Genomic DNA, 143,367 nt, shown 5'->3' on the forward strand with positions numbered 1-143,367 from the left:
GCACGTGTAAAGAACAGTAAAAAGGCATAAAACTAGGATTTTTTTTTTTTTTTCAATGGAAAATAAGTAAAAACACAGAGCACCCCTTCTTCAAGCCACACACCTCCCTGTGAGGAATCCATTTAACAAGCGTCTATTAGCTTAAAGCAAGGAAAGACATGAAACTACAGCCCCTTTCAAATGTTCTACTTGGGGATAAATGCAAACCGGACAGAAAGTGCTTTTCCAAGACCATTTTCTTTTAAAAGACCTATGCAACCAACACCTCAGCGTACAGAGGAAATTGTCAATGGACATGGGAAAAAATGACATTTTGCCATATTTTGCCTACAGTTTCCAAAGTACCTGACTCTCCAATAAAGATGTATAAACAACACTTTGTAATATTGAGTGAAAATGCAGCCCCGTCACTGAAGGAAGGTTCATGTGTAATGTGTATGATGATCATACTGTTAATTTACGACCCAATTAAGTTGGGGCTGGGAAAAAAAAAAGACAAAAACTGGTCAACACAAAAAAAAATCTGCCTGGAAACTATAATGAATAATTTTACCACCTTATTTGTGGCACTGGGAATCAATGTTTGGCCACTTCCGTGTTTCCGCACGGACATTTGTATTTGCGGACGCTCTACTCCAGCAGTAAATGTCCATGGAGATGAAGATGCACAGGGTTTAAGGTCTCTTTAAACTGATAAAGGACAACAAATATAATTTTATGTCATTACTCCAAAGTTGACGGAGATTGGAGACTTGAACATGGTAATGTGACCCACGTTGCGCCAAGCCGGTCGCCTGCAGCTAGAGCTAACAACACAACTTTAAATGGCGTTTTTTTTTATTCGATTTAACACGGAGCAAATGTGATCTTTGTCACAGCGTGTCCCATCATACTTTTGGGGGGCTAAGCGACTTCCACTGAACTGTCGTGACTGCTTAGTGCGTGTCAAAGCCTAACCAGCTAACTTAGCGTAGCATAGCTAAGTGTAAGTGTAACATGACATGGCAAGCGTGGCAGTCATAGCTGGATTTTTAACTGTATTTGGTTTTTCTCTCTTTTTTTTAACCACATCCACGACAGGCCATTGGAACTATGCAAGTGAGAGAGGACAACAACAGATGCTGGTTTATATGAAAATTAAAGGGATACTTTGCCTACTTAGCCATTTTTAGCAGTAACAAGTTAATATTTTGTCTATAATTAATTTGATAATCCACTTACTTTTCATGTAAAATTAACAACATGAAAAAAACATTTTTCCGCTTGCTGTCCACAGAAAATGACATGTGCTCAGATCTCAGGTTACAACCAATCACGGCTCGGCTTGCGAACATCACATGACCAAACACAGAAAACAAGTGAACCGTGATTGGTCATTTCCTGAGCACTGAGTAAGTGTGATGTCATTTTCGGTCGACAACAAGATAAAAAAATATCAATTGTACATGAAAAATAATTAAGTTATCAAATTAATTATAAACAAAATCTTAAAATTTTCCTGCCAATAATGACAAAATAATTTACCTTACTCTTTAATATGATATTACCGTTTACTTGTAAGTATAATGTTCATACACATCAACCAAATTGAAGTGTCAAGTGTTAACTGGACAGCATGAGTGTGTGTGTGTATTACCTGAGCAATCGATGAATAATCAATAGGATAATCGATTCTAAAACAATTCAGTTGTGACAGCTCGAAATTAAGCACAACTAATGATTGTTTAATCTTTTTTAGTCTCGAAAAAGTCAGATAACCAAATTCATTCAAATTTAATTTTTAGACCTCATAATGAAAAAAATAAATAAAAGACTGATGGGGGTGGTTTGAGTAAAAAGACCAATGCGTGTTTGGAGAATGAAAAACACAAATCCGAACCGGGGTCTTTCTCCGACTGACCACCTAAATATTTTAGCAGATGCTCAGCCTACACAGCCACACGTGCTGGGGTTCCTCAATGCTTGTTGCTTTTATTAATAAAATTAACTGTGTGTGTGTGTGTGTGTGTGTGTGTCAGGAGATGGAGGGAGCCGTGTCCGTTCACAAACAGCATGTCACGGAAGCGCTTTCTTTCCATTGGTCACTTCGAAGTAATTTTATCTTTGCCTGCCTCTTCTAGCAAGCATCCTACTGTGTGTGCTGCATGATTCTCAGTTCAGCGCTGGATGAACGACCTTGAGCAGGCGCGAAGGGTTGTGTTGCTGTGGCAACCAAGCCTCGCACTACCAGTAACAGCTGGATGCAAACAGCACGCCGTGAATTTTTGTGGGTGTCGCCGCTTTATTACAGCTACTCTTCCCCTCTTATTTGCCCCCCCCCCTCCTCCTCTACCTCCTTTTCTCAGTCGCTCATTCGTCATCTCTCTTACATGCAAACATACGACGGCATAATCACTTATACAAAGGAAAGCCTGGTTCCCCAATGACAGTAATACAAACTTAGCTTGAGTACGCCACTTCAGAAATCAAATCAAGTCCTTTTTGCGTGTGTTTGTGTGTGTGTGTGTGTTGAAAGACAGAGCTGCCATGAAAAGCACTAACCAACAGGAATCCGGAGCCACAGTGCGACTAACAAATTTGCACATAAGAAAGGCATCGAGATGGCCACTTGACATTCCTCTCACAGACAAAAATGAAGTGAGCGGAGAGGGGGAGATGGGCTCTGCTGAATTGTTCCAGCCAGAGAAAGGAAAAGTGAAACCAAGAATGCACCGACAGTAGTTGTGTCATGTCAACTATGGAAATTTTAATGAATGTCATTATTTTTACTGACCATAAACCACCTATGACTTTGAAATGGCAACGACAAAGAAAAAGTGATGCCTTTTTGGTTATATTCATCCATACAGTTATTGTGATATATCAATTACCGTCCTAATAAAAATTCCAAAGCCTTTGACTGTTCATTTTTTTTAAAGTGCCATGCACATTGAAATAAAAAAAAATCCAATAATATGCGGCTGAGGCTCTGTGGGGATAAAATTATTTTTTAATTTTCCAAGTTGGGCTGTCGTTTGGCATTGACTCTTCCTGACCCATGTAATATTGATACCACAATGTAAGTGTGTCCACCAAACAAGCTGGTTGTCTACACCTGTCTTGAATAAAGTACTCACTGCTTCAGACAAAACAAATATTGTATGAGCCAGGGATATGTGGTCAGGGTAGGTAGGAGAGGGATCTTTCCCTCCTCCAACACATCGGATTCATGCGATCAGCTAATCAGTAAGCGCTTCAGAAGCCTGATAATGATACTAATCATTTGAATCAGTCGCATTGGAGGAAGGAAGCATTTCAAACATGCAGGACAGGGACGCGCCAGGATCGGATTTGTTGATCTTTGGCGTAGGAGAAACTTAGCGCTCTTCCCAAAGAGATATATCTTAAAGCAAAATTTAAAGGCTCCTCTCTGACAGAGGTGTCAAATCCAGGTCCAGAACGTAAACCCTGCCAGAGTTCGTCTTTAGCCACAGGTGCTTCTACTCAAGAGCTCATTTGGCTGCCTGTTGAGTAGAAGCACTTGTGGCAAAAGACAAACGGTGGCATGGTTTACTTTCTGGATCTGGATTTCATATGTCTGTCAGACACGAGGATTTGCATTTTGGCATTGGATGGAACCACTAGAGCAGGCATCACCAAATGGCGGACCGCGGTCCGGATGGTTCGGACCGGACCCATGGCCAACTTATGATTAATTTTTTTCAGGGCGCATTCGCAAACGTTGGCGCTGCGATTCTCGTAAATACGGAAAAGGCGTCACTGATTTGAGCCAATCAAATGTTTTGTTTACGATCCACTGCCAATTGCGCAGCAGACCGGAAGAGAGTGCTGCTGACAATATGCCTTACTAAAAAGTTAGTGAGGTGGATGCGTCTTGTTTTAAATGAATGGACTGAGAAATTTAGTTTCGTTCTGGCTGCAGCCGATTCAAAACCAGTGTGCATCATATACTCCAAAACCGTCGCAACATTGCGAAGCGCCACTACGAAACAAAGCACCGCCCTTTTGTTCACAGTTATCCGCTGACGTTTGAGGTGAGCGCACGCAAAAACATCGAACTTCGAGTGCAGTACAACAGGTTTTTACATTTTCGTTTACATCCCAGCGGCATGCAAACGAATATTCAGTAAAAGTATCGTGGATTTTGGGGAAACATAAAAAAACGTTCAAGTGATGGGGAAGTTGTGAAGGAGTGCTTAAATGTGGTTGCACAAACATTATTGAAAGGAAAACACAAAGCCCAGATGTGTGAAATAATCTACCAAATCCCAATGGCCCTGACTCCGTTCCAACCCAGATTTAAGTCACTGGCAGGGCAGTCACAAACTCATTTTTCTCATTAAGAGAAGTTAAAAAAATATTCAAAAGAAAAAGTGTTGTCAAAGCTCATTTTGAATTAGTTTTTCATGAGGACAGCCATTTTTATTGATTGTGTACTGAACATGTTGACCTGGTTTACTTGGATAATTAGGCTTTCCGTTTTTTTTAGACTGATAACTCTTTGATTAAAAAAAAAAAAAGGTAAAATATGTTAACTCAATGCTTAGCACTTGATATATTTCTGCAGGAGATATTTTACTGTTTTTTTCTGGAAGTGGCAACCTGAAATTCCTGCAGCCACATTTTCTTGAATGTGAAATAAACACCTTATATTTGTTTGACTGGCAAAGGTGTTTAATGGGAACATTGCTAAATATTTAGTATAAAAGTGTGCTCTGTTGAAAATGACTAAATATTGAAACGATATAAAAATGTGAACATAGGCCAGACATTTCGGGAAGTTGGACTTTGGTTCGGACCTTTTAATTGGAAGAAATTTTCGTCGTGGACCTCTGTGACTTTTAATTGAATACTTCTGCACTAGAGGAAGCCTCGGCTTGTTGATGACCTGCAGACCCTGCCGCCATCTTAACCCGGGAGTCCATCTCCATTCACTTGTTTTGAGGTAACTGTGTTTGGCCAATAAATTAATCAGAACTCATTGCATTCCTTACTGATTTTGACACAAATTGGTCGGTTTGAAAGACAAGACACATAGGTAGTTTCCATCAGTGCTTTTGTGACATTAAATTTAATGTTATAAAGTTAATCCCAAATGCTTTTTAATATTAAAAAAGAGAGATCAGCAAAAAAAACAAAACAGCAACAACGACAAACTTGACCTTATATTTGTCCTTTTTAAATAAGGGGTGCGGTGCGATGCCAGGGAACATCTTTATTTTTTTATTTTTGTCGAATGAAGTGTAAGTGCTCATCCACGGCAGTAGATGGCAGTGTCGCTCTCATTGTCAGAGTTAGAAAGGAGTGCCAGCTTCTCTACAGAGATGTATTTACAATCATTTTATAGACAAATTACAAAATTTATAGTCGCAAGGTAAAGTGGGGGGGGGCGCAAAATATTTTCCTCTTCCCAGGGTTTGGGTGTAGCAAAAAAAACTACCAAGAAGCATTGCCTTATATTAAATATTATTTTATTTTCTTGCTATCAAATTGTTCAACAATGTGAAAAAGATTGAAGTAAAATTAAAACCCTTCAAAACAAATGTTTCAATAAAAGGTCAAAATTGAAATAAATGCTGTTCTTCTATTCTATGTTCATAATTTTATATCAGGCTCCAGAGGACTCAGTGGCTCACCGATTATGAACCTCACCGCATGACAACGTGTGAGCGGGACATTCGGCTCGAGACGAGTGTGCTGACGCCGGGCTTGAGGCACATTGAAATGATCAATTAAAGTGAGTTTGAGATTGAAGAACTACCTTGAAATATGGCCTAAATCCATAGTTTACGATTTATCCGACAGCTCACTGTGAAAAGTAACACTCAACAGTTTGTTTTGGCAGAAAAAGAGCTAATATGAAAGGAGTGCATTTGGAACTCGAGGTGGATGGGAAATGCATGCCTGACAAAATGATCATTAGTCAACAGAGTAATGAAAATGCATACATTTATTTATTCTAAAACATACTCGAGTACCCTGGGGGGGGGGGCTTATATGATCACATGCACTTTTAAACCATTAATGAGTCTATCTACCTGCTTTGATCCAATAGGGTTTAATTGCACTCAAGCAATGAATTAATTAACAACATTGGAAAAAATTACCCAATCTGCCTTCAAGAGGGTTCCATCCTCCATTTTGAAAATGTGCTTTTAAGCAGGCAATTCGCTCACCTTGAAGTGCAGAGGAAACAATCCCTTGTAATTTTGGACACCACAATACTTTCAATTGTATTTTTTTTTTTACTTTGACAAACACACTTGCTGCATTGTCATTTTAAACGTGTTGCTTAGATTTGTTGAAAAGGCAACAAAAAAAATTGCTTGCGTTATGACTCTCCAAATGAGAAATACACGTGACGGCATTAAATGAGGCTGAGAGAAATCGACCACTGGACAGGAACAGGACAAAAATGTGTGTGCTTAAAATAAAAGGATCCCCTCCTCCACAGAGCCGAATCAATGTGAAGCAGTGAAGATTAATTCCTGTTTAACACATCCTGACACATGGAGAAGGGGCCTCAATAACAACAGGACAACAGTTCAGTTGACACACGACGGCGAGGGGTCGGCAAGCGAGAATGGAGTAAAGAATGCGGAGCGTTTCGAGTCGGAAAGATTCCTGATTCCTCAGCAGAGGACGGCGCACAATAGGCCAGAAGAAAACAAAAGGGAAGAAAACAATGGAAGAATTCCAGGTAGAATTCCAGCAAAAGGCTCCACCTGTGCCCCTCCTCCCTTCCATAGCCACATCCTCCTCATCCCCGCAAGCTTCCCAGGCTGGTGGTGGGTGAGGTCCAGGCTCCATAGCCCTGCCCCACTCTACAGTATCCCCTGCTAACCTCTGTCCCATTTTTCCTCCCAATTCAGCAAACATCATGCATCACTGTCACCCTCCTCCTCTTGGCATTCATCACGCCATCCTCTTATAGCAAAGACCAGCAAGACCTGGGCCACAGGGACAACTGTGAATCCGTCAGAAGAGGGCCGCTGTGGATGAGGAGGGTGATCGACGATTGATCAGTTTGTTTTAATTCTCGAAATTCAATTGTCCATTTTTAAAAATGCATTTTAAAACACATTTGTACTTTTCAGCCTTTGACTCTTTATTGTGTTTTATTGTATTTATTGTCTTTATGTTAGTAAATTATTGTTTGAACCATCTTTGTTTTTATATGTCTAATTTTTACTTTATGGACAGCACTTTGTATGTAACTATGGTTGTTTTTAAAGAGCTTTATAAATAAAGTCCAGTTGAGTGGGTCTCAATTATATAATACAATGTCAAGAGTCAAAATCATAGCTACCAACATGATTTATTTAAAAAAGCATCTGAAAGAATTAATTATATTATAATATATTATATTAAAGAATTTTGCAAACTATCAACTCAAGAAAAGCGAAGGTGACTATTTTCTGGATATCAAACTTGTTTTATTGTTTTTGCTTGTAGAACATTGCAGAGGCTGGTGCTTATTACTGTATTTTGTTTCATTGTCAATGTTAAAAATGGAAAAGTATTGGAAATTGTGGATAATGTTACATAATTCAAGTATTGTTTGAATCTCATTTGGAAGTGAAGCTTTGGCTTCTTGCTACTCATTTTACAGTGATTTGTATATATTTTCAAACCATGTTCAAATAAGGATTATGACATTCAATTTGGGTTTTACAATGTAAATACAGACTGACTTGCAATCAATCCAGGGTGAGCTGCCTCTTGCTCAATGTCAACTGGGATAGGCTCCTCCCCCTCCCTTACCCTCACTACACATTGGATAAATATTATAGATGAGAGATGGATGGGTAGATTTATTTTAATATAAATAAAATTTCCTTCCATATGAAGGCTCAATCTTTCTGGGTCCTAAACATAAAAGTATGTTACACAGCTCCACCAATAATCCAACAGGTGCACTAAATAATCACGTCTCCCCCAGATGAAATGAGAAAATAATTCATAAATATGTATATTGATATCATAGCATAAAACTACTGTATGCTTCGCTTCTGCAAGCGTAGGAATATTCAACGTAAAAATTAAACAAAGACGGTCAATGCATGACAACAACAATACAGAGAGCCATTAAAGAGATGTGTTTAAGAGACACACACATTCAAGCAATTAAGATGTCCAGGCGGACAGTCACACGCATGCACCACTTTTCCTCCCTTTTGGTTTGTGGGGAGCAGACAATAGCTACATGTGAGCTCGTACGGCAACGGACTTTACGTGCACATACACACATCACCGACTGAGGTATCAACCGAGGGAGCTCCGGTGTTAGAAGTGTCGGTGCACGGCCAATGTGCTGCCCCCTGCAGATATGCACATCAAGACGCTTTCCGGACGATAGATCAGATGACATATACAGTACAGCAGACACAACAGGTAGAACGAGGAAAAAACGAGCTGATATTTGCAACAAAAGCATTCGTGATTTAACGCACAAATATGTACTTTGACTACTTTTCATTGCTCTGTACGGCGCGGGGACTCCGGCTCTTGCAAACAGGCAGGCAGCATCTTTTCCACAAATCGCACGCTCGCACCAGCAAAACGCAGGCTCGCGGCTCTCTCGAAGCACTGCGCGCTGTGCACGATATGCGCGATCCGGTGCGTGCCCTCATCAGATCAGCAAACCTTTCGCTCGCTTCACGTCGCTACCGTGCCGTGGACAGCCTGTCTCGCAAGCTGCCAGCCGACTGTCGCTGCCAAACGCGGCCAAACATTCACGTCTCATCTCACGCAGGTCGCGTGCGTGTTTGGTTTTTAAACATAAACTTCCATACACGTTAAGCGGAAACACTTGCCACCAGCGGCGTGTGTGTGTGTGTGTAAACTCGGCAGCTCGTGCGAAGTTCACTTGGTGAAATAAATATGCAAAAGGATGATTGTTTAATCGTCCTGAGGGCGAAATAGGAGCTGTTTAGTGTCATTTCGAAGAGCGTACAGTATGCCCTCTGCAACGCTCCGATACCAATTTGCGTGCACTGCCGCAGGGAACACAAGTAAGCGGGCTGCATTTCCGTCCACTATCACGTCGCAAACCAAACGCAAAGTCTGGTCAAATGCGTGTCTGGATGTCAAAAAACACATGTAGAGGCCTTACCTTGTGGACGTATCTCTCTACCGGATCGATAATTTCGTCTTTACACCATCAACTCTCCGCCATCTTCGGCACTGTTTGTTTAAATGAGAAACACTCCCGAAGCGTAACGAAGCCAGTTCTGTAAGTTGGGGGTAGCAGGGGATTGTGGGTAGTGGTGTTCAGATGCTGACAGCGTCGAGACGCTCGCCTTAATGTTCAACCCGGAAATGAACTACAGACAGACGACACCACCGTGCCGGAGAGAGCAGGGGAGGTGGAGGGCTCTCGGGGGCGTTCGCTGTCTGTCTCGCCGCTTGCAGACGGGTGTCAGCGACTTCAGCAGGTCGGCCAAAGGTGACATGGTGTGAACCTTCACTTGACCTCCAGACAACTGTCAAAACGTCTGGCTTGGTGCGAGAAATTATTTTGTTTTCACTGACAACCACGTAGAAGTATGAGACTAATGCGCATAGTGGACCCAACAAGAAAAGTAGTCCAAATAAATAATCATAAAGATTTGGGCTACACAAAGGGCAGGGTATTGGATGTGAAATTAAATATAGTAACGACAGCAATATTATGAATATAATAATACAATTGAGAAAAAAAATACAAGGGATGGAACCATAATAAGATTAAGACCTGCATCTGCCCCACTGTTTAGTGCCTGTTTATGGCAAAAATTAAGTTAAAAATAGGCTGTTAATATATAACATTTTTAAAAATCAACTAAAGCATGTGCAGTATAACAAATTCAATCCCAACAACCAGCAGTTTCATGCAAAAAAACTAAATAAGCGATACTGTGATTATTTTTTCCAGTGCACTTTCAAGATTGGCACAAAAAAGAAACCAACATTAAGTACGGTAGCTAATTTTGTACTTTTTTCCCTCACAAATATCAACTCACTCATAATATATAAATAAATGTAATGTTATTGAGGTACCTTGTTTGTCCTGCAAAATATTACAAATCCGGCCAAAAAATGATTAGGCCGACTCACTTTGTAGAGTAGGGCAGTGTGAGACCCAGTGTAAGTGCAACTAAGACATGTTTGCCATCTAGTGGTGATTGTGATATTACAACTTAAAACTACAGTCGAACCCTGCAAATTGACAATCTGGCACTGTAGGGTCGCATATTAATGGAATTTAAAAAAAAAATAAAAATCTGCATGTATTCATATTTGGGATTTTTGCCAGCGCTTGTCTCTATTTACTCATAAAATCATTTACTCAGGTGAAATCTGTGACTTTTTAGTTTATGACAAGGCCGATAAATTCACAGGAAGCAGTGACTTATTTTTGCTATGTGATTGGCAACATCTATATATACAGCAGTGCTTCTCAATTGGCCCCTCTCAGAATCAGAATCAGAATCAGAAATCCCTTTTTTCTGATTCTGATTCTGATTCTCTCAGGATCAAGAAACTATTTTGCGCCCAACTCTTCAACGCAACTATAAGTAGTATAATTTTTCAACAAAATTGTTCAGACTACAACCTCTACAAAACATTGTATCATTTTTAACATTAACGAAAACAAAAAATACAAATAAATATGCTGCATAACTTTATTAGCATTGTTTATACTCCCTGCGCACACTCTGACAATCAGCGTGCCTCTGCAATCAACCGTAGTGGATGTGCAATTACAATTTATTCTAGTACGGCAAAAAAACTAAACATAATGAACGCACACTGCAGTCAACCACTCAAGCACTGAGCCGCACCATAAATTAGAAATTCACGAAATGAAGTTCGACTATACTACTGAATTGTCTTTCATTTTTCATCGCTATTCATCACGTGGTACACAAAGACTTGTTGTGTGTTCTTTCATTGGAAGTCTTTGCAACCAAGTTTCAAAACATTCAAACAACCCTTCGCCGTTTCCGCCGCGGCCAGCCTCCTGTGAACTGGCTTTTGTGTGTTTGACTGGAGGGACTGTGGCTCCTCCAGGCCACCCATCTCTTAAAGATGAGACCCATATGCAGGCTCCATATGTGAGCTGGCGGGTCCAGCATGGCGCACTGACGTCTTTGCCAGGTGGCCTATGAATTGGGACGCGGCGACACAGCGGCCCAACTGCTGCCAAGATACACTAAGCAAGGGACAGACAGCAGCAGAATCCGTCGCCATGGTGATACCAGGCAGACAAGAGCGCAGATAGCTGGATCGATGCACACACACGCACACACAGTCAATATATCCTGTTGTGTCAGTGACGGTGTGAAGGGAAGAGGATGAGAAGTGAAGAGAAGGGTGAGAGAGAATCGGGACAAGATGATGAGATAGCGGCATTTAGTTTAAAGTAAGAAAAAGACGAGACACAGATAATGATAAATGATGCCTATTTCCCGGAGAGGGGGGTTGGTGGGATCTCCAATAAGTGGTTAAAATAAGGCAAAGAACAAAAAGAAAAGAGAAGAAGCTTTGTCATAAAAGTCGTGCAACTGAGGTCGAACTGTGCTACTTTGTTTCAGAAAGTTAGCGTTGGAGAAAGTGCAAGACTACAGAGAGTAAGGAAATGTTGAAAAGGGGGTTGTGGTGGAGGTTTAAAGTAATTAGCCTCGTGGGTCAGGCTTAATTCATCTGGCAAACTGAAAGGTCTGCCAGGATGAATAAAAGGAGATTAGCGCATAACTCAATGAGGGATTCGGAAATGTGACTGTTCTTAGAAAGTAAATTTACACAAGAAAGATAGTTGGAGTTTAATACAAACGTTTTGAAAAGGTGCCTTGAAGTGTCTTGGACAGACTTTCAATCATCTTGAAAGTTCCATTAGACTTGTTTTGATACAGTACTGCAACAGAAATAAAATGAGGCCCCTTTCAAAGTGTGTGTTAAATGTTACCCATCGTGTTGGTGCCCTCAGAAATGGGGAGTCAAAAATTGAATTGGCCATTGATAGTGTGGTGGTTAATTCACCTGACTTCAGTGTCGGCTTTGTGGGTTCTCCTCCCATTCAGCGATGGTGGAAATGAAAGTGTGAATGGTTGTCTGTCTCTACATGTGCCATGTGACTCACTTGACTCAAATAGCAGACCACATTGCCGTTCGCCTGAAGTCAAGTAAGATCGGCTCCAGTCCCCCGTCACCCCGAACAGGATCGGCGGCAGAGGAAATTGACCAATGGGTAACGTTTTTATTATCTGGACAATCATGCTTAGTTGTCAAAAATTTGCAACACGTAATAGTTATTCCTGTTACAATTATTACCAAACTGACTTCAGGTTTTGATTCTGCACTAATGAACATTTTGCTTTATTTACCTATGTGGGATTCATTGTTGAGAGTCGCCCAGTGAGGATTTGGGAAATTTCAGAGTGAGGTGTGGGAGGGTGAGAACAAGAAGCTGCTTAAAATTCTTACCAGGTAGAGATTAGGTTTCAGGAGGATAGTGGAACAGCTAAGGTACTTACATGACACACACGCGCGCACACCCCCACGCACGTGCGCACACACACACACGCACACGCACACGCACTATCACCATTGATAGCACCTCATGTGGACATCGATAGTGAGGTGCAATTTCTTGTTAGAAGACATTTTTAAGGCAGGTGGACTGGTAAGAATACAGGTATGTGATCTAACTAGTGCACTTGGGAAAGATTGTTGTTATGGGGCTTGAGTCTGTATCTTTACAAATACATTTTTTTTAAATGAAATGAAGCAATAGTGTCATTGCCGTATTAACTTCAACATGGTTTGCATAAAACATGCGTCGAGAGCACAAGAGCCTATTGGAATGAGGTTCGCACTCAATGAGTAACCACTCCCGAGTTACGCCATTAGTCGTCATGGAAACAAAAGCTCTTTGTTTTTGTAATTCGATTTTTTTTTCTCCAATGTACAGCTATGGTTGTTTTTAAAATGCTGTACTAATAAAGTTGAAAATCCACAAGTACACAGACATCTAAATTACATACAAAGAGACTAGCTTCTTCGTAAGTACGTACTTAGGACGTGAACTTGGCTAGATCACGAGACCGTACTCTGTTCTTGACATTGAAATTGATTATGAGTGTGATGTGTCGATAAAATCCCGTCGAGCACCACTGTGACAATAAATAATCATTTTCTAGTTATGCTCCCACTTTCTTGTGGTCTATAAACAAAGTTGAGTTGAGAGTTCAGTGTCTCAAAGTACACGTGGACTTGTGTCAAACAGCGAATGGCACATAGAATGAGATATCGATGTTTTGATCACTTTGTCGATTCTAGGGATAACTGGAGTAATTAGTGCTCCCTCATTTTTTGCAGGGAATAATTTCCAAGGTCACCCCCCCCCCATCGGTGAATTTCTGCAAAGTAGAGGTTGACTTTTTATTTTATTTGAACATTTTTATTCAGACAGTTTCCACCTGTTTAAACAATTGTTACTTAGAGCTGAAGTTCTTCACCTTCATCTTCCATTTAGAAGATGAAGAAGAAGAAGACAAAGAAGATGAAGAACAGTACTCATGAGTTGAAGCTTTGGCTTTCAACAAGGATTTACGGTGCCAAAAGACGCATTATTCCGCCTGGATTGTACATTTGGCTAAAATGTGCCGCAAGATTCTGGTTTCAGGTTAGCTATTTTAAATTAAAAAGAAAAACGTTAATGTAATTCGTTATTAAGCGGAAGTTTCGTCATCTTCGAGTGCTCTGCTCACATTAATTTCTGAACACAGTGCCTATAATCACTCAGTATAAACAAAACCAGGTCAGTCTGCTCGGCATTTTTGCCTGATTTTCCTCCCCTCGCTTCCTTGAGCATGTCCTCTTAACTTTGGTCTCCTTTCTATTCCCAGGTTTCTAACGCCTCCAGATGTTTCCATCCCTTCCACGCTGTCCTTCATCGTTGTACACCTGCTCTACAGGCCAATTCAAACGCTCCCTTCTGATCTGCTGGCCCACAAATAGCCGCGAGGTCACGAACGTCTTAGGTCAGATCCCCTCTGCGCTTCACAGAGCACCACGAGGAAAAAAACTGCCTCGGTGAGCAGCTGCTGCCCAATTTGCTCATCTGAGACAATCAATGAAAACAATGCTGCAGGACTACAATCTCTTACAAGAGATTACACGCACACACACACGCACGCAATATCCATCCCAACTAATTGGTAGCTATTTGTCTGCAAGTCTGGGATTACATGTCCTATTAAATACAGAATTTAAAATGAGCTTTGTTAAATAAGAAAGTACTCCACTTTTAATGAAGTTAATTTATATGGAAATTACACATAATACTGACAATTCACAGAAAGATTTATCCTCGTTGTAGGAGAGGAATTAATAGGGCGGGTACGCTCTCCTCACTTTTATCCTGGACACTTTGCCACTCAAGCACACTCCAGATCATGTATATTTGGGCTGTTGATGAGTTTGTGTGTGTTTGATGGAGAATGTGTGTGTGAACTCCCGTCCTTGTGGTGACCCTGCAGGGCTGAATCCTTCCTCGCTGCCTCTTGAACTGATCCATCACGCTGTCTGTTTGGCCTGAGAAAAGCTATTACTCTGGGGCAGCACAACATGTGCGCACTAAGTTGCAGGTGTGTTTTTTTTTCTGGGGAGGACTCATTCATCACGGTCGATGAATGCACGTGTCATGTTAGTGTCACAACAGTCAAGTTGCACAAGGTCGGTGGACGCAAGTCCATTGCCGGAAAACACACCCTGATGTAGATGTATAGTGCAGAATCTCAACTAATTTGGTTGATTGACATCTGAGGACTAAATTGAGCTAGCAATACTGGTTGAGAAGACAATGTTTCACTCTTTCTCACTCCAACAAATGATTTATTAATGCAGCTTTGCATGCAGCTCAGCCCCTGCAGACTGCCGGGCAAAAAGAGAGGAAAAAAAAGCTCAGGGGTGCCCTCTGGTGCCCAGAAATAGCATTAAACCAATAAACCCGACTGATTTGTTCCATACATCCATCTTCTACAACTGCTTATCGTCACCCTGGTCACAGTTGGTTGCCAGCCAACAACAAGGCAGAAATTAGTCAAGAGAATTAGGAATTAACAATAAATAAATAAACAAAGCAAAACCCAAACAAACAAATGCTCTAGGGGGTGAAATTGTAAGAAAATGAAATAAAAAATGTCATCATCTTCCTTTTCATTAAAACCACACCTTTGAAACAGGGGCAGAGCTACATGACAGCCAGAGGTGGCCTTGACCCAAATTTTGCTACCAGTGACTTTCCTGCTATTTTCACATGGATGCAGTATACTTAGATCACATGACATTGCGCCACAATACATTGATATTAATGTATTTTAAGGGGAAGTCAACTCCAAAAAATGATTTGCAAACAAAACATTAATCAGAATGTGATGTTTTGAGTAGCGAAGGCCTGTAGAACATTTCATTGCAAATCATTTTTTGGGGTTGACTTCCTCTTTAAAGAACAAATGTACAATTGAAACTGAATCAAAACTCTTAATTAATCTGTCTTTAATCAAGAACCTTTGATTCTTACAGTCAATCTCAATCATAATCACACGTGCGCACATGCACGTGCACTAATGGCCACCCCTCAGTGAAATGTTTCTTCACCATGACCCCCACATTGAAAAATCCTGGCAACATCACTGCACCTTCTATTTTAGAAGTTCCTCAATGCGAAAAATGCATTGTTCTGATTAGTTTAACTGATTCAAATGGGGTCAAAAGGCTCGTGTAATGAACACAAATCTTTATCTAAACACCAAATTAAAAAAGGCGACAAAAAGTGATTAAAACACACAAGAATTTGCATAAATATATATACCGTATTTATATATACCATCAGGCCATTTCAGAGACAACATATTCCCAAAAAGAAAACACACCATCATCGCATAACAGGCGACAGCATAAAAATAACTCCACACAGAAATGAAATAATGCAATTCAATTAAAACGGGCCTTTTTAGAAGAAAGGGCATTTACGACAGTCCGTTGCCGTTAACAGGTTAAAAAGACAAATCACTTTTATTCAAACATCTCCAATTGATAATTCCGACAAACAATACCAAATGTGTGTATTATGTGATGTAATTTTTTTTAATGCAATAGATGAGCAACTACACAGTACATGTTTTTGTATGGAGTGCAGTGGAGTTCATAATAAAAAGCCAAATTGCAGATGAGCCAGCCTCTGAATCAGGGGTGGTCAAATTATGGTCCATGGGCCACATACAGCTTGCTTTGCTCTTTAAATTCAACAACTACTAATTACATTTTTCCCATCTTAATAATGACAACGTAATAACATAAGTAATATAGCAATAAATGTACTAATATTTATGAATAAAGGGTTAGGTTCAGCAACAGGTGGATTTTTTTTTTTAAACGCCATTGCTGTAAATTACAATGCATGGTTAAATCCGTATAGCGCAAGGTCTTTAAGTTCAAACTTAAAAAACAAAAAATAAAATATCTCAAAAACCTGAAGTGCTAGAAAAAAAAGGAATGACATTTTTAAAAAACAGCATCAAAAATACATTTAGGGGCACAAAAAGCCATTAGAATTTGCTCTTGATCGTTAGTGTTAAATCAATTATAATTAAATGATACAGCAAATGAGATTAAACTATTTTACATGATCATTTATAAGATTTTCAACTTTATTTTTCTCACCTCACCAATGACCTGGCCCATCTGTACATTTTATAACTCAAATGAGGCCCAAAATGTTGTCCACCACTGCTCTAAATATTTGGTGATGTAATTTATTGGGTCAAAATAAGAATCAAATAAGGTCATTAAATTAAAAACAAAAACAAAAACACAAACAACAATATATAACCACAGTAACAGTTCAGCAAGCTTCATTCCTGGATTCAAAACCATTTCAATGCAAAACATATTCACACCGTTTAGATAACAATAGACACTAAGAGACGCCCCCAATATAAAAATAGCTTTAAAATCTGACACGTATTGGTTATTACAGTGTAGGGTTCCTTTTATATCTTCAACAGCCCTCCACTCCTACTTCCACTTTGTGACACAGTCAAAAACAAACTAACCTGGCTGCCCAATACCCAAGAAGTTGAACTGGAAACTGGATTTGCATTTTTCTAACCCATTATTACGCTGAGACTACAAATAAATTCTGAATGCGTTCACTTCAAAAAGCCAAATGGTCCACGAGAGGAAAGTTAAGGTCCAACAAGACCATTTGAAAATTTCCTAGTGAAGCACCTAAACACAATCACAGGTACTCCAAAATAGGGAAGATCGGCCGCAGATTTGTGCAAGCGCAGAAAAATTTTGCAACTGGACCTTTAGCAATTTCTTTACATCCACAAATGTGTAACGGGCATATTTTTACAGTTTGCAGGGGCCCAGAGGAGTCAGAATTTGATTGACAGATAGTTAACGATTCATGCGCGGCACACAGGCTGTCATTTTTTTTTCTTTAACAGACAATTAACAAACACATTTGTCATCTTAATTCAGGCCAGGGTAATTCACACAGATATACAACAGATAGAACAAATAGACACTTCTCATTTCATATGCAGGGAATCCCTTGACCCCCCGGAATGTGAAAGAAATCAAACGAAAAGGCAAACAGAACAAACACAAGTGATACGACCCACTGACATTATAAGGACACTTGAAGAAGGATTGTATTGTTTGTATTAACTGAGCACGGTTGCTATGTACTGCTGTATTTGCTGGTTATAATAACCATCAATAATCTGTGGTAAAAATAAATAACCCTCTTGCAGCAGTTGTAAAAAGGCCACTGAATGCTTCTGTGTGTGAGATAGATAAAGAGAGAGGGAGCAAAGAGTAGTAAACTCAACAGCAGGTAGGAGTTAGCCATAGTCGGTTCAAACCACCATGCATTGACGGTACCATACAAAGACTCAGAGTTGCAGCCTTCTTGCTCAAATGTCTGCTCATGCTGATGGTTGGATTTAACTGTATGCATACAGCGAAGCCTCAAAGGTAACAGAACAGCTTCCAGACGTGGCTCGCCCCTATGAGTAGGGTAAAGCTGAAAGGTTGTGTAAAACTTCAAAACAGAATACAGTACAATGATTTGCAAGTCCAATTCAACCTAGACGCACACATACACATCATCTTGTGTTGGAAGTGTATTTGACTGATTATGATGTAGGTTGGGAAACATTTGCAAATCATGTGAATTCTGTTTTGATTTACATTGAACTAAAACGTCCCAACTTCACTGGAATTGGAGTTTGTAAATACAACAACAAAAAAGTGCCTCAATCCAGTGTTGGATTTCAAAGGCGCTGATCACCCATAATGGAAATAAATGATCATTAGGTCACAATTTTAACAGCACCTAAATAACATGACTACTATACACAGAGTGATTAATAGGGATGTTTTTTTTTCTGACTGGTGTGCAAGAAAGGCTTTTGGGACATGACCCCAGTAGCCTGTTTGGTCAGTTTAACTAAATAAAGCTCAAACAAAAACAAACAAACAACCCTGTACGGTTTGTGTAAATGAACACTTCACATTAAGTTGCAGTTTAAAGAACTGAAATGTCAACTCATTCTACGCCATAACTCAACGCGGGATCATGGTTGTACACAAAAGGACACTTTTTTTTTGAAGAGTGATAAATCTATTCGTTTTAAAGCATCAGACCCGACCCGACTCTGTCCTGCCAACCTCCAACCGGCAGAGAACCAAGTTAATAACTTGCAGTGAGCATCTCACAATGTAAATCTGAATACCAAAGCGACGGCTACGTGAGGTTTCTAAGTGTGATTTTGTTTAGATAGCGGTAGACACATTAAGTGATGTATAGAACATACAGTATGTCACCGTGCCAGCTTTTTCTCCACTGAGCCATCTTTATGAGTTCTTAACTCTTCTCGCCCGTGGTGATGCTTTATCGTCAGGCTTCATAATTCCATTGGCAGCGCCTGCTGATGAAACAAGTGAACAAAAACAACAGGTTTTAGTGCATTTTTGTATATTTTTAATTGACTGTTTGCTATTAAATGATTTATTTTCACTCCATGTGCAACTCTTTGTATGCATCAATGATAGTTTTAAAGGGTTATACAAATAAAGCTGAGTATGGAAAAAAAAAAAGACAGGCAACATCTTCAACAACAAGTATGGTCACTGTGTCAGTATGGTGCTGCCGACTAACTGCTGAGGCTCGGAACCGCTCACCCCTGGTAAGCTCCCTTTTGTAAGGTTTGCTTTTTGGGCTGGCAGTCTTCTTCTTTGATGCCTGGTTCTGGTTGTGTTCCCTCCACTTCTTCAGCTGGAAATTGATGAACTTCCACATCATCCAAGCCTGAGTCAGGCAGATCGCTGCCAAACACGCCATCCTAAAGGGGCAAAACAGACACGCTTGAACCTACAACACTAAGCTTGTGTGTACAGTGATTTATATGTTCATATTAAAACGGAGTAAAATTGTCAAGTGAAAATATATAGTTTAGATGACCACAAAGACATCTATCTGGATATCTCACACTATTAGATATATTGCCCCATTGCAGCCTACGCGCACTAAAGATGGGCATAACTGTAAATTAGTAAAAAAATATATCATTGAGAATTCTGACAATTGTGTGGAATTGTTGATTACTTGCTTTGTTGTGCTAGCTGCTGCACAGAGAGACGGCCAAAAACACAGCCGCATTGTTAGTTTTGTTTAATTTAATTCCGGAGTTTTGCATCCAGAAACAAAAACTATTTTGCTGAGCCAGCCATTCAGATTTTGAAAAATGGACTCTTACTGAAGCTCAAAGCTAATAAACAGGGGTCCAACAAACCACCACTTAAAATTGCACTGACATAATCAGATTCCTTTTCAAAAGGCTTGTAAGTTCAAGGCAATCACATAACAGTTTACAAGGAAGAGACATCATTTCTAGAGCAATAACCAAAACAAATGCTAGGCACCATGCTCATGTAAATTTTATATTAACTAGGCCCCTCCTCGCTCAGCTACCGCCGTTACGCTATGCTAACGGATGAGCCCAAATTTATAGAGAAATGCCAAAATACTGTACGTTCACTTTTTCGTTTTTGTTCAGTTACACGTGTGATGTGTTTAATTTTGGTGCACAATTAGAATTTTCTGCCACTTGCGTGCACCTCTGGCTATAGGCATTTAATGCTAAAATTAAAAGTAGTGCACCCTAAAACAAAGCATTTTAGTTGACCAGAGAATCATACTGAAATGAACAAGTCAGGAAAAAAAAAAAGAGGATATTTATGAAAAATATAAAAATAATGAATATTGTTTTGCACACAAAATAATCTGTGCTGATTCGTCTGACGAACAGTTTGACTTGCCTTATGGTGAGCACATTAAAATTGCCTTCCGCAAGAGAAAAGCCTTGGTTTTCTGTCCGGGGCAACCCAAAGCCAAACGTCAGAACTGACAGAGTGAGAGTGAGGAGGCGAGCGATGACAAAAAGCAAAGCCCAGAGAGTGAAACTGTAACAAGATAAGAAAAACAAAATGGCATTACAATACACAATGTGGTTGAGCTCACAGGAGAATATGTCACCATTTTTATGACAAACTTATTGGTTGTATGAATGATACCCTTTCTGCTTGTTCTCATCACTGAAGTAGAAGAGGCGTGAGGCATGAAACAGGAGCTCCACCAAGTAGTGAGGGACCAGCAACACCACGCCGAGTCGGTGGAGGCTGAGCAAATGAGAGCAAGCAAAGAACAATAGTGAAACTTTTATTGACTCAATCTACAACTGCTGGAATTAAAAATGCAAGTATTATCATATTCATGGGGGCTAAGATACACTTTGTTCTGTTAAGATTGTCCGTCAAGTGTTCTGAAATTCTTGATCCTTAGGGTATTTCGATTTGTGTATTTTGATTTTGAAACATGTCTGTTTTCATTTCATCTGAGTGAAAAATGGCACATCGGTAATATTCCTTCTTTAAAGGGGAAGTCAACCCCAAAAAAAAGTTCTTTACAAGAATATATTGTATGCAGGCCCACGAGTCAAAACATGGCATTCTGATTAAAATTGCATTAGTGAAAAATGAGTTAAGCAGTAGAATCCACTCGTTTTTAACAATCTTGGCGGCGGCCATTTTGTCACTTCTCTTGACTGAAAATGACATCACAATTGCTAAGGGCACAGCTAACGAACAATCATTGCTCAGCTTCAGAAAACGTTTGAGCCGTGATTGGTCATTACCCGAGCAACTGTGATGTCATTTTCTTTTGACAAACGTGACAAAAGGGCTGCTTCCTGAGATGGCAGAAGGATTTTCCTGCTTAACTCATATTCCACGAACACGAGTGAAGGAACATTTTATTGCAAATATTTTTTGGGGTGTTGACTTCCCCTTTAAGGTTTATAGCTGTGTGAGAGCAAACATTGTAGCACAGTCGTTCTAAGTTGCGGAGATCATACAGTAAATGCACCTCTACTCACTTTAAGATGCAGGCACCAGTTATGTGAACAACATAAAGGCAAATGTAGTAGAGTTGGCGGGGGATGTCCTCCTGGAAACAGACGACAAACAAGGCATGACATCACAGTCTAAATTTGCAGGGAGAAAACCGAACCGCAAATTTTGTGAACCAATCCACATCTTTTACTTTTTAAGTTCAAAGAAACCACAGTTTGAAAGAAAGATCTATACGTTAGTTAGGGCCTTTCTGTGTTGAACTGGAATGTCGTAAAATTTCGGTGCTTGTGTTGGTTCTCCATTTTCCTCTCACAATCAAGAACAAAATGCAAGTCAGGTTAATGGAAACTCCAATGTTCCACTTGAATTGACAACATGTATGTGAAATGAAGTTTGATTTATTTTCATCAAATATGAGTACTTAACAGAGCACCAATTAAAAAGCTCAGTCAGTTCAGTAAATTAGCAAATTAAGGGTGGAAGCATTTATTCACCAACTGTTTTTTTAGCCAATTGGCCAAACTGTTATCCCAAAAAATTCAACTGCACGTGACACAAGGAACAGGTTTAATGGTTAAAACGTGCATAAGGCCTTCAAATCCTGACGAAAGCACAAGGACTTCTAACGTACGCTAACATACATACTTTTTACAAATGAGCCTTACCTTGCGCACTTTTTGAAAGTACAGCTCAGGAAGTGCATGGAGCCAATAGGCAATTTGGCAAATGTAGAAAAACTTGACCTGAAAACTGAGCAGAGGAGATACTGTATTGTACATGTTTTATTATTTCTTGCTAAGCAATATATTTCTATTTTTAAATACAAAGTGCAACATGAAAGGAGCTATTTACGTACACCATGTGAGTGTGTGGATAACCCTCCCATAGGAAAGTGGGATTCTTTGCAAAGTCCTCCTATCAAAAAAATAAAAGATGGAAAGAAAAAGAGACAATGTAAAGGAAGAGCGTGACCAAATAAAGAGATGTGTTCTTACCGCTGTCAAGATGCTGCAGCCCCAAATGAAGGAGAAGAGGTAAAATGCTGCCAATTGCCCTGATTCATTGAACTTGCTGTGTTTGGTCTTTGACAGATGCAGCTTTCTGTTCATTTTCTGAAACCAAACAAGATGAATGATGCAACATATGCAATCTTAAAAATCTTTGATTCTCAGTTTTGCTATTCAAATACGGATATGCACTGTATCACTTTTTGTTAAACTTGCATACCTTCTAAATTTCGGTTGTACACATTTACAACTTGTGAAACAGTCTTATTGATAAATGAGGCCCCGGGAGTATTGGAGCAATTATGGTTTCAAGGTCTAAGCAGTGATAATGGCATACCTAATTAACTACAAAAGTCCAGCATATAAAATAGCCAATATATTAAGGAAGAGTGTTACAAGAGGCAAGGTATGATTGTACAGTTTGTATACTCACATCAAGAATATACTCTTGTATCAGGGCATGAAGGATGACAACAATTAGAAGATAAAAAAACACTGTGGCCACATCTTTAGGACCATAATGGTAAAGGTTTACTGGATCATTCTTTTCATCTGGAAGAAAGAAAAAACAAGAGACGCACATAAGTAAAAACCTGAACTTTGAGAGAAGACGATCACCAGACATCAAGCCTTCTCCTCACCAAGAACTTTTGTGACGTTGTACTGGACTGTAATAAACATGATGGCAAACTTTGCTGTGACCTGGAATGAAAAGAAAAATGTTGATCGACTTGCTTTGTAGAATGTGACAAAATGTTTAAAATAACAAGGGCACAATTTGCAACATGAAACCTGTCCGTACACTAAGTGGAAACAATTTTTCTAGTCTAATGATCGGTTAGACACAAATACAAGAGAAAGCGAGGAGCAAGTATCATTCACATGGAACTACATGCTTTTAAGGGATCTGATGTTAAACACCCATCCATTCTGTACTACTCATATTATTCAGTGTCACATGGAGCTGGAGCGTATCCTAGCTCTTACATAAGTAACAAGAAAAGAGCATTATTATCTTGCGTTTTCCATCATCTTTGTTATCATTTGCTGATTCAACTGCAGCTGTTTAAAATACTGTACAATACATAAACTGTACATTCACTATGCTGTGAGTAAAATGCCATAAGAATGCAACACTGTACCGCGTGTCAATGCATTTATCGGACATATGTTTAATAAGTCTAAATATCACTTTCCACGCGATGTAGGCCCCTCTCAGAATCCATGTGCTGTCATGCCAGCTAACGGAACCGCGTATAAGCTAGGCGGCTAATAAACACGTTTGCATCCATACAATACAGTACCTCAAACATCAGGCCCAGCAGGATGATCATAGCCAGACACGACACCATGTCGGCGTGGTTCTGGATCACAAACTCGTGGCTGAGCACCGGAGGGCTCTTGTTCTTTTTGCGGAAACCCATGATTCACAAGCGGTACTCTCGGAGGCTGCTCCGGGATGGCGCGACCCGCACCGTCGCTAGCCTGCGAGCGCAACCGATGGATGTTTACACCCTTATAGGGTCGATCTCTCCCCCGCAGTCAGTACAAGCAGGGGTCCACTCCTCATGTGTTCCGAAACATCGTAGAGAACCAAACATTAACCAATGTTTAGTTTACAACCATTTAAAAAAAAGAAAAAGAAAAGATGAGGAGCCCTTCCTGTACAGCCCATTCACGTACCGCCCAGTTATTGACGTAAAGAACCCACTCCAGTCCAAACAACGCGTATTGCTTGAATAGACGGAAGCGGCGGGTTCGTAGTTAGATTTCATTATTTATTTTTGTTTCAGTCCCGGTGTGCAAATATCAGGACTGTTTGTTTCGCCTTATAAATCGAACATACCAGGTGATTTTTTTTCTGTCATGACACACAACCAAGCTGAATCAAAAACTATCAAACTGACCAATAACATCTTTATACAAAACATCTCGCTTTTGTTCGCATTTATAGTAAATGCGTAAATAATTGGGATGACTTGGTTAATATTTTATAGTGTCTTGTTTTTTCCCCAGCAAAAAGAAACAAATTCATGAAGAATCAGGGACGGCGAAAAGGCGGCCATAAGGAGAAGGATTCTCGGGGCCCATGATCGACAGATGGCCAGAAAGGCCCCTAATAAACTTAGAATCCTGACAAAATAATATGACACTCAGTAATAAACGTACCATTATCCATATATTTCATTTTAAATAAATTGGTGGCAGCGGTAAGTGCGTTTGTTTAAGAAACTTTCTCAACGCCTCCACCTCTCTATTTACGTTAAATGGTTCAGTCCACCCGCTCTAGCTTGCATCGTCTGATGGCTTTTCACGTTATCATACAGTGATTGGAAATGAAGTTGCAAGAGGAAGCTCCACTCAACAATGTTGTATCCTTGCTATTCTTCGGTATATTGTTACACTAAATCCTAACTTTTGTTGTTTACTTATTTGAAGTAAGACTCCCAGCCATGGTTTGGCTTTAAATCTTATCAGTGGTCTACTTGGGACCTTATGCAGTCGATACAATATCCTGCGAAGTCCTGCTATTTGTTTATATGTGAGCCTACTTAACATCTGCTGCTGATTTAATTTTTCATTTTATTTTATTTTATTATATTTTATTCTACACTACCAAGTAACTGTCACAGGGCAATGAGATTTGTGGCAGCGCCCCTGTGAACAAATAACATTTTGAGAGAAATTAACCATTGATGCGAGTTATGGAAGTGGTCCCACCAGCTGGGGGCGCTGTGGTTACGTTAAAGCTTGAAGTCTACCACCACCAAGAAAGCCAAAGCCTCCCAGTTACTTGTTATTTTTTGGGTTGTGCACGTTTTCATCATCGTTGCTTGTCATGTTCTGAATATCTCCGGTGTGTTTTGTTTTGCCAACGAAGTCATGTTATTGTAAGAAGCATAGTCTCATCTATCCATAACTATATGATCGAATGCTTGATATGAGGTAGACAACGGAGGGGCGGATGGCTGCACACCGGTAACTATTTTTTCAGACATCCCTAACATTCTATTTGTGACTTTAAATTCTTGTGCGGTATTCTTGTTATTCATGACCATGCATTTGGAATGTTGTAAAGCAGCGCCGAGTAATGTCTCTTGAATTTAACTCGTCTTACATTGTCCTCCGTGTTCTGGTTGCTAGGTGTCAGCGTGCGACCTACCAGGAAATGCGGCTCCAACTCAAGTGCTGCTTTAACTCAGTGTAAGCCGATTATTCATACTTCGTATTGTGCTAATGGGGATGTGGTGTCGCCAGTTAAAGTCGGTATTTCGTGAAACGTTTAATTGCAGGGTTGTGGGTCCGAGCACCACGTTATACACGCCCCCTTTCTTGCTACTTAGTTCTTATTTTTCTCAATTTGACCGTCATTCATTTCGGTCATACCTTTTTGCTATCGAGTCAAATCACGTGCATTCTATATTTGTTGAACAGTATGTATCTAGATATTTGTATGCAATGAACTGATTATTCTTATTAATACTTAATAATTTAGGTACATCAAATAGCAGTTCAAATATCGACTTAAAAAATGCATCATATTGATAACAAATATTAATCAAAATCTTCCACCATAGAGTCGAAACACATTAGAGCAGTATACCCCACACTATATAAATAAATGTCCTCCAAACAGGGTCATTCTACATGCTATTGTTGCAAATTTTGCATTTGCTTTTTAAAATGTCAAAAGCATTAATAAATCAATTAATCACTGATTAAAAAAAAAATAATAAAACTGCACATTCTTTCTCTGTCCAAATTGTATTTATATAACAGATAACACTCACAAACACGGGAGCAAAGGCGCTGGTAGAAATGTCAAGATGATCCGAGGGTGTAATCTTTTTGACAGGCAGGGTCAGGGATGAGATTTTGCAGATGTAGGAAATGGGAGTGACAATATACAGGTGTTTTATTAAATCTTTGTTACAACTACAACTGACATGTCCATTCTGTGTTCAAGATTTGTAAGAAAAAATATTTTAAAAAGTATGGTTTATAGATGATGATGATGATGATTTTTAGATTTAATTTTGTCAGCATAAACCTCATGTTTACTAATTAAATTTGGCTGCAGAAGTGACTGTAGTATCCTAGATGAGAGTCTTCAGATTAACAGCCTGCTGTGCTCTCCTTTTTCCCGTCCTTGCATACCATGTAAAAAAAAAACAAAAAAATCAGATCCCCAGATGGGACCATAAATCTAGTTAAATAAATTAATTCATGCTTGTGGACTATTTACAGTCTATGAACATAAGTATTCACTAGTATTTTTGTCCATGTTTAACATCCGTTGCCATGCCCCAAGGAATGAAACGGGTGGGGTGCAAGACAAGGAGTGTGATTTGAATTATAAACATTTTATTCATTAGCAAATGAGAAGAATGTGACTTAGTTCTTGGTTTCGGTGCTTGTTAACAATTTTGAACAGAGCTTATATTACCTACAAGCTAAAACAAGATAAATGTACAGAATAAATTGAGCAAAATGTTACACAGAATGTTGACAGCATTGTTGACTCCAAGCTGGGATGCTTATTGAGTCTTTGGAGAGGAAGTTGCCCTAGTATTTTTGATAAGTGAATTTGCGAAATTGTACGTCAAGCTATTGTGTGTTAGGCAATACTAAAGTCACAGGAAAAAAGAACTTAGACGACGAGCAGTCAGTCATTGGGTCCACCATTTTTTACTTCCATGTTGAAACAACAGACTGTACATCATGTTTATGTCCACAGAATCTTTTAGGATGACCCCCATTGCCCCAAGTTATTTAAACCAACAGTGCCATCTTGAAGAGTCAAAAAAAAAAAAAAAAACTGGTTCATGAAGTAAGTTTGAAGCTTCATTTTCTCCTCACTAATTGTAATGTAAAATGGCCGCCAGTGTCATCGTTTCTCCTGACTGCAACTAAGCTGCTTTGTTAGTCCATTCAAATTTCCAGTCAGTGGCTGTTTGCTATCAATCCCAGACGCTCAGTTCAGCACCCGCACATTTGCACATTTTTCCCTATTTTCTTTACGATCTTATTTCATTTTTTTGGTGGGGGGGGGGGATAATCGATTTTCTACCCACATATCGTGTGTAACTCATATTCAATGTTAATCAGCATTTCTTGCAGAATATTTGGGTTTGAAAAAATAAATGCATTTCAAAGGACGTCAAATATATGCAAGCCGACTGTATGTTAATTTCGTCATTAGGCGACAATAGTATTAGATTAGTAAAAATCAGGTCATGAACATTTCTTTAGTGCTATTTGTTTAAAAAAAAAACTTGGCATGATGTTTATAATATACTTTTTGTGCACTGTGTTATAGTATTATTCTGACTGTATTTTTTGTCATAGGTGAAGAGCGCCAGCCTGTCATCGCACTGAAAATGGCCAGAGGGGAGGGAGGAGTTTAAACAAAGGCCCCTCCATATAAAAAATCAGGCTTGTTCAGAGTAGCCACGGTGACTCGCCTCTACCTCTACATGCTCCCATTTCTTCCTCCTTAGGCAAAAGAAAAGGCAACTTCTTCTACGATCTCCTCTTGGAAACTGCTTACGTGTGGTTTGTATGTCAAAAATGTTCATACTAGTCATGTTACATTGTTTTTTTTTGGGCCTAGCAATCTGCTTATTTTTCTTTCTCTGTCTCTGACACTCACAGTGCTGCCCCTGCCTGCTCTGAACAAAGATAATTACTCAGGAAACGTTTCGGCCAATCAGATGCTGCGTTTCATCTCGCCTGCGTGGAGGGCAACCAGTCAGGATCTGGCTACCAACACTGGGGCCTGATCGCCTTGCCTGAAGAGCGGAGCCTTCCCCGACTGAGGGCTGAGAGTGTCCTCCATGTTTTTTAAGTGTTGACATAACAGTGTGTCAGGCAGCCATGCATCCACAGAGGTAAGCTCTGTCTTTATATTCTAGCTCAATTCTCTCGTTACAGCATGGCTTCCTTCTCGTTGTTGTGGTGACTGTTGGTTTCATGACGAATGTGCACACATTGAAATCAGTTTAGTGTGCAGGAGGAGGAGGAGGAGGAGCTGGGGCGGATTGGAGGCCTCGCCAGGCCTCTGTGCTTCACTATGTTAAGGCTGAGGGTGGGGGGTTGGGTAACGACTCTCACCCTTGCTCTCTATCTGTGTCTCAGGGTCACATGGGTGCCCCTGACATGCAAGGCTGCCTTACAGGAAGAAAAGTGGACCATGGCAAATCCTTTTCCTTTTTTTTTTGATTAAACAAAGAAGTATTAGATTTTAAAATGGCACCCACATCTCCTTCCCTTGTATTCTAACCTGGCAGAGAAAGAATGGGGGATGGGCTTTGGAGGACGGGTAGCAGGGGAGGGGTTGTTGTATACCCTTTGTAAGTAGATTGGCTCTGTGTTGTTTTCCTCTGCGTCATGCCAGGCCAGGGAATAGACACGCTGGGGAGTACGAGTTGCTTTCAGCGGATGAAAAGTACAGATCTTTTTTTTTTTTTTTTTTTAAATGATAGAATATTACATAATTGAAAATATTATCTACCACCTGAATTGTCATGTAAAGTACATATTTTGGCAACAAAAGAAAACTAATTGGATTGCGTCCCACTCTCCTTTTTTTGTGAAATGTTCCCCTACAAATCATATTTTATGTTGGAGAGGTATTCTCTTCCAATTATTCCTCTCCAATCTTCAAAAACAAGATGAAGACGCTGGTTTCCTTGATTTGCAGCCACAGGCCTTGAGTTTACATTCCAAGGCACCGCTGACTACACTGCACTATTGTGAAACTGCTTCTTCCTCTCTCTTATCCTCACACAGTGGCCATTTTGTGCTCAGGGATCTCTTCTCGGCTCAGGCTTTACTCCTCTCACGGTGCCCAGACAATCAAACATCTTTAAGGGGAATGTAGGTTTAGTTCTCCGGAAAATTTTGGGGAGTTGTGAATGTCACGACAGCATGATGTTGTTTTTATTTATTTTTTTACCTTTGACACTGATTAATCCATTAACATTGATAGGAGGTGTCATGTTTTTTTTTAACTGGAGAGAACGAAAGAGCAAAACAAAATACTGTTTTTGAACTCAGCTGTGAAAAGTGTACGGAGGATCAATTGTATTTCATTGGCTTCAAAAGTGAATGTGTCCTTGTAATTGCAGAGGCCCACTTATAAAAAGCTCCCACAAATCCCTAAAACAGCCATTGTCATCGTGTTGCACTGACCTAAATGTATGCATGTACGTAACGTCATGGTGTTGGCAACAAATCACTCGCACCTTTTTTTCCGGTTGCATAGCAAAGCCACCGAGGTTTGCATTTGATCCACGTATACTGTCGACTCCCAAAGGGCCTTTTTAAGTCCTCTCTGGCTTATACTGTCATAATCACGAAGGACAAGGTACATTGAAGGGAAATGAACTGTCTTGCGTGAGGGGGGGGGGAATCCCTGCATTGCAGCAAAAAAAAAAAAATGCTTTTGAAGAGGGGAGCCGGCACACTGATCCGTGTGGCATAACTCAGCCGACCAATAATGTTCCACCCTGTTGCCCCTGCAGCCAATTGCAAATGCAGCAGAGGTTAAAGATTGACAAGCAGAGGGAGCGCAGCAGCGAGAAGGCCCTTCTGGAAAATTCCACAGCCATCTTTGATTCAGCCTTATATAAAAATCCAGGTCAATTCTGTTCTTTTCTTCAGAACACTTGGAGCTTATTTGCTAATGGGGCCTTGTTTTGACGTTGCAATGCTAAAGAACTTGTGTTTTTTGATTTGGAAAAGCTATGATAGTTACAAATGTCTCTATTGTAAAATGATTATTTTCTGTTTGCATGTGTTAGCTACATACCAGGGTTCATTCGTCTGTACGTTGTCTGGCTTGACAAAGCAAGTGAGAATTGTTGTAGGAGGTTCCATAATGCAAACCTGATCATCTCCCATGGGGTTTGTGTCGCAGGGTGGTTGGGATGTTTTGACCTTAAAGCTAGAAATCTCATTTGCTTCCCGTGTGCACAGTTTCGGAGTGATCTGCTCTTTTGTAAAGCTATTTTTTCCGCTAATGTGCTTGTTCTATTCATAATAATTGTGTTTTGAGAATTATGAATCCGTCTTAGGGCCTGTCTGCTTTTTTTTTTGTAAATATGGAGTAATAGTTGCAAGACTGCAGATTTCAAAACCAATGAGAAAAAGACCAGATGGATTATTTGTTTAAAAGACAATCTGCCAAATATTTTTTGTCTGTGTATTTCTCTTTTAACTTCATGATTAATTGTGTTTTTTTTTTTTTTTTTTGTTGAATTGCAATCTCCATAGACCTTTCTGGTCCTTCTACATGGATGTGCCAGTGTCTGAGTCTGAGCCTCAGAGTGGGGGATGGGGGAGAGGGGGGAGGGGAGCAAGCTGTGGCCTCCATTTTCTGTGACGAGAGAACCCTGCTCGTCTCTCACAGGAGTGGAATATAAAGGCACTGAGTCAGGGTTGTTTCCGTTTTATCCGTCAGGTACGACTTGCACAGAGGAATTCTGTCAGTGTGCTTTTCAACATGCATCTGTGTGGAATCTATGCCAGAATCAGCTGAGGATTTATTTACCTGCTCGTGTGATGGATCATTGCTGCTGATCTGAGAATGCGCTTTGGATCACCACACATTTTTCCATTCTAAATTCCTTGCTCTTTCAGGAATGTCTTTTCATGGCTGTGACGTGTACGTGTGTATGTGTGTAAGGGTCACAGGCCTTTTGTTGAGCAGCTCTGAATTGCCAAGCAAAGGCACTGTTCTCTCTTTTCAGGACGTCGGTGCATGTAGCAGAAGGACTCTGCTAAACGTTTTTTATCTTATTTTAACATGGGCCTCACTTAGTCCGGAAGAGGAAGGCCCTGGAGGCGTTGGGGTGTGTGCATGTGTGACTGTTGGTGGGATGAAACCAGATACCCGTATGCCACAGTATTAAAGGAACTCTGCTCGACCCATGTCTGACCCATAGGAGAAAATGCACGTTTATTTTCGAAAGTTTAAAAGCTGAATTTGAATTTGTGCTTGAATAAAAGCTTGTATTAAGAGCAGTCTTGACAATGGTAAGTTGCTTTGTTGGCTTGTCAACTGCGTTTGTTAATTCTCTGGACGAAGGAATAGTGTGAGTTTAATGCGTGGTGGGATCATATTTTCATGTCCATTATATTTTAGTTCTTCAATTCTGATGCGGTAAATGCTTTGATAAACATTATGTGAGAATAGATACTGCTGGTTGGACAAGGGAGCAAGTAGAACACGCCTTCCTTTCAGCTAGAAGAAGTAAAAACACAAAATCTTATCTGGGAAATGTGCTGGATATATAGGCTGTAAATTCATCGCACCAGAACTGCACTGAACAGTCTCACTGGGCAAGTGAGTGACCTGCTCGTTGATTTCCATTTCTGGGGTCGTGAATGACGACCATATTCATGTTGAAAAGCCGTCTGTCATTCTCCCAAAGGAAGTGGTGCAAACTAGTGTCCTTTTTGTCTCAAGACTTAAAAAGAAAAAAAAAAGGGGAATATGGAATGAGGCGTCTTCCATTAAAAATGTTTGAGGAAAAACCATGCCACAAATCTACACTGGCACACATTTGAAGTCAGCTTACTTGAGGTTTGTTACATGAAAATGGTACCAATGATTGTTCCATCAGGGGCTTGTCATATCAAGAGGACTATTTTTGTCCAGTAAGAAATCTTCCGTTAAACTAAATATTAAATCAGTTTGAACACTGTAAACTATGTCTTCTGAAGGACAGAGGTTTGGGGCAATGCTTTGCCAAAGCCATGCTTATCTTTCTGAATGTAGCACGAGTGCTTAGCAGACAGGGTGGTTGCCATAGCAACTGTTGCCAGTCTCTTTCCACACGAAGAAGAAATTGCATTTGGTTTGTTACCAATGACTGGGAAAGGATTTGAACTTGGGTAATATGCTCTCACTGTCACACCGATACTGAAATGCACTGAATGTGTAAGAGTGGAAACCTGCTGAGTCCCTGTTGACAGATCCTCTGGGATCCGGGTGCCCTAGGTGGTGGTGCACTTGTTTACTGTTAATGCCACCACGGTTTTTGAACACCCTTACTGACTTTGTGTTTGCATCTCTTTTTGTCTCTGGCTATGCTTGCTTGGTTCCTCTTAGTCTGGCTGATGAAGAGATAAAGACAGAGCCGGATGTGGTAGAAGGGATGGAGGCATCTGCACGGTCAAAAGGTAAGTGACAGGTCTAAGTGCTCATTGCTGTATTTAATATAGTGTTTATGTATGTATTCAGGATACATACTTGTATATGGCTTGTAAGCCACATTTGATCGCAGTGTATTCACTGGGCACGTAAAACCAGCCACATACGCAGCTGTCCAAAGTACAGGCGGAAAACTATACAAGCTTAAGGAGCAGACATCAAAACACAGAAGTAACCAAAAAAAGAAAAAATATACAAACATTAAATGTTGAAATTAGGTGGTCTGGACTTACTCTCCCCCCCACTGGTTAAAATGCAGATAACGTCCACTAAAATGTACATGGTCACCTCAAATATACTCTAGTCATTTTTAATTGATTGTTGAGAATTACTTGTTTATTCGTGTTGTTGGGCAGTGTGTGTATATGTCACTGATTGACGGATTTTGATGTTTTCGGGCCTGCGTTGACGGTGTACGAAGTGCGCAGGCTTGCATTGAAAGTGTACGAAGTGCGTCAGGCAAGTTTCAGAACTGGTGTCGTAAATGATGTTTAAAATCTGAACTCGTTTGAAGAAATCCCCCTTGAGTCAAGTCCAATGCACTTTTCCACTGTTCTCTGCCATCTTGATGTCGTCCATGTCTTTAAAAAAAATTCACGAGGAGCCAAGTAGGACAAGTGGGGAGGTTGGTCCGGCCTAGGGATGTTCTTACTGGCTAGGAACTGTCAGATGCTCAGGCTGTTGTGAACAGATGCATAGTGAAGTAGCCTGAAGATGTCAGACAAAACGCTAACCTCTTCTCGCGCACTGAACGAAGCAAATGCACTAGGATTGCTTTTTAGACATGCCCGCTCATCATCTGGACTAAATTAAAAGGGAGAAAAAAAATCATGCTGTTTGGGTACGAAATGTATCTTTCCTGACACGCTTCGTATATCTGATCTGCCCATTGCAGTCAAACTGGCAGAAATCCAATTCATATTTGTATCCTCTGTTGGAAAAAGCTTAATTCCGAGCAGTGGATATTTCAAGCGTTATTTTTTTTTTTCTATGCTGCCATGACCATATCGAAATTGTGCCACTTGAAGCTGAGAACCTTATATATTCTGAGTCCACATATCTTTTCTGCGGTTAAGCCGGAGTCTTCCAGTGTTATTAATTACATAAATGTAGCCACAAACCCAGAAATTGCCATATTTGTCATAATTCTAACTTTGATTTTTTTTTTTGTTACACAAACTGCACATGTGCACTAATTAAAATGCTTAATCCTTCTGTGTGTTTTGCAAAGTTACAAAGAAGAAAAGTTACATTTTATTGGTACCTCATTCCTGTTGTGTGTTACAAGCTATGGCATGTATGATGACCTGTTTGTGTGTCTGTATGTAGCCCCTGATCCACCGGGGTCAACAGAACGCTCCCTGGCACCACAAAAGAGGAGGGTGTCCAGTCCCACCCACTCGTCCAATGGACACTCTCCGTCTGACACCTCCTCCAGTCCTATCAAGAAAAAGAAAAAGCCCGGGGCCATGAACTCTAGCAAAGACCAGGTAATGTTTCAGAATCCGGTGTGTCCGGTGTGAAATTGTCACGTTTGACTGCACATGTGTCCTTGAACATTAGAGTTTGGTAAATCAATAAAAAAATAAAAAATGGTGCTTCAGCATCCAACTGAAAGATAAGAAACTGCATCCCACAAACTCAATTCTTATCACTTTTTTTTGTTTTGGTAGCACATCATAAACTGTATGTAATACGTGCCCAGCAGTTTTGAATGTGACCTGCTTCGCGAGCTTAAACCCGGACGCAGTGTACTTGCAGAACGTGCTGTGAAAAACAATTTGATCTTGTGATTAATGTGATTTGAAGAATGCATGGTCAATGCAAAGTGAATTTCTACTCACACAGTATATATAATTTGCACTTGGTGGTTTTAAAGTCTTTTTGACATGTGACATCAACTGTGGTTCAATCGCGACGTAGAAGCATGCTGGATCTCGTTTTGATCGAAGCATTGACACCAAGTGGATACTGCACACACACGTACTGTAAATAGGATAGGGGAGTTTAATTGACAATTGGTTAAAAGAGCATGATTATTTCAAAACAACTTATTTCAGCTGGCAGCAGGTAGATTCAATAAGTCAGAGCTATTTACCAGTGTTCAAAGATCAACATTCCCATTTAAACTGTCCAATCCCAAAACTTGTTCAACCAGTTGTGTTAGAGCCGCAGTTGAAACTGTCACATGATCAGATTTTGAGATTAGCTTTTTAACAGTTTATTTTCTGTCCTTGCTTACTTGGCCTACCCCACTGTATTGTTGCCTTATTTTTGTTGCACTGCACCTTTTTTTGTGTTCCTGCGTGTTTTTTGAAACTTGCCCCCTTTTTCTCTTGCCTGCATTTCAGTCAGAGCTAAGACATGGTCCCTTTTACTATATGAAGCAGCCAGCACTCACCACAGACCCTGTTGATGTTGTACCGCAGGACGGCAGGAATGACTTCTACTGCTGGCTGTGCCACCGCGAGGGCCAGGTGCTCTGCTGTGAGCTCTGCCCCAGGGTGTACCACGCCAAGTGCCTCAAACTACCAGCTGAGCCTGAGGGCGACTGGTTCTGTCCCGAGTGTGAGGTATCTCAGTGGATACGTGTGTGCGGGCGCGTGCGTGTGTGTTAGGGCTGGGGCGATCATGATGTTTTTGATTGATATTGAAATCATGATCAATAAGCACGATCATTCATTGATTTCAAAATTGAATTATTTCAATAAAAGAAGAATTTATTCATTCATCAAAACTCAATTTTGAGAGCCTCATAATAAATTGGTAACAAACTAAATAATATATTTAGATACTATTAATAAAATACGAAAAATAAAAATAAATGCTGCTGTTCCCGCTGTGCATGCCTTAACGTCTTAGTGGTGCTATGAATGCATGGACGCACATTAAGATGACAAAGAGTAGAAGGAAAAAGTTGCGATTGAGGTGTATTAATAATATAAAAAAGCCTGTTAATTGGATTTTATATCGACTGCCAGCATTGGAGCTAGTAATTTTTTTAAATCGCAAGCAAAGACACAACATGTGATAGCATTTACAAACACAGTTAACAACATTCAGGAGCAAAGCAGAGAAAACAAAAGTAAGTTGCTTAACCAAATTACTAAACAAACATACAATGACATCATTTAAACACAATAACAGAAAACTTTGAAAGTGAAGAAAAATAGCATTCTAAAAGTAGTAAATAAAATAAAAATTATTTTAAATTATTTGAAGAACCTCATCATTACAGGTATGTACTTTTTAGTTTCTTTGTTTTTAGTTGGACAGAAAAGTCCATCTGGGGTGTCATTTAACAGTTTTAAGAGCAACACACAGCACTGTTCTCCACATAAATTGTTTTCCTTCAATTGTAATGTTTTTATGATCGTGAGAAGCTTAGATTGAAATCACCAAATTTTGATTACTTGCCCCAGCACTAGTTTTTGTCTGCGCGTGTGCGTGTGTGCCTGTGAGAATGTGTATGTATGTGTGTGTGCACGTGTCCAGAAATGACAGGATCTGGCTGTTGGGTTTACTTTAGGGATGCAGCAATTTGGCTTTTTGACATTAACTAGAATTTAAAAAAAAGATCATATCATAAATACAAAATTGCTAATATCAATGAGTATTGGATTGTTGCATCTCTAATTTTGAAGCCAGTGGAAGAAATGATATTGGTGCTAGTCATGGGTGTCAGGCTTTCTGCTTACAAGAGGCTTTAGTAAATTGCTTTTTTGTGTTGCCCATAAACTTGCAACTCTCTTTACATTTTGGGAAATACGCGGCGCTTTTCAAGGATCATCTCATTTCGAACAGTTTGTACGGCAATCAAATAGTACAACATGTATTGTGAGGTCAATCGTTGCTTGTGAATTTGTCATTCATAAAATACTTCTTGTTGTTGCAGAAAATAACAGTGGCTGAATGCATTGAAACACAGAGCAAAGCAATGACCATGTTGAATATAGACCAACTCTCTTACTTACTCAAATTTGCACTCCAAAAGATTAAACAGCCTGGGGTAAGTCATCGGTCGTAATATTATTTTAATTTCAGGAAATATAACACATCCAAACTCTTTCTGATGCATCAATTTTTTCCTTATTTGTTCTTACTGAGCAGACTGAGCCCTTTCAGAAGCCCGTGTCCTTGGAACAGCATCCTGACTATGCTGAGTACATTTTTCACCCCATGGACTTGTCTACTTTAGAGAAGGTAGTATTTTTGGAGGATTTTCAGAGAAGTTCAATTTAATAATAATAATAAATAATAATATTGCCTTTATTAGTCCCACAATGGGGAAATTCGAGATTCGAACCCAGGCCTCCTGGGGAGACTGGGTCCTGAACGCGGCGCCTTAGACCACTCGGCCATCCTGGCAGCCATATAATAATATTCCCTTTATTAGTCCCACAATGGGGAAATTCGAGATTCGAACCAAGGCCTCCTGGGGAGACTGGGTCCTGAACACGGCGCCTTAGACCACTCGGCCATCCTGGCAGCCATTTGGATAGAATATTGAAACACTCTTCCCTTTATTTCCAAACAGAATATCAAGAAGAAAATGTACGGCTGCACTGAAGCCTTTCTGGCTGATATGAAGTGGATCTTACACAATTGCATCATTTATAATGGAGGTAGACAACTGACATGACAAACTCGTTTGCAAAGTAAGAATGCAAAATGACATTCTGTGCTTGTTCATTCATTCCAGGAAATCACAAATTAACAGCAACAGCAAAAGTCATTGTCAAGATATGTGAGCACGAAGTAAATATGCTTTATTTCAATTTGAATAATCTCTTGGATGTTTGTAATTCATGAACACGTCTCATTTTTATATTTCTCTGTGTTTTGCATTTTTTATTTTTTAGATGAATGAGATTGAAGTATGCCCAGAGTGCTACCTGTCTTCCTGCCAAAAACGGGACAATTGGTTCTGTGAGCCATGTGTACGTTATTGGCACGATTTTATAATTTCTGCGTGTTTAATCTTGATTTTGAATGTTATTTTTTTTTGGTACCAACAGAGTCAGCCTCATACACTGGTCTGGGCTAAGCTCAAAGGCTTTCCCTTCTGGCCAGCAAAAGCTCTTCGTGAAAAGGATGGGCAGGTAGATGCGCGGTTCTTCGGACAACATGACAGGTGAACTAAACTCCTGAAATTGGTTTATTGCTTTGCTTTTTACTTTCGTGTGGCCAAATATTATCCAGTTGCATGCTTATGAATTTTGCCTTACTTTCTACGCAGAGCTTGGGTCCCCATCAATAACTGCTACCTCATGTCCAAAGAGATCCCTTTCTCTGTAAAGAAGACAAAGAGCATTTTCAACAGTGCCATGCAAGAAATGGAAGTTTATGTAGAAAACATTCGGAAGAAATTTGGAGTTTTTAACTATGCGCCATTTCGAACTCCTTACACGCCCAACAACCAGCTTCAAATGTTGCTGGATCCTTCGAACCCTAGTGCTGGTACCGTAAAAACGGAGAAACCTGATAAACTGCGCTTTAATTTTGATTTAACTGCATCCCCAAAGATGGTTCTTAGTAAGAGTTCCGCACCCAGCGGTATGAATCGGAGGGTCTCCATGACGGACATGCCTCGGTCCCCCATGAGTACAAACTCCTCGGTTCACACGGGGTCCGATGGAGAGCAGGATGTTGAAAAGGCCAGTAGAAATTCTGCCTTTCACTACAGTACTGGAGAGGAATCCATGGACTGTACGGGTAAGTCCTCATCTGATTTCTTCGGTTCCACATTACATATTTTAATCAAACACAGAAAAAAAGTGGAATTGATTAAAAAAAATTTTTGTAATCGCAGCATCTCCTGCCTCAGGAAAGGTTGGTCCAGCAGGCAGCTTGACGGGCAGCCCAAAGCCACTCAATCCTAACTTGGTGCCGAAGCAGGAGAGGCCTGCATCCACAGGTGGCATCCTCAATCTCAACCTAGGTCAGCACCCCTAAAATAATCTCGTATTCAGAATGTCAAAAGTCAACCCCATTTGACATTTTTCTCTTTTCTGTTCAGATCGAGTGAAAGCTGAGATGGATCTGAGAGAGTTGAGCGAGAGTGTGCAGCAGCAGCAGCAGCAACAACAGCAACAATCGGGTTCAGCTGCCCTCCCCACGCCAAAGAGACCCATCAGGAGTCTCGACAAGACTATTGAGAGTTGCAAGGCCCAACTTGGTAATTACAAACACATGATTATGACATTTCAGATCTTTAAAAATGGCTTGTAATAAGGAGAAGAATATCTATGAGCGTATTTACACTGCAGTACATACAGTGATATTATTCTGTGCGTGTTCAAATGCACCTAAGGGCTATTTCAGGGGGAAGAAATAGGGTCCACGGAATTGCATATCCTCAGATTAGAATCGAGCCACCTTGAAATGTTACTACAGCATAATCGACAGATGGTAGACACCAGCCTCCCACGGCGTGTTAGCAATTTATTAAACCACCATAAACACACAAACATTAATTCTTTCATTATTGTTTGAAAACCTTCACTGTGCAAACCTTTCTGCATACAAAAATTATACGTTGTCAATTTGAAGTTAGAGCACAGAGATTTTTTTTTAAATGTTGACGGTGTTCATCATGAGCTTTAGCCTGTCAACCATTTCCTTCAGATTCAAATATATTTAGCATTAGATATTCAACAAATGTTTGCTCCCTTGTCAATTAATTACTTTTATGAGCCGTTTCGTCGTCTGTTTGTTTTTTGGGTTGTTCAGTTTTTTAAACCCAAATTTATGATATTACTGGCGTACAATATTTTCAGGTCAAGAATGGCGTGCAGTCACCTAGTTTGCGCGTCGTCTCACCGTACATAAAAGCGCTCACAGTTACTGCTGACTGAATGTTTTTCATGTAATTGTTTTTGTTTTATGTTCTCTCAAGTGTTTTCATACATTTTTTAAAATTGTAATTCTTTCTTTATTACTGCATTTGTGTAGGTTAATGGATGAGGCGTGTTGCACATAATCTTGGATAATGCCGCCACCTCGCTATTTGTCTATATCAATTGTTGCTCTTAAGCAAAAAAAAAAAAGTCTCCTACTCCTTCTTTGTGTTCTTATAAGTCAAAACTAACCGCTATGATTTTTTCTTCGATAATTATTGACTGTGCTTTTTTTTCTTTCTTTATTTTAACTCAACCGTTCCTCTTTTACAGGGATAGATGAAATCTCTGAAGACGTATATAAAGGTGTGGATCACAGTGACACAGAGGACTCTGATAAATCTGACTCCAGTGATAGCGAGTATGCCAGTGATGAGGAACACAAGCCAAAGAGCTCTGCACAGGATGAAAAGGTCAAAGCGGATCGAAAGAGGCCCAGAGCAAATGCAGAATCAGAGAATAAGGACTCAGTTGGAGGGACGGGGGAAAAATCCACCCCTGCCACCCAGATCAAAGAGAAGCAAAGTAGCAATGGACAAGAAGAGGCCCTTCAGGAAAAGCCAAGAACGAGTCAGTCTCAGCCCCCCACTGACAAGCCGAAGGTCCCAGAGGAGGGGAAAACACCTAACGCAACCTCAGCGGCAGAGCAAGACTCTGATTCTGAAAGAGAGCTGGTGATTGACCTCGGAGATGAACACGGAGCTCGTGACGCAAAGAGGTCGAGAAAAGACACGGGTACCAAAACCACCAAAGAGACAAATGCTGCCAAATTGGAGGGTAAGACGATAGTTGCTTGAGAGGAAATGATTATCACATTTCAATCCTACACAATATTTCCTTTTTTCCAGGTAAAGTAACCAATTCCACTACAGCAGTCACGCCAGCCGCTTCCACCCTAAAAGATGGCTTGCAGCCTTCTTCAACTGCTCTCAACACCGTCCCCCCTGCGGCATCTGGTCAGCCCGGTTCTGCCTCAACTACCAGCAGCACTTCAAGCACTCCCTCCACCTCGGTTGCATCAACTTCGCCAGCGGTGAAGAAACAGCGCCCCCTGTTGCCCAAAGAAACAGTCCAGGCTGTGCAGCGAGCAGTCGTTTGGAATCCCACCAAATTGCAAACTTCCTCTCAGAAGGGCCACGTTCAGAAGCAGCAACCGGCAGAGCAGTCGAATGCGCAGTCACAAGGACAGGTGCAGACACAAAGTCAGTCTCAGCAGAATTCTTCAAGCACTCGCTACCAGACCAGACAAGCGGCCAAAGGTTGTTTGTTTTTTTTACATACATTTAAAATGATCTCAATCTTGAATGCAGCATATTGTTTGTGAACACATTTAACATCTTTCTATGAATCTTCAACCCATCTAGTTCAATTGAAAGACTCTCCTCAGAGTGCTTCAGCATCAAGTAGCTCATCTTCCTACTTGTCAGGAGATTTGTCAATCCCTACTGCCTCTGCAGATGCGGCTGCCGATATAGCCAGATACACAAACAAAGTAAGTCCTTAATGCAGAGTAACTGCAGTTTTGTTTTTTTTGTTTTTCAAAAAGGCATTGTTGCCTATAATAGGCCTGTTGTTCAAGAATTATTTGTACACATTTACTGTTGAAACTGTTTAAAACCATTGACAAAATCTGACAAAACCTTTCCAGATTATGGACTCAATAAAAGGAACAATGACTGAAATCTACAACGACCTTTCGAAAAGCACTACGGGAAATACAATCGCAGAGGTGAATGTTTTATCGATTGCCCTTGAATGACACCTGACAATAGTTGCGCTTAACTTGTTTTGTTGTTCCATAGATTCGACGGTTAAGGATAGAGATTGAGAAACTTCAGTGGCTGCATCAGCAAGAGTTGTCCGAGATGAAGCACAATCTGGGTATGTTTCTTTTAACGTTCCATTGTACCACAAAACAAACGTTTCAGGACCCTCGTGAGGACAAGTGGCTTGGATGATGGATGACAAATTTCACAATGTACAAACTTTATAGGTTAAACTTAAAAACAACAAAATGAAATATCTGAAAAACCTGATTATCCATCCACTATTCAAGCCGCTTATCTTCATCAGCATTAAATAAATGTTTCGGGACACAAAGCCATCCCTTAACTCATTCACTTCCAGTCGAAAAAAAAGAAAAGATTTTTGACGTCTTTATCCGTCAATGGCAGTGAATGAGTTAAAATTTGCTGTTGCCCCGTGTCATTTTTATTTTGCAATATTTTTGTTGACTAAATCTCAACTTGCTGAAAGTATACAACAAGAGACATCATTAACAGAAATTTTGCCTCGATGTAAACCACCTTTCGATTCGGAAAGAATAAAGATCCTTTCTGAGAGTGAAAATAATTTTTTTGTTCTCATGCAACCATTACGTAGAACTGACAATGGCAGAGATGAGGCAGAGTCTGGAGCAAGAGAGGGAGAGGCTGGTAGCGGAGGTGAAAAAGCAAATGGAATTGGAAAAACAGCAGGCTGTGGATGAGACCAAAAAAAAACAGTGGTGCGCCAACTGCAGGAAGGAGGCCATCTTCTATTGTTGTTGGAACACCAGTTACTGCGACTACCCCTGCCAGCAAGCTCACTGGCCAGAACACATGAAGTCCTGCACGCAGTCAGGTAATAACCACATCACAACATCTCCTTTCCAGTAAGGTGATCAAAAGAGTCACCAAAAAAAGTTTGTCATCGTATTGTCAGGCTCAAAACCTAAAACATATTTATAGTGTGTGTATCATTCTATTGATATGTTGTTTTTTTTCTTGGTCTTCCAGCTTCAGCTTCACAACAAGACCCGGAGGTTGAGCCCAACCCGGACACTTTGGGCAAATCGTCAGGCAATTCTCCAGTCGCACAAACTCTGACTGCCCCAGCAGGGGCAGCCGTACCCTCCTCATCGTCATCGCTATCAGACAAAAGCAGCTCTCCTACATATATTGACAAGAGCAAGGACAGTGCTGGGGTTACTGTGACATAACTGTCACTCCCCTTTGTGGCATGTATTCCAAGGCTGCTGTGGACCTTGATGTGTCACACTTGGAGCTTCAATGCCTGCTCTGTGGCAGTTCACCTTTCGCTTTCCATTTCCAAATGTTTGGAGAATATTTTTGTTCGTTTATTTGTTCACATTCATCATGTGAAAATATTCGGTTATAACAAAACAAATGTGATTCTCTGATTCCATACTGTAGTTTTGTTATCACTATGTTACCACTTAATTTCTTGTCTGAACAAGATTGTAACTAACTGCAGTATCTTTGTTACACTAACATGGTTCATTGCTGCTCTCAAATGCTTAAAGGCTGTATTTTATTTTTTTGTTAATCATCACACCGTGTGAGATGTTGAAACAGCCTTGTGTAATTGATTCTCAATTATCATGGTGGCATCAGAGTTTTTCTGGGTTTAGCATCTTTGCATTTCCTTTTCACGTCAGTGGTATTTTTTTTATCCCACATTGTATAGGTCTACGTAAAAAAAAAGAAAAACTGTGATTTATGAAAAAGTTCTAAAACATTTAAGTGTAAAAAGTTTTTTGTAAGAAAATACATGAACAATATTTATTATGTTTTATAGTATGTTTTGATGCAATCACATTTTTATGTGTCTAAAATTTATTTGACCTAAATTACTCATGAATGTCAGTACTGGGTGAAGTCTGTTGAACTGTTTTCCAAAGTTAAAGTAAATTCCGGTCAGACTGTTTGAAATTGTGTATACTTGAATAGAAACTGAGTTTTGGCTGGTTATGATTACACGAGCATGTCTAATTTGAGTTGGTGTCTCGTTCTTGTTTACATTTGTAAATACAGTAAAATGACTCGTGATGAAAATAAACATGTTCTCGATTTCGCTGTTTGCTTGGTGTTAAAATAATTCCTTACATCTCTCGTTGCTGTCTCACCAAAGGCGGCTGCTACGCCTGCACACGTGACTGCTACGTCAGTGCAAAATAAACGGAAAAGGAAGTAAATAGCGGGAACTGTCAGCGTAGTCTCGCGATGTCCTGAAAGTAGAGCAACGCAGAAAATGGATGGTTGTGCTAACAAGCTAACAGGATAATTCCAGTGTTAGTTGGATAGTAATCCACTTTTATCGGAGGTATGCGTTCAGATTTCCTCGTGGCTTCCACGCAAAACAACACACTGCCGTTAAAGGTTAGATTTGTCTCAGTACATTAGCAGGTCGTCGCAGTTAGACGAGCTCCTAGCTCTTAGCCAAACTAGCTGTACTGTAATGTCGACTGCTATACTCGTCTGCTTAACTGCTATTTTTATGTGGAATTTCAAAGTATTTGTGGTCAACAATGCTCCCCTTCCATTTAAACGCCTGTAACCTGATTGGGAAAATGTAACCAGAATGCCTTGCATTCGTTATTAGGTTTATCGAATGACAATTATAAGTCTGGTTAACGATGATTAACGCAATGCGTGCCAGGCTTAATTCCCGTATTGTCACGTCGGAAAGTGAAAGTAGCTAGCAGCTAATTAGGTGAACACAGAAATGCTGAGTACATCAACGTTTTATTGTATAAAAATGACACATGGGGCCCCGGTATACAGAAAGCGCCGGGTCTAACTTGCATAAATGTTGAGCAGTTTTCACAGTTAGCATTATAACCATAGTCGTCCGTTTTGCACTGTTTTGTCTGGCTAATATGTTGGATTTTCAGATATAAACGAGGGAATTTGGTTAGATTTCGATTTATTTAGGAAAAGCTCGATTCTATTCTGTCGTTACCTCATGTTTTTTTATGGTAAATGCATGTTACATTTCCCAATCCATACGTTCTCGTGATTGTTTAAGCATTGTTTTCAGGGTGACGTAAACCCGAAACCCCGTTCGGCAATTTTAAGATTCAAAAGTGCATTTTGGATAATGATGAATATTTGTTAAATTGAAATGTTATGCATTTCCGGAGGAAAAGTAACGCAGGTAGTTGATACCTTGCACCTGCACGATATATAGTAATAAAGGCGCCGTTTAAGCCACCCAATGAGATAACATCATACTAACCCACCACCGTCTGTGATCAACAAACTATGGACAAATACACACGAACCGACGTTAAATATATGTGTAAAATTCAAAATGTTTTCCATAAAACCAGCGTTTTCATGCCGATCTTTAAATAAGACTATTCGATTATGGTCTCCAGTAACAAATATGAATTAATTTATGACTGTTTAAAATCAGTTTAAGTGCTCCAATTTATGGCCAATGTCTTAATGCAGACAACTGCATTTGAGATTTTAGATCTTTTTTTTTAGTTCATCGAATCTGAGTTTCAAACTGCCATAATTTTTGTAAACTTTATTCTATTTTCAAAGGACTGCTTTTATTGGAAATCTGGCAAAGCTTAGAAAGAGAGGACACATAACAATGATGTTATTTTTTTTCTAATTTGCTAATTGAGTAATTTCCACCACTATGGGAAACAATAGGTCACTATCAGCATAATAATAATTTGAAAACTACAATGAATATCAAATTGAAATTTTCAACAGAACATAATCTGAAAGCTTCCTTTTAGTGAAGTAATGTAATGTACAAATGTCGTAAAATATAGCAAACTAATGCCAATTATTGCTGTACATCTTTTTATAATTTGTTATTTTATTTAACCTTTATTTTACCTGCAAAGTCCCTTTGAGATTAAAAATCTTTTCAAGGGAGTCCTGGCCATAGACGACAAATAAGATAACATACAATTGTAAAAAAATGTTCCATTGAAAAGAGTTGACCTCAAGTGCACTTAGTCTGTTTTTTAATAGCATTTAAAGAACTTAGTTTAGGTAGCTTCCAGGATTTCTGCAGTGTGTGTGTGTGTGTGTGTGTGGGTGTGTGTGTGTGTGTGTGTGTGCAGTGTGCAATTGGTGTTGTTTTTCCAAAAAAATGTGTGAATAGATAAATACACACTCCATTAGTTGTTAATATGCATTGTAAGGACCAGACACATCACAGTTACGAGGCTACTGCAGTTAATAAAACTCATAAAGTAAAGCAGCAGAAAATATGAGTCGTCATGACGGGTCTGTGTAAGATTACAGGATCTGGTAAGCTTTAAGACCAAAGAAAAAAAAGACAAACATTTTACTTAAAGAATCCTAAATATGATCTTTAGACAATTTTCAAATCGTGATTAAAACTAGGACAGCTTTTCTATGTTATTGTTAGTGGTTTATTATTGGAAAATGCAAATTCAGTGAGACACGGAAAACGGTTCCGCTGAACAAGATCATGAGCGTGACTTGTTGACTGAATGTTTTTAGAACCATTCCACGGCAGATCCACACATACTACTTCATACATGCGACACAAGACAGGCTATGAGTTGCTAGGGCCTCGTCCAAATGGCAGAATGGCTGTCCAGGTTTGGTCTGCAAGTCGCAAGATCCAACAAGAACCCTCTGACCACGTGGCCAGACGTAAGGTCTAAAAACGTAAGCCTGGGCAACCGGCTCAGCCTGCCAGATGCAAGCCTAACCGAGAGGGCCAAACCTCCCAACGACACAAAGCACACACTGGCCTCCACCTTCAGGTTATCCTTTGTCATGAATGATAGATCAGGAGACTGGGCTGAGCTCATATTTGAACAGAGAGCCCAATTTATTTTTTCAGTGTCTCGTTACTAACAGTCGAGCAAACAATGAGTGAAGGTCACAAACAACTTTTCCCACTGACCTTAATTCTCTTTTTCTGTAACGTCATAGTTACTGCTTTGTTTAAGATGGGTTCACGAAATGCGCTGTTTGCACTCGTCATGTGGTCTACGACCGTAGCTGGGCGACTGTGAACTGGTTTCGGCGCAGCTGTGCTTGCGTCATTATATACAAACAAAAATGTAAGATTTGAGGTTGTGTTAAACATAATTAAAAACAGGATACAATGATTTGTTAATCATGTTCAACCTATATGCAATTCAATACAATACAGAGACAATATATTTAATGTTCAAACTGAAATCTTTGTTTTTAGCAAATAATCATTCACTTGGAATTTTATGGCTGCAACACATTCCAAAAAGCTGGGACAGCTGGCAAAAAAGAGTGAGAAAGTTGAGGAATGCTCATCAAACATCGGATATCCCACAGGTGAACAGACTAACCGGGGAACAGGTGGCTTCCATGATTGGTTAGAAAAATTAGGTTTCCTAAATTGCTCAATCATTCACAAGCAAAGATGTGGTGAGGTTTGCCTCTTTGTGAACAACTGCGTGAGAAAATCGTCAATTTAAGGACAATGTTCCTCAACATACAATTGCAAGCAATTTAGGGATTTCGTCGTCTTTGGTCTATGATCATCAAAAGGTTCAGAGAATATTGGAGAAATCACTGCATTTAAGGGGCACGGCCAAAAACCAACATTGAGTACCCATGACCTTCGAATCCTCAGGCGTCACTGCATCAAAAACCGACATCAATGTGTAAAGAATATCACCGCATGGGCTAAGGATCCCTTCAGTAAACCAATGTCAGTTAAAATTCTACTGTGCAAACAAAAGCCATCGATCAACAACACCCAGAAACACAGCCGGATACTCTGGGCCTGAGGTCATCTAAGTTGGACTGGTTCAAACTGGAAAAGTGTTCCGTGGTCTGATGAGTCCACATTTCAAATTGTTTTTGGAAATTGTGGCTGTTGTGTCCTCTGGAAGAGGAAAAGAACCATAGAAGCAAAGTTTCGAAGCCAGCAACTACGATGGTACAGGGCTGTGTTAGTGCCAGTGGCGTGGGTTACTGAAGACACCATAAATGCTGAAAAGTACATACTGGTTTTGGAGAAACGTGCTGCCAACCAAGCCATGTATTTTTCATGGACACCCCTGCTTATTTCAGCAAGTCAATGCTAAAGCACATTCTGCACGTGTTACAACAGCGAGGCTTTATACCAAAGGAGTGCAGCTACCAGGTTGGCTGGCCTACAGTCCAGACCTTTCCCCCTTTGAAAATGTGTAGCGCATGATGAAGCGTAAAATAACGTAAACGGACATCCCGGACAGTTGCACAGCTGTACATCAAGCAAGAATGTGAAAGGATTCCATCTGCAAAGCTTCAACAATTAGTGCCCTCAGTTCCCAAATGTTTTTTGAATGTTGTTAAAGGAAAAGGTGATGTAACACAGCGGTGAACGTTAGCCTGTTCCAGCCTTTTCGGAATGTGTTGCTGCTCTAAAATTCAAAATATTTTTTTTGCTCAAACAGCAAGTTTATGAGTTTGAACATGAAATATATTGTCTTTGTAGTGTATTCAATTAAATTTAGTTGAAATAATGCTTAAAGTCAAACCTCCCTGCAGTCTGCTATGAATAAATAAAGGCAGCACTCAGCCCTTTGTTTGATGGAGATTAATGAATGTCTTGTATACTCATGTGGTCTACTCTGGGTTTCGGTTGTTAAAAAACTGAGCACTCAAGTTGAACTCAGCACTCGGTTGAAAAACTGGTATATATTTACATGGTTTTAATTAGCAGTGGCGCTGCAACAGAGCTGACCTCCTTCCCCGCCCGCCATGGCAGTAAACGAGTTCAATAATCCTCCACAACATTTGGACAAAATTGCAAAATATTAATAATTTATTATAATAATTGAATAAAAGAAAAGAAAAGAATGATTGCTCCTTTTGGAACAACAGACGAGTCCGCAAACTTGATACTTTCTTTCTGAAATTCCCAACATACTCCACAATACGAGCAATTTGTCAATTGTTTTTCATAAGGTTAAAACCCAACATTAAATCCTTTGACAGACTTTTGTACAAATATCAAGAAAGAAGAAAACATGTGCAAGGTAAATTTCAAGATAAAATTCAGGATGACTTATACACTCAAATTGACGTGAGTTGAAATAGCATTCCAATTTAAATGTTGAAATAGATTTCGTCATGTTGAGATTAGAATTGGGGATGCTCGTTACCACTTATTTTTAACTATACAGTACAAATATTTACATTTGAGCACCCACCGTTACAAAGTACGTTTGATAATGTCATTACGTATTGTAGTTGCGATGATAGTTCTGTTTTAGAAATTAGAAATCCCTTTATTGTCATTGTACTCAAGTGTGCAACGAGATTAGATTCACATGTTAAAAATCACTAAACATACATTTCGTGAATGTGGTACAAGTTTTACTCATTTGTAACCTTTAAGAGTATAATATCGTAATACTCTGACATTTCAAAGTCCAACAGCATGCATTGCCACCTGTAACATAAGTCATTTTTGTTCTAAAATAAAACTGTCCGGACAACTGAAGCTATACATTATTAGACCATCGTCAGTGTTCTATTTGAGTGAGTTAAATGAATGAAAGTTCATCAACTCGTTCATATTTTAGGCAACCGAGAACCAAAGTGTATTTCTGCTCGATGAACGTTTCTGTAAACAAGCTCATTCTGCCGTCTGTGCTCGGTTTTTGGACATGAGTTCGTTTTCGTTCAAGAGTGACAGTTTTTGTCAGACTTTCAGGAGAAAACATCTGAATGAGCTTTCTTACTAAATGTCGGTGGAGAAACACTTCATTTGAACAGCCGTATAAAACGATACAATACAATAAAATTATATTTTTATAGCGCATTTCACAACAGCTGGAGCTGTAACAAAGCGCTCGGCACAAAAAGCATGTGGCGGTTACCTCAGGCGGGAAATATGTATTGGTTGGCGACAAGGGTGGCAAACCAGTCGGAGTCTAAGAGCCACCATTTTGACTTACTGTGAAGAGTCGCATCATACACATGGGCGCGCATAAACTGCCTCTGTCCCATCCGCTCGCTTCCGAGCTCTCGCTTGCATGTTTTGACAAACTCCCCTTGCACGGCTTTTTAGCCCGTGCAATGTTCCAAGCAAGGTGATATAAGTGCTTCATAAATTTTGAGAACAACTTTGTCTACTTTTCTGCCTGACCTTTCAAAGTGAGCAACTTGTGCTTGCAAAGTTCAGTCCCCTTTGAACATTCCTGGTTGATGTTGGCATGGAATGAACTACAGTGCCGCCGCAGTCATTCCAAATATATTAGGAAGAATGGTTTGCTATTACGTTCAACAAAAACTTATATTTGGTTTTGCTCTGAATTAGTTTCCCTCCCATTTTGAGAGCAGTCTTGATAGGGCAACACTTGTCAGAGGGTTTTCCCGTCGTTTGCGTTGAAGCGGATGTGCGTGAGATCAGAGTACCCGGTACCGCGCTTGACGAGTAATCGCTGCCTTTGAACGTCACCTTATCACACTGCACTTGCCAAACGTGAAAGTCTGCGCAACAGTGTGTCCGTATTTGCAAGTGCGGACGTAGCCGCTCAAAAGGAAGTAAAAAGCGAGGCTTTTTCCACTGGTTTGGTCAATTGGTAGACTGCACATCACGTTAATAGAGTAGCCGGTTTCCTTCTCTTTCCAAGTGTGGTGCGTCTGAGTTCCGCCATGTTTGTTTACCTCTGCCTGTGTATGACCAATGGCTTGGTTGCCAAACGCCTCAAACCTCATTACTTTTGGATAGAGCATATACACTGAACACAAACGAATGTTTATTTCAAAGGTGACATTCTGTTATGTTTTCATATGACCAAATATTTGGGTTAGGAAAGAAGAAACCCAGGAGCCTTATTCAGTTCATTAAAGCATATTCATTTAAAAAATTTTTTTTTTGTGGGTGCTTCCATGGCCCTGCGCCAGAATTCGAAAGGGATATTGACTGCATTTAAACAGCCATTGTTGATAAATGCACTATCAAGGCTACTTCCATTGATCCCATGCCACTAACTTTTAAATACGTACGCCAAAATAGCAGTAACTTGCTCTACCGGAAAGAGTCTCTGACATCACGGAATGTCATTCTAGAGTAAACTATTTTTTTAACTCAAGGAGACTTGGCTTCGCAGCAGACGTACTCTACTGCCACACAACGATGCCCAGCAATGCTTCATTGCATGGCGCCACCCACTCACCACATGAATGGGGTTGACTTAGTTCAGTGTGAAAAGGCCTTTATGGGTCGCATGAAAGAAGGCAAAGAGCGGCATGCGGCTTGGCAGCCACGGCTTGGCCAGGCCTTTAATAAAATTTGTTATGGTTCGCTGGCCCTTGGTAGGAAGACCTTTTGCTCATTTTTTTCAAAAGGCTTCGTTTTACTTTTGTTTGTATTTGTTTTAGTTTTAGTTTGAGTTTTCTTCATGTGGAGTATTTGTGGATTGCAAATGATTGCAAATATTGTGTAATTAAACAAAGTAAACTACCATTTCCAAAAGACCGTCTTTCTTCTGTACAGTCATACAGGAATTCCAAATTAACACATTTAAAATAAACCCATGCGTTTGGTATCATTTGATGAATACAAAGGACATTTTCCCCACAATTATAGTTTTAGTTTCGCCTTAGTTTTTATTTTATTTATTTATTTATTTTTCAAATTTGGTTTTAATTATTTTGTTCGCTTTCGTTAACTATAATAACCTTGATTCAGATACTGGTACCAGTGATATCAGTCCATCCTTAATTAACAGCCTCATGTTGACATGGCGTTCTTCTAATAGTACTACCGGTTGGAAATCTTAATATATATTTTTTGATCAACATGTAAAAATTCTCTTATGACAGTTTTTGTATGTATATTTAATATAACTTTGGTGTGTTCAATATTTTTAGGTTCACAAATGGGCTCCACGAGCTACCTACCAGACTATATTGGTGAAACCCCTATTATGGAAGACAGCAGATGTTGGATTGTTTTTTTTTACGTTACCACTAAAATTACGTTTTATAAATCTGTAACTATTGAATGTCATTCACTGTTGAATTGATACAATTGGTACAATGCAGGCAGCGCTGGAGTGTCAATTTGTACAATGCATTATTGTTCGTTGTGTCTCTGATCCGCACACGCACACACCAGTTTCCTTCATCATGTCATGTCATTCATAACACTCGTGTGCTAATAAGTAATATACTTTATTTTGGACAGCCTTGATTCTTTCCAATGGATGTCAGTGGGAAACCAATGAAGAACAATGACGGTTCAGGTAAAACATCTCTTTCTGTCTTTTGTAGACTGGCCGATCCAAAAGATTGAGATAATTAATCTATTTGTGGGTATTATGTTTTTTTTTTTGTTTTTTTTTGTAGAGGAACAGCAGAGCCAGTCAGAAGCTTCCCATGATAAACCGGGATTGTCCCAACTTAGAAAGTCTTGGGGTTTCAGGCGATCAACTATTGCTCGACGTGAGTTCATGGAAGAAATTGGAGACTTAACTCACAGCCCTCCCCCTCTACGGAAAGTCAGAGACCGTCGTCCCACACGGACAACGCTAGCCTCTAAAGACAACAATCCTCCGCAATCTCCTCAAAAATCACGGACTGTTGTTGAAGATCTAGAGTGGTCCGCCTCATCCTCACCTGTATCTGAGGAGACAAAACCGGCTCTCTCCTCTGGGGGAGGGTCTCTTGACCCAAACATGTGGCAGGATGTTGGGTCTGCTTTTCACACAGCTTTCAGTCTTCTTGGTGGTGATGAGGATTTGTCAATGGAAATGCCTCAAACTTTGCCCGTCCCTGATATGTTGGGCGTTGACAATTCCACAGATGTCTCTCCTACACGGACTGGAGAGGACACGGACGTGTCTGAGCGCGAGGGATCTGCAGACAATGCCGAAACTTTGCAGCCTGTTGTTTCAGATGAAGCGACGCAAGGGGATGTCGACAATGTCATTTTAATCTCAAGTCAAGAAGACGACAGCGATGACATGCCTTTGATACAAATCAAGGAACAGTTGGACTATAAAGCCAAGTGTGCCGGTAGAGCCAAGGGGGGTGGAAGAGGAAAGGCCAGAGGAAGAGGGAGAGGGCGAGCAAAGGGTAAAGGCAGAGGAAAGGGCAGAGGGAGGGTTAAGGTATTGGAGGTTGAGGCAGTCGTGGCAGATGATGAAGACGATGACGTGATACTTGTTAATCCATCGGATACACTCTCTGTTATAACTCAGAGTCCTGTTCAACAAACAAGCTCAGACTTGATTATTGTAGGCACAGATGTAGATCATAACACTGACACAATTCCAGACCAGTATAATGATGCACCAGATGAGGAGGAGGAGGGGAAGCAAGGAGTCGGTGTCATTAAAAATGTTACGGAACATTCAAGCTTATCGGACTCCAAGGGCTATGACCCCAATGCTCTGTACTGCATCTGTCGGCAAAAACACAACAAAAGGTAACTTGAGGCAAATACATCTCCTCGGCGGAGTAGTTACCCCCGCTCCAAATTATTGATTTAACTTCCTGATCGCTTCATTTGGTTCTAGGTTCATGATCTCCTGTGACAGTTGCCAGGAGTATTTCCATGGCGACTGTGTTGGTGTCAGTGAGTCAGATGGCTGTAAAGAGTTCATATGTCCACCTTGCACGACAAAGCAGCTGAGCCAACACCAGTCCGAGTGTCACTCCCAGGCAGATCCAGAAATTTCTCCTGAGAGCTTGTCACTCAGTCCTCCTGGTGAAGAACCAGAGGGGAAAGAGCAGTGGGAGTCCAAGAAGGTTCGGATTTAATTTGGATTCTGGTTCTCACAGCGGTGTTAGACTATATAATGTAGCCAGACAGCCCACTTGACCTAATCACAAGTATTGTTTTTCCAGCTGCTGTACGCACACAATGGCACCATTTGTCTTTTTGAACGACACCGAACGTGCGACGTGAATGTTGTGTTGTTTGAAATTGTCCGATTGAGGTCTGGTCATAAGATGCCAATCTGGTTTCAGAAGACTGTACTGTTGGAGGTGAATCACATAGCGGAGGTTCCTGCAATAAAACCTGAGCCTGGAACCGAACCTGAAAGCAAGATGGAGACAGATTGTTCTGGTCCACTGTGTATTGGCCCAGGATGCTCCAAACCAGCTTTGCTGGAATCTGTTTATTGTGGCACTGATTGTATTGTGCAGCATGCTGCTGTCACTATGCAGTCCCTCTCTGACACAAAGGTGACCATTCCTAGAGGTCAAGTGCAGAAAGAAAACACACCTGTAACACCGACTGTGAAGGTAATGAAATCATTTTAAACACAGTGATCTAGAAAAATGCTGTCAATATAAATGTTTGAGTTCAAATATCTTCCCCCTCAGGGTCAAAGCGTGAGTAGGGTGTCTGCGAGGTTAGCAGCAAAAGCTGAAGAATGTGCCAAAGAAGAGGAGCCGATGGAAATTGATGGAACACCGACAGAGGCTCCATCTTCCATAGGCTGTGACCCCACTCTCACGGGAGTTCAGGCCACTCCGCAACCATCACCTAAGTTTTACACAGCGTGTATGTACCATTCACTACTCATCCTCTTCCAAATCATACCGCAACGTTAAATCCCCCCCCTTTTCATTAGGCCTCATTCCTCTTTGTACAAGTAACACAATCATGCACAGTGATACACAAACATTAATTCTTTGGGGTCACTAATACACAACAGGTGTCGGGAGTTGGTAAGTATGTTACAGTTCTAATGACAAATCTAGCCCTTCATGTACTCAATCACAATCTTGATTTTTTTTCGGGATACCTTTGCAATTCTGAAGACCTTCATCGAAAAATGAAAAAAACAAAACAACCACAGCAGGGCCTTTTGAGATATTATCCAATGGGCAGGGGCCTTGAATGGATTTGAATATACCGGTACATGTCTTAACACTGATTATACAAGAGGCGGCGTGGTGCAATTCGGAGCTGGGCATTTAATGTGAACTTAAAAGTGCGCCGAATCTAACTCTTATCACCGAGGCATTTTGCACATTTGGATATGATTGCCATTATTAGTCAAGCAAGAAATTTAGTTAAACCTTTACCATACAATACATCACCTTCAAACAACGCCCAAACTGCTGTACTAAAATACAGCGGTTCACAATGTATTCATATAAGACAGTCGGTGGGGACAACGTTACCATCATAAGCAATGCATGGACATTGCAAATAAGTAACATCTTGCGCATCAAAGTTTACTTTTTTTTGGTAACATTACAATATGGGACATTTTTGCAGAACATTTGAGGGGGGAAAGAAATCTTGCCTATAAGAGGTTATTCCCTGTTCCCTCATTGTGCCCGTACGGTGTCGTGTACACGATTATTCTGCACAATGCGCAGGTATCCTTGTTGTTTTGGGTTTTCGTGACGTCCATGCACATGAAATTGTGTTGACATTTGACCTTGACAGACGGTCACGCACACAGCTTAAAACGGCATTGTCATATCTACTTCTTATTCATACCTATGGAACCGGATGGCTGAAGCGCTTCGGTGGGATGCCAGCAACTTATTACACAATTTTCACGAAACCATGCTTTTAACAAGGCTTCACTCTTCACTCGACGCGTTGGATTCCTCTAGTTTGCCAGTCGAACCAACTCTGGCGTGTCCGTTAGTGTAAAAGGTTTACCAGCGATGGATGCGCTACACTGACAAAAGTTCAGCATTGTTTTGAAACACAAACTCAAGATTAAAATGCGTTAATTGTTTTAATGCATTAATTTATTTGGAACTAATTCATAATAATTAACGCGTTAACGTCCCACCCCTCTTGTTTTTTTCCCCTCTGCAATATATTTTTTAATAAGAAATAAATAAATCCCAGGGAGGGCTAGGGAGAAAAAAAACACCTGGAGAAACCTTGAGAAGGGACCACAGATGGGGGAATCCCCCTTCCGGGATGATCAGCCTGCAATGGATGCCGAATGGATAACGTTTAGCACAATTTCACAATTTTAGTGAAGTTGGTCATGCCAAAATCTCCATAGCAACACCTCCAAGGATGTGGTCAACCTCCGAAGTTGTATGGGTTAGGCCCGTTAGTTGCTCTAGAATCCAATCAATGACTTGCACATCGGTCATCATCACCTATTTCCCTGGCCGTGGACGAGGGGACAGAAAAGAGAATAGAAGCGGTAGTAAACCTCCAATCAATCAATACCTTTTGTTTTGCTGTTATACTGAAGACTTTTGGATTTCAGAGAAAAAGATGAATATCAGACAAAATGACAGAATTCCAGCTCTAGATGTGTTAAGCAACTCAGGACAGAGCTCTTTTTTTTAGGCCACCCACTTTTCAAGTGAGCAAAGGTATTGCAACAAACATTAAAATCACTGTAAGCGAATAAAATTCAATATTTGGTGACATAACGTTTACTTGCAATAACTGCATCAAGCCTAGACTTGCATTCTATATTTGAATTTATTATCCAGACCTTCACTGCATTCTCTTTCAGTTCTTGTTTGTTTCGGGGAGTTTCTCCAGTCAGCCTCCTGTTGAGGTAAAATGCATGCTCTATTGGGTTGAGGTCCAAGGAGGGTGGCCTCAACCAAAAGGTGCGCTAACCTGAGTTGTTTAACACGTCTACATGTAAATACCATCAATTGGAATTCTAAACTTTTGCCTCATACTTATCTGAAATTTACATCTGAAAGCCAAATGGTTCAGTCCACAACAAAAAGAAAGGCATTGTCATCAAAATACTTTTGGAGGGGACTGTAGATTATTTGGACTTGCTTATAATATACGCAAATTATCTATCAATGCTGGAAAAAAGTTTGGGCAGCCCTGAACTCTGTTGTGCTAAGGGAGCGCAAGTATTTTTCTGTTGCAGCTGTACTACAGAAGCATACTACGGCATACACTGACATATTGATTACAGAGTCAGTCTCCACGATAAACATTGCTACCGTTCACAAAGTGTCCTTAAGGTCGCAGTCACGGCATTCATGAGGAACGCTCAGTTGTGCTTTTGCTCACACGGCGCGAGCATCGTTCGCGCCATGCACTTTACATACAGATACATATATTTTTCTTTCTGTAAATTAGCCCTCAGTATCACTCCTAACAAAGCGATTTGACGAAGCCCTGGAATGTGTCGCACTTTTAGCAACGTTTGGCGAGCTATCGCTGGCGAGGCCGTGGCTTAGGGAAGCAGCAGCACCGCTGCCTGCCAGTGCTACAGGTTGGCTCATCCGGCGGTTCATTTGGAGGCCTCCGGCTGCATCTCAACATCGCAAGCTTATCCCACCTGGGCGGTCTGCTCCTTGTTGGGTGCCTGTGCCCGGCTGTATGCAAAGCCATCTTTGTTTTGGGGCTGGAACGAATGAATTCTGCTTGTATTTAATTTAATCGGGAAAAATTGCTCCCAAACATTTCGAAAGTCTGGGAACGAAATCCGTTTCTTGTGCTGCGATTCATGCATATTTCATCCCCTTTGTGAGGAGTTGTGGATTATGATTACACTCTCAATATGCTTCTCTTATGGCATACCTACCGTACAGTCTCGCAGTCCAATGTGCAGCCATCATGCTTCAAACATTCCATACACCGTTCAACCTGATTCCTTCATTTTCTTGCTTCTGCAGCTCGCCCACTCAAGATGCTGCTTCTCTTAGTGCAAACAAACTTACTTTCACCATTTACACACATCACTGTTGGGGTTGTTAAGGCTCTTTTCGGAGATGGAGAGTAAAGTTGTGGTCTACGTGACAATGGGATTTGATTTTGGTTACTTTGCCACACATCAAGTCATCCCTCTCCAATGAAGTTTTTGTTTCCCTCCACGATGCACAAACCAAAAACATCCTGAGGATTAGATTGAAGAAAGCTACTGATCATTATAGTAATCCCCTCCTGCCCCACCCGACTGACATTACAAATCTTTGTGGGTCAGTTTTTCCAGTGATCTAATAGCTGGAAACACCCTCCCACCGTTCCTCCAGCAAATCACTGAAGTCAAACACCGTTGGTACAACTGCAAATACAAACACTGAACAGCGTCTTGACAGCCAGCCATCTGTATCGTGATACCGGTCAAATATGAGCAAAATTATCATCTCACATTAACCCCATCTATAAATAACAGACAGCACCTATCTATCCCCCAAGGTACCGTAAACCAGAAATACAGCAAAGCACCAACAGTGTACAGCGGGTTGGCCCATTTGGTCGGGCTCGGAGTGCGTCAACGAAGCGAGGATCTGTTACTCGTCACAAAATCTTTTTAATATACGTTACGGACGAATAGTCATGGTCTTCTGGAACGTTCAAAATGAAATCAGTATATCACTATAGCCATTTTGTGGTAAACGGTGGAATCTCATCAGCCATACCTTCGCACGTCACGCTACTGGTGCCTTTTTATGACACTTTTGTCGGGTTCCCTGACTGAGCTGTTGCTTGGCAGACGGTTCCTCTGTGGCTGCAAGCCATGGATTCTAACAAGGTCCTGCTGGTGTACACAGGCAGTACACACTTGCAATGGTTGGCACTTGTGGCCAACGTCAACACTTCACACGCTGACTTGCTGCACATTTTCATCATATACAATGGCAACTTGAAACATAGCTGTTCTCGGGACGTGGCTGTGAAATTTGGGCCTTTTTTTTTTTAAACATACTCTACATGCATGCTGGGTGTTCAGGTCCTCGGCTATAATGCCTCCTTGCACTACATGCAATAATTGAGAATTAAATACATTTCTTGACGTTTTCACCACATATCACAAACTTTGCCTGTTCCTACAAACATTCTTTCACTATCGGATATAAAAAAAAAATGGCTATGTATCGTTCCATAATATATCTAACAAATTAATATTTACAACACATCTCTGCCATGGACAAAAAAGAAATAAATCCCCTTTGATAAAATTATTATTCTACTGTATATCACTGGCGTCGGGCCAAAACCTCATAAGTCACATTTTGGTGAATTGCAAATTTTTTTAAAAACCTATCTCATTGGTCATTCCATGCGCATATGTGTTACTTTGCCGCATTATTGACAAATCTTAAGCGTTAAAAATGGCTTGCTCTCTATAGAGATGCAATATGAATGGATGAACAAACTTGCCTTTTTTGGAGTCTCTACAAAAGTGACTTTCTGAGGTGCAAATTTTTGGCCCACCACCAGCGATATGGAAAATGTAATTGGCCATTTGAGCTGCACAGTGATGTAACGGTTTGTACGTCTGCCTCAAAAGCGAAAGGTTCTCCGTTTGAATCTCATGTTCTCCCCATGCAAGCATGACTTTTCTCTAGGTTGTCCTGCGCTTTCCATATTCCAAAAAACATGCTTGTTAGGTTAACTGAGGACTCGAAGTTGCCTATAGGCATGAATGTGAGTGCAAATTGTCTTAATGTGCGTTTATGCACGCACGCAAGCGTACACTACATACCTACGTACCCACCTGCGTACATGCACACTCAAACAAACACATATGTATGTACACACACACACACACGCACACACATTGACACATACATTAATACATTTGCGTATAGAAATTTAATGAAAATTAACCAATGAAAATTAGACATTGCTTTTGAATAATGGTTCAGTCGATTAATTTAGAAAACAAACTCATGAAAGTGGACAAAAATGATCGTACTCTAAATATGTTACTTCTCAACAAAACCTTATGAGGCAGGCACTGCAATTTATTGATTTTTGCAACTTTTCCATCAGACTTGTGCATCTCTCAGCAGTTTTTTTGCGCCACGCATCATGAGTTCCACTTGTCTTAGGTTTGAAGGCCGCTTTCTCCAGAAAGCATGTTTCAGCTCATTCCTCAGGTGTTGAATCAAATTTAGAAGACTCATAGAACACCACTTCAGATTTGTCCAATGTTCTGCTCTTAGCCATTCTTGGGTGTATTTAGATGTGTGTTTTGACCCGTGATCTGCATTGACCTTTAAGTTGACCTTACGTTTCTTTGTACATTCTGGGCTCTTATGTTACAATTCGCATTATCCGTCTATTCAATTTGTCTTCAATTATCCCCTTTCCAACATGTCCAGGGATTTTGGTGACAGTCCTGTGAATTTTGAATTTCTCAATAGGTCCAACTGTAGGTACAGGAACATCAAGCTCCTCAGAGATGATCTCATAGCCTTTAACCTTTAATGTGTTTCTTTTATTTTCTTTCGAATTTCCTGAGACAACTCTCTCCTTGGTTTCCTCTAGTCAATGTTAGGTGTGGTGTACAGTACACCATGTCTCCCAACAGCATAGTGACTACTTGTCACCCTTTAAATAGGCTTAGTGACTGATTACAAGTTTGAAGACACCTGCCATCCTGCTTATAGGAGACACCTTTGTTGAACATGTCCTTATGGTCAAATTACGTCCAATCTTTTCTAGGGTACCATCATTTTTGTGCGTTTTTTTTTTTTTTTTTTTTTAAATAATTCCGTTGTTCCGCAATTCAAAACCAATGTTTTGATCGGTTAATTTTCATGAATTGGTTAATCTAGTTATTTTTTTTATTATTACTTTTGTCAGATTTATTCAATTATTTTTACATCTGGGTTTTATTCTTTTAAAAGTGGGGTGCCATCATTTTTTTCCATGTGTAAATCTAAATACACACACGCACACACATTGCACGGAAAATGTTTTTGTGTTCAACAATTTTCATTTTCAGGATTCACATGGTTTTGGCATAGGAAATTTAACCCCCCCCACTTCATTTCTAGTATCGTTTCAATGAAATGGCTTGTAGCGTATGCACTGTTTATATCCTACTGTAAGTGCTAATAGTGTAATGTGATCACCCTCTAGTGGTCAAAATTATAACGTGCAACCTTAGTCGACATCTGATATGCACAGTGTACATACATCATAAACTGTTTACTTATAGAAGCTCTTCAACCAATAATACAAAATAATTATTATAGAATTGTTAAATGTACTGTTTTACCAAAAAAATTGCACAATTTAGATAACATAGTATAACTTTCTTTCCTGAACAAAAAAAACCCATTTTAGTCTTTGAATGATGTGCCTCGTAATTTCCGAATTCTCAGAGGAACTGTATGCCGACTCAAATACGAGTTTGAATAAGTCGAATTGAGTGGTTGTGTGGCTACAGAGCAATCTCTCTGCTGTCCACGTATGGTGTCATGATGCAGATTGACAATTTTCTGTCATTTCAACAAAATCACAATTCCTTTACCAATTTATTATCCACAAAGTCGCACTGTAGGAGCCAATTGAGTATTAGACTATTTTTGTGGGCATTCAAGACTCACTGTTACTCTGGCCCCAGAGTAGGCCTTTTAATTCTTGGCCTTTTTGCTTTCCGATGTAGCTGAGGTCAGCATAATTATGTACGGTAATCGACGGGTTCCCTCAAATTAATTTCTATTGTATGCATGTAGTTATCTTATCTACTGCACAGTAGTTATTCATCCCTTCATGGGTGTATTTACTATCCATTGCAGTGACAAAATCAGGTACTACAACACACATTGGACTTGCTGGTTCATTAACTTGTCATCTATGGACGACAATAGAATAGAATAGAAATCCCTTTATTGTCATTGTACTCAAGTGTGCAACGAGTATATTGGTACTTGATTGAAAACCTACCTCTCATGAATATTCTTTGTTGACAGCCAGACAGCCACACCAACTGCACAAACCCAACCCCTATGCCTGTCAAAGCTAATTTAATGAACATTGTGGTTATTGCTGTTACCAATGACCATAAACAAAATACCATAATATGAGCATGCAACTCACTTGAAAAGTTTACCAGGCATCAAATCTACTGATGCTATTTCAACACTATAGAGTGTTAATTTTAACACTGGCAAAGTGTCCATATGCATCGGCACTACCTGGTGTTAAAGTAAGAGTCACCGAAGTGTTAAATATTCTACACCCAGTACTGTGTGACAGCAACAAACTGGAGTGTTGAATGTTGGGTGTTTAGATTAACATTGAGTGTTTAGGCCAACACTGTGCAGTGTGGGGAAAAACACCCCTTGTCTCACTATATAAAACACATTCCACACTTTTCAATTCAAAACACTCCTTTTGGCATTCGGTTCCATAGTTTTTTCACCTATAAGGTAGTGGCAACACTACACTTGACCTGGTCTGGATTGTGTGGAAACTCTTGTGTGTGAACGCTGCATTTATTTTGACCCATTGACAACTGGCTGGTTGACCTAACGTTTCATCATGGACATGCAGTCACCACCCGATGGCTCTTCTGATGATGAATGTTCTTGCAGTGTCTTGAGCCACTTTCAAATTAACACATGGAAGCAAAATAGATATGAAGATATCAACACATAACGATCAACCTTAGATCCTCAATTCCACTCAGTGTAGGCCTACTTGGCCAACTTGGAAAACTCCAGAGGGTTTATTTACTTTTTTTTTTTTTTTTTAGAGTCATATAAATTAGTGAGTCTTCCAAGTTCGTGGAAATGTGACAATTCCACCGACAATTTTTTTTAAATGTATTTTTTTAACTCAAATGTGTGTACTGACAACGGTCACCCACAGTTGACTTCTAATGTTGTTGCCTTTATCTTAAAATTCAAGTTTTGATGTATGGACTCAGCCTCTTTTTCATCGGTTGAGAACAGGCAGCTGCTCAAAATTAGCTCTTTGGGTTAACGAGTGTTTGAAACACCTTTTGGAAAACACCCTTTACATCACATGCTCTGCTTCCAGCTGAGTTAATTGGACTTCAACAGGCACAGAAGGGGTTATTTAAGAAGTCAAAAGCATTAAATGATGGGAAAATAATTGTAGACACAATATAGATATATACACAAAATGCTAATTTATTTCCACAAAATATTAACTTCTGGGCATGAAATAGCTATGGCAGTTGGGTAAACAAAATAATAGCACTTTCTCTCATAATGGTAAGGTGCCATCTTTGCAATCAATTTTTTTTTTTACTCTACAGTGTTGAACTCCTGATTATTTTTTTTTAACAATGCTAGTGTCAAGCAAGCTCAAATTACTTAGACTGGCAAATTTTAATCTGAGATGGATTCATGTTTCCCTAAACATATTTTTGATGCTGATTTTATGTATAATGTGCAAGAGGGAAAAACAAGATAAATTCAGAATCATTGCATTTGGAAAAGTTTACTTGCATTTGATGGTGAAAAAAAAAATGTAACAAAAAACATAGACCAGTGTTTTTTTTTTTTTTATGATTTTGAATATTAGTGTTGAAAGGCCATAGGCACTCTTTTCACACATGTGAGAAAACATTGTCAAAAAGTTCTCAGCTGGTATTGTGCTGGATTGCAAATGAGTTCAAACTGAGCATCACTGGGTGCATTTGAATAGAAGAGGAAAAGTCAACTAAATTTGGTACTGGGACAGCGGGGGTGAACTGCATTTCATGGTCAAATCTTTTAAATCCCCTAAAAAATTCTCTGTACGGTCTTTCTTGGTTGAATAAGTAATTGTGGAGTGGTTTCCTTCAGCGTTGGCAAGTGTGTGAGAATGTTGTCATTTAGCTGCGACGGTCTTCACAAGCCTTCACCAAGCTGCACACATGCATTACAATTTGTAATTAAGTTAACGAATACAGTCTGATAATCAGCAAAACGATGCAATCCAACCGACATCTGACAGCTGTGCAATGTCATTTTCATTTTCCTTTCTCCACGCAACAAACTCTACTTCAGTGCTCTTGAACTGATATTTAACTAATTTAGTTTTAGTTATTTCACGTGCAAAAATAAGTGGTTGAGCAGTTATCATTAACATCACAGTTGACGACTCTGCTGTGTTTGAAGGGCTGGATTTTTCGCAGTCTTGTCAATGTGTCCTGCTCGGGGTACAAAATGGACCCTTTTTATTTGGCTATATTCGAGCTAAAACATTCCTTAATGAACTTTGCATCATTTGACTCTTGCTAGTGATTTTGTTTGATAAGAAAGAACTTTTTGGGGTTTTACATCTGAGACAACAAAACATTTGACTCATTGACCTAATCTTAATCAGACAATTTCTTGCACGTCGCTATGTGTTAAATTGTGTAGCGGCAATTCAAATTGAATGCTTTACCTTTGAACTGTGGTCCAAAGGTCAATTTTTTTTTTTTGTTGCATACTGAAGCCATTTGGGTTGCAAATAATATATATAAATATATATATATATATATATATATATATATATATATATATATTTATTTTTATTTTATTTTTTTTGCATCGAGTTGGTAGGTGTGCAAGCATCAGTTGTTCATGTAATTTTTTTTCACAATTGTCCAGTTCACTAACACTTTTTGCTCATTACTGTATGTCACTGCAACCACCAGCCAATCATGTTCACACAATGTTTTTTCTGTTTTTCCACCCGACAGCTGAATCTAAACAAAAAGAGACTGAATCTCCCCAAAAACTAAATTCAGAGGACCCCTCCACAGAGGCGTGTCCCTCACCTCAACCTGTGTCTGAACCAGTTGTACCACAGAGTGACCCTCATTTGAGCACGATGGAGTCGACAAAAAGTGACACTTCCGTTGAAACTACTGAAGAATCGGGTCCCTCCAGGCCTACCATAAGAACAAGATCTGGTCCATGGAAGGCCTCACAACCACCAACCACATCGGGATCTGAACACAATGAAACGGGGGCTGCTTTGAACTCGTTGGCAACATATATAATACCAAAGAAGCAAACTGGACTTCAGCCCTCATCAAGCCACGTGGTCGCCTCATGCCATAAGCCTTCGGTTCCAACCCTGTTGAGCGAAACGCGAAATCTGCCCGTGCCACCTGCACCAAGCGCACCCCCCTCCAGACCTTCTCAGCCAAATAACCAGGTCAGACAGAGCATCCAGCGCTCCCTCACAAGCATCTTATCCAAAAGGTAAGATTTAAGTATATTCATCATTTTAAGTAATGTATTGTATCATTGACTAAATTGCTCTTTTTATTTGTCAAGGGTTTGTGACTGCAAGGATTTGTCCATGTCAGAGAGTGATGCTGTAAAACTTGTTGCAAGCATTGAGATGGAGATGTTCGACATATTTCGCAATACAGACAGCAAATACATGAATAAGTACAGAACGATTATGTTCAACTTGAAAGATCCAAGAAACAAGGTTTGCTCAAAGTTACTGGTTGTGATCATCGTTAATACACTATTTTCTGTATCTTCACTAACACCAGATCATTTAACTCTTAGGGCTTGTTGTATCAAGTTGTGCGAGGAGACATCAGTCCCTTCAGACTTGTCCGGATGAGCCAAAAAGACATGCAGGCTACCAAGGCGCCAGAACACATTGCAAAGAACACGGAGGTAAATCTCATGTCTGCTGCCAAAGGAAAATACGTCAGGCACGGTAAAAGAATGACTTCCCAGTACTTTCCCTCTTGGATCTAACAAGTCCTGTTTATTTTTAGGTTAAAGATGCAGCTTCCAAAGTGCCCAGTATGTTGCAGCAGCCCGAAGCTGTGAAGGTTGATCTTTCCCTTTTAAACATCACCAAACCTGCACCTGTAAAGGTTGATCTTTCCCGTTTAAACGTCGCTAAACCTGATAGACGACCAATGGGCAATGTGAGCATTTATCTTGTTCCGATACATTATATGTATATGGTTATAATGACTTTTGAGTCATGTGACTGACTTACTGTGTTGAAGTTGATGTGTTTTTCACCCCCCGCGAATAGAAGAGAAGTCTTCAGACACCCATTTTGAAGAAGAGAGTAAGTGAGCCAAGCAAGGGGAGCACGTTGCCAGATGTTCTTACCTGTATGCTTAAAGACACTACCTCAGAACACAAGGCTCACCTATTTGACCTCAAATGCAAGATATGTACAGGTGAATTCAAGCAAATCGATGGCTTTAGAAGACTAGTGTAAATAACTATAAAATAGTATTTAACTAAAAACCTATTTTTGTTTGCTTCAAAGGACAAATGGTGGAAGATGAACCTCCAAACAAAAAAAATAAGACATCTGAATCAAGCGACAAACATTTTTCACGAGGGAGAAAGTCTCCCGTAGATGACTCACCTCTACGTGCGCCACCTGACTCACCTGACTTTGATTATTCATCATCCTCTATTTTCGAGCCTTCTTCCCGTCTCGTTATTGACACCAGTGACTTTGCTGTTGTTGAATCTCCCGCTTCGCCCATTATGGACTCTCCAGCATCTCCTACTTTAGAGTCACCTGCTTCCCCTGTCATGGAGTCCCCTCGATCCCCAGTTTCGGACACTTCTAAAACCACCACATCAAAAAGAACATATACGCCTGTTGTGATTCCAGCCGTCTCCACGGTTACCATTACAAGGCGTGACCCCCGTACTGCAGCTAGTAGGAGCTCTGCTTCCTTATGTAGCACCTCTGGTCCCTCAAATACATTAAAGAAACAATCAGCAACTCATCTTACAGAGGATAGCTCTACTTCACGAGCCGTACCCAACTTGCCAGTGCCACCAACAAAACCATTACCGAAACCTATCCTAATGAAGCCGTCCTCTTCAGCGGATCCCCGACTCTACGGCTCAAGGTATTTATAGAAATGTACAGTTTGGTACAATGAACTATTTTTTATTGTGCATTGTAAAATTGTCTGAAATGGCAAAGATGTGAGTATGGATTTGTTTCGGTACATTGTTTTCCAGAAATGTCATCTCAGAATCTCCAGCCACTGGTGAAACTTCACAGTTCCTGGCCAAGCAAGAAGTACTGTGGAAAGGTTTCCTCAACATGTTGACTGTGTCAAAGTTTGCTACGAAGGTCTATTTGGTTTCAGGATCTGCCGAAACTCTAAAATTGGTAACATTTTGAAAAGTTTTTTTTTTCTTTTGCATGAGCGACATCATTCTGTTTGGACTTTAACAAAAAAACTAATGAGCATCATGTGCTTTCCTTTAGGAACTACCCGATACCATTGAAATTGGTGGACGAATCATGCCGCAAACAGTGTGGGACTATGTTGCCAAGCTCAAGACCAACATTACAAAGGCAAGCGCCATAAGCACCACCAACCAATATTATCGGAACATTGAGGCCATTTCTTTTTTTTTTTTTAATTCACACCATTTTCATGCGATCTAAAATTTAGGTCAGTGTGTGGGTGTGACTGATGTGTGTTTTGTAGCACATGGATGTTCCACCAAATTGATTATTACAACTATAAACAATACTAAATATGCTTGGTTTCCAACATGATCCATGTAACCAACATAAAAAGAACAACAACTGACTGTGTGGTAAAACAAGCAATTGTGAAGCTGCGATAAAACTCAAATGTCTTAAGCAAAAAAGGAATTGGCTGGCTCACTGTTCCAATACTTTTAGAATGGTGTATACAGTAAAACCGCCTCCAACGCTTACTTTCCAGAACATCACCACAGTAAGTGAAATCCGCCATCCAGAAATGCATGTTGTGGCATTTATGACACTTAAAAAACCCGAATTCCTTTCAACACACTTTTAAAGCGAAACAAACACATTTAAACATAGGGCATAATTTCAGACTAAAACCACACCTGATTAAAAGTTGCAACAGCTACATTTAGACAAAAAACACATTTGTACATACGCTGGCCACTTTGTATTTTAATATAATATAATAACATGGGATATTTGCAAAGAAACAGGTACCGCAGATGGATTTAAAAAAATATATATTTTCCTTAAACACCAGTAGGGGGTGAGGGGATTTTACTGTTTTACATTAGTCTTTTCCAACACTATTTACATTGTATACTTTGTTGTTTTTGTTTATTAGGAGTTATGCGTGATCCGCTTTCATCCTGCTACTGAAGAAGAAGAGGTGGCATATGTCTCACTCTTTTCGTACTTCAGCAGCAGAGGGCGCTTTGGTGTAGTTTCCAACAACAGCCGTTCCATCAAGGATGTCTACCTTGTACCACTTAGTGCAAAGGAATCCATTCCATCCATACTGCAACCTCTGGAAGGACCAGGTGAGACAATGTTGGAGTCATGACGTAAATTTAGACAGAAATTCATTCATTCATTCCTCTTGTAGTGATTGGTTCCAGTGATTGTTTTCCAATGACAAAGTTTTATTTGAGAAAATCTCCATTTGACTAGATTACTTTTCTTACTCTTGTCTCCCTACCTTCGTCTTAACTTGCAACATACTGTTTGTGGGGTTATTTAATGATTACCGACCTTCAGTAATATCTTGCGAAAAGTGAAAGGTTTTTGAGTGACTCGCCCCAGAGCCTGAAACCAATGAGAGGTAAACGGGAGTTGCTTGCGCAGTCCGAAAGGGGGATTTAGCCTCCGTATAATTTCGTGTTCGGGATGAATAAAGTATATATCTAACCTGCATTTGGCAATCAGTTGGTTTACGCTCAGGGTCACCTGTGACCTTTATGAGCACAGTTGAAAATGGATGGATCTATTTTTTGATTAAAAAAAAAAAAGTTACCTGTTTTTAACAAAAATTGAAAACCGATCTATTGTTGTTTCTTTACAGGACTTGAAAAGAACAGGCCCAATCTTCTTCTTGGTTTGGCAGTTATTCAAAAAGCTAAACGCTGTGGAAGTGTACTTCAGGATCTAGAAGAAAAGAAACCAAAAGTGCTCAATGACCCGATGTGGATCCCCAAACCTCCAGTTCTCTATGGTTCTGACAAATTGGAGGTTTTCCAACCGTATGATCCAGAGACCCCTGCAAGCAAAACCCCTCCTGATTCACCTCCTTGTCCTCTGTCGCCATCAGATTCCTCTTCTAATTCCGAAACTCTACCATCACATCTGACCTCTTTTAAATCAAATCCCACCCTTTCTACCTCAGTTCTTGCTGCATCAACCCAATCCACATCCAGTAGCATCTCTGAGAGGAATATGAAAGCCCCCAGTGTTTCACCACTGCCAACCGTCTTGAGTTCATTGTTTAGAAATAAACAAACTACTGTCATGGTCTCTAACGAGGAACGTTGCACTACTAACGTGAAAACAGTAAGTACTAAGGTGTCCGTGTTTTCTCGTGCGTCTGGCTCGATGATAGATCCAATTGTTCAACAGTATGGACAGAAATCCAAGTCCAAAGATATAGAAGAGGAATTCACGTTTGATCGTCCTTATGACCCAGAGGAGGAGTATGATCCAGCAATAGGATATGGAAGCTTTTCGTCACACAACAAAGGAAACGATCATTTGGAAGACCCTCCATTAGCAAGTGCTGTAGATGATGATATAGCCTATGATCCAGAGGATGAGACTATTTTTCAAGATGTGCAATGTGATGCAAAGAAGTCAATCCAATCTAAAATATCAAACTGTACATCATCATTTCCCATTTCTCCGCTGGTTGAAGGACCATCTTTTGCCAAAATGCCACCCCAAACCTCTTCTCTAACTTCAGTTCCGCAGAACCTTCCCACGGGTACTGTGGTCGTCTCAGCTGCTACACTGACTGAGCAGCAGCGAATGCTTGAGGAACTTAATAAGCAGATTGAAGAGCAAAAACGACAGTTAAAGGAACAGGAGGAGGCACTTCGTCAACAAAGAGAGACTGTAGGTATGTTCATGGCTCAATTTTCTGTTCCTGATTCCATGATGTCTTCTCCCTCAAAGTCTCTGCATCTCAGCCAAGTCTCATCCCTTCAGAGTGGTGTAATTCACTCAGAGCCAAGACCTTCAGAAACAAAAGATTCAAAGCTAGAAGAGGCCAACAGTCTAACAGTTGATTCACCCGACAGGGAGTCACAAACAGACAGGCAAAAATCCACAACTGACGTTCCCGGTTCAAATATCGCTTCAGTTACAGAACAAGCAGAAGTATCTGGCGATAGACAGGAACGTGAAAACTCTTCATCTGCAGGTGAGATTGAGGATTCTGATGTCCCTTATGATCCAGAGGATGACCTTTTCAATGAAATCCAAGAGGATGTATTTCAAAGCGACTCCACAATGAACCAGGATTCCTCTTTACCGAGAACTTATTCAACTCCAATTGCATATCAAAGCAGAAGGCATAGGTCATCGCCAAAGAAGCGAAGTCATCGTGAAAGAGGACGCTGCAGAAGTCCTTCAAGGAGATCCCACCAGCGTTCTGCTTCACATTCCAGGAAACACAGAGAAAGGGACAGACACAGAAAAAGTCAACGAGATAGGTCAAAGCATAGAACTAGAGACCACTCTGAACGCCAGGCACGACACCGTAAATCACACAGTACACGGCGACATCGTTGGAGGTCACCATCCTCTCCTCGAGAAAACGAATTGATACCCCAAGTACCAAAAGACTTTAGTGAACCCCCTGCTATCACTGAGAAGCAACTTGAACACAGTAACATAATAAGTACGCCACTTTCTGTGAAAAATACCAGCGATGAACCTAATTTAAAATCTGATACCGCTGATAAAGACATTTCACAAGCAAATGTGCCCAATTTAAAACTTGAAACTTCACAAGAACCAAAATCCAATGAACCTTTAATCAGCAAAGACAGTGGGCTTGATAATGCAGTTGTCTTACCTTCACAAATGAATAAACAGCTGGGAACAAGTGGAGATAAATTTGAAATTTCAATTCCTCTGAGAGAGAGTGACCCTCCCATTCGGGATTCCCCTGAGAGCCCTGATCCTGAACCACAGTTTATTAAACCAAGTGGAGTAGAAAATAATCCCTCTGCTAAATCTAATGAAATCATAGATTGCCAGACACAACTCGGTAACCTCACACCAGCTGTGGATGTAGAAAATGATTTCCAGCTTTCTGTAAGCCAAGCAACTTTGTTGAACAAACCACCACACTTTGAAGGTACGTCAAATGTGGCCAATCTTATTTTTAGAGCACTTAATATGCAGCGTTCAAATTCAGGAGAGCGAAATATGACAAAGAAAGAGAGTGACGGTAAATACTTGGATCGAAAACATTCAGAAATACTGAGTCAAGGGGGTGGACCTTTAAATCCAAATGTGGAAATAAATACTAGTTTAGCATCCGCAACGAGTCATGTACCAACATGTTCGAAACTGGGTAGTGATCCAGAGCAAGATACCGAAGTTCCTAATCTGAAGATAAATGCGAATATGTCTCAAACAGAACAACCGGCAAGCAAGCCAGCTGTCATGGATATTGCGGGTTCACAAAATCAAGGTAGAAATTCAGATTTGACAATTAAAGGTAGTGACTCCGGTATCAAAAGTAAGAATTTCCCTCAGGTGAATACATTTCAACAACATGGAAGAGATGTTGACTTAAATATAAGACACTCTGATCGAGAAAGTAGTTTGAAGTCAAATGTATCCACACATTCTGACAATAAATTCCCAAGTACAGCATTCACAGTAGTGCCAGATGTAAAGCATAAAAATGAAAAATGCTTGAAAAAGGAAGAAGAGTCATCTATGCATAGACCAGGACCAAATACAAATTGTGGACGTTTTCAGTCCAGTGTATCATATACGGGACAAGACAATGTTGGATCTTCACACCATTTCAAGGAAGCACAGTATGATATTAAGTTTGAAAGGAGTGTGCATATGACAGTATCAGAAACCCTACACGATCGCAGAAAGCATGATGTCATAGAAATGAATTCTTTAGGGCCTGGTCAAGCTGTAGCGGGTATGGGTTGTCAAGGATTTAGTCAGAGAATTGACTCACATGTTCCAGACAGAGGCAATGTTGAAACACTTACAGATAGCAACTATGTAAACATTCATGGACGAAATCAGCATGGCCAATGTCCTGAGAGGACAAAAGATATTAATGATCAAAAAGATCAATGTGTTATTTCTAACATTATAAAAGCAGATTGGGTCACTAGGAAAACTACTAAAGTTCACAGCAGTCAAAATACGGAACTGTTTGAGTGCAAGACATATGTTAATTGGAATTGTCCAGGATCAGATCGAGATTCAGTAAGAATTGGGCAATTTAGACAAGATGAAGGGGTAGTCAATCAGCCTCTTTGGAGAGGTAGAACCATGGAAAGCCATGGGCCTGAAAATAGAGTTCCGAGTGGTGTAGACCCTTGTAAACCACCGGTTGAAATGGAAGGGTCAAATGTAAGGCCTACAAAGCACGATAGCAGAGGACCCGGAGGTTCAGATGTCATTGGTCCAAGGGAGGAGACATTGTATCCTGATATAGAAGTCCCAGTACGTGACAGAAGAGAACTGGGTGGTCCAGATTTCACCAGGGCTAATGTCCGAGGACCCAATATGCATAGCAGGAATGGGCCCGAGACTGACATGAGAAATCCTTTGCATGATAGGAGAAGACCAGGGTTTCGTGATTTCAGAACACAGGAACGGAACTTGGGAAATCCAGCTATAGTTGATGGTGTTCTTGGCATGAAAACTGTAGGACCTGAGAGTGATGGAAACAGATCTCAATGTCGTGATTTTAGGGGAATGGGACCTAGAAGAGGAGAAGGAGCATTATCGAGTTTTACTGGACCATGTCTCGAGATAATAGGGGGGAGAAATCAGAGAGAGCATGGGTTTAAAAGCTCAATAGAGGATCAGGGGCCTTCTGCAGTGTGGGGAGACCAACATGCAGATGAGTTAGGCCTTAATAGGCTTAGACCTAACAGTCCATCTTGGGACCCTCAGTCAGAAAGTAGGAATTCAAATATGCAGGTAGCCTTGGTTGACAGGAGAGGGCCAGATATTAGGGGACCAGGCCCTGAAAGAAATCACCCAGGGCCTGATAACAGAAGCCATCATCCATTTATGGAACATAGAATGGTAGAAGTTAGAATTCCAAACAGACCAGAGGATCAATATTTGGGTGCAAACACTGAGTGCTCTGGGCCTGATAGGAGACATCCAGATAGGCAGGAAATGAGGTACAGCGGTGTTTTTCCTCACAGAAGAGATACAGATCATTCTTTTGGAGGAGATGGCCCAGATAAAATACTTCCACGAATGGTGATCCCAGAGTGCAACAGGAGAGGTCCACATTTCAGAGATGACTTAGAGCTTGAGAGGAAAGGTCCGGCCAGTCAAGATTTTAGAGGGCCAATATGTGAAATGAGAATTCCAAACATTGAGGGCTTTGGACCTGACGGAAGACAACCAGAAGACCTTGACTTCCGAAATACAAATTTTGAGAGAGATCCAGGAAGTCCAGGTCCTAATTGGAGAGGAAATGGGCCATCATTCATGGAAACAGGAAACAGACAAAGCTACAGATCAGGTCAAGATAGAGAAGATCAAAGACATAGAAGGGAATGTGACTACTTAGAAACTAGTCATCAAGACCAGTGGCAAGCAACAGATTGCAGGTTCCCAGGACCAGATCGTAGAGGCACAGATGCAGAGAAACACTGGTCAGATGGACATGAAATGCAATTTGAAAATGATTGGAACCGTCAAGATAACAGGTATCCTCGGCCGATTCCAGGGGATATTGACGTACAAGTTTTTGAACATAATACAGACGGGCCTTGTAATGAACAGAGGGGCCCTGTGGTAAGGGAGTGGGGGCACGTACCAGATCAAACACCTTTGCTTTCTGGGCCGAGGAGAGTTCCTGAGCATGATTGGAGTGGTCCTCGCTATAGAGATCCAAGGTCTTTCCAAGATGATGCTGATATGGTGTGTTCTAGGCCTGACAGAGTTGGACCTGGAAATGACCTTGGAGAGACTGGTAGAGGAGGTTTTGAGCCAAGATGGAGATCAGAAAACATAAGCAGACAACAAGACCATGAAAGGAGAATTTTAGCCTGCGGAGTACCTGGGTCAGATAGTATAGGTCTTGAAGAGGCTGAAAGGCAATCACGAAGAACAAGAAGTCAAAGCATTGAACGGCCAAGGTCTTTACACAGGGTTCGTGATAAAACTAATTCTTTCCAAAGCAGAAGGGAAAATGAGATGCAGGACAACCATGAACGAAGAGGAATAGGAGATGATATTTGTTACGAGGAAAATCCACATGTTGAAAGGCCAATGAGTGATGGTAGAAATTTTCACCCTCGGGCAACAGAAAGGGAAAGGGGAGGTTTAGACTTTAAAGGCCCTGCATCAGGTGGCCAAGGATCTGAACCTGTTTTTAGGAGGGAAGACTCTGACAGGAGAAGGTTTATTCGTAACAAAATGGATATGAGGAGAGGACCTGACAACCCCAGACTGGGACATGGGCCTGATGGGCGGGATACAGACACTGAAGTACCCGGGTGGAATCGAAGAGATCAGGACAAGATGGGTCCAATTTTGGACTTAAGGGAACCTGATCCTGACACTAAGGATAACATGAAATTTTCTGAGATTAGACACCCAAGACAGTATAATAGACGAGGACTAGGCGGCCGAGGTAGGAACCCAAGACCGAAGTATCAAGCAGTCCGTGGTCCTCAGAGGGTAAATCAATCGAGTTTTGAAAATCCAGAAAGTCAGCAAGAAGTACAAACTCCAAAATCTAGGGCTGCATTGCTGCCAACTCCAACTGAAGGCCGCATATGCTTCCCAAATCCTAAAATTAGCATTCCTAACACGTTTAGCATAAAACCAAAACACCACGTTAACAGGCAGTGGAGTAGAGAAAGATCTTTTTCTCGAGAAAGACAGAGACACGAGGGGGAAAAAGGTCCAGTTGATAATGAGGGGAGATAAGCCTAACAAAAGTGACAAATCGAAAGCCTGCGATTCATGTCCCAAAACTCAAGAACAATCATATTATTGGTTAATGTTAGTACATATAAAAAATATTCAATGCTGTCAATCATAATATATTAGTGGGATTACTTAATAAACATTTAACAAGACCTAAAGGCAAAATTATTATAATGACCACAAAGTGAAATTTCACCAGGTATTTCTGTCAACAATGGTTGTCTTGCTTGTGTCAGTCCAGAAGTAATATGCACTAAACGCCCATATATGATTTTGATTGGTACTAAATAGGTCCAATCCTAACCACTTGTGAAGTCAGGTCCTGGAGCATTTTCATGAAGATTAACAAATGTTTGTACATAAATGTATATGTTTAGTTTATAGTTTAAAGTGTATATGTTGTTTCAGTTTATGACCCTTTTACAACAACAAAAACAATAAAAAAGGCCTTCAATTTGGTGTGCGATTTTCTTTCTTGTTTTGTGCCCTTGGTTTGAATCTCAGATCCTCTTGTGTTGGATTTGTATGCCCTTGCATGTTCTTGCTCCTACATTCCCAAAATATGTGTTAGATTAATTGAGACTCCAATTATCCACAGGTATTTGTCTGTGTCCTGCAATTGACTGTCTCTGCTCATCTCAAATTAGCTGGGATAGGCTGCAGGTCACCCGAGACTCTATCCATCCATCCATTATCTGTGCCAATTCTCCTCACAAGGGTCGCAAGGGTTGCTGGAACTTATCCCAGCTGTCTTCGGGCAGTAGTCTGGGTACACCCTGAACTGGTTGCCAGCCAATTGCAGGACACACAATGACAATAACTTTCCGCGCTCGCACTCATACCGAACGTGGGAGGAAACTGGAGTATCTGGAGAAAACCCACGCAGGCACCGGGAAAACATGCACTGTAAGGCCCTCGTGGTGCCGCCTCCAAGACTCTAATGAGGGAAAAGTGCTGGCATAAATTGACGATTTTTATCCTATAACATTTTCTTAGACTTTGAACATTTCAACCTAATAAATACAAAAAAAGAGTAGATCTTTGTCATTCACAAACATGCTACGTCATTCCCCAAACCCCAATCCCAACGAAGTTGGGACACTAAATCAAATGTAAATAAAAACAGAATACAATGATAAGTAATTCATGTTCCATTGAATACATTGGAAAACAATTTAATGATTAAATTGATGAACATTACTTTTTTTGTTTTTGTTTTGATTTTCCAAATACTGACATTTTGAATTTAATGCCTGCAAAAAAAAAAAAAGAAAGGTCGAAAGGGCCAATAAAAGGCTGGGAAAGTTGAGGAATGATCAGAAAACACCTGCTGGTGAACAGGATAATCGGAAACCGGTGAGTATTATGATCGCGTTTGTGAACACCTGTGAGCCTGCCGGGTCTGCATAAAAACCCGATTTTCACGTGTGTTCCGGTTACTTCAGAAAACCATTATCAGTTAACACAGTTTGTCGCTACTGTCACTTATGCTTAAATGTAAAGTCTACCATGCAAAGCGGAAGCCAGAAATAAAGTGCACTTAATATAAATCAATCTCAGCAAGAGGCTTCGATTGATTTTTTTATTTTTAGACTTGCATTATATTACGCCCTGATTTGTATACGCCAAGAATATTGACTGGTTTAAAAGTTAGTATTATGTCTCTATACAAACCCGCTAAAATGCTGAATCTTACACATTTCAAACCTTTTTATACAGTTCGACTTTATATGTATTTATTTTGTACCATGTACACGTTTCCAAATATTCAGGACACTTGCATATTCGTACTAATACAATCGACCGTAATGTGCTAATACGTTCGTCATAAAATGTGAGAATTTCCTCTTAAAAGTAAGGTCACAGTTTTTTAATAATTAGTTAGCGCATTGTTACAGATGCGACAATTAAAAAAAACTGAACGGCAATTTTTGTGTGGTCAAAATTGAAACCGCTCGAATCACCGTGGCCAACTCTACTTGCCCCCCCCCCTTCCTAACCACGACAAATTACGTCTGAGAATCTTACAACTTTTAAAGTGTAGTCGAGGTGGATACTTGAGAAACAAGTACGTATATCTATTTATATATTATGATGTGGACGTGGTGTCGAAATTAATATCGAATGTTGATGCAAGGTTGTGTTACAAGCTAGCGTTCTAAGGAAATCTATTTGCATCCACGTCATTTTAATCCTTAATACTGAGCGATTCCGTTTTGAAAAGAATGTTTGGCAATTAACTCAAGACATATGGCTAACTGTGGACATTTAAATTTAAATCTTGTTAAATGACCTTGCTGAAGTTTCATCCAATTGACTTTTATTTTCTGATCTCCAGCGTACATATTTGAATTCCCTCCATGTTGTGATTTGGACTCAGATGGAGCAGGTTGAATTGCTACACCATGATTTGGTAATGGGGACCAATTAGGCCAGTGCCAGAACTTTCTCCAAAGCTACACTGCGGTGCACAGCAATGCTATTGGCACCGTTTGCTTATACAAAGGGGTCGTGAGTATGATCAGATGGTGGTGCCACTGCCAGCAGCGAAGATACCAACTAGCCATGTAATCTTAGACTTCGGTCAGCCCAAATTGCAGATCGAAAACATAAACAACACCAAATTGTCGGCAAACTGTGATTAAAAAAAATCCATCATCGGCTCGGGAAAAAAGCTTTGCACAAGTCCCGGATATCTTTGTGCAAATGTGCTGTTTTCATACTGCTTATTTTGTTTCAGCTGGGTGAGAATGGAACAGCAATCTTTTGACGAGTGGAATGCTGGTGGAGGGGCTTTTATGCAAGACTGGGTGGACTCCAATGTGACAAATCCTGTTCAAATCAGAGGTGATCAACCAAACAGCCAATTATTACATTTCTACCAGGGCTGGGTGATTATTTTATTTTGTCACTTAATTCAGATTCTGTAGACGTGATGATAAAAAAATTGGATAAGCACAGAGCGTTTTGCCAAATTTTTCAAACGCCTCTTGCAACTGATTCCTGAAAAAGTGACTTGAATTCTCACTAAGACACAGACAACTGAGCTCAGTATTTTTCCGCAACTTTGACTCCTCTTGTATTTTACAGAGAGTACGAAATGTGCTGGCTACCGGACGGACGGCTGCAATTCTCAAGCATCTCCAGTGCAACAGAGCAGCACCAAGAGTCCTTTGCTCAAAAAGGAGAGGCACAACCACAGGGAGAGGGAGCGCAGGTTAGTGATTCGCTCAAGTCGACTGGTCCAAACATGGTTTTCTGATTAATAGCGGGTTGGGTCAGTAAGACTCACCTGTTTCCAGGTTTGGTCACGTGACGTTCGCACTGCGAGCTCGAGACCTCTGGTGTTATTTTCAGTAGACGGCGGTACAGGAAATAAATTGTTGATGAAATTTGATGGATTAATCTGTTAATTTCTTATTCTACCAGCATGGTATTAATCAGAACACCAGAACGTCAGTCAACGTCCATTATTTTCCAGAGGCGCACCTGGAAGTCTGTCATTATTTCCAGTCCATCGCGATTATTTTTTTAAGCACTTTCTTCACGCTAAATTACATTTCGTCACCACTTTTTTAGGACCATCAGTATATATATTTTTTTACAACGGTTACAGCACATAATGCTATTGATTTCGAAACAGTTTTTACCACTTTACAAAAACCAGAACATACTATTCTTGCCCCTCGTACCCAAAATGACCCTCATCAAGTTGGTGGCGGTCCGGGGGGAACTTTTGCATTCCCATTTAAATCTCATATGGTTAGTAATTCATCTGTTTATGACGAAGTTAATTGACATATTAAACGACTTAAAAGAATTTGGTGCGCCAGTTTGAAATTCTTTTGGATTTTCTCTCATGAACACATTTTAGCAAATGGGCTCAAATATATACTGTACAGACCAAAATAATCTGGTTGAATATTTGGCCACTCTACGTGGCAAAATCACGAGAGCTTCTTGAAATTGGGATTCCAATTTGGGGTTCTGGAAATTCATTGTCTTTGCGATCTCTGTCCTGTTGGAACAAACAGTTGTGTCCAAGTTTCATTCATGTGTGGGGAATTTTCGAGGTAGGCATGTTGGGTTGCACAATTTACCTGTCGTGCAATAGCTCGCCACCAAAGACGATACAACAGGACGTCTTTTTAATAAAGCTTCGGTCCGATTTGAGATTTCTTCCCCTACATTTTTGTAAACCTCTACCCATATCTATTTTCTAGACCCCAAGCCCATTTATATGCATACACTGTTTTTGTCCTTTTAATTTAAGCAAAATAAATGATCTGTGGTTTCTCGCAGGAAGACGCTCCGTTCATTGCATAATGAATTGAACCATTTGGTGCCATTCTGTAATCCAGACACTGACACCATCTCCACACTGAAGCACACCTGCGCCTTTCTCAAATACATCCGGGCAATGTATGGAGACCAGATGGAAAATGTGAGTGATTCCCTCCAGCAAATATAAATAGAAAAGGTGTCACGAGACTTCTGAGAGGAAGTTCTTAGAGGTGCGGTGTCAAGGAGTAGCAGGTTAGAGTTCACCTCAGCGGTTCCCAGAGGCCGCCATGTTCCAACTTGATTTCTGTCCATAGTATGCCACAAATATGCTCTCACAACAAAGCCCTGACTACTGCAAACTAGTTCAAATTTGTATTTTTTTTCTAACTGCTGTTGTATGACACTCTACAGGATTTTTATAGGTTTACTAGTCTGAAATCCAGCTGCTCTGAAAGCCAGTACCAGAACATGGTTCCACTTGGAATACATCAGTGACCTTCAAATACTTCATCTTGTGTTATTTCAGTTCCATCATGATCAAGTTGGACATTTGTTCTCTGGAGTTTGACATTGTTACAAGTCTGCAAATTCACCGTGTTGTTACGTTGCCTCGTTTTGTGAATTTTGACTATCGATACATTGGCTTTGAAAATGTCCCCACTTGTTAATTAAGTCAATAATTAATCGTAAATGCACATCTTCCACTCCATATGTAGAGAACAGTAAAGGTTTTACTGAAAAGTGGCTTTATTTGTTCTTTCTCAAAACATGTCGCTGTATCATCTATCAAGTTGTACATACAACAGTCACCCACAAATAATAAATAGTCTTTAATTGTTTATGTAATAGTTACAGCACCGCTAGTACATAGTGGATGTGGTCATTGCAGAATCCAACCTCAAAAAAAGGGGAAAACAACTGCACCTAAGATTACTGAATTTATTTTATATTGTCTGATTTCTTCATCCACAAATTTTATTTGGCATTTGATTCGAAAAGATTCAACTTCAAATGTTATGAAACAAAATGAATACAAAAAAAAAAAACAAACAGCTTGACGCGAGGGGAAAAAAGTCATGTTTTTGGGATTAGAATACAATTGCTTGTTGTTGCAAGTACATCGCTGCTTTCCCGAAGCTCCCATTTGCATATTGAACACATAAAATATGCGTGCTGAGGTAACACCTGGGCTCGACTTTAATGGATCATAATGTACTCTCAACTGTTGTTGTCAGAGTTGACCTTCGAAATGAGGGGAAAGGACATGTACAAGGTTTTTATACACAAAGCACTCATCTTCTTTTTTTCACCTGTTCAAAATGTGAAAGTCTTTTATGATAATATTTAGAGGCGATGCTGATGTTCTTGAGCACTTTGTCCATGCATCCACTTTATTTATGGATAACAGCGGGATTTTCTTTTTTTTTTTTTTGCGGGAGATGGGGGGGGCTCTCAGTTGCTGTTATTGTTGCCGGATGTTCAACCGTTCCTCTGGAATTGTCACACCTGTTGATGTTTTCCTTCCAACTTGTGATATGCACATTCAAATAAAGAGGAGATTTTTTTTTTTTTTGTGACCACCCTCGTCTTTAATTCCATCCTTTCCTCCCTTTTTCCACACCTTTTGTGTTGTTGGTTCGGGTGGCAACAGGTGGCAACAGGAAGCGATGTTTAATAGTTTTTCGGGTTAGATGTTTTCCCAGCAACTGATGCTCCCTGACAGGCTGATGTGTCACAGATTCCAGGCGGTCCTTGGTGCCCAGTCCTACCTCCCCTGCCGTGCTCACCAGGCTCACCTGGATCTCCAGGAGAGCCATCACGGCCATTTTTAACAATCCCTGGGACTCCGGGAAGACCTGTGAAGAGCATACAGTTAGTGTGACAAAGTCTTGTAACAAAAGTGTCTGTGCTCGGATTAAAGTTGCGTCGATATTCCCCCTTTAAGAAGTATCATTTGAAAACACTGGACAGTTTTTCTTTCCACTGTTATCATGACTCGAGATAAGATAACATCTGTTGAATATTGCTGCTATATAAATGTAATTAAACAATAACACGGACTTCAAAGTTAATGAGGCAAAATGTACCTTGGTTTCCTTGGTCTCCAACGGGGCCTTCGATTGTTTTGCCGATGGGTCCTTTATCACCCTGCTGACCAACGTCACCTGTTGTCAAAAAAAAGACAATGAATAATTGTGTGTTAGGTCACATGCAAACGAACATTGTGCTTCCACCAGTAGATAAGTTCACACTACGGTGTTACCTTAATTTACGAGTTTAATTTCTTCTGCAACCAAGCTTGTAACTCAATTTACTGGTACGGCATAGTAATCGTTTTTACCCAATAATATGCCATGAACCCAACTTTCAAATATTTTTGATTTTGGTATAATGCCAGTTATTCAAATTCAAATCATTGGGCGAAAAGTAAAAGCGTTGAACATCAACTTCTTGATTTGATAGAGAGCCACAAAAAGTAACCTAGATTGTCTCACAACTCGTTAAGTACATTTAGAGGATGAGATTATGATCATCATGTACCTTCTGTGCGAAAAACATCTTGTTATGGAATATTTACAAACTGTGGCTTTCTTAGTAAATAAAGTGGCAGGAATTGCTGAACATGCATGACATTTTCACAAATTCACACTCATTCTATTAAAGATAATAGATAATATTCTTGTTGAGCTGGAGTTAACAACTGGATCCTTTGGGGTCAGATACCGAGATATTCGGTGATGTAAACCTTGTGGTTCAATAGTTGTGCTCTGCAGTAAACACATCACACAATCTGTGCGCAAAAAAATAATCCCTGAGATAAATAGGCCACGTAACGCAGGTTTTTAAAGTCTCGAGGCAGAGATTTGGCTTTCAATTTTTTTTTTTGGTCATCTTATTTTTCAAGTTACTCAAGCAATTGTCTCAGGTCTCTATTGATTCATGAATCAAATTTGAAGCTCAGCAAAAAAAATAAATAATAAAAATCCAAATTTATCAAATGTGTGGGCACCTGTCGTACGCACACCAGGAAGTAATGTGCTGATAAATCCCACCAGTCTCGCCTCATTTGCCTTGAGAAACGCCCCCTATAGACCATTTATAGTAGCTGCAATCACTTTAGGACGTCCAAAAGTATGGCAAAGAGAATCTCTGAGACTGATCATGAGAAGTGGAAACAAATACAAATTCTGTGGAACAATTAATGCAAATGTTAACAGTAAAAGAAAACAAAAAAAAATAGCTTGACATGAATTTTCCGTATCAGAAGCTAACTCATACAAGGTACCATTATCCAGTTTCAATTTGAAACCGCCATACCTCTGGTACCAGGATCTCCAAGTTCTCCTGGCAGACCTCTGTATCCCGGAGGTCCACGGGCACCCGGATGACCGATGGAACCGGCCGGTCCCGACTGTCCCGGAGGTCCAGCGGGTCCGGGTCGGCCTACCATCCCCGGTGCCAGAGGTCTGCGAAGATTGGCGGCCAGTTGTGCAATTTGATCTGCGGGGTGTGGCAGGCCATCAGACAGTCAATTCCCATCTTACATTTCTCTCAACACTGGAATGATTTTGAACGTGGATCTTCACCATCGATCATTGAGCCACACAACTCTCTGATGTGCTGTTCACTTGCCAGTTTACCCTAAAACACAAGAGCAAGGTTTGATTATGGACGGTGATGTAATTCAAACAGTTTGTTTGCTAATCTTGAAAATGAAACACTTACCGGTATACCTGTCTTTCCAGCAATCCCGGGAAGACCCTGTTCTCCCTGGAAGCCCATTAATCCTGGTTTTCCCGGGGCCCCCCTCGCCCCAAGTTCTCCTTGCGGCCCCGCGACACCTTTAGGTCCCAGTTGTCCACGTTTCCCTCCCTGTTTACAAAAAATGAAAACTTCTAAACGACTGTCGGCAGGAGTTAAAAATATCTGCAAATTTGCTAAAGTGGAAAAAAAATCAAAGAATCTTGGAGCATGAACCTCATCAATGCCGTGCTTGTAATTACACAAATTGTGCTGCACCTTCATGTTACTCATCTCTTTCTTGTTCTATTTAAGCAGTCATTGATGCTGAAGAAACAATACCTGGCTCTAATTAATCCCATTAAAACTGGAATGTGAAATGTGCAGAAAGTGCAGTGACTGCGTAAATGACAATAAGGCAACGGGAAGACCAAGGAACACAACGGATGTAACGTCGTCAGTTCTATTGAGGTGTGAAAGTTGGCTGGACACACTGTCGGCAAAATGCAGAAAAACAAACACCGTAAATGTATCCCACCTCTCCTTTTTGTCCAACTGGTCCAAAGTGACCCTGAAAATAAAAGAAAGAGGAAATTAGCGGTTAATCCAAAAGTGAAACATTCTACAAAGAATACTTACAGGTTCTCCATTCTCTCCCGGTAAACCGTCACTTCCTGCTACACCCTAAATACAACAAAACATCACACAGTAACTCTCAAAAATTCATCTCAATAACACAATAAATCAGGCAGACTAAAACAAGAGTTGAGATTTGTTAAGCATGACCAGTCTCAACTTTGACTAAAATATGTACCATGTCTCCTTTGGATCCCGAAGCTCCAACCGGCCCCTGTGAGGTTGGGTGAGGGTGGGGGGGGGGGATGGGGGCAGAACATAAATGAGAGCAATGTTGAGACGTTTGTGCAAGAGGGTAAGAGATGTAGTGGGCGGGAGCGGGGTGGGTGGTTATATCAGAGGCAGTGAGGTGGGCAAGTTGTGGGGAGAGGGAAGCGATATAAAGACCATCTTTGTTCTGTCCGTCTAGGAGGACGACTGAGTGTCAGAACTCTATTTGAGCAACACTTGTACTTCATTCCACTTCCACTAAGGTGGGATGGCCTCAGTACGGACATCTCGGCTAATTTGTAAAGATAATTAATGACATATAATGTTTGATGACGGCCGAGGGTACGCGAAGGACTCACTCTTTCACCAAACTCTCCTCGGATTCCTGTTGGACCCGGAAGACCCGGATCCCCCAAAGTTCCTGTGGTGCCCTGTGGGATATGAAAGTCTGTAAAATGACTGATAATGTTAATTTAAAAAAAAAAAAAAATGAGTGATGGCGTTTGCACTGACCTGGAAACCTTTCACTCCCTGAGGTCCTTGGGAGCCTGCACGTCCAATGCCTCCCTGCAGGGAAAACCACACTGCTTACTAACAACGTTCAAAAAGAGAAAACATGCAATATCACGTGAGATGTTCTTCGTATGTCATTTCCTATGATTGTGTTTTTTTTCTCATGGCCTCAGGTCTGATGCAAGCACAAAGACTTCTTTGTCGACAGTTCTACCGGTGCGAATACCTCCTACAGTCCCGGGCCGTCTATTTATACTGACTCCACAGTCGCATACTGCTCAATCGGTAGCAATGCAGCACTCTTAATTTTTTATATAAAGCCTGGACCTTCGTTCACAAGTTCTAAAGAAAATCCTCTGAAGTGCTTATCAGGGGCATGCAGGAGCCTATCCCAGCTGTCTTTGGGCGAGAGGTGGTGGTCCACCTTGAACTGATCACCAGCCAATCACAGGGCATAAATAGACAAATCATTTACACATACGGACAATTTGGAGTCTAATACAGATTTTTAAAGGTTCCCAAAACTTGTCGATATTGAATGTTGTGCCTTTGGACGTATCGGCGCAAACTTACAGCCACCCCTCTGGGTCCTGCTATGCCTCTCTCTCCTGGTATGCCAATGTCACCCTGTGGGAAAACACAAAAGTGTTGAGAAACCAGATGCCGCATTGATCAAACTTGAATTTAGAAACACGTCAGAGAGACTCAGGCACTGCCCAGACGCCACCAGATACATACAGGAATACCTGGCTCTCCAGAGGGTCCCGCCTCTCCCGTTTTTCCTGGATCACCCTGGTGATAAAAAAGAAAAAAAATGTTTCTTCATAATGCTTAAAGCGTGTCGGCTTGCGTTTGGTTTTAAAGCTTACAACTTCTCCTTTGGATCCTTTGCTACCAGCCTTTCCTTGTAGACCCTTTGGACGAAAATATAGTCATGGTGAACTTGTTTTAATATCCATTATAAGACGGAAGACACACACACACACACACGCGTATATAATTGTAACTTACAGGAAGCCCATTTGGTCCTTTTTCTCCAACTACGCCGTGTTGCCCAGCATCGCCCTAGCCAAACACACAAACTGTGACTGTAAGATCAGTCTTCATCAAGCTGTGGCTCGCTGATATCTTTAAACACAGAGTACACAAAGCCAAAACTGTCATTTGTACCTTTTGGCCATCCATTCCCGGTGTGCCATCTTTGCCATCTCTGCCAGGTATTCCCTTGCGAGGAAATCAGAAACAGCATTTCATTTCTCTGCTGTCTTTTATAGTAAGAATGTATTTCCATCACTTACGGGCTCCCCTTTGGGTCCAGAGCCGCCAACAGCTCCTTTCGGCCCAATTTTACCCTGTTCAAAGCATATGCGTGTTTACTATCTGATATTTGCAGAGAAAAGTCCAAATCTTTGACTTACAATTTCTCCTTTAGGTCCTCTGAAACCTTGCGGTCCCCTTTCTCCGGTATCACCCTGGAAGAATCAGATGAAACCCAAACAGCTATTTATTGATGGGACCGGTGTTTAATTTCAGCCGTAGATTAGAACCCAAACATCGCGAGTTTTTCCAAGTGTCACAGAGATAAAGAGAGACTCACTGTCTTTCCGATGATGCCGGCGATGCCAGGTTTGCCTCTGAACCCCGGCAGACCCTACGGACGTACAAGAGAATAAGCGCAAAGAGAACATACACCCGTTTCCCACTGAAGCTGAATCAGTGCCATTTCTTACTCTGTCTCCCACAGATCCCATCGGACCCGGCAAACCTCTTAGACCGCGTGGGCCCTGAAAAATAACCAATTAGCATTTTGAGACAGTCGTCATCAAGAGTCTTGCAATACTGGAAGGACCTTACCTGTAGCCCAACTGTCCCTGGAAAACCCGCAGGACCAGGAGGACCAGCGTCACCCTAACGACAAACCGAACAGAGTAAACCAACAAACCAGCACCGGTGCTCGGACAGTTGTTCCGTATGTCGCACACTCACCTTCTGTCCGTTTTTCCCAACTTCTCCCTTGTCTCCTTTATGGCCTGTGTGACCCTATAAAGAGGAGTCGCAATATTCAACGGAAGGATGACGATGACTGGTGTTGTAATTCGACTCATCGGAAATAGTCACCTTAAATCCTGGCATCCCGGGAGGACCAGGCGGACCAGAGGGGCAGATGGCAGGACACTGGAAAGAAAAAAAAAAAAACACTGAGCATCCCGCTATTTGTGCCTCATTCAAGCCCATCATTGAATGCTTACCAGAAGGTCACCAGTGAGATCGTGAAGAGTACCAGGAAGACCCTAAAAGAAAAAAGCATGAGTTATTGTTTCATGCATGCGCTTGACCTTCAAAAACTAAATGATTAAAAGTCGCTCGGTGAAGGACTATAATAGCAGCACAATTTTCTCACATATGATGAAGGCTGCACTTACAGGTGGCCCATCAGGACCAGCAGGTCCCGGAAGTCCTGGAAGACCCTCAGCACCCTGGTAAGATAAAGGGTTTAAAAAAAAAAAAATTATTTATTTTTTAAACACATCACAATTCTGATCCTCAAAATAACTTCTTTGGAATAAGCTCATGAAGCAAGTGGCGCTTGCGGCGGATCAGCCTGACAAGATTATTAAGTTAAAAATATCATAATGATATGCAAAGGGCGTCTTTTAGATTCAGTGGACGACGGCTCCACCTCGACGATGGCAGGAGGTCGGATTGACACTCACCACAGCACCCTGAGGTCCGACTCCACCTGGCAACCCGTTGGTCCCGGGTAAACCCTAAAAAACAAAGATATTAAACATCTCACCAAACAAAAGAGGACATTCAGTGGGTATATTCTTCAAAACAAATAAACTTTCTCAACATGACATGAGTATCAAAAATGTATACTCACTGGAGCTCCTGCTCTCCCTCTGCCCTACGGAAAATACAATAAGTATTACCGGCACAAATTCGGCTTGAAATTGTGTCAACCAGGGCATGCTGACTGAGGTCCTGGGTTATGTTTTGTTGGGGTACTTACAGCAGGTCCTGGTGGCCCAGGAGGTCCGGAGTCGCCCTACGAAGAGACATGCAAAGTGTGATCATCTCAATCAGTGGCTTGAAATCGTGCAATGCTGACGTTTGCGACCAAATATTAAGTGGCTCATGCTGGAGTCGTAAGAGAATTTGAAAATATGACTTTGCTGTGATAAAAACAATATTTCAATGCAATTGATTTTTGAAAATTGACGATAGAACAGGCAAATGTCATTCTCGGAAAAGAATACGAGTAATACGGCACCGGGCATTTATGATCATTGACCGAAATGTTGACCAACCCCCACCACCTCCTCTTATTTTTTATTTAACCCCCGAACAGCTGTATTTGTCAAGGCAAGAAATGCAAATAATCACAGCGATGTTACACTCTGCATTCTTCACAAAAGCATGGGATGCGACTTCAGTGGCTCTCTTTGTTTTGTTTTGTGACGAGTCAGAGCGGAATATTTGTGCACAGTAATCAGCATGCTGTAGAGCAGGCGTGGGCAAACTACGGCCCGGGGGCCACATGGGGCCCGTTAAACGTTTTAATCCGGCCCGCCAAACTTGTAAAAAAATTAAATGAATAAACCTTGTTAATGTTTAGTTTATGTCGAAATGCTTTTTTTTCATTTTCATTTAAAATTAATTGTATTTTGGTGAGGTTACCAAAACACTCCATCCATCTGCCCCTGGTCCGGCACCTCTGTCAAATTTTAGAACCCATTGTGGCCCACCAATCAAAAAGTTTGCCCACCACGGCTCTAGAGTTTTGCGAAGCACAATGTGCATTAGAGGTGAAATTCCGGGTCGGATTAGAGAAATAAAGCCGATTCTGACCCCTCGTTAAAAGCGTTCAGACCACGAGACTGAGCCCGCTTGACAAATCTAGCTCGACAGAGGCCATGCGGTCATCATACCTCCATCCTCATACAACCTTCAGATAGATTCCGTAACTGAGCTCAATTCATCTTAACAACACACAAGGCAGACTTACCGCCTCTCCTGCAGGTCCGTCCCTCCCGGGGGGACCATCAGGTCCTGTCAGACCCTGAAGAAAAAACAACATTCTTAAAAAGTGATTCTGACTCAGGCGAAGGAAAAAAAATCATTCCTCGAGGCGGTGTGCTGATTTTAGGCACTTACGTCCACCCCCGGAAGTCCTGGCAAGCCTGGTTTTCCCATGACTCCCAGTATTCCTGCTTTTCCCTTGGGGCCCTGCAAAAAATTGAGAGAACACCATCAAACAAAAATCTAAATATACATTTAAGGCTGACTTTCTCCAAATGGGGATGATCGGTGTTTTTAGTTCATTTTTATCTTTGGAGTGCATTTGATAGGTGGGTGAATAAATTGGTCGGTTACGGGGTTCTATATTAACAGCGGCACGGGTCCACGACGTGATTGTGCCCGGCCACACAATATTCACTGGCACATCAGATTATTTATCCTCACAAAAGGGATGGCATGGATATAAAGCCCACAAAATGTCAAATGTTGAATATTTAAAGAAAAAGAACATAACATGCAAAAAAAAATAAAAAGCAAGTTCACAAAAGTAATATTTTCTTTAAGTTTGACATAAAACAGTACAAAGGCACAATTATCATTGTAATTTATATTACATTATTTATTAATATGATACTTTGTAAAAATAAATGGTTTAAGGTTTAATGTCAGACACTGGGTTGGTTGATCTACTAATTAAGAAATAAATTCTAAATAATCATAATAATAAAATAACAGTGTGAGAAAACACACGTTGTTAATACAATGTGGGGTTTTTTTGTCCATGTGTTTTATTCTCTGGGTATTTTGGGAGTCCACCTTGGACTGGTTTTCACTCGGCTACAGAGTACACAGTAACAACCATTCACACACACGATCACACAGAAGACCATGGCATGTTTTTTGGAATGTGGGAGGAAGCCCTCACAAGCAAGTGAGGAACATGCAACTTGAGCGCAGGAGGGACTCAACCAAAATAAAAACCGCTTGATTGAAAGGTACGACATTCAACTGTGCATTATGTTTGAAACATTATTGAAATACTCACAGCTTTGCCCGCCATTCCAGGAGGTCCGGGCTTGCCCTGTAAAAAGAAGACATACTGTAGTGCATAGTAAGCCGAAATAAATGTACGCGTTTAATCTTTTTTTTTTCTTGGCTCTGTTGTGTTACGTTTCTGCAGGCTTTGAGGGAAGAACAAACAAAGCTAAAAATGGTCACATGGTCAAACCCCTCGCTTGGTTTTGATGGAGGGGACTGAAGGGAGGTGTGAGGTGAAACTCTGGATGGGCGCACACAGCTGGGGAATGTATGAATAGACCCTCTGTGTGCCTTCACCTCACTGCTGCAAACCAAAATTTCGACAAATATAATACTCTCACGTTGCCTTAAAAGGGCACATTCACGAAGTTTGCGCCAAAAATCAACGTTTTGTTTGCGTACAGTACTGTCCGCAATTTAAGGGAATTGAGGACTTTACAAATGTGGCAACCGCAAATGACAACTTCACTTCTTACAAACCAGTAGAGAAGTTGTCCATCAAGTAAGTAGGTGCACACCGCCATTATTGGTGTCAAAGAATTGTGGGTGGGGCAGTGGGAGGGGCCACAGTGACAAAAAACGTTTAAGAGACCAGGGAAACACATCTTAACGCAGCAAAAGTGTAAAATGGCCATATAACATGACAATTCAACTACAGGATTTAGGAAGTCTAAAGCTTACCTGAGGTATATATTTTAATACTCACATCATAGAGAATATGTTCTATATATTTGGTGGGCCTGTCTGTCTAAAAGTGACAAAAAATGTCTGCTTACTGGAGCGGTGGCCATATATATATATATATATATATATATATATATATATATCATTGGGGCCGATACTCTGCCGCTGATGTGCAACAAGTATTACGACAAAGGTCAACTCACATCAATGCCGTCCCGTCCAGGGGGCCCTGGCGGCCCTGCTGCCCCAGCGGCTCCTCGCGGGCCAGGCCTCTGCAATACAAAGTCATCGGAGCATCTTATGACATGACAGCATGCAGCAGAGTTCATATTTAGTGATGAAAATCTTACTTGAGTCAAAATAGTTCTGTCATTGTGTAAGTTAGACAAGATATTAAAACACTGCTTACAATGCAGACAGTTAAGACTAAATGACAAAATAAACTGAATCCTCGATTCAGAGTGGGTTCATCCACTGAGCTTGCGTGTTGGTCTGAATGAACAGAGGTGGTATTGTGTGCACTCCTCTCAATCCGCACATTCCACAGGTTGAAGAAAAATGCGAGCAAAATCTGGCCATTGAACCCAAACCAGCATCACATTCATGCAATAAATGGATATTTATAAATAGAATGCAAATGTATCAAACGGCTGATGAGATCAGGCCTGTCACATCGTTTTCTGTAGCTCACAAATGTAAACTGTATTTCATGTGACTTAGTAAAGCACGTATAGCAGAAAATCCCTCCATAAATTGCAATAAAAGACCATTTCAACTTTAGCTAATCTCACAAGCATTTTCCCCACCAAATCCCCATTTTGATATAAACAGACAATTTTGTGTGCTTTACTACTTGGTTATCACTATATTCCATAACATGATTTCAAATTGAAAATACATAAGTCATAACAATCAAATGCATAGCCAATTGCACTTCATGTAACTGGCGGACCACGAAATTCTCTAACAACCCTCAGTGAGTGGGAGTAAATATTTCATTTTGTTTCATGCTTCAGACAAGAAATGACGCTGCTCCAGGATGGGCTAAACAATGTTGCATTTCCAAGGCCATTGATGATGATGAAAGCCTACCTGGCCCAAGGAGGACGTGAAAAGCTGGCACAGTAAGAGCACCCACAGAGCCGAGAAGTTCGTCATGACTCCCAGCTGGCTCTCTCAACAAGTGTTTCACTCGGAAAAAGCTCCAAATCCAGTCGCCGGTTCTGTGTCGCTCCCCACCCCCAAAGAGTCCAACGGAGCCTTGGTTCACCTGAAGGTGCGCAGCTCCTGAATAACGTCCTCTTGGCTCCCAGATAAACCCGAACCTCCAGAAAGTAGGAAGGGGCTGAGCTCAGTCTGGACTGGAGTTTCCGCGGGTGAGGGGGGTGAGGAAGAAAAGGGACTTGACACTTGATGAGAAGGATGGCGAAAGTCGAGCGGCCATCGTTGGGGGGGACGTCAGTTGGGTGGGCGGAGCTTGAAGACCGGAACTCTGTGGGGGCTTGTGATTTGACCAATCACAAGAGAGATTTCTAGTGATTGACAGCTTAAACTGAGATGGGCAATTTAAATGTTGGAGGGGGGTCACAATTTCTCATCAGTGCGATTTAGGGGCAATTGGACAACCACTTATCAACCAAATGTATGACAAAATACAGTTTCAGAGTATAAGTGGTTTGGATAACGGATTGATGGAAATATAGACAGATTGGATTCATACAGGCTATTAATATAATAATTTTTCATCATACATTTTTAATGTGCATATAAAAGATCCACTATCCTAAAACAAAAATAAAGGGTTTAAACAAAACAATAACCACATACTGTAATTTCCAGTGCAAAAGGCTCTGCTGCATAGTAATTACCATTCATGGATGGCACAAAACTGCTGAATGAGAAATCAACGTTGTAAGCAAGAACTTGTTTTGTAGACTACATTTTATTTTTTCACAAAAACAACTAAAAATACTGATTGTCCTGCATATCATTCCAAATCTGCAAAATATAATCATTCGCATATTAATGGATGTTTTTTTTTTTTTTTAGGTTTTCATATTTTGCTTCCACATTTGCTACCGTTTTTCATGGAAAATGTATATTGAATGCTCCTCAGCCTTTTTGAAGAATTATTTGGGTATTTTAAAAAATAAATAAATAATGGGGCCTCTCTGAGTGTTGTTGTGGGCCGCATGTTGCCTATCACTGGCTTGACCCAAACACTTTCTGTGTTTCTGCTTTATTTCTACTCGATCCTATGAAGAAATTGAATCCATTGCGAAGTTTCTCATACTTGATCCACCTGAATCCCAACTTGACTGTTTTCTCGTGGTTTGGCATAGAAATCAAAACCTTAATGTCACAAAGTTTTTGTTTTACCTTTCAGGGACACATGAGACAAAGAGGAACGGTTCACCAGGTTCATCATGTCAAGTAAATAAATTTATAACAATGAATTGTAAAATTTTATCTTTAGGCATGAGTAAAATAGGGCACCCGCATTAATTTCTGCAAATACAAATAGTATACAAATTGTATCAATGTGTCAGAAAATATCTTTATTCAGCTCTTAAACAGCCAGGTTTTCAGGTGGCGGAAAGGTCACATAGAAAGAACTCAAGTTGTATTTTAACATTTTAACTCAATCATATTCACAATTAAGTGCAAGTGTTGAGGGAGAAAATACAAGCACCCTGGCAAACAGATTGCAAAATAGCAAGAACCAAAATACAGATTTGAGCTCATCTTGACCAATTCTGACAAATATATACAGTATTTTTTTTTTTATACAATCAAGCAGTCTATCACATTTTTGGCAAGGCTTTCTGTTGTCCAAAAGTTAAATCCCCACAAGTGCGAAAGCACTCGACATTACTGAAAGATAACATTGATGACAATCAGTCAAAGAATGTCTGAGTTCAGCATCAACACAAAAACAGGCTGCAAAGGGAAACACAAAACTTCTGATTCTTCAGTGCAAAAACATCAGTTCAAATGATATAATAACAATAAAAAAAAAAAAGTGGAAAGAAGAGAATTCTGTTCATTTAAAATTAAGAGTACTTTATATATTCTGTAAAGAAAAGAACTGAACCCAGGAAGGTCATTTTAAATCTGTCACTATGATACATCTTTCTTTCTTTGATAAGTTCCTTGTCTTTTCCAATTTATGCTCTCATTTCTTTTTCATGTCATTATAGTTCAATTGGATGTGACCGCAAACTTAAGGAGACGACGTTAACCGAAGAAATGCAAGTGTTGCACTGTATTAAGCCGCTCTCTACTAAAATAAGGCGGTCGCAACATCTGAACGAGGCAGTGTAGCTGCACACGTCAATTGGCCGGAGGCAGATTTGTATTTCTTGCAGGGGTACCTAAGTTGTGGTAAATCATTTTATAGCATCGGTTCACCATTAGAATAACTAAAAAAAAAAAGCTTGTTTCAGAGGGTCTGTCTGCCCAATAGAAATCCGGAAAATGGCATTCACGCAATGCATTCAAACAAGTGAGGCGCTCTGTACTCTCTGGCTGTGTTCACACTTGTTGTTCCGTATGCTGGTCGGGAGCTAAACTTGGGGGTGGGCATGATGAAATACATCCTGCCCATTTTTATCACTCTCCCTGGACCAAAGTAAATATTAAGTTGCGGCCCAATTGATTTGAAAACGCATTTTCCACATTTGGCTATTTTTTACCAGCTGAGACATCACAAAAAGCTTCCAAAATATTTCTTTCTTCTTTTTTTTGACATAGCACCATTGCAATGGCAAGTGTGAACGCAGGCTCAAATTCAACTTTTGCAGGACTTCAGAGTGGCAGTCTCAAAATGAAATGGTGGTCCGTAAAAGGCCACTTCACATCTCCCAGATTCTAAATGTACAGCGAGTGTGGTCAGAGCGTTTGTGCTCAACATTGAAAGACCCAAACAGCTCCTCACGGATGATCGATGGGACTCAAACTTACTGGCGAGTTGGAGCGCTAAGAACTATTCATGTGTTTGCCACACTTGGGTCTAAACTAGGAGGGTTAGACTCCATGTCAACATCCTCCACCTTCTTCTCAGTTGTCAGTTCATCCGTAGTTTTACAACTACTCCCGTTTGCGTGAGACCCTTTGTGCTCCTTGTCTGGCACTTGAGTAAAATCAGTCCTCGGGATCTTTTCTTCCCTTCCCGATGACAGGCAAGGTGAGTGTTTTGAAGTCTTAAGTGGGGTTTGAGCAGGCGAGCTTATTTGGCCGGGGGCTGTGTCACTGCCAGTCTTTCCCTCCGCCTGGCAGCCCATCACGTCTGCGTTGGAGCCGTTGCTCTGCAGTAGCGAGTTATCTTCTCTCTTCTTCTTCGGCGGTTTCTCTGCGTTCGTGTCTTCGTCCGTTTGCATGACGTTGTCTGACTCCTGAACGGCATCCTGCGAGCTGTTTGTCGCTTTGAACTTGACGTCTGCGCAGGGCTCGGTTTTAACGCTCACAGTGTCAGGGGTGGGCGACTGATCCATTTCGTCCATTTCATCAGTGGAGTCGGTGCTGTTGCCTAAACTGTTGTTATTGGACTCGGAATTGCCATTTCCGACTGTCGGCTGAGGGGACATCTCAGGCTGTTTGAGTTTGTCTCTGTTTGCTTCCGTTTGCGTCTGCTCCTTGCCAGCATTATCCAGCTCCTCCTCTTTGAGGTGACCCCCTTTTTCTCCATCTTTGCTTTTAACCCTGGAGTAGATGTCATCCTTACCTTCTCCATTTCCAATAGCGTCAGATCGTTTCTCTGCCTTCCTGAATTGTTTCTGAATCTTTCTGGGACACCACACAAATTTATCCTTTGGCTCGAAGTGAAGGTAGGCGAAGCGCAGCAGCTCTTGGCGCTTTTGTTTATCCAGAACGGCAAACAGAAAATAGTCTAGTACGCTGCGTTTAACACTGCTGAGGTTCTTCTTAACCAATGTCTCTTCGAGGAAGAAGTGCACCAGCGGGGCTTGATAGTGCTCGAAGCCCAGCTCTCCCAGGCTCTTCAGGATGCGTGTGATACGCAGGTTGTTGTGCAAGTTCCTAAAGGAGATGAGACAGTTGAAACTGAAATGACCACCAGGAGAGATCATATGAGGCTCGTTAATGTTGTGACAATATTAGAAGGTTTTTACCGCTCGAGGTTGCCGAAGCGCTCTTTCCAATTTTCTGCTCGTGCCACCTCACCAATCTCTTTGTTAACCAGGCGGATACCGTAGAAGCCCAACATGAGTTCATAGGACTCCACTAGTCTCCTTTTGGCATCCTCGTTTCTCTTAAAAGCCTGGGGAGAACAAAAGAAAAAAACATGCGTTAAAAGCTAAAGTCGTGCTGGATTGTGTTAAGTGTCAACTATGAGAAACTCGCCTCAATCTCCTTCTTTGTGAGTTCAGAGGCCATGTAGTTGACTCCTGGTTCACGAAGCGGGAACAGCCTGATGAAAGCAGAGAGGAATATAAACACAAGTGCGGAATATGGATGAGTACATACATGAGGATGCCACACCCTTTTTATATGTCCAGTAAATAAATGATCAGATAATCATCAAGGTCTGCAGAAGCGATATAGCGATCCCGCTCTAAGCCAAACCATGAGAGAATGTGTGACTTACAGTAAAGAAAAAAAAAAAAAAAAACGGTACTGACTCCAGGTATTGCAACGCAAATGTTGTTGTAAAATAATTACGAGGAATTATAGTTTGAGGCACACTTCAATTAATTTTCGTGGTCGACTTAGCAAAATTCCCCCCAACTTAATTAGCGGTCGCTGGTATCAGCAGCCTCTGCGAACACCTTTACTCTCCCAGCCCTACTAACTAGCAATGAAAAAAAATGCACATACCACTGAATATATGAGTGGACTCTCTCCAGCCTTTTGTAGTCATTTTTCCACTCTTTGAGGAAGGAATCAATGTAGACCTCTGTATTATGTAAAAATAAAAAAAAATAAAAAACAATAATTAATCAGGCATATCAGTGTAATGCAACCTTTTGCCAGAATATTGTGGTTTGATTCAAGTATCATACCATCAGGTGCAGAGGGGAATTTATTGAGGTAGAACTGCAAGTTGTTCATTTTGTCCTCTGAGCACTCATCATCTGCAAGATTCTGACAGAAGAACAGAATTGTATAACTTCAGTCCAACGTAGCGTTTGATGATTGGAGTCTAACTGTTTAACACTTACAGGGTATCCTCTTCTGTAGTTTTGCATGTCCTTTGCTGCCCTCAAGTTTCTGGGCGGGTGATGCCGCTGTGAACCGATAAATCCACGACAAGAATTCAGTGTTTTGTTTTTTTCAACATTCTATATATTCCACAAAAAAATAGAAATTAGGTTAAAAAAAAAAATCTGAGTAAACAAAAATATGAATTCCAAAATATTAGTAAAAGCACATAGATTTTTTTAAATGTATTTATTAATTTTTAGTCCCAATAATAGAAATCGGCTGGTGGTGTTTTGACACAAGTTATGCGGTGTACATGTAGAAATTATTAATATGTACCGAAATATATTTTATATCTAATTGTACTTCTTCATGGATAAATTACATTTGGTTGGTTTAAGGATAGGTTTTAAATAAATTTTAATAAGTGTTGGTTAATGGAGTCAGATAAATTATTCCTACTACTAACCCTCTGCCAGCAATGCAGTGTTTCAGTAGGTGACATTTTAATTGCAGCATTTTTTTTGTATCTATTAACAAAATAAAATAGCTTAAATCAATTAATCCACTTCATTGTCGAATCAGAAACTATGACAGTTACACACCCCCGACCCCCATTTTTAACGTAGCTATGTCGAACAAACTACAAATGTCGCCACATGAAGCTCAATACAAATAAACGCTCACCGAAACCAGAGAGCAGAAAAAGTAAGCTAGCGTCATTAGCCGGCTAGCCTAGCTAGCTAGCAGCTAATATTTGCGCTGCACCAAATGCAGCAACAACAACGCCTCGCCAAGTCACCAGATGTTTTAACTCCACGGCCTCACAATGACAAGAAGTCAATCTAAAACTTGGCGTTTACCGAAACGAGAGTCCTCGATCGTCGAGGTTGACCATCTCCGGCCGGCTCCTCTCCATCACTCTCGGTGTCCCACGTCGAGTCATACTCGCACACACAGTCGTCCTCCATAATTCCTCAAAACGACAAAAGCCACCTAAAGATAGCCGAGCTTGCTTCCCGACAGAGATGTGCATGGATCCAGCTACACCGACACGTTCACTGAGGTTAGCCGAGGACAGCACTGGACAGCCTCTCTTCGCAGGCCACCATCGACTTCCCTCGTCTGGGTGATGACGCCTTCCCTCAGGTGCTCCAGTGGGCGTTTTAATCGTCACAGCGCCCACTCGAAAGATTAAAATACAGTTCGCTCGTCAAATGTTCTTCCCCGAATTACATATACTTGATTAAGATTGAGGGAGAGGAAAGAAAACTGTTTAACTCGATGTGGTGGACATACATTGTGTGTGTGTAAAATTTCAAAGATAACTTGATTGACATTGTCAGACAGGTTTTCTTAAATACGATTCCAGTGTGTCATTTTCCTGTGACAAATATTATGAAAGTCTTTGAAAGCAGAGAAGCAATTTCTGGTAAATATCTGGGTTTAAATTCAAAGGGAGTTGAGCTAGAGTTGAGCTTTTTGAAGAATCTGACTTTCAACATCAAATGTAAAGTAAGGCAAATAAGGCAAAAATGTCATCATTTTTGGTGTGCAACAGTTTTGTTATAGATGCCATCAAAACAAATTAAGAGTCAAGAATGGACAAACATTCTATAAATTGTGAATATAAATAATAAGGCACAAATGTATCTGTTATAAGGCAATTCATCCACAAAATGAGCAGCTATGGAAGCATTGGAAAATGAATCATAAAAGTGACGTCACAACGGCTGTGCAAAATGTAAAGACAAAGCAGACAATTTACTTTAAATTTGATTTGTCATTTGCAGAGAAAATATATAATATGGGCATTTTCTTTTGAAGAATGGTCTTTTCTTACTTAGACGTTTTTGAAGGTGGCTTGTCAACTGCAAATTGGGCAAATGTTATTAACCAAGTCTTATACCAGGTGTAGCTTGATGATTCAAGAAAATTCAAAGTCATGATGAATAGCAGAAAACCTGTTCTACGTTATCGTTAGGGGTTTATAGTGCTTGATTATCATGTGTGACTATTTCAAAAGGTTCAGTGGTTCTCAACGTTTACCGCAAGCGCCACCTCAAGACAATATTTAGCTCTCCAAGTACCAAAATGACAACAATAAAATACAGCAACGTAGTCGGCCCAAGTGTTATTCAAAAAACGTGGCAGAGGCTATATTCCTAAAAAGTATTTTTGATATTATTTTGAAAGTAGTTTAAAAATGGAATACTGACAATATAAACTGTACTTAAAATTATGAAAAACAAAAGTTTGAAAACAATCACTTTTAAAAGATTAAATGCAAATGTATTGTACTTAAACATTAAACACAACTGGACTTAAAAAAATTCTTAGTTGAAACATTTAATTTTTCGCTTTTTTTGCATACACGAGCACAGGAGTACCTGTTCTAAAAATAGCTCACCAGTGATAGCAAATTGTGAGTGATTATTTGACTACGTATATGAACACTGGCAAAGATTTATTGAAATAAATTGTTGCATATTGATATTCATCTGTTTTTCAATTCTTGTGAAAAATCATTACCATGATCAGTGAGTTCACAAACATTCATCTATTTTTTTTCATAATATCTATAACAACAACCACACCGTACCACGTTGATAACGTACGCTTGAAATATCCCTGTCCAATGTTCATTCTATATTCCCTTGAAGTATACGCATATTCACCAAGGCTCAAAACTCCCATATTTATTGGTTTGAACAAATGACTGGATCCTTCCTGTCCAGAGCTCGACAGGAACTGCTGAGAACTATAAATAGAATGACATATCATTACAGGAGATTCATCGTTGACGGCCATTGGTGTGAGTTTCTATTTTTAGTCTTGGTTGCTGTGGAAACTGGAGGGCTCGGCATTCAGAGTAGCTATTTAGTGTTACCGCTTCTTCACTTGTGCTGTTTACTCAGTGTGGAGGGAAACATTTAGTAATCTACAACAAGACGAAACAAGTTACAGAGACCCCAGACGGATTGTGCTAATTGCAGATTAGACATTTTACTGCCTGAAATTCCTTCCTGTAATCAAGGCTGACTGGAGTCAAATGATTCGCAGTTTGGGGCCTTTTGAAGGTGGATACTCACAAGGCTGCTGGCATGACTCCTGGGGCCGGGGGGCCCCTTCCGGTCACCTGACTATATGATTGTCGTGTGGGGGTTTTGGGGGTCTTGCCCATCTTCATCTTGCTTCCTTGGGCTTCGTCCATCCTCATTTCCAGCTGTTGAGGATCACTTACTGTCACCCGCACTTCTAGGTGGTGGCGGGCCCCAACGTTGGGCCCCCCTTTCTACCTGGGCTAGGGTGGTATTCTCTTGACTGGATACCAGGTACCAGGCCTGTGCTTCCCAATTATTTTTTTCCTCGAAATTAGTTTTGTGTATTTGAATTTTGGTGGCGATTGGTCACCGTTTTATAAAACAGAACTGAGAAACCAAGCAATATTACAATGCTTGCCTTCCTGCTCTGATGCACACAGCTGAGATGGAAAAAATAACGAGCCAGAGACAACTGCGACTCATGCTTGCTTTTGTTTCTTCTTCCATTATGTCCTATTTTCACCAGTCAAAGCAGTTATTGTTCTCGGATAATGAATCCTCCTCCGTTAAAAGTCTTGAGTGATAAAGAAAACGTTATCATAATGTGATCTTTGTTAAATAGGTTGCCAACAGTTGCAAATCAAACACAAAAGGATGACGCTGGACTACATGTGACACAACCACATACAAGAATGATGTGTTTGAACCAAATCTTGTGAATAAAAAGTCTTTACGATATGTCTGTTTATGTCTATTATAGGGATTATTAAAACCAATCGAATGGTGCCCTCTGTGTGACCTTTGCCCTTCCCGCCACCACCCACAACACACATGGACACACTCTATGTTCATTATCCTGGTTCTAGATTTCATAATGAAAAATACTGCAAAGAAAATGCTCCACCAAAAGATCCCCTCCACAAATTAGCAAAATAAAAATAAAAAATTGTTTATCAGGTGCCCTCAGTAGAACATTTTAGACTGACTGAAGTTCATATTCAGATTTCAACTCCAGAGAGCATGCTTTTTTTCTTTTTTTTTTTTTTTATCCGCGAAAGAGGAGACTGTGGTGAAAGGCTTAGAAAGCATCACAAAGGAAACATGGCAATGTTTGGTGATGCCATTTGCTCACGGGCTTGATGTACGTTACATGAGGAAAAGGATTTATAACAAGATATATCGATATCCTCTGTCTCTCTCTCTCCGTCAAAAAATGTTTGAAAAGTTTTTTTTTTTTATCAAAGATGTAAATTTTCTAGATTCATGCAAGCTGATTCTAAATCTGCCCTCATTCTCTAGCATATCATGTTTAAAAAAATACTATAATAAAATGTAACATAGTAATATACTGAAAACGCAAATTAAAAAGTATCTTTAAAAAAATCTGATGTATTAAGAAAAAGTCTGGACATTTTTTTTTTTCAAATTACCATCTACAATAATTTCGGGATACTCAAAAGCTATCTCTGATTAAAATATGGTGTTGACCAGTGTTATCTTCACATTTTATAAGACTATTTGGTCCCAGTAAACGTTTGAAACTAAAATGTTCATTGTAAAATTCTCAGATTTACTTTATGCAGAATTTTACGCTGAATATTATACTCTCAAATTTGATCTAATCCTTTTGTCCACCTAAAAAAAGTACTTGGGGAAAAAAATATTTTGATGTCTTTATACTCTTGTGCCAAACCCAAATATTTGTACAGCTACGAACTGACCTCTCTGTTCCAATAATTTTGGACGAAACTGTACAGTAAAATTACATGTTCCCGTGCTTACTTTTGAAACAAGTTACCATGGAAACCGCCATCCTATAGAATAGATCTCTATAGAAGCAGCGAATATGGCATTGAGTATATTCATTCTTTCATTTCTCTAATGCACATCCACTCGGAGACATTGCTTGCCGTCTTCTGTAACCTGAAAATGAGGCGTGCCTTTATGACGTCATCACACAGCAAAGATTTCTTTGTTAGCGTTAATCCCACGTACACTTTGTGTTCTTAGCGAACTATCACAGTTCTTTGTGGGGAAACCAGTGTTGTGCTGGTTGCAGCCTTCTGACATTACACGACGTATAGTTCAAACTCGGAACTTGCTCCAGTACCTGTCCATGGTGCTGACTGGTCCCCACTCGTCCCTCACGATGGGAGGGTGGACTTGTTGCTGCTCTGGCGCACGCACAGTACTGGGGGCTTGTTTGCGCATGCGAAGCGGAAATCTGGGGCCACTTGGCTCTCTCGCAGATCACCGCGCAGGAGGTTACCAATCGCCTCCCTCCTTGCTTCGTTCCATGTAAAACGTTGGATCTCCTCACGCAACAGGCTCCTCACCTGTAACTGCGCCGTCGCTGCAGACTTTTGCACGCCGGCGACGAGGATGAAGAAACAAAACGTCCGGACGTTGTCGCTCATCCTGTGCATGCTCTCCTACTTGCTGGTGGGCGCCGCCGTGTTCGACGCGCTCGAGTCTGAGAGGGAGAGCGCCCGCAGGCGCGTCTTGGAGCAGAAGCGCAACGAGATGAAGAAGAAGTACTGCTTCTCCGATGAAGTCTACCGAGACATCGAGCGGGTGGTACTGCAGGCGGAGCCCCATCGAGCCGGGAGACAGTGGAAATTTGCTGGTTCTTTTTACTTCGCTATTACGGTCATCACCACCATTGGTAAGATGGGATTCATATTTGATTCATTGATTGCTAGGATATAGCCACCTGCGGGGTCACGTGATGCTGCCTTTGCCCAGATGAGGCCCAATTTATGGATTACAAAAGTTGATTTTTGTGGTTGTAGTACTGAAACGCAACCTTATTTCAGGGCAGTCCAACTAATTGTAAATATTATGACTGTGAACCCAAATACATGATTTGATTGTGATACACACAACAAATTGATCATCAGAGACCTGTAAAAACAGTTTCTTCAAATACCATTGTTATTTATTTTTAAAAGGGGGATTGGTACCCTAGCAAATACCATTGTTATTTATTTTTAAAAGGGGGATTGGTACCCTAGCAAATACATTGTGGCGATATCTCAACATTTTTAAAAGTGAAGTAGAGGTGCAATGATTATTCGGCAACTAATCAATTATCTATCGATGAGCCATTGCCAATATCCTCAGAATGTCACCTGATGAACAGAAGTAAATAGTATCCAATTTCTGTAGTCCTCTATGAAAGCAGTTTGACTTTATGGAGGAGGACTGCCACATTATTACATATGTATTACATAGTTCATTTGCATTGAATCCAAATAAAACACACTTTTTTTTTTTACTTTAGAAAACAATAATCAATATTTTTTATCGTTTTCTGATATTTTACAGAACATATCAGTAACTGAAGCATGATTGATTTATATTTTAAAATGTTTTTAAATATGGGATGGACACCTGATTTATTGTTTAATCAAACAAATAGATGGCAATTTTGGTGTTTAAGCAAGAAAAAGGACGTCGATGTGAATAATTTGCTTTTGCAGGCAACATAAAATGCGGGCTAAATCTGACCCCCGAGCCGCAGGTTTGACACCTGTGACTTTTTTGGGGACAAATCTATTATGCATTAAAAGTGTTTCAAAATATAGATTCACGACCATGTGAATTCATTCATTCTCATTCGTAGGTTATGGTCATGCTGCACCAGGCACAGACGCAGGAAAGATATTCTGCATGTTCTACGCAGTACTGGGCATTCCTCTGACTTTGGTCATGTTCCAGAGCCTGGGAGAGCGGATGAACACATTTGTGCGCTATCTCCTCCAGAAGACCAAACAGTGCCTGGGCTTCAAACGCACCGAGGTGTCCATGGAGAACATGGTTCTCGTGGGATTCTTGTCTTGCATCGGTACCTTGTGTGTGGGGGCTGCCGCATTTGCCCACTTTGAGGGGTGGAGCTTCTTCCACGCATACTACTACTGCTTCATCACCCTCACTACGATTGGCTTTGGAGACTTCGTGGCCTTGCAGAAAAAGGAGGACCTCCAAGAGAAAACCCTCTATGTGGTTTTCAGCTTCATGTACATTCTGGTCGGACTTACCGTTATCGGAGCCTTCCTGAACTTGGTGGTGCTTCGTTTCCTCACCATGAACAGCGAAGACGAGCGAAGAGATGCTCAACAAAGAGCATCGCTGAAGAGGGACCGAGGCCTCCTAGATGGGGCCTTGAGCCTCCATCTCATAGGCGAGCGCAGCAGAAACGACGGCGTTGAAAGAAGCAGACACAACATGGCGTACAGTCACAGCCAGAGTCCGCTGTTTACGCCCATGGAGGAGGGAACGAGTCGCACCAACCTCATCGGCGCGTCGGCAGACAACCACCAGCGACGGAGAAGCCCCTGCAGACACAGTCTGCATCTGCAGGTGACGCCGGATGCACACATGCCAGAGTCCAGCCTCAGTTCTCTCTGCTCCTGTGTGTGCTACCGCCTGGGCTTTTGTGACAGCCCCCTCGTGGCCAACAGTTCATGCAAAAGCTGCCACGTCAGCTCTGTTTACTACAACTCGGTCTCCTACAGGGTCCACAGCAGCTCACCGGGCTCCAGGAACAATACTGGACGTTCTTCCCTTGAAAGCACACACTCACCGAGGCTTAGCTTCCAGGAGTTCCCTCGGATGAGGAGAATGTCATTGTGATGGACACATTTTTTTTTTTGTGCATATTTCTCCTGCTTTGGATTTGTCTGTGAAGCACTTTTGCTTCTCAATTTTCTTTGGTAAGGCACACTACTGTCAATTCAGAAGCTGTTGCACGTTTTCCAAGTGCATGCTCAGTGGAATGTATAGCAATGCGGATGCATGAGATATGAAATGCCTTTGAATTCACATTTAAATGTTTTTGTCTCGCATGTTACTAAATAAGGTCACCAAAAACCAAGAAAAAAAAGTTCTCTTTATATGATGCAGAATTAACTTCTCTTTATGATGCATTTTACAGTCACATCACTGAACACCAACAGTAAAACCCATAATGCCTCTCTGACAGTGTGACAACCTTAAGCGTGTTTTGAATACGATTGAAAACTTTGTTTAAAAAAAAATGTATGCTCTTTTATTGGACGTCATTAGATTGAACCTAAATGATTTGACAGTTGAGTATACTTTTAAAGTGAAAAGGCCTTAATGAACTTTTGATGCAGCAAATGAAAGCTTCTTTGCTTTAATATTTTTGTAATGCATATGAGGGATATTGTGTGTGTGTTTCGGGTGGGGGGTGTTTAATTGTGTCCTCTAGCATTAATGCACTTGAATGTAAACTTTGGTTTATACTTTAATGTATGCACGAGATACCTGATGCAAAATGTAGCATGGTACAGTAAACCTCCCAAGATATTAGAAAATACATTAGGGAGGCGGGGTTGACTTGAGATTGAATGTGATTCTTGTAATATTGTTTAATTAAACAAAACAACCCAAAAATACTCTAACTTATGCTTTTTTTTTAATGAGTGTTCACTTTGGCCAAAGATCGTAAAGTTGTCTTGTTTTTTTTTTATTACCTGGTATCTATCGTACATTATTTAAATTAGATTAAAACACATTAAAAGTTAAAAAACATCCAAGGAAATTTTCTTCTGGCATCGTTAAAGCAGGGGAGTAGTGGAGAGCACAAGCCCATTTTGGGTGCACTCAATCGCCTCGCAAATGAACCCAAGCACCTCTAAATTTGATAAAAAAAATAAATCAAATAAAAGCACTCAGTACTTGGTTGTAATGTAATAATTTAAGAACACATTTGGCACATTTCTTACATTACCAGTCCTCATTTTCGCTGCATTTAATGAATTTTCGCTGCATTTAATGATAGATCACGGTTTATGTTAACGAAATGCGCAGTTTATTTGATATTAAAATCCAAGATTCTACTGGATAGCTTACTGACAGGAATAAACGTTTTAACTTGTGTATTTGTATTCAGAGTATTCTCCAAACTAAATTAGTCTTCATAAGTTTTTCATGTCGTTCATAACAATGATTAACAATTGCATTACAATTATTATCGCACATGGTCATTCAACATTCAAATAACTTGCATCAGATTTGACATTTTAGTTACAGACTCCCCAAAAGTATCGTGCTTCTATTTGAAAACTGTGCGGAATGAAGTTTAGTTAAAATGTACAAAACAATGACATTTCAGCACCCTTTAACCTCTGATCCTAGAATCGCCCCTGGTGGACAACATCATAACAGAGCTGAATGCACATTTCCGCACCTGTTTAACTTTAGCATCAGCAACAGTGTACAGCAAACAGCCAACGTCTGGACATGTTAGACGACATTTCCATTGAATGTCCATGTTAAAATCCATCGTGTGAAATTCGACAATCACCTTTCGAGAGTCACCGAATACGTCAGAAAAGGAACTCAAATCAATAGAGTCGACTATAATCTTTCAAATGCCGCACCTCGCTCCGTTTGTACTGTCGAGCATCGGAGTGCGTCGCCTAAAGTCTTAAAAAGGATTTCCATCATCGAAGCCCATGACCGAGAATAACTTTGACAAGGGGGCCCTCTACAGGGGACAACGCTCCTTTGGAGACGCTTGAGGAAGGTGACGTTATATACTTCACCGCTAGAGGCCAGTATTTACCCACGTAAACTGCACGCGTTAACTTCAAGCCTAAAGAAACAAACGTAGTCAAGATTTAATGATTCGGAAAATCACACTGTGTTCATTGAAACATAATTTTTGTCATTTCCAATCCAATACCAATTAAATCTGTGATATCTGTCCTCCAAGGCACATTATTTTTCGTTTTTGAAATTCATCTGCTTGCTAACAACGCAATCCAGACATAACAAACCCATTGTAGGTGAGCAGCACCACATTCTGCAGTCGTAGGGAATATTAAATTACATCGAGCAGTGATTGGCACCTAGTGTGCAGTAACACATTTAAAGCCTTTAGCTACGATATCGTTGTTTGCTTATTTATGACAAGGGTATAGTGACAGACAAATTATAAATGGTAATTAACCTATATATTCACTTTTGTGACATTTGAGTTATTTTATGTATTATGTAAACGAATGTCCCTTAACGTCTCAAGTTTTGGGAAGCACAATTAGAGTTTATGTGTTCTCCCTTTGCTAAGTGTGTTTCCTCCATGTCCTCTGGTTTTTCTTCCAAAGAGTTGGAACTGAGCTGTAAGTGCGGCAAATGAGTGATGCATATACATGAAATTCATCGTCTCTGCAATGCAGAGGTGATGGGTTGAATGCAGAGTTTACACTGAACCCATCGCATTAGTGATGCAAACTGGATCATGGGGCAAAATAGCAAGTTGGGAGCAGTTTTGGGTTTTATGTGTCTTGCTCAAGGACACCATATTCACAGCAATGGCAGGTGAGAATTCGACCACTGACATGCAAAGATATCTGCACAGTGTTCATTTATGTCATAATAGCTGAATTCTTTGTTATTTTCAGCCGACTGCCTAAAACCTGCTGGCTTGTCACATGGCCAACAGTTCGATTTGTTTCCAGATGCAATATGTCCATCTTGGCTGTGTACTAAAAAAAAGCCGGGGGAGCTGGTACTTGCCAGCTAGGTTTTTTTTCTTTTTTTCTTGCAGCTTTCTCTCTCTTGTTTCACTCTGATGATTCCCTCCACAGGGAGCATTTGAAGAAGAAACACACTTTCATGGTGATCAAACATCCAAGTGTTCTCTGCAGTAATTGAACATAGTGACACTTTCATTGTCTTCCGCTTGATTTACGGCTGTCTTGACTATACAACACATTTGTGTCTCCTTTTGGTTACCAACATTGCTTTGCGCATTAGTTTACCTTTTCATGCATGCCATCCTATTTAGACGCCCCAATGTTCATGCATATGACATGTATAAGCAGTTATAGTATTGTGTGCAATACTTATGCATTATGACACACTTCACTGAAACTTGTTCTCTACAGCCACAAATACATACTTGTGATTCTAAAGGAAGTGTATTTTTTTTTCTTTTTAATCAGATGAATTAAATTAAGCTTTGAGTTCCCATCTGGGATAAAAAGTGTGGCGACTGTTGAGAAATGAGGTAATGAATTAAAATTTGGCAGGCACGCAAGAGTGCGCTTTGGGCCGACCTGAGGTTTATGGTGTGAATACAAGCGAAGGAAAGGAAAAGGTGCATCACATGAGCTATGAATAAACTGATGGAGACTGATTCTCAAACACATTGCGTTAAACCACACGGACCAATACATGCAGCGGCACTGTTAATGGCAAAATATCAAGGATGATGAAGAATTATAACCATATTGTTTTGGATCTTGCTTTAAAAAAAAAAAGGCGGCTCAGCTAATCATTGCAGGTATGGGCTCTCATTGCATTTGCATTAATTTCACAATTCGGTAGCTTTCCTCTTAAGTCCACAGAGGTCACAATCCGCTTTAACGGATTTATTTGTACTTGTTCATCTTTAATGGTATCATTAAAATGTCATACTTGTTCTCCTGGTCTCTTGGCAGCAAGCTCGAAACTTTCCCCTGTAATGGGCTCGCTATTGAACATTCACTGGTAATTGAACAATAATGAACTGTTCTGTGACCCGAGTGTGTGTGCGTGCGCGCGCCCGTGTGTGCGTGTGCGTGTGATTGATTCTGAACGCAGCCTTTGAGAGCACACAGTGCGCAGGCTGAGCAGGCACCATGTAAAAAGAGTCGAGATGACTTATAAAAATGGCCTATAGGGGGCAATGTTGCATCTCATGTAACTAAATCATCTCTCACTTCTGGGTGTTCGTTCCTCCTCCTTGTACTCCATCCTCCCTTTTGGTTGTAACTTCACACTTAGTTGGTATTTGTATTTAACAATTCCATCACAAAACTGTAAATATTGTTTTATTTCAGGCAGCATGGCAATCTAGTGGCAAGCAATTCATTTCCTGATGCTCGGGATCGATGATTGGCCTCGGTCCATTCTCTGGGCCTTCCGCAAACATGTTCTCCTGCTGCTGATTTGCATTTTGCGTGTATACTTTGGCTTCTTCCCACAGTCTTTATTCGGGACTTTAAATTGTCCACAGGTGTGAATGGTTGTTTGTCTAAATAAGTCCTACTACTATAATACTGTACAATACGATACAATACAAATATTTAAATAGGGTATTTCACAACAACTCTAATAAAACACTTTACATGCCGTACAACATAATATAGCAATAATACAACATCTAAGATGGTGAAATCAGGAAATTATAACACAAATTAATGATATGAACACAATATATAGTAGACACCTGAAAACAGCAGAACGGTGTCAGTCTCGTGTTAGGTCGAATAGCCAAAGAATAAAAATGTGGACAGTGGCTAGAGCAGGGGCTTGCCTAACATTTAATGGAAGGTCATTCCAGAGGGAAGGACCGGCAACAGAAAAGGCTCAATCCCCTCTGAGGCTTCACTTGGTACTCCTCGGCCCCGCCAGCAGTATCTGATCCGCAGACCTGAAGCAGCGGGCAGGTGCGTAGGGGTGGATGTGCTCATAGAGGTATGCTGGAGTAACGTCGTTTCAAGATTTGAAAACAAATAGAAAAGGAATTTTAAAATGCACTGAAAGCCAGGGAAGAGAGGCCAGAATTGGGGTTATTTGCTCCCGAGCTCAAGTTAGGAGGCGAGCAGCAGCATTTTGGCGCAACTGGAGACGCTTGAGGGAGGACTCCACCTGAAATATGCTTGTGCCCCCCCCCCCCGAGGTGCCAGGCCAGATAATTGACGTTTGGCTATTTTGTAGGAGTTTTTTTTTTTCCACACTTCTCCTTATCTGCCGTAGGCAATGTATATAATGAATGCTTCTCAGCATTTTTGAAGAACATTGGGCGTTTGTAAAAAAAAAAACCCAACATTTTTTTTAGTTTTGTGGACCCCCTGAAATATCCATGGGCCCCTCATGGCCCCCCCAAGGCAAAAAAAAAAAAAAATCCTAGCTCCACCAGCGCTTGTATGGTGCAGACACAAAGAAAACTTCAAGAATAAAAAATAGGGTAAAAGAGAAATCATATAAAAACAATCCTAAAACCGGAATGAGTGCTCATGCTGCATGAACAGTTGCCAAGAAAGTTAGATGCTTCACTTTAATGGAGTGGAGAGTAATGATATTTATTTGTTGCTGCTCTTACTACAACGAGACAATGTGCTTATTGGAAACTGCTGATGGAGAGAAAATTTACACATACAATAATTATGCAATAATGTGTAAAAAAAAGTCATATTTTTAAAGTCATAATAAGTAATATTTTTAAGAATTTTCCAATGTCAAATGATGTTTTTACAAAAACTAACAAAATTTGGTGACAAAGGTAAGAGAAGAAAATACAATCAAAATGAAGACACATCACTCTGGTAGTTTGTTGTTAATTTTGTGTCAGATATTTTCATATGGAAATCCAAACATTTTCATTTGGGTTCTGACATCAAGCAGTAATCCAGAGCTAAATTTGATATAGTTATCTTTTTTTTTTTTTAGATTATTTATTTATTTTTTTTACTTTGTGATAAGTCACTGATGGTTTAATTCAGGAGTGGGCAAACTTTTTGATTGGCGGGCCACAATGGGTTCTAAAATTTGACAGAGGGGCCGGACCAGAAGCAGATGGATTAAGTGTTTTGGTAAATTCACCTCATCTGAGAAAAAAATACATTTAATTTTAAATGGAAGTGAACAAACCACATATACGTCTTTGAAAAAACACAATATTTAGAAAATAAAATATTAACAAGGTTTATTCATTGAACTTTTTTCAAGTTCGGCGGGCCGGATTAAAACGTTTAACAGGCCGCATGTGGCCCCCGGGCCGTAGTTTGCCCACACCTGGTTTAATGGTTTGCTCACTGGAATTCTATCCAGGCATCTTTGGTTCAATTCCACCTCACCGATGGCATTAAAGTGAGCGTAAATATTTGTCTGTCTCGTTATATGCCCCGTGATTGACTTGTGGCAAGCGATCGAGTGTGTTGGCTGCCTTTGCGTGTGATTCGACAATGACAAGCGCTCGACATGATGGAATTTGCCACAATTTTGCCAAAAGCCACCAGTCTTGCCAGTCACCTCTCGAAAACATGACTTTTGTCAGTTCTTCACCATAATGGCCTCGGTGAGGCACAGTTGGAGAGCAACATGAAACTGTAGGGACCATCTAGGCTTACGGCCAAAACTGCTCATTGTGTGGGCAGGTAAAATGTTCGGAGAGTGATGTGGAGTGACAATAGGCCAAACATGACAAAAAGACTATCTCGTGATGGGTGCATCACTGAATAAAGATTCTGTTACGCATGAAAAAAAAAAAAAGGCCTTGTGATATTTTTTTTTCTTTTTACCTGAAGCAATTGCCAGTGATTTATTCTGCAATTTGTTTTGCTGAAATGGTTTGAAATGGATTGTAATAGTTCTGCTTTCAGGGGTGATGTAATGGGTCAGCACACATTCTGATGAGTTGCCGTTGTGACCGTCATTTTCCTCTATCGCGGTGCACATGCGAAGTCTGATAGAATCATTCTTTCATTGCAGTTTCACAAACGTTCTGGGAAACCATTAATCCACCAGGGGGGAACAATAGTAAAAAAAAAAAAAAACAACAACAAAACAAAACAAAAAAAAGTGTGCAATGGTGTTAAATGGCAAGCCTCACGTACTGTATTCCTCGCATAAAAGACTCAGAGTAACCAATATAGCAGGCGTGGGCAAACTATGGCTGGGGGCCACATGCGGTCCGTTCAACGTTTTAATCCGGCCCACCAAACTTGAAAAAAATTAAATGAATAAACCTTGTTAATGTTTTATTTTCCAAATACTGTGGTTTTTCAAAGACACATATATTGTTGTAATGCTTTTATTCACTTTCATTTAAAATGAAATGTATTTTTTTTCGCCGATGCGGTAAGGTTACCAAAACACTCCATCCATCTGCTCCTGGTCCAGCCCCTCTGTCAAATTTTAGAACCCATTGTGACCCGCCAATCAAAAAGTTTGCCCACCCATGCAATATAGTATAATATTAATTTTGACTAACTCGAACAATTAAATAGAAGAGCTAAAAAAGTGTTTCACATTTTTTTTTTTTGCAACCTTTTATTTTACACTATGTTTAGAAATCTGAACGACAACACATACCTACTAATATTCAAATTAAATTCTTGCATTTATCGGGAAAGGAGTGAAACTCATTCAAGAACTGATATTTTTCATGGCACTGGTCCAGTGACACTGATGTGATTTCGGCCACTTTTGTGAGTGGTTCGCATTAAATGCATTTGGTTTTAGATCTTTGCGTTGATTTTGCATGTTATGTCTTTTTTCCCGCCTAAACCAGAGGTCTTCAATCCTGTTCCTCCAGGTCTGCTGTCCTGATCTTTTTCCATCTCGCTCTACTGCAACACATCTAATTGAAATCATCAGACAATCAGCAAAGTCTGCTAAAGCCACATAACGGTCCTCATCAATTAAATCAGGTGTGTTACAGCAGCGAAAGATGGAAAACAGGCTTGAACAGGATTGAAGAACCCTGGCCTATACTGCACGTGCTCTGTGTTTGACTCGCGATGACCGCTCCAGACTGCCCCGATAATGAATGCTTCTGGTTTCCCCTTTTACTTTAATTGTCACAGCAACTGAAAATGGCGATAAAAATGCTTGTCACGAGGTGACAACGGTTGGTGAAGTCGATCTGACACTAGATTGTGATCTAATTACACAGCGTAGGAAATGTCAAGTGCAGCCTAAAAGCTTCTGAGGGAGCTTGAGGATCCTGTTGAGGTGTTGCGATAAAAATATGGAAGCGCTGACGGTATAATTGAACAACTTATAGCTCACAGCTGATTATTGCACACACGGTCCCCAAGGATGTGTCTTGTTTTTCACATACTGAAGCCTACTGATACGCTGTTTGTGCCGCTGTGCGTGATCTCGCTTTGACGACACCTTCAAGAGCGACTACAAAGTGCTGTCAGATTAAAGAGCAGCCTGAAATTTGGCTTGGTAATGATTTTTGGTGGAAAAGTGGATTTTCAGAGGCAATGTTTTGCTATTATCTGCTAGGAGTGACACACCGCATCCAAGTATCGGCCCACGTGGTCACTGCACTTAGAGGAAGTCAACATTTTTTTGTTGGTACACTCTTCACATGTTAAGCAACTTTCGTTCTTTCGGGTGACTTTGTATAAAGAGAGAAATTTTGATGGAATTTTTTTTTTTGTCTATTTATCCCAAATACTTCCACGAGGTCACCGGACATAAAAGTTAACCCGAGAGAGGGTTTGGCAGCTCATCATCTGTATTGTTGTTCATCCCATAGAGTTTTGATGGCGTTGAAGGGCAGGGCTCTCAAGTTCTTCCACATCAAACGAATCCAACTGTATCATTTTGGTCCTTGCTTTCTTGCTCAGGATGGACTGAAGAAGGCCACACCTCATCGGAGAAAAGAAAAATACATTTCATTTTAAATGAACGCGAACAAAAGCATTACAACAATAAATATGTCTTTCAAAAACCACAGTGTTTAGAAAATAAAACATTAACACGGTTGATTCATTTAGTTTTTTTCAAGTTCGGCGGGCCAGATTAAAACGTTTAACGGCCCGCATGTGGCCCCCGGGCCGTAGTTTGCCCACGCCTGATGTATATAATTTCCACCCTTCGCAGAGTAGTTTTGCTCATCAATGACTTCCTCTGAGGAGCATTTTATTCATTTTTGCACGTGAATCTCAGGGACATGTCAATATAACAGGGAGGTTGAAAATAAAGCTGCAGCTATCAAATATTTCACTATTTGAGTTCTATACAAACGAAGCGGATTGTAAAATGGATGGACAATCGTGTTCGAAACAAACTGCATTTTTACTTGATACATTTTGCTTTAATGTTGTATTTTATTGTCTAGAAAAAAAATATTGAGCAGCTCGCCTTTTATCATGCAACATAATTAATTCAGTTGATTTTGGAATAAAACAAATATTCTTGATACTACAGAATTATGAATTAAAAAAATAATCTAAAATTATTATTAAAAATTTGCATTTTTTTTTGTAGGCTAGAAACATTAAAAAAATTAGGTGGAAAATATAACTATTAGCTGTCAGATAATCGTCAGACCGAACACTCATGTTTTTGGGGAAGACAGCTTGGAAAAAAAAACATGCAAGCACGAGGAGACCATGCAAACTCCGGCGAGCCAACTTTCTAACTCGGGGCCCCTCGACTCTGAGGTAGGCGGGTACATCGCTATACCACAGTGCGGCCGAATCAATTAATGAATGAATAAATCATGCATGTGGTTTTTAAAGAAAATTATTTTACTAAAGATAAGTGCATGTGGATGATATTTTTCTCAGCAAGGGTGATTAAAAGCACACTCGAGTCCTGAAAATAAGTGCTTATGCCTTCTAGCTTCATGTTCAGCCAGGAAAATTACCTACCAGATGTGTTTTCTTTTTTCCCCCCTTTCCCTCTTTTTTGTGACTTGTGCACTTTGGCACTCTCATGCTTTCCTGTAATCTCCCGGGTTCTTTGACACCTTCCTCCTATTCTTTTTCTGGTTAACCATTAAGGAGATGAACATCAGACGGCGCCGACTTTAAAGCAGTGCCAATGAAGTGTGCGGGGGACAGCAGCAGGTGCAGGAGGGTGCATTAAAGAAGTGCTTGAGATAAATAATCATATTTCTATGCACCCACGATGCTGGAAAAGCACCATCTGGGACAGGCCGTGGATTTGCATTACAATATAAATGGGAAGTTGCTGGAGCTGAAAGGGTGATGTGAAGTTATTCAGCCGGCCCCCTCACTCACTGACAGGTTGCATCTTCGTCCCTGCGCCAGGCAGCGAGGCAATTTGTTGGCACTCGGTACACTGGTGTATGTTTGTCGCTCGACTGACCCCCCTCCCAGTTCCATACAACCCCCGCCCCCCCCTTCATCTTTCTTTAAGCTCATCTTTTTTCAAATGCCACATCTCTGTACACACGGAGGCGCCTGATAGCATATGCGCCAGTAGCTTCTCTTTTCAGACGTGATCTTCAATGATCCCGCCGCGCTCTCATAAAAGTGCACGCACAAGTAAATCAAAAGGTTCCGGAAGGGGTGCAGATGACATGGATGGCAGATGTAAAGGCGCATGCGACCTTTGAACTCGCATAAACGCATGATCGACTTAACGCAGATCTGATCGGCGGGTTTTGCTTTTTATGCAGAATCGGGATTGGGTTGTAACCCGCAAAATAAGAGATTGCGGCAAACGCAATGTCGCTCACTCCAGGGATGTTTTGTGTTGCTATTGTTGATAATCCAAGTTTTCTCAGCATGTTCAGTCAGATATTTCTGTCAAAATTTACCCAATATTTTAAATATTTTTTTGGGGTGTCGGGTTATATCCCCCAGTTTTCATGTATTGATTGTTTTGTGGCTTCCAGTTACTCGATTCTCTCTTTACTTGTAGTTCATTGTTGTTTTTATTAGATTTTTTTTTTTAATGAAAATAAATTGCACAGATTTAGTTTTTTTTTAGCCTAAATGGATGCGTTGGTTAATGCAGTTTCTAAGCTTCTTTTCCAAGGTAGAACAGGAAAACAAGGATAAAAGATTTGAACCTTACTGATTTGGACCTTACTGAATAGTGAGTGGATCACAACATTATATAACATTTGCAGACGAGAGGGAAAAAGTGAAATATAATATTGCCCTTGACACACCGCCATGCTTTATGCTCTCTAAGCTTTCAAATCGTTCTCAAATTTCTAGCAAAAAAAAAAATGCACGGCATGCCATCCAGGAACCTCCTGGCAGTGGCGTAGCTATTCACACTTTACAGTTTAACTTTATACAACAGCAACCATTTCTCAACTTTGTGTCCGCTATTGAATTGCGTTTTGGGTCCATTTTTTATTGTGTATGTCAGGTTGTCATTTATTTTTGATTTACTGTACATGGTTTGGTTTTGTCAATTTAGCTTTTTGACTTTAGTTTCCTGTTTCGCATCGTGTTCCTTTGGGTGTCCATCTCGTCAAGCTAATTGTGTTCACCTGTGTTTGTTGACCTAATCCCTTCGATTAGCCAGTCAGCTCCCTCCAAGCCTTTGTGTCTTGTCCAGGTGTTCCTTGTTGCCTCGTCAATTTGTCTGTATTTAAGTTACCTGCTTTTGTTCAGTCCCCGTTGCTTCATTGTCAACCTCAGTTCTACTCTGGCGTTGTGTGTTTTACATGCGGCAAGTCCTTGTGTTTGTTTGTTGCTGACTTCCCTGCTATTTTGAACTTTATTATTTTGGACTTTTGTGCATTGTTTGCCTTTTTGTTTCTTTAAATTAAATACACCTTAAGTTACCCCTGCCTCGCTTCCCGTATGTTTTTTTTTTTTTTTTTACTGATAATGTATTCATGCAGTATACCAGGGGTGGGCAAACTTTTGCCACAATGCGTTCTAAAAATTTGGAAAATAAAACATTAACAAGGTTTATTCATTTAATTTTTTTCAAGTTCAGCGGGCCGGATTAAAATGTTTAACGGGCCGCATGTGGCCCCCGGGTCGTAGTTTGCCCACACTTGCAGTGTACTCTATGTCAAAGTGTATTTGTGAAACTCTGTGTCTTGGGCAGTAACCATACATCTTTATTTTGGTCTTAAGTTGGAAAAAAAAAATGGGCCAACCCCGCGAGCTGAGCCGAGTGTCTATTTGCATGCCTTTGCATGGGCAGATTTTGCAGAGGGACAGTTCTTCATCTGACAGTGCGATGGCAAATTTTGAATCCTTCACGGACGTTGGCACTGGTTTGCACGTCACGGCGATGTTGCTCGCTGGGAGCTACCGACACGTGTCGTGTTCAAATGACTGAGTCTGATACTGTGACTTGGATGTATAAAGCGTGTTGAAATTGTCTCTAAGTGGGATATTATGTTTACCAGCGCACCACAGGCACCCTAACTGAGTAATTATGTTCATGGCCCAAGCTTGTAGTTCTTCACACTTGAGTTGTTTTTTTTTTTTTTCCTATGATGGTTGTTTCTTTTGCTTGACTGATTATCAAGAAACAAGTGAGATTCCAACGCTGGAATAAAACTTTAATATATGACTTGGAATCTCTCACATTTACTCAGAAGGAATGTTTCCTTATTTAGCATTTTTTTTCCCCATATTCCACTCTATAAATATTTATAGAAAGACAACATGAGATTTAATTAGGAACATATCAAGAGTAACTTCTCACACTTAACATGAGTCCAAAGAATTTTACAACAGCCAGTCCAATGTTGGTAACGTTAAGCTTTAATGAAGGACTGTGACATTGGCTTTATGTGTTTACATCACATTTAAGGCCTGATTTACTAAGTTTGCACCTGTAAAAATGGGACATAAACTTTATTGCTCGTGAAAACAGATGAGCGCAAATAGGATTGCGTCTGCTTAAGAAAATAGAACAGATGAATTAAGCACGCGGAATCTGTCGTATCAAACCAGAAACGAATTGTGGTGGCTGATATGTCGCCTTTAAAATAGCACGTAAAGTGATGCCAGCGTAATGCAAGCAAACTCAGAGCAGGTGGGAGAACTTTTCTCATTTTGAAACATTTTGCCACGTACAAAAAGTATTGTAACATTTTGTATGTTCAGCGATACAATTTTGGAGCATTTGAAAAATCTCTGGGCTGATTTATAGCAAGTCACAAGAAGGAGTCATGCCGATTGACCCATGACAAAAAAAAAAAAAATCGAAATTTCCTGAGTCTGAAGGACCAGTGGGGTACATAGTAGCCAAAAAGAATATGTTCGCTGCAGATTGCTTTGAACACTGATCCTTCTTTATTAGCTCAACCATTGTCTTTGCATGACCGTTTCAGATTTGTTGCCTGACAAAACAAGCTAAAAAAAAAAAAACAGCACTTGAGCTTTTGACTGTGTGCCTTTCCAAAGCAAACATTTAGAATGCAATACAAAAACAAGAAGAAAAATACTATTTTTATGATTTCAAATTCCACACACAATAGATGAAGCCAAAGATCACACCAGTACTAGACTGCGTTCTGTGAGGCACAGCTTTGAAGCGATCTTCAAATATTCAGGGTGTACGAACAACCCTACGGATTTTACATGGCTCTCTGCCAGTAATCTTGCGGGCACAGTTTCAAACCAGTTTTCACACTCCTCTTCTACCCATCTATCCTGGGAGCAAACTTTAGGATTGTACAATCAATCCAATGAGAAATTCAGTCAAAGTGTTTGAAGAGAAGTGCAAGAAGAAGAGTCAAAGCTATTATTGTAGTTTTCAGATCATTAGAATAACAGATCCAACTCGCCTTTGTTCTCTTTCACTGCTCCGGCTAATTCTTCCCAAAGTCTGTCGAAATGGTGACAACAGAGGTGCTTTGTTTTGTTTGTTTTCAGATATCGTTGCCCCCCCCCCCTCATGGTAGACATTTCTTTAAACCTAAGAGCTCAAAAATCACATGTTCATTTAAAAATGGTTTCATCAAAGGGTGAAACAAACTAAACAAAACAGAAAAACAACAGCTGCAAGAATTTATTCTTGTTCAATAATAAATATATTAATTGTTTTACTACCATTGACGGCTAAAGACGTCAAAGATTATTATTTTTTTTATTCGGCTGCTAGTGAATGAGTTAAAAAAAAATATTGAAATTGAAATGTGTATGCACGTAGTATGCATCTGTATATATTTATAAAAATGTGTGTGCGTGGACCACCTTGGGCAATTTAACCACCGACCATGCCCACATAGCAGACAATATTCCTTTGTTTTAGTTTATTAAAGTTTCTGTGGAGTTTTTTTTTTTTCTTCTTTCTCCTTCGCTTTCCCAAACTTTTCATGCGAAAGGGCCATTCGTCTGTGCCGAGATTTTGTCTTAGCTCAGCCGCTGCTATTCTCAGAGCTGTATTAATTGTTAGTTTCGCTCTTTTGATTTGCTTCATTTAAAAGGTCCTCGGTTAATTTAATGGATCGCGGCTTGAGCTTTTCAAAGTACTGCTGGGTTTAGGCTGTAATCAGACATAATGAATCTAAAAATACCGCATACCAAGTCAGTTGGTTCTGCACCAGTGTGATGTGTCTGCAAAGTATCAAATGCATTATCTTCCTACGTTTGAGTGTGTGACCTCCTGATCACCCTGAAGCTAGCTTGAGGTGTTTCTGTCATTAGGAACACGACATAAAGTGTGAATGGCATTTTGCTTTGACGCATCTTTTTTTACGTTCATTTCAGGAGCTCTGAAAATATCAACAGATTTTGTCAGATTTCCGCTGAAGATGAACTCGAAAGTTGTCGTTTTTGTCATTTCATGGCAGCGAAGCTCGATGGCTAGCCGTAAAACACAAATCTCCAACAACTCAACTCTGAAGGGTCAGAGCTTGACCAAACATTGTGTGTGTGATGAAGGTCCCACCCACGAGAAATTTATAGTCGCTTCCTACTGGCAGGAGTATATTGCTGTAATAATTCCACTCCTGGAGCACTGACTTCTTTCAAGCAAGTCTTCCATCTGGCGCACCACCACATATTTACAAGGGTTGTTATGTTGTATTATTTTTATTTTATGTCAAATGTTCTGTACAGCGCTTTGTTGCAGCTACAGCTGTCGTGAAAGCGCCATATAAATACAGATGTATTGTAGTGTATAATTGCAAATTAAATTTATTCTTGATAATAGCTCAGAAAATGTATGCACACGTTCAGTTTTTATGACTTTGCAGTGTCCAGAGAGTTTTTTAAAAAGGAAAGACTAAGCAAGGAGAGAGATGCGTTTTCGTTAAGTACCGCATGTAAAGAATTCAAATATTTGCACTCGGCACAATATAAATTATTGTAATGTTGTTGCGTGTGCTGGCCCTTTAACGGAGACTCCAACTGATAACGAGCAAGAGAGAGAGAACGACTCTAATTAAGTGGGCAAAAATATGGAAGCGATACGCGTGGCTGTGTGAAGAAGCAATTGAGAGCCAAAATGAGCATCTTAAGCTGCGTTTGATGTGAGCCGTCGGGTGAAGTGCAAAAAAACACACTACAGTGCGACCCCGGTCATTACACATCTGTGAATTTGCATCGTGTGGCGACAAGTCTGAGAAGGGTACAGGGACGCTGCGTAACGATGGCTGCGTTCGGCAGCCTTTGGGGAAAAATAACGTCTACCGGTGTATTCGTCCGAAGCGGCTAATTTATGTTCACATCCGTTTTATGGCTAAATGTTGCTATTTTGGCTTTTATTCAGTTTTGTTTTGTCGTCCGGAAATTACGATAACTGGAAGTGGAAAATTAACCAGTTAATGTGCTTTAAATGATGTGCGGCAAGGATGGAAGCGCTTTAAAAGGACGAGGACGGACGGGACGGAGGATGATTATTTTATGAATAAGGACGGAGGAAAGATGACAGAAGGGTGTCCGAGTTGCGGACGGAGGATAGAAGGTGGACCGGCAAAATACTGTAAAGTGCCCATCTCTGTTCCACTGATTGCTCAAGTTAGATCTTGTGATAATATGGAAGCAATTTTTCCAATAGTGATCAACATTTCTTCATTTAAAAAGGTTATAAAACTTTTATTATTATAGAATGAGCATCTAATCAAAAGAGACCGTACCTGGTGCAGGACTCAGTTGTTCCTGGCTGTGTTCGCCGGTTTGATGGGCTTAATGGCCATTCATGCTTTTACTGGTCCAAGCCTGGGCAGAAAATGGTTGTTTTGCAACCACTGATGGGACATGTCGAGCTTGGTTTTTTTGAACCAATATTTTTGCTAAATGCAGACGAAGGAGTTATGTACTGGCTTGTTGTTGACTTGCTTGAGTCTGAGTGAAGATTTATCTTCGATGTATTCAACCCTCAACGGACACATCATCTCATTTTGCAAATATCACTTTCACATTCTGACTGAAAAATTGTATTGATTGTTCTTTAAATTATTCATCTTCTGCGCCGTCAAAAGGGAAGAAGATTGATGTGAATTCCCCCCAAAATTGTAAAAACTGACCTGTGAAGCTCGTTGCGGTTAAACTGCACCCAGATGTGTGTGTAAGTGGGTGTGAGTGTGTGTTCAGTCTTTGCAACTTCAGACTCATACATCAATGTCATATTTTATTTTACAACATGGCCACAATAACCTTCCACCTCCACAAACACGCACTTGGTTCGGTTATCGGCCATTTCATCACCAAAGACTCCGCAATTTCCTTCTCTCCGTCTTCCTTTTACCCTCTTGCCTTTCATTTCAAACACAACACCCTGTCCTGCAGCCTGCAGTCGTGACATTTACGCACTCTTTTATGATGAATTCATAAAAATCACAGTGATGTGCGCACACACATTGCTTTAAGGAAACTCATTACAGACTATCTCTGTCTGTCGCTTGCTTTCACAGACACTTTTTTCCTCTCAAAAACAAAAGCAGCGGTGCACTGATGTGCAGCGTTTGGCTGTGAGCTTTCTGTGGCGCCTAATGATAAGCCTATCAGCACTTAGCTGAGTGATGCACTTACAGAGGCTGCAGCAGTTCTTTCCTTCCACCGCACTCGACTTTCGCACTGTATTCGGCACATTATGCATATACTTGCTTTCAGTCATCCATCCTAGAATCCCAAGAGCACCGTCCAGCTGTTCGTAACATATAACGCACGGGTGTCCAACAAAAGGCTCGGGGGGTGAGAGCCGGCCCACCACATCAACGCATGTGGTCCACGAAAGCAAATCATGTGCGTTAAATTCCTGTACCAAAATAATGTTAGGTTTGAAGGAATCTTATATATATATATTTTTTAACCCTTTTAACATTAACTTGAACAATAGTTGAACAAACTGTTTTACGTAACTTCTAATTTCTATATAAATAATTGTTGCGTATTCATAATTCTGAGATAAGACAATTTAACATTTATGTATTTATTTATGTATTTATTTATTTACTTCTTTATTTATGTATTTATTTATTTATGTATTTATTTATGTATTTATTTATTTATGTATTTATGTATTTATTTATTAATAATTTAATTTTAAATAATTTATTTAGTTATGTATTAATTTATCTATTCATTCCTTTATTTATTTATTTATTATTTATTTGTTAATTTATCTATTTATTTATTTTTTGTGTTAATGACCCTCTAAAAGAAGCTGTAATTGCTGTACAATGTGCTCCGGTAAATAAATTAGTTCGACACTCTTGATCTAATTACCTAAGTAGTCTGCAAATAAACAGAAGAGTTGGTGCTACATCATTTAATCACCAGCTCTGGTTTTCTATCTTTTTACTTTACTACGAGGTACATCAGCGTCACACCATGTCTAAGTCACTTTAGTGCAAAGCCATGAGGAAACATTACTGATTCAACAGGGAACTGAAGAATCTTTCAAGATAACACACACCGAAACAAAACATTCAACAAAGTGGTCCGAGAAATTATCGTTCACTTTTCGATACCCTGACTCAAAAAGACCATCAACATGATCGTTTCCCCCTGACTCCCCTCCTGTCTTCAACCGTGAATTCATCCCGGTGACCAAACACAATAGATAAAGCCTGCCAGGTGTGTGCATTTTATGGACACGCGTGCAGCTGCTATCATCACACACTCAGGTTTGATGAGAAAAATAACGCATCCGCTATGACCTGAGGGCTGCTTTTCCATCGACCGCAAACCTTTCGCGCAAACGTGTGGAATCTGAGGCTGCAGTCGTCATTAGCAATATGGATCTATCAACAATGAGAGGAAACAGGAAAAAAATAAAAATAGAACAGTACATGTGAAGCGCTAAATATAGTTAACTACTATTGTACGGCTTTGGTGGTAGTTGGTGGCAGCAAAAACTATTAGTGACATGAAAAAAAAGTGGCCGAAACCCACTTCAGTCGAGTTTGGCTGCGTCGTGCAGTCTGCAACTGGTTTTTAAGCTGAGAGATATAAGACGCCGGACTGATCAGTTGTCAATCATATGGTTTTGGACTGTGGGAGTGACATGAGTTTTTATAGCTCAGGAAAGTGTGTTTGGCATGATTGGTTGAGGAATGGAAGCGAGGAATTGCTTGCCAGTTGAATCTCACCTTATTGTCCCCTCTTTCTCTCATTTATTTGATGGCAGTCATTCAGGAGCCACGGAGGGCCGGAGAGTGGAAGCAGAAAACAGACTAATTGTCTGGTGTTGGTGGTTAATAAAAGCTGGCAACAGATAGACCGATAAAAAAAAAAAATGAAGAAAAAAAATGTTGTATCAGTCTCCAACAGAGTTGCAGCCTCGAGACTTTGTGACGTGGACTCGCGATGACACGAGTCACAGTTTTGATGGTGACTTGATTTGACAAAAACAAAAAACTTGATTTGGATGAGGGAGTTGATGGCTTGAAACTTGACATGACTTCAAGAGATGACGACTTGCACAACTTGACTTTTCATTTTGCACGTTTGGTTTAAAGATGAAATATTGTATGAAACGAACAGGTTAAGGTTTGAGAGAGCATGCACGGAATGCGATTCAGAGAAACTCTATTATTCACTCTAATGCTAATCCAACATCTAGACCTGCCCTCAATATATGTAGAGTGATTACATGATTGTGATAAACATACCTGAGATTTGTAATAAATAAATAAATAAATAAATAAATAAATAAATAAATAAATAAATAAATAAATAAAATAATAAATCAATCAATCAATCAATAAATAAACCAATAAATCAATAAATCAATAAATCAATCAATAAATCAATAAATCAATAAATCAATAAATCAATAAATAAATAAATAAATAAATAAATAAATAAATAAAATAATTGTTACATTATTCTGTAAAAAAGAGTTGACCACATTTCTGAAGATCATTTATCCAACTTTAGAGGAAAGCGCTATTTTACTTTACTTTACTTTACTTATTTTGTTGTTGTTCTTTCAAGTTATATTTAAAGTCGAGTTTTCGTCATACATTTCCATATTTCTTTTAATATTCCAAACATGTAGTCAGAACAAACACACAAAACAGGAGGATAAAAGTCTAGAATCTAAATAATACTGCCCCGCCCCCCCACACAAAAACACAAACAAAAATATAAGTCACAAAATATAAATAGCACAGCAAAATAGGAAAAAAAAAAAACATGCCAAAAAGGTTCGGGTGGACGCTTATTCGCGGTTTGAATGCGTGCAAAGATGCAATGCAGAAAAGGTGTGGATGCTGCAGAATGAAAATGTAAAAGGCTTGGCTGGGAATAGAAGTGTGAATGCAGCACAAGAGATAACATATTTCTCCATATTTTTGAACATGTTCCATATTATGCCATTAATAACATTAATAAGCTTGGTCTTTTTTATGCTCAAACGTCGGATTGCTACACCCTGGCCTGGTCGCCAGTCGCAGAAATAAGAATATATTGCGTCGATACTACATCACAAATTTGTTTTCAGATCTTCTCTTTTTACTTGCACTCTGACATGTTTGGTTAGGGGCTCTCAGAGTGCAAAGAAGTACAACCGTACGCTTGGAAGTGGGTTCCACTTCAGATTCTGCATTCACGCGCGCTCTTCTGCTGGCATTAAGAGAGCAACTGTGCAAACATCTGCTAATTAGCACTAAACAAAAAGCGCAGCGATTAGCTCTTCAGTTATTTGGTCATAAAGCAAAGTATTGGACAAATTAGTTTTCGTTTAGTGCTCTGACTATCTTGTGCTGCCCTAAGGTAGTTGCTGAGCTTGAGCAACAGATGGTGTGCAGCAGTACGAGTTTGAATTTGCACATTGAGAGAAAATGCACAAATGTTGTATTAGCTACTAATCCCTAATTTAAATTTTATTCCATTTTTTTTTTCAAACAATAGAACGACAGCAAACAAAATAAGCAACTTGTAGCAGTCAATGTTTATTAGAAAATTTAGCAGGTCCCCACCTGGCTTTGGAGTTTTTGTCCGTCTTCCTTAGCTCGGCATAACTTTCTTTTCATTTGTTCTGAGCACACCATTCTTATGACTTTAGAATGTTTAAGGAATTCATTGATGATGCTCCGACTTCGCAGAACATGTTCAACACTTGGAGAATGGCATGTAGACCAACGGATGTTTTCTTAGGCTTCGTTCACATTGTGTTCGGGGGTGGGGGGCAAACATTACAGGTTGCGATTAGGATGCCTAGTGTGATGTTTAAATTGTCAGAACGTTTGCCACAGCAGTCACGGTGCGGCTGGGAAACCTTGTCAGCCATCGTAAAACGGGCTGAATTTAACAAAAGCTGACAGTACGTAACAGGGCGTAACACAACTTTGTAGGCAGTCCCTAGTGAAGCTAGAAGAATATTTTGACCACATTTGCCAATTATGACTCTTGTAAAGCTAAGCGATGGGTTTCATTTTCCCCAAATGTCCGCCGTAGCAAAAGTTTTTATAATGTGGTATAATGTCTAGTGTCTCTGGTCTCTTTTGTGTGTTTTGGTACAAAAGATGGATGAGGGAATTAGGAAACTAATATTATAAAATGTTTATTGAGTAGCAGGATACAAGCTCCCTGAACTTCATTTGACTCTGCCTGGGCCATAAATGTGCTCCAAAGCTACCTGCCATCCTCGTTGTATCCATAGAAAGCCTTGACAAAACAGAACATACCAGAGGGAACTCGCAGTGGCCTCCGTGGTAAACTGCAGGTCGAAATGTCGTGTGCCCTTGAGCCTTCGGGACTCAGCAGCCCGGTCCCAACACGGCCCGTCACAGACACCGTGATAGGCCATGAGAAAACAAGACTTGAGTGCTGCATTTGTTTCAGTTCCCAAGACACACTACACTTCGAGCAAATGTGTAATCGTAGATATACGAATAGACGAATAGGCTACTTACTTACACGCGTCATGATTAAGCAAACGGAAAAAAAATATATATATATATATATATATATATAAATATATATATATATATATATATATATATATATATATATATATATATTAGTGATCGACTGATATGCTTAATCTGCTTTAGTTCTTTTCATAAAATGAGCTCTGACTTGTTTGCGTATCCCATAATAAAGGTATTTATCCATACATTTATTATTCATAACGGTTTCTGGAGTGCTAGCTCCTCTTTTGTGACGCCTCACTCTTGTACGCATACGACATTCAATATCTTATGTGTGAAAACTCGCCGACTCGCTCAAAAGCTCACGGTTATGATAAACATTGATTGAGTGACGGTACGCAAGTGGACTGAACCGAACATGCCGTTACGAAATGTATTAAGACAGAAACGTATACCGTTACAACCCTAATATATATATGCACAGTGATATGTAACACAATGTTTCCGTTTGCCTTTATCACAGAAAAAAAAACGACTTTTATCATTCTCATTTCTATTAAAATCCTAAATAACAAGTCAGAAATGAGGCAAAGAGCTGACAAGGTCTGGCGGTGTTCTACAGCCTTGCGAATGACCGCATGAAATAGAGCCAGGCGAGTGAAAAGAAGACAATTTTCTGCCTGTGACGTGTGGAACAAAAAGTTCCGCCGGGGCTTCAGATTTGTCATTTTTCAGTGACACCAAAGGTAAGCGCAAAGTGTCAGATGGGATTGACACCGGAACACCACGCACAAGGGGATGCGTCTACACGGTAATGGAGGGAGATTGAGTGCACGCCAAGGATGGCTGATTGGGAAATGAATAGCTTGTGAGCAGATACACTGACTGGATTTCATCATCAGTCCTCGTTCACCATTTTCTTTTTTGATCCGTCTGTTTTATTCTACACAACGATGAAGGTTTATGGAGGATTTACAGAGCAGACATCCATCCTATACTATGAGACGCATGCGGATTCCGGACAGCCAAACGTCTCAGGTTTAAATAGTCTCAAGATAAACACGAGCTACTGTACCCGCATGCCGGAAGCAATTTTATTTCACATTATGAATGGGAGCAAACAGAATATGCTCGCTGGTTTATTTATGATGTGATTTAACAAATGTAAATGGAATTGTGCATTGTGAGGGGTTTGGTGCAGAGCTTCACCAGAGATGGGAACTGGATTTTATTTTGCCGGCCAGTCCTCAGTCCGCGACTTGGTCACCCTTTTGCCATCGTCCCTCCATCCTTATTCATAAAAGTAAATAAAAAAATAAATAATAATAATAAATAAATAAATAAATAAATAATAATAATAAAAATTAAAACATAAATAATAATAATAAAGACATAAATAAATAAATAATAATAAAAATTAAAACATAATACAAAAAAATGATAATAAAAAAATAAAAATAAAAAATTAAAACATAATACAAAAAAACGATAATAAAAAAATAAAAATAAAAAATTAAAACATAATAATACAAAAAAAATGATAAAAAAATAAAAATGAAAAATGAAAACATAATAATACAAAAAAAAAATTATAATAAAAATCGTTCTCCGTGCACATCATTTTAGAGCGCTTCTATCCTTGCATTTCAACAGTTTTTCCCACCCCCCCAAGCCCAGAACAAAAGCATAATAGGCTAATGGCAGAGGTTTCCTCATTCCTGCTTGGGTGTCCAGTGTTCTATGCATACAACACAGCCAGATGTTTTAACGGGCTGGTATTATCTTGGAAGTGGATTGAACTGTTTAAACTGTGTTTAGCTTCCAACACAACCAACTGTCGATCAAGAGACTGACTGGCAACGTTTAAGCGTTTCAATCAGAAATGAGCGTCCGTGGGTACTTGACCTGAAAAGGGACGGACAAAAACCCACTACCCCGTCTTTGCTTAGTTCATCCTTTTTAAAAAAAAATAAATAAAAATTCTCATCCTCCGTCCCCAAAATGGCCGTCCGTCCCTGGTTCAGAATGTTGTTTACTCTCTACTCACGTTCAACAAAAAGATAAGCCTACAGGATGACACTTCAAGTGCGATCCAATAATGACCATCATCATACTACGAAAGCAACTCAAGACATTTTACAAGCAACACCTGAAGGTGATCGAACGAAAGGCCTACTTGGAGGAAAACTACGAATTGCACTCCAGATTTTCGGCAGTCATTAACTCCAAATGATTTGCATAAAAAGTCGTAATCCCTTTGTGAAACCTCTTAAATGAAACCCACCTACCATTCAATCACCTCTTGCAAATTCATTAAAAAAAAAAACTCAGTCAGTGTCCAAATACTTCTGGAGAAATTTAACATTTTCTTTTTCCTTTCCTGCTTTTCAATGGCGGCGCAACCGGGTCTCCCCGGAGCATCTTCATGTAAATCCACATGAAATATGTTATTTGATGACCAGTGCAGTCAAAAGAATAGGAAACACAACTTGAATGAATGAATGAATTTGAAGTATGTACTGTATTTGTTTTGTTCCCCGTCTCGGTATGCTTCCAAGTGAAAGGCAGCTGCAGCTGAAATGTTTCCTCAGCTGCTCTTGACTTTATTTCTCTCCTGATCATTCCCCGAAACAGTCTTCTGTGTAAACATTCATTTAATACTATTTACCGTCACATTCCCACTCGCCATCGTTTTATTCATACATGACTTTTACTCCTTTACAACATGTTTCTTATTGACCACATTGTCTGGTAATTGCTTTCGAGACGCAAAAAATGGAAACCAGTTCCTATGGAGACAACAAATCTACCATGTACTGTGTGTAATATATATTTGCACGGCAATTTTCTGCTTCATTGACCCCAGAAGTCTAAGCTGGCAAATAACTAGACAAAATAAATAATAACACAATCCTTCACTGCCAATTAGACCATGAATGCACCTACAAGTTCATGCAGTTCACGTGGAAGCGGAAACAATGAACCTTGAAATGAAGATAGCAGTCTGTGTTCACGCTTGTCCTCGTGCCTTATGACACAAATGTTTCTTTTAACAAACTGTTAGATAGCCAGACAGATAGACGGATAGACTGACGGAAAGATGTTTTTTTACGGCCAATTCGCTGTGCAATGAGAAACCCAACGGAACCTATTAACCTCCGCCTAAATTGGCCCATATAAGCTTCATCAAGCCTGAAATTGTGGCGATTGAACGGGAAAAAAAAAAAACCCAATCAAGTCACAGTATAATTAATTTTCTCATGTGTTAATTCTATTATGGGTCGACAGTCGTGATTTTCATCATATCTTTGGGGGATTTTTTTTTTTTTGCTCCAAACCACCTCATTTAATCGGTTTTTAGTCTATTTTCATTCCATTAGGTTTAATAGCGGCCCACTTTGAAATGCTGGTTCACAGCCTTCAGACATCATCACATGCATGAAGACCACGGACCAAGCCGAGCACTGAATTAACACCCAATTTCTTCATTTTGCTGCATTTTTTTTTCTTTTCCTGTATGAAAGAGCAACATTATCTCCACATGCCATCTCCTCTCACCCCGCGTCACATCACTGATCTACAAGGTCCAATGCAGCACAGGATGCTTCCTACAGGAGGTTCAACCACAGAATGTTTTGTGTGGGAGTGGATGAATAGATCAATGGACAAATGCGTGGATGGTTTAAACCGCAGGTGACATGTACTTATTTGCACTATGTTTGGACTTTATTTACTTCTCAAAGTCTTAGCTCCGCATTTATCTTTTTTTATTTAATTTTTTTTTTACCATGTAACAAATGCGTTATTAACATAAAAGCCCTTAATTTATTACATCATCCCACAAAGTAACTTTCATAGAGTATATTTTACTTCAAAAAGACTGTATTCGGTCCTAGTAAAGAGAATAAAATATTGAGCGTAAAATTCTCAGGGTACATTTTGGGGTCAGGCAACGTACGTGGTCTTTTTTTTTTTTTTTTTTCGTGACTCATTTTGCTAGGTTGTCGGTTTAATATAAGTGGAATATTAGTGTAAAGACTATTATCATCTTGACATGCGTCGTAGGAGGTTACTTTGCAAAATAAAATATTTTTTAGCCACAAATAATAAATAAATCGGAAGTACTGCAAGTTTTTTTTTTTTTCATTTAGGCTCAATGAGCCTCCAACCACGCCTCAAACTGACTCAAGTTGATGGCGTTTGTAGTAGGAGAATACGTTTTATCTTTAAGGGCGCCACACCCAATTCCAGCTGCTCTAGCGCAATCACCTGACTTCACAATTCACAATTCTGTTCAGAATTTTGAGAGTAAATGCCGTATATGTCAAATCGGGGAGATAAAGGCCTCCCTTATTAGAAGGAGCTTCGAGAGTACTCACTCTCCCATGGGAAGTTTTGTTCTGCCATAGGAAGGAAGAAACGACCCGGTTGAGCTTGCTGAAAAAACTTTGAGGTACAGTCAGCGGAATACAATGAAACGAGTCAATTTTTGGTAATACATTTTTTTTTTTTTTTTCTGCGGCGCATAAACACAGACATCCGTCGTTTGCAAATACCACAACATCATCGGTGAAGTCAAGGTCGGCTAGATTTTGTTTTGTGGTCGTGTGTTTAGAGCTTCTGCCTCAGATGGCGGCAAGAATGGCTAATCACCGTTTGCACAGTCTGCTGTATCCCCCCCCAAAAAAAAAGAAAAAAAAAGAAACAGAAAACACTATAAATGAAAGCCGATCCAAAATGACGTGTGTGCGCACACGGGCGCGCACAATCGTTCAGGTTTGTAAAACTTTCGAGTACATATGAGTGGACGCACACCTCCAGGTCCGTCCCCGGGGGCCTCATTAACAGTGCTGAGCGAGACAAGTGCTCACTGTAGCCCAAGACAGCAAGAGACTGTTGAGTCTACAAACAAAAGCCTCAAAGCGTGCACACACACACACACGCACACACACACACACATGCTGATGCGCACAGCACATGCATATATAGGGCACAAGTTGGATCTTTTTTTTGTCCGGATGTTAGTCGAAGTCGCTGTTGTGTCTGTCATTAATCCCCTCCGCGTCTTTCTTGGTCTTGCTCGTCCGTACTATCGTAGACTTTCTGTCGAATGGCTCTGAAAAATGCATCACCCATATAACATGCGCAATTCCCAACATCAGAGACAGCCGCTCAGCCTAAAGCTTCGACCAATTTCCTCTGGTGATTGCACCCACCGCAGTATGATAATATGCGGCAACAACGTACTGAGACAATCTGCAAAAGCATTTTCAGCACAGCATGGAAAACTGTCTAATGAAATGGCGCCATGATGATAAATATTACTTAGCCTTTTAATACGCAACAAAGATGTGGGAGCCTGGGGAGACTGCGCAGAAAGAGAGCATTATGTTTAAAGAGAGAAACAAGGTAAAGAGAAAAACAACCCAATCATTAGAGCCGCAGCGCCTCCACCGCAAATCGTCTTTAACCGTGGTGAACGTTAGATAGAAATCTGAATGCCGCTCGCTGCTTCTCTCAACGCCAGCCAGTTTAAATAATCATGAGTCCGCCCGGGGGGAACTGCTTGCTAAAGGAATGTATTTTCTAATTAGATAAAGCCACTTTTCCAATTTGTTGGCTACTTAACTATAACGCATGGCGGTGAGCGAAGCCTCAGAGTCATCTTGAGATGCGGCCAATCCCCATCCCATCACGCGACGCTCACAATCGCATCGCTAGGGAGACAATGGATTTTGTTTGTGCGTTTGTCAACTCTATAAAGTCTGTGTTGGAGCTCCAGCGACAATTGATGAGAAAATAATTTTCATCTGAGGCCAAAGCAGAATCAGATAGGCTTTTACTTCGCCATTAGCAAACAGCGCTCGATAAACAGTGACTGATTTCTCCCCAATTTCTTTTCAGCAGTGAATCCAGTGATTTCTATGTTTTTAATTTTTCAAAAGAGCCAAATAATGACCACAGCTCTTTGAACACTGATTATCACAACAATTATATAACCTGAAAACTATTTAGTGTTGATTGATTTTTCGAGACAGATATATTTTTATTATATGACCTCTTGGTTTAGTTATTTTCCTTATAAATGTGTGTAATGAACAAATAAATCCTTTTCAGCATTTGCTTTGAAGTTTTTCTTACTGGTTTGAAATGTCTTCATGCTCTTCGGCAGAGGTCTTCAATCCTGTTCCTCGAGGGCGGGTGTCCTGTCTGTTTTCCATCCCTCCCTGCCGCAGCACACCTGATTAAAAAGATCAGGATTGTTTTCCGGCTTCTGAGGACTTTGCTGATTTTTTTTTTATTCATCGGGTTTGTTGCAGAAGGAAGAAATGGAACAGGATTGAAGACCCCTGGTCTTGGGGCTTGGTAGCTTTCAGAACGCTTTTTACCGTATGAACCCTCACAAGCTCTGAGATCCTCCGGCACCGACCGTTTAATCATCCTGACAGTCAGGACGCACGCTCGATGGGGCATTGTTCCAGTTTTACGACCCCGTTTGTGCTGAAGAACCTCTCATAACTGCTGGGAATGTTTGTGATCTTAAGAACAGGTTCCAGACTTAATCTTTTTAATTTAGCATTTTAACGAAGACTTACTTCATCTTTTTTTTCAATTTTGTAATTTTATTTTATTTATTTATTTATTTATTTATTTATTTATTTTTTTTAATTATTTTATTTATTTATTTATTTATTTATTTATTCATTTATTTATTTATTTATTTTTTTATTTTGGAAATGTCCAAAACAGATCTGTTCATTGAGACTATGCCTTCCAATCCCAAAAATAATTTGAGCACTCCAATTGTAGAAAATAAAGTGTGGGTAAACTCATCATACAAATAAACTGTCGTCGTTGTGACATCACTTGAGACCTTGGCAAATAATGTGAGACTTGAGATCTGCAAGCGTCTCCAGGATTATCCGTTAGTATGTGCAAGTCTTACTCCTGTAAGCAAAACGGCTCAAGCCGCAAGACTGTCGCTCTGCAAGCAGCCCTTTTCTCCTCTCCATTGCGTGATTGTCAGGTGCCATCAGATTGAGGTGTTTTATTTTACTTATATTATACACTTGTCAAGTCCTTGTCTTTACCTAAAACATTGTTAAAGAAAAAAATTAAATATATTATAATGGCAGCAGTTTGAGCCTGTAACAATTTTCTAAAATTGCTTCGGAATGTTTTTGGAATTGGAGCCAATCTGAAGATGATGATAGTAAATAGCTCGTGACATTTACGGTGAGAGCGAACAAATGTAGTTTTATCAACTGGCCTGCGTGCTGGATCCTTAGACAGTTTGTGACCTGCAGTGACTGTGAGCTTAGGAGGAGAGAGCAACAGGAGAAGAGAGAGGATGCTTACTTATTTGCATATCTTAGTGGGTAATGACAATGCACAGATGGAGAGGGAGACGGGTGAAATTTGATCTCATTGCATCACGGAAAGGATTCTGACACTCGAAATTCATTGGAGGCAGCTTCAAGCCATAGGTCAAGCACTCAGGCCAAGTTTTACATAAAGGGAACCCCCCGAGTCTCCCACATCCCGACCTTGCATCTTTTAAGCAAAACGTTCCAAAATATCACTTTTTGAGGGTGTGTGTTCAAATCAGGTGTAATCACACCTCCTACCCGACTGAATAAAATGAATTCATTCCGTAAGTGGATGAGAGGGTGGAAGGATAGGGCCTCCATTTTGCACTAATTTCAAGAGATAATTAAAGGCCGCTGCTCTCGTATTGAGTGTAATGCAATCAATCAATGTGGGTAAAGTTGGAAGTGAAGTTGAAAGTGGTAGCAGACTTTCAAAATACATTTTTATTGCTCCTACCTAAGTAACTTTTTTTTTTCTTGTTCGGTGAGCGATAAAAGGCATTAACTCATTTGGGAGAAGTTTTCACACATTGCCATACAAATTAAGCAAATTAAAATACTTCCATGTTAGAGTCCAAAATGTTTAAAATTTATAAAGTTTGCCAATGCAAATACTTTTAGACAAGAAAACTGTCCAAAGCCGCAGAGTATTTGACAGCTTCCTTGCCTCAATGTTTGGTGCAGTGAGGTTAAAATGTATTTAAAAAAAAACAACATAGGACCAGAATTTCTGGACTATAAGGCGCACCTGTACATGAGACACTTTCTGAGAAAATTAAATAAATAAAAAATGCATACAGGCCGCACCAGGCTATAACCCGCAGGTTTCTATGTTGGAAAAAATGAGTTGTTTACTGCATGTACCGAATGATTTTGTACTATGAATGTACATAAACAGATTCTTAAAACAGTGCCTTTTAACACGGCAACAACTTGGCTAATTAAAATAGAACAGACCCAAGAGAAAAAAAAATTGACATTTATTTAGCGTATTTTCTGAACTATAGAGCGCCCCTACTGGTGGGAAAAAAAAATACACCGAAAATCCGCACCCTTGTATTAGCTGCATGGTTCGAAATCTCGGACAACTATTGATTGTATTGTAATCTTAGGAGGATCCGCAAGTCATATTTGTTTCAATTTCTTCTTATGACTCTTGACATTGAATCTCTAAGTAAACGCTGTTTCGATGGCAGACGTCCCCGCGATCATAATAGCCGTCCGTCCCTTCAAATATCTCACTTTTTCTTAAGTACATGTTGATGGACATGTGGAATCCATTATTCGTTCGTGAGACACTTGCACAGCTTGGAGAACATCAATGTGAAATGAAAAGACCAACTACTTATTGAAGAGAGCGAAAAGCAGACTGACGAGCAATGTAAGAGCATCATTGACCCTTGCTTCCCATCCATTTTCGTTTAAAGATGGCGGAAAGCCCGAATGCGATATCACATTTTAATTAACACAACTTGAAAAGGCCTTGACCGATCCAAATGAAATCTCAATCAGAAAAACGCCTCCAGCTTCCCGCCTATATCTTAGTCTGCAGCAGAAAGCACCTGGCTGCGTTCCGTCTCCGACATGCAAGTACCTTTTTAGATTGCCACTTGAGGAAGTTTTTGCTTTTTTTCTCCCCAAAGTGGAGCCTTGATATTTTTTTCTCCTGTCTCTCATTACATACAATCTTTGCACCATTGTGATTCAGTTGCAAACTGCCACTCCCCCGCCCCCCTCCGCCACCTCTTTTTCTATGCGACTCCAACTTACGGCTGACTCAACAAAAAACTCAGAGATGATGAATGGAAGACGAGCGGCCTCAAATTCAACCCCCCCCATTCCTGTTCTCCCTTGAAACTCTGCACCGGATCTTGTGCTCATCATGTCATCTTGGTCTACTGCGCTGACCTTCAGGATGACAGGACGGTCGACACAACAGGGCTGACTCCTGACCGGCCCACGGCTTGGTAACGGCGGGGGACTTAAAATGCCACCACGGCCAATTAAGGTGCGAGTATGCCACCGTGCATCACAGACTAGAACTTCCTTTGCAGGGGCTGAGCCGCTGGGCCTTAATCTCTTAATACCTTCGCCGGACCTGCAAGGTGACCCAATGGCACCGCAAGACAGAATGCCCTTAGTGCCCTCCAAATACGGAAGGAGGGGTGAAGATGTTCGAGAGTAAAGGAAACAAAAAAAAAATCAACAGCGACATTTTTTGGGGGGGGCACTTGATCCGTGACTGATGCATTAGTGTCAGGTTCTCCGTTAGAGAATGAAGTGAACCTTTAGGCGTTTCGGACCTGGTTTGGGCTTTTATCGCATATGAGTGAGTGTCGATGGCAAGCGTGTACAATGCATCACAAAGAATCTGTCTGGAATGTCATTTCCCTCCTAAATCATTCTGTTTTCACGCATCCTCTTGAAATATAACTGCGGCAGATGTGTCGGTGTGAGAGCGTCTCAGTCCAGTGGTCGGTTCTAAATGAAAATGGATGATTTGTAAAGAGAGGTAGTAACTCTGCAGACACACCATATGCCTTCATCTCTCCCTCAGAGCTAATTTATTGACTCTGGCTCGGCTGCAAAGAGAGGCTTACTCGTCTTTTGAGATAGCAGTTCAAGGTACGCTTTGTAAACACATTGCAACTTCCAAGTGAAAGGTGAATTTTCTTTGCTTTCTGTAAAAATACATGGTGAGTGACACTCAACTGACTTGGAGAGTAGCAATTTATTAAATATATACAATAAAGACATGTCAGAAAGTGAAAGCAGCTTTGAGATTTTTCATTTAAAGCAGCATTTGGTATATTTACCGACTCAAATGTTGATGGATTTGCAGAACTTTGTTTACCGTTTCATCGGCAGAATTAATCACCTGGCGGTTCATTTTCAGACTCAACTTAATTAATTCCACAAATATATGACTTAATACTCTGCTGTTACGACTCTTAATGGATAAAAGGAATTGGCCTACACGTTTGGATAAAATGAGAACATTCTTCTCGTCAGGACTTAAAATGTGTGCTAATTACCTAATGGATTGCAAAAGGGTATGTGTCAAATGCGGCTACTAATGATAGCCCTTAGTTTGTCATCTTAAAGAAACAAGAAAGAAACATCACACTCCCAAAAAAAATCCTGTGTAACTTTCTCCCAGAATGCTGAAGAGTTTTTCTTTCTCACCCCGTGGTGGGCTGGTTTTATTTTTTATTTTTTAAGCACCAAGCTACGGAGCCCCTTAGGGGACACGGAAGAGAAAAAAAAAACCTTTGCGTTCCCTTGCAAAGATTGCATTCCCTCGCAAAGTTGTTTTTTTTTTTTTTCGAGTGAATGTAAATTTTTTTTAATGCGCGTTTATGTACTTCCGGGTCATTTTCCGTGTAAACAAACGCAGCAAAGATGAAGTGTGTTCACCCGTGGGCGAGTTTAATTGAATTTTACTTTGAAATTGTCTTGAAATACAAAGAAATAAAATCAGTTGTAGATATTAAGCACGGTTTTCAAATAAGTGAAAGACAGTACCAAGCCCTCCTCCATGATTAGTGCCGCCTCCAACGTACTGTCGTCTCTTGAACAGCAAGGCAAGGGTAGTCAAACTGACCCGGAAGTACATAAACGCGCATTTAAAAAAAAAAAAAAAAACATTCACTCAGAAAAAAAACAACTTTGCGTTCCCTCGCAAAGTTTGCGAGGGAACGCAAACTTTTCAAGGGAACGCAATCTTTGCAAGGGAAGGCAAAGATTTTGCGAGGGAACGCAATTTTTTTTTTCTCTTCCATGTCCCCTAAGGGGCTCCGTACCAAGCAGCTCCACGATTTCATATGCAGTTTCATGTGGGTGTCATTACAGACACTCAATTCCCTGATAGCAAAATATGGGTGAATCAAAATTGCAAAATGGTTCAGATTAAGTGTTGAATCTGCGCTGACGCTAAATATTGAGCATTCAAATTTCTTAATTCAACCAAAATACAATGTAGATTCAATGTCGATTTTAAATCACAAACTTTAATGCTGACAAAATTATGTTGAACCAACGTTGATTGACCATCAGTTTTCAACTAAAACAAACAAAAAAATGCCTTCTTAATCCTAATTCAACATTGATTTAACATATTTTTGCAATCTGGTTTTGCTCCCCTCTGGTTACTCCGCAAACATCGATGCAATAATCTAGCTCTGTCCAGCATATCCGACGTGATCATGCGTACTACTTCAGAGGTCTCATTTTTCAGCTCATCAGGATTGCAGAACATAAACCTTGCTCTATAGAGACAGAAGTTACGAGCAATTAGGTACATCGATGTTGTGGGCCACATGAGCATCTTATCCAGCATGGCTCATCAATTTCATTGCGAAATCTCCTGACGGCGAAATGCCAATGCTTCGGTGTATCATTCTATTTTGGCTCGGAAGATAAAATTAAGATCGGTTTTGCAAAAGCCGCTACACACCAATCCGACGTTAGCCGCCGTGGCCAACTGTCGCGTCAGCTCCGAAGCGGCACGTCGGATCGAAAATTGACCAAAGAACACGCTGCAAAAGCTGACGGAGACAGCAACCACTCCGGACCTTCTGCGCATGCGTGAGAAGTAGCAGCCCCCCTCTCTTCCATTGCAGCGATAGTCAACGCGTAGCCTTTTATCGTGATGTTGAATAACGGCGGTGATTACCTCGGCGCTCTTCTGTCCAGCAAGTCGTTATGTCCATAGAGGATATGTGGGAAAAAAAAGGAAAGTTCATTGAGTTCTTGAAAAATAGCATCGTTTTTCAACTTTCGGCACTTCCGGTTCTTGTCCAGTGCACTGACTCGCTAGCTAACAATTGCAATTTGGACGATTTACTGTCATGGTCCGTTTTGTCCTGTCATGTTTATGTTTGTTTTTGTCCAGCTGGAGTGGGGGCGTTTCCTTCCTGAGCTTAGTTCCGGGTCTTGTCGTCATGGCTGCAGAGACGCGCCCACCAGACACGCACCTGTCACTCGTCACGTTCTTGATTACGGGACTATTTAAGGACGCTATGCCGCCAACTCAGCGTCGGAAGATTCGTCTTGCTCATGATCCAATGCTGTGAATTGCTGGCCGCCTCGGGTTTTTTTTTTTTTTTGCCTTATTCGTTCTTAAGTGATTTCTTTGTTTATTGATTATCTCGTTTGTGCTCTTTCGTGACTTGGTTTTCCTTGTCCTTCAGCAGCAAGCGATTTTCATTTCATTTTTTGTTCCTTGCCGTTTTTTTCGTTCCCGTTGTTATTTTCCTGGTGTGTTTTTCCTCCAGCGTCTTTTGTTGCACTTTGTCGGTCTAGCGTATGTTTTGTATAATAAATATCTTTGTTAAATTCGTTTTCTGTCTCTGAGTCCTGACCTTTTCCCACAGATTCTGGAAAAATATAACAATTACAATGAATGAATGGTGTGATAAGGACATATTTTATTCCATCATGGTGGTTTGTAAAGAACCACTTCACTGCTGACAACTTGAATCGAAATCCCTTCATGCCTCCATGTGATGTGTTTGGGGCTTTAGGGAAGACCTCTGAGATTTCGAGGGTAAACTTTCATTTTAATGGTTTTGTTTAATAGCTGACCATGCTGGCAGATATTGCCATCCCAGAAAAAAAAAAAAAAAGTGATGGAAGAGGGAAAATCTTTGTTTATATAGCAGCAGATACAACATGTGAATGGACTTGAGAAATGAGTGTGATTTTCATCTCTCCCCCTCAGGGGCCACATTCCGCGAGTATCCGGTTTGCTTGAGTTAATGGCAAGGCACAATGCAACAAACAGAGAGGGATGTGATTGCTTGGCTCAAGTAGGAAAGGCCCTCCTGAGCCCCATGACTGCACCACTCATGCTTTCAATGACTGAGTGCTCCGGTTTTCGAAGGTCAAGACAGAAGCTGTGGAGTCATGAAAAGCTTCGCCGTTTGCACAATGCAACACCCATTGGATTTTGGGAAAACGCGAGTGTTTTTACTCTCCGCGCTCACATCCGGGGTCTTGACCCTAAGGCCGAACTTGGATGCATAGAAAGGACAGCATGAATACGAATAACACATTAAATTGCATTTTCTCACGCAGCTGAGGGAGAGCATAACAATCTTGAAGTCAATTAGTTGAAAATGTCGTCTCTGTGAAGAGCAACGACAAATCCAATACATGCTTTTGCTTTCAAGTTGGCAAGTCTAATATTTGGAAGCTTTAATTAAAATATATTTTTAAAGTTATTTGAACTTCATGTAATGACACTTTGCAGATAAGACCATCACAATATGGCCCCATAAAAGTTTACCCAACACCTCTGCTACGAAGGAACTCTGTGACATTTTGAGGAATATCATTCTTGAAGGAAATGTCAATAACACTGTCACACCTTTTTTTTTTTTGCTCCATCACTTCCTCCTCAGTTGTTGAATGTAATTAACTTTGAAGTCATAAATACAAGGACGTGGACGTAGCAACTAAACTTGCCAACATGGTGAGTCTTAAACTAAAGATGGCACAACAACACAACTAGAACACTGAAGCTGATTTCAACAAGATGATATTTTTTTCAGGGATCATTTAAGAAAGAAGAAAACTGTGACATTACTCCGACCACTTCTCCTCTGTGGCAGACGATTATCTCCGTGGGCTGTCATGGTCCTGCTCGTATGAAGGACAAACAAGCTGGTTTCCGGCACTGGGACAACGCACTCGGCATGCTTATCAATGGAAGCCTGTTGAGTCTCCCAGCATGAACCTCAACGGCCACTTCTTACTCACAGCTTGGTGGCCAGATGCCACATTCAGGGAGGAAATAATGGAGCAGCACTACTGTTGTCCCTTAATTCATTTGTTTCCCTCTATGATGTTCAATAAGGAGGGAAGAGGGTTGAACAAGATACCAGACAGCTACTCAACTATCTCAAAAAAATCCGCTGCTTGATTCTTGACATTTTTGCTGTAACACTTCAAATTTCCCCATTGTGGGACTAATAAAGGACATCTTTATCTTTATCTTTATCTTTATCTTTATTTTTCAGTGTGGCCTGATGCGGGATGTGTAATGTGGGATTTGTCTCTGCTAGTCGGAACCTAGCGACTACTACAGAAAAAAAAAAAAAAAGACAATAACAAAATATAAAGTTCATCAAGGACATAAATTCCAACGTTAAAAGTTCAGAAGGGGAATAAGTTATATAAAGTGACCTGAGATGCAATTATGCTGATTCACAACAACTGCGCAAATGATGCTGAGTAATGGAGCTACAATTATGAAAGTGGTAGTAATCACGCTAAAGGGATATGCGAAATGATCAAAGTGTCACTTTGGAATATGGGTTTGTGTTTTAAAAAAATGTAATGGCAAGGGTAAATAAGCTGTCGTTATTTGTGTGCTTGTTCAGTCGTGCACACAAGAGAGAGGGAGTTGAGAAATATTTTTTTTCGGTGCATATTTTAGTTCTTGCAGCATGCAAGTCCTGTAAAGTGGGTTGGGGGGGGCTGATGGACGATCCTCCTGACTTTATTAATTGTCCGTTGCCGTCAAAGTTTGTCCTTTTCTATAGCCTCACCAAAGCAGACCGTGATGGATGAACGCAGAATTAATTTAATGACTGATGCATAGAATTGCCTCAACAGCTTCTTTTCAGGATCGAAGTTATGTTGACTTCAGGCTAATTCTCAAGAACTTGAATGTCTCGACGATTGACACGAGGCAGTTAGCGCAAGTGGCAGCTTTTCCACATCGAGCAGGCGGCACCAGATCACCAGCTGCTCCGCTCAACGCTCATATTGAGACTTATTGCCTTGCGTTGATGAGGCCGATGACGGCGGTGTTGCCTGTACATCTGGAAGAGGTGGTTTCAGCCTCACCCGTTTGAAATTTGTAAATCCGCCAGCAGATGGTTGGCGATATGCTGAAACTCTGGAGGAGTTTGGAGGAGAGGTAGATAAAAGGAAAAAAACAATCGGCAACTCTGCCGATGAGTTTTACTTATGTTAAATGACAAAGTTTTAATCAATGAGCTGATTGATTGGTCGGAGCTGGAGGTGCGAGGTGGGTATTGGACTGCCCCCCCCTGAAATATGATTGGATGTCCCCAGTGCCAGGCCAACTAATTTTTCGGTACTTTCTGATTTTTGCGCAAAGTATCCAGTTTTGACCCCATTCTCAGTAGACAACAAGAAATTAATGTTTATCAGCATTTTCTGAAGATTTTTGTCATTTGTTAAAAAAATAAAATAAATAATAAAAAAATTATATATATATATAATTTATTTTATTTATTTTTTTGCAGACCCTCTGAGATTGCCTTCGCCCCCCCATGCTCACTCAAAGATAAAAATCGAGTTCCGCCTCCTGTGGTCGACCCCTACCACATTCTTTCCCTGATATTGCCGTAAATAGCGACCGTCGCTCAAGTCTTTCTTCGACAAGGTTATTCAAGTTATTTGATGGAATACAAGCAGAGTGAACCAAAAAGTGAATTGTTGGTATTTTGTCAACTTCACCCTGAGAGCTGCCATAGGATAAGCGTGAGTGTGATTACAGTCAAACGTTGAAACATTGACAGTCAGAAGAGGCACTTGGAATAACTGGCCTCTGGCTTTGTGCCAGTTTCCTCGTGTGGCCCTGAGGCTGAATTGTTTCCGAATCTCAATAGCAACCAAGCAGGAACAGTCTTGACTGAAGTTGTGCAATTTCCACAGCAACGTGTGGAACAGAGCTGTCAAAACACGGCGGCTTGCAGGTGAATTTTTAAACGCTCTGAAAAACACCTGTGAATAGTTCAGTGTTTATAATGAGTGATTTGTCAATTATGGAAGCTGAGACGTTCTTCAGTTTGCCCTCATCTCTCACAGAATGCGGCATGCCGCTCGCTCTCTCACCCCTTCACAAGTAATTGCGAGACTAATTAGGAAGGGATGACGTTGACCAAGTGTTATGTTGACTTGAAGGGGAAAGCTACGGGTTCCACAGACTCACATTCGCCATCACTTAGTAATAACCTGTTGAACACATTAAGCGCTGAGATAAAAACTTAGAGTAGTAAGTGACGTTTCCATATATTAAATTTGTGTCCATTAAAGGCTCGTAAAACCTTTTGTAGCCACAAAATGTTGAGATGTCTGCAAAAGCAACTGAAGTTATTACTGACGGTACACCAGTATAATTTTAACAAGATCCCCCAAAAAAAGCTTTCAGGTTATTTCCCTTCATGGTAGGGGGTAAATGATTGGAAATAACTTCTGTTCAGTGCAGTTTTGTACCACTGCAAATTACAACAAAAACAATAAACAATTAAAAACAGTTAAATTTACACCTCTTTGACTATAAGTCAAAATGGAACATTGCTATTTTTGGTCAGTATTTTTAATGCAGCTTTTTTCATTGGAGCTCATTATAGTGATCATATTGTTAACGTTTTATGGCAAATAAACAATTTCATGGGATTTAAAGCATTACGGTAGCGGCAAGTGAGGTAAAAAAAAAATCGCCTCTTTACAAGTAACACTGTTCAACTGTTCTTAGATGACTGCAATTTTAAATTTGGCGATTGCAGAATCACAATGAAATTATGGCAAATAATTACCTTGACTTCCATAATCTGTATGCACGATTATATTACATGGTCATAACAGACTGTTTTTCTTGACATTTTGTGTAGCCTTTAATTTTTTTTGATTTGGTAACCGTTTTCAAAAAAAAAAAAAAAAAAAGTCATGTTGGAATAATCAAAATTATACTTACTAAGGCCAAAACAGCAAGGATCATCTTTAAGACATTTTTAAAATCAGCCTTCTTGGCCTCAGCACAGCTATGGGTGGTGTTCACACAAAGACACGTGACATTCTCCAAGTGTCCACTTCACAGAGGTGAATTGTGATCACCCTGGCCAACTTGATATCATCCTCTCGTCAAGTTCTGGTTGCAGTTTCTTCTAAACATAATGTACTTTGCGCACTTTGAGCTTCTCCGTGGACACCAGTGAGTCGATTTTTGTCAAACAAAATGATGAAAAAAAAATAAAATGTCAAACTGTGAGCCTCTTGTGTGCTGACTTTAAAGGGAATTCGAGGAGCTGTCTTCATTGGGTGGAAAACCCCTCAGCTGTGTTCACACCCTCAACGGCGCAAAGGCCCGTTTCAAACTGAGCTCATTGGCAAAAATACCGAAATGAAAATAAACTTGACCCATGTGTACAAATTGACCGCGAAACATCGCACCTTGATTGATGCTTTATTGGAATTACTAACGCATGGTGAAGCATTTTAACTTTGCTTGTGAAAGACTTTCACTGTAGCCCAAAGCAACAATTACAGGACACATTGGGCCCAATGAATCCCATCATGGTTGCCTTTGTTTTGGCCAATTAAACCGATTCACTGTTTATCTGTGACAAAGTCAACTTGCAAGCATGACAGTGACGCGAACCGAGCAGAGTCAGCAAATACGCATCATAAGATTGAATTTTGTTGCAACTGAATTTCAATGTTCTTTGTGTCAGACTAATTATCCTCACTCATATGAGATTCTGCTTTAGAATCTCATTAATTAGAATGAACTTTTCTTCATGGAGGAAGCCGTAATTGTCCAATCTAAAGCGGAAGTCGAGAATAATTTTTTTTTTTTTTCACCCCCGTAGATGTGTAAAATTAAACGTTATATTACTTTTGTGTCATTATGGTAAACACCAAGCCGTAAAGAAATGTGCATTTTTAGGCATCCTGGCAAATAGTGGTGAGCAAATGTTCCTTACAGTTGTGAGTTCAAATCTTGGCTCAGGCTCTTATTTTTGGAGGTTTTCTCCAGGTACTCCAGCTTCTTCCCACATTCCCAAAACATGCTCGTTACAATACAATACTATACAAATTTATTTTTATAGCGCATTTCACAACAGATGGAGCTTTCCATATGGTGTCATATAAATTAGCAGGTAATAAGAACACAAATTAAAACACATAAACACATTTAGATACCAGAAGAACAGCAGAACAGATTATTTTAACACTCTTAATTGTGCTGCTGTGAATTTGAATGTGATTTGTTTTCTATACAGTGCTTTGGAAAAAATATTCATACCCCATTCAAATTTAAAATGTTCTTTTCCTAATTGTATTTACAATCCCAGACTTGTAATGCATATTTTTTTGGAGATTGTGGTTGTATACGGTTTTCAAAATTTCATGTGAATATCAATCTGTGATGTGCGGTATGCATTTGTATTCAGCCTCGTTTACTTTGAAACTCCTAAATACAACCCCAGTGCAATCAAGTGCCTTCTGAAGTCCCCTAATTAGGTAAGAGAGTCCATTTATGTCTCATTAACTCAAAGTACAAATTAACTTGATTGTAACAAGTGGCTGCTGCTCATACAGTAGAGAACTAGACTTATATATATATATGAAATATGAAATATGAAATATATATATGGTAATTTAAAGGCTGCAAACTTTAGTTTTGGTCCTCTGTGGATGCACAATGGTGGCACTGATGGTACTGCTGACTGACGACAAGCAAATTAAATAATGGAGATTACTAATTGATAACGACGGTTTGCCTTGTTGGATTCTTGTGAATTTGAGAAATTGGCTAATCTCTGTTTACAGAATGCTTTCAGCAGCATTGTTTCTCCTCCGTTTAAAGACAAAATGATTGACGGTTGATCACCAGGTCATGGCTGCCCTGACCTTGTGTGCTTCGGAGGTTAGTACAAGATGTTTAATGCAGGCGTAGCCTTTTCAAATTCATCCAAACGTTGTCTCGATGGAGCTCATGCTGTTCACGTTCCTTTTTCTCTCAGTGGAAGCGAATGGCACAGTCTTTACAAACAGCATGATAGATGACACAAAGCACTGGAACTGTGCAATTGTTTGCAACATCACAAGAGCGACGCCAGCCCTCCACACCCACCCCACTCCCTCTTGATAGCACCTATTCAACTTCCAAGCAGACAAACCGACAGCTTGTCAACATGGCTTTTTATCTTGTACCCCAAAATCTCGCCACAATCAAC

At 40.3% G+C, this 143,367-nt stretch overlaps 8 protein-coding genes across 19 annotated transcripts in view; 4 read left to right on the forward strand and 4 right to left on the reverse strand.

Moving 5' to 3' along the window:
• LOC148339757 (nuclear receptor coactivator 3-like) overlaps nt 1-9,258 on the reverse strand; it is a 49,169-nt gene extending 39,911 nt beyond the window's left edge. Inside the window, exon 1 of the mRNA XM_088290316.1 lies at nt 9,116-9,258. The gene's annotated coding sequence lies outside the window, so the exon portion shown is untranslated. The remainder of the gene's footprint in view (nt 1-9,115) is intronic.
• A 6,582-nt stretch (nt 9,259-15,840) lies between these two features.
• Nucleotides 15,841-24,234, reverse strand: LOC148339758 (translocating chain-associated membrane protein 1-like 1). 2 transcript variants are annotated; one of them, XM_088290511.1, is made up of 11 exons: nt 23,783-24,234; nt 23,120-23,180; nt 22,912-23,030; nt 22,467-22,583; nt 22,328-22,386; nt 22,137-22,221; nt 21,495-21,565; nt 20,635-20,739; nt 20,380-20,523; nt 19,243-19,403; nt 15,841-18,986 (listed from the first exon to the last, which is right to left on the reverse strand). In XM_088290511.1, exons 1-11 carry the CDS (start codon nt 23,900-23,902, stop codon nt 18,916-18,918), a joined length of 1,113 nt encoding a protein of 370 aa, XP_088146637.1. In that variant the 5' UTR covers nt 23,903-24,234; the 3' UTR covers nt 15,841-18,915. The 2 variants fall into 2 exon arrangements, with proteins under 2 accessions (XP_088146637.1, XP_088146636.1); XM_088290510.1 differs by having other exon boundaries at nt 15,841-18,989; nt 23,783-24,229.
• An 841-nt stretch (nt 24,235-25,075) lies between these two features.
• On the forward strand, nt 25,076-43,452 carry LOC148339759 (MYND-type zinc finger-containing chromatin reader ZMYND8-like). 8 transcript variants are annotated; one of them, XM_088290502.1, is made up of 24 exons: nt 25,080-25,457; nt 25,623-25,682; nt 27,217-27,309; nt 27,828-28,038; nt 28,134-28,369; nt 32,596-32,666; nt 34,027-34,187; nt 35,049-35,270; nt 36,593-36,706; nt 36,808-36,900; nt 37,235-37,322; nt 37,400-37,455; nt 37,560-37,637; nt 37,716-37,831; nt 37,937-38,412; nt 38,510-38,638; nt 38,717-38,875; nt 39,870-40,373; nt 40,445-40,855; nt 40,961-41,088; nt 41,245-41,325; nt 41,399-41,477; nt 41,979-42,218; nt 42,374-43,452. In XM_088290502.1, exons 5-24 carry the CDS (start codon nt 28,356-28,358, stop codon nt 42,574-42,576), a joined length of 3,423 nt encoding a protein of 1,140 aa, XP_088146628.1. In that variant the 5' UTR covers nt 25,080-25,457; nt 25,623-25,682; nt 27,217-27,309; nt 27,828-28,038; nt 28,134-28,355; the 3' UTR covers nt 42,577-43,452. The 8 variants fall into 8 exon arrangements, with proteins under 8 accessions (XP_088146631.1, XP_088146635.1, XP_088146628.1 ...); XM_088290505.1 differs by lacking the exon at nt 27,217-27,309 and having other exon boundaries at nt 25,076-25,457; nt 38,525-38,638; XM_088290509.1 differs by lacking the exon at nt 27,217-27,309 and having other exon boundaries at nt 25,079-25,457; nt 35,127-35,270.
• A 135-nt stretch (nt 43,453-43,587) lies between these two features.
• On the forward strand, nt 43,588-74,379 carry LOC148339760 (uncharacterized). Of its 4 annotated transcripts, none has more exons than XM_088290497.1 (16): nt 43,588-43,700; nt 51,549-51,606; nt 51,710-52,790; nt 52,882-53,113; nt 53,336-53,614; nt 53,696-53,876; nt 63,718-64,225; nt 64,301-64,460; nt 64,544-64,657; nt 64,762-64,917; nt 65,031-65,181; nt 65,274-65,874; nt 65,990-66,143; nt 66,243-66,332; nt 67,102-67,297; nt 67,819-74,379. In XM_088290497.1, the coding sequence occupies exons 2-16, from the start codon at nt 51,564-51,566 to the stop codon at nt 73,911-73,913; spliced, it is 10,041 nt and encodes a 3,346-aa protein (XP_088146623.1). In that variant the 5' UTR covers nt 43,588-43,700; nt 51,549-51,563; the 3' UTR covers nt 73,914-74,379. The 4 variants fall into 4 exon arrangements, with proteins under 4 accessions (XP_088146623.1, XP_088146625.1, XP_088146626.1 ...); XM_088290499.1 differs by having other exon boundaries at nt 53,339-53,614; XM_088290498.1 differs by having other exon boundaries at nt 43,601-43,756.
• Nucleotides 74,380-75,225: 846 nt separating this feature from the next.
• LOC148339761 (uncharacterized) lies at nt 75,226-79,651 on the forward strand. Its single transcript, XM_088289262.1, has 5 exons — nt 75,226-75,269; nt 76,654-76,760; nt 77,004-77,130; nt 78,216-78,357; nt 78,609-79,651. Exons 1-5 carry the CDS (start codon nt 75,226-75,228, stop codon nt 78,690-78,692), a joined length of 504 nt encoding a protein of 167 aa, XP_088145388.1. The 3' UTR covers nt 78,693-79,651.
• Nucleotides 79,123-90,490, reverse strand: col9a3 (collagen, type IX, alpha 3). Its single transcript, XM_088291798.1, has 32 exons — nt 90,135-90,490; nt 89,246-89,314; nt 88,366-88,401; nt 87,456-87,527; nt 87,307-87,360; nt 86,311-86,346; nt 86,182-86,205; nt 86,012-86,065; nt 85,721-85,774; nt 85,547-85,588; nt 85,416-85,472; nt 85,284-85,337; nt 85,152-85,205; nt 85,028-85,081; nt 84,895-84,948; nt 84,716-84,769; nt 84,596-84,649; nt 84,468-84,521; nt 84,309-84,362; nt 84,167-84,211; nt 84,036-84,089; nt 83,871-83,924; nt 83,298-83,351; nt 83,144-83,215; nt 82,753-82,788; nt 82,578-82,622; nt 82,477-82,509; nt 81,924-82,070; nt 81,785-81,839; nt 81,516-81,698; nt 80,285-80,362; nt 79,123-80,053 (listed from the first exon to the last, which is right to left on the reverse strand). Exons 1-32 carry the CDS (start codon nt 90,198-90,200, stop codon nt 79,869-79,871), a joined length of 2,037 nt encoding a protein of 678 aa, XP_088147924.1. The 5' UTR covers nt 90,201-90,490; the 3' UTR covers nt 79,123-79,868.
• Nucleotides 90,491-91,585: 1,095 nt separating this feature from the next.
• On the reverse strand, nt 91,586-96,365 carry ogfr (opioid growth factor receptor). The gene is made up of 7 exons (XM_088292030.1): nt 96,065-96,365; nt 95,222-95,287; nt 95,063-95,144; nt 94,878-94,956; nt 94,404-94,470; nt 94,172-94,320; nt 91,586-94,079 (listed from the first exon to the last, which is right to left on the reverse strand). The coding sequence occupies exons 1-7, from the start codon at nt 96,170-96,172 to the stop codon at nt 93,032-93,034; spliced, it is 1,599 nt and encodes a 532-aa protein (XP_088148156.1). The 5' UTR covers nt 96,173-96,365; the 3' UTR covers nt 91,586-93,031.
• Nucleotides 96,366-100,306: 3,941 nt separating this feature from the next.
• Nucleotides 100,307-103,586, forward strand: kcnk15 (potassium channel, subfamily K, member 15). Its single transcript, XM_088290836.1, has 2 exons — nt 100,307-100,910; nt 101,871-103,586. The coding sequence occupies exons 1-2, from the start codon at nt 100,628-100,630 to the stop codon at nt 102,878-102,880; spliced, it is 1,293 nt and encodes a 430-aa protein (XP_088146962.1). The 5' UTR covers nt 100,307-100,627; the 3' UTR covers nt 102,881-103,586.
• Nucleotides 103,587-143,367: the final 39,781 nt, after the last annotated feature.

This window comes from Idiotropiscis lumnitzeri, chromosome 3 (assembly GCF_059441095.1).
Source record: "Idiotropiscis lumnitzeri isolate Australia: NSW breed Sydney's pygmy pipehorse chromosome 3, RoL_Ilum_1.0, whole genome shotgun sequence".
Lineage (NCBI taxonomy): Eukaryota > Metazoa > Chordata > Actinopteri > Syngnathiformes > Syngnathidae > Idiotropiscis > Idiotropiscis lumnitzeri.

Bases quoted from the DNA above. Each gene is read 5' to 3' on its own strand.
- LOC148339758 (XM_088290510.1), bottom strand. From the start codon at position 23,902: ATGGGTTTCCGCAAAAAGAACAAGAGCCCTCCGGTGCTCAGCCACGAG. The intron at 23,031-23,119 runs GTGAGGAGAAGG...TCTTTCTTCCAG, and splicing joins CAACGTCACAAAAGTTCTTG to ATGAAAAGAATGATCCAGTA. The intron at 22,222-22,327 runs GTACGTAAATAG...TCCTCTGCTCAG, and splicing joins TATCCACACACTCACATGGT to TTTTCAGGTCAAGTTTTTCT.
- LOC148339759 (XM_088290502.1), top strand. The intron at 37,638-37,715 runs GTACGTTATTGG...TGGTACCAACAG, and splicing joins ATTGGTTCTGTGAGCCATGT to AGTCAGCCTCATACACTGGT. The intron at 41,478-41,978 runs GTATGTTTCTTT...ACCATTACGTAG, and splicing joins CGAGATGAAGCACAATCTGG to AACTGACAATGGCAGAGATG.
- LOC148339760 (XM_088290497.1), top strand. From the start codon at position 51,564: ATGGATGTCAGTGGGAAACCAATGAAGAACAATGACGGTTCAG. The intron at 51,607-51,709 runs GTAAAACATCTC...TTTTTTTTGTAG, and splicing joins GAAGAACAATGACGGTTCAG to AGGAACAGCAGAGCCAGTCA. The intron at 53,877-63,717 runs GTATGTACCATT...TCCACCCGACAG, and splicing joins ACCTAAGTTTTACACAGCGT to CTGAATCTAAACAAAAAGAG.
- LOC148339761 (XM_088289262.1), top strand. From the start codon at position 75,226: ATGATCAGAAAACACCTGCTGGTGAACAGGATAATCGGAAACCG. The intron at 76,761-77,003 runs GTGATCAACCAA...TGTATTTTACAG, and splicing joins AAATCCTGTTCAAATCAGAG to AGAGTACGAAATGTGCTGGC. The intron at 77,131-78,215 runs GTTAGTGATTCG...GGTTTCTCGCAG, and splicing joins CACAGGGAGAGGGAGCGCAG to GAAGACGCTCCGTTCATTGC.
- col9a3 (XM_088291798.1), bottom strand. From the start codon at position 90,200: ATGACGAACTTCTCGGCTCTGTGGGTGCTCTTACTGTGCCAGCTTTTC. The intron at 89,315-90,134 runs GTAGGCTTTCAT...TTTGTATTGCAG, and splicing joins TCACGTCCTCCTTGGGCCAG to AGGCCTGGCCCGCGAGGAGC. The intron at 84,090-84,166 runs GTAAGCTTTAAA...TTTTATCACCAG, and splicing joins AAGGATCCAAAGGAGAAGTT to GGTGATCCAGGAAAAACGGG.
- ogfr (XM_088292030.1), bottom strand. From the start codon at position 96,172: ATGGAGGACGACTGTGTGTGCGAGTATGACTCGACGTGGGACACCGAG. The intron at 94,471-94,877 runs GTATGTGCATTT...TGCTTTCATCAG, and splicing joins GTCCACTCATATATTCAGTG to GCTGTTCCCGCTTCGTGAAC. The intron at 94,080-94,171 runs GTAAAAACCTTC...CATCTCCTTTAG, and splicing joins CGCTTCGGCAACCTCGAGCG to GAACTTGCACAACAACCTGC.
- kcnk15 (XM_088290836.1), top strand. From the start codon at position 100,628: ATGAAGAAACAAAACGTCCGGACGTTGTCGCTCATCCTGTGCATGCTC. The intron at 100,911-101,870 runs GTAAGATGGGAT...TCTCATTCGTAG, and splicing joins TACGGTCATCACCACCATTG to GTTATGGTCATGCTGCACCA.